At 31.7% G+C, this 132,661-nt stretch overlaps 7 protein-coding genes and 1 long non-coding RNA gene across 12 annotated transcripts; 5 read left to right on the top strand and 3 right to left on the bottom strand.

Moving 5' to 3' along the window:
* Positions 1 to 2,084: 2,084 nt before the first annotated feature.
* Positions 2,085 to 5,532, top strand: LOC132729035 (uncharacterized). Of its 3 annotated transcripts, none has more exons than XM_060714771.1 (2): positions 2,085 to 2,149; positions 5,013 to 5,532. In XM_060714771.1, exon 2 carries the CDS (start codon positions 5,027 to 5,029, stop codon positions 5,528 to 5,530), a length of 504 nt encoding a protein of 167 aa, XP_060570754.1. In that variant the 5' UTR covers positions 2,085 to 2,149; positions 5,013 to 5,026; the 3' UTR covers positions 5,531 to 5,532. The 3 variants fall into 3 exon arrangements, 1 of the variants encoding a protein (XP_060570754.1); XR_009625561.1 differs by lacking the exon at positions 2,085 to 2,149 and adding an exon at positions 2,216 to 2,615; XR_009625562.1 differs by lacking the exon at positions 2,085 to 2,149 and adding an exon at positions 2,666 to 3,669.
* Positions 5,533 to 29,592: 24,060 nt separating this feature from the next.
* On the top strand, positions 29,593 to 37,055 carry LOC132729034 (uncharacterized). Its single transcript, XM_060714770.1, has 2 exons — positions 29,593 to 29,709; positions 35,055 to 37,055. Exon 2 carries the CDS (start codon positions 35,069 to 35,071, stop codon positions 36,890 to 36,892), a length of 1,824 nt encoding a protein of 607 aa, XP_060570753.1. The 5' UTR covers positions 29,593 to 29,709; positions 35,055 to 35,068; the 3' UTR covers positions 36,893 to 37,055.
* Positions 37,056 to 52,235: 15,180 nt separating this feature from the next.
* Positions 52,236 to 66,598, top strand: LOC132729039 (decapping and exoribonuclease protein-like). The gene is made up of 10 exons (XM_060714776.1): positions 52,236 to 52,397; positions 57,977 to 58,238; positions 59,391 to 59,445; positions 60,635 to 60,762; positions 61,096 to 61,304; positions 62,150 to 62,245; positions 62,588 to 62,702; positions 63,640 to 63,778; positions 63,982 to 64,076; positions 65,240 to 66,598. Exons 1-10 carry the CDS (start codon positions 52,379 to 52,381, stop codon positions 65,349 to 65,351), a joined length of 1,230 nt encoding a protein of 409 aa, XP_060570759.1. The 5' UTR covers positions 52,236 to 52,378; the 3' UTR covers positions 65,352 to 66,598.
* Positions 66,599 to 74,061: 7,463 nt separating this feature from the next.
* LOC132729037 (decapping and exoribonuclease protein-like) lies at positions 74,062 to 99,502 on the top strand. Of its 3 annotated transcripts, none has more exons than XM_060714774.1 (9): positions 74,062 to 74,556; positions 77,528 to 77,582; positions 78,600 to 78,715; positions 79,048 to 79,268; positions 80,033 to 80,128; positions 80,508 to 80,622; positions 82,210 to 82,345; positions 96,713 to 96,807; positions 97,941 to 99,502. In XM_060714774.1, the coding sequence occupies exons 1-9, from the start codon at positions 74,264 to 74,266 to the stop codon at positions 98,050 to 98,052; spliced, it is 1,239 nt and encodes a 412-aa protein (XP_060570757.1). In that variant the 5' UTR covers positions 74,062 to 74,263; the 3' UTR covers positions 98,053 to 99,502. The 3 variants fall into 3 exon arrangements, with proteins under 3 accessions (XP_060570757.1, XP_060570758.1, XP_060570756.1); XM_060714775.1 differs by lacking the exons at positions 96,713 to 96,807; positions 97,941 to 99,502 and adding exons at positions 82,546 to 82,640; positions 83,798 to 85,227 and having other exon boundaries at positions 74,070 to 74,556; positions 77,528 to 77,552; XM_060714773.1 differs by lacking the exons at positions 96,713 to 96,807; positions 97,941 to 99,502 and adding exons at positions 82,546 to 82,640; positions 83,798 to 85,227 and having other exon boundaries at positions 74,074 to 74,556.
* On the top strand, positions 91,887 to 95,474 carry LOC132729040 (decapping and exoribonuclease protein-like). Its single transcript, XM_060714777.1, has 5 exons — positions 91,887 to 91,936; positions 93,336 to 93,451; positions 93,781 to 94,001; positions 94,764 to 94,859; positions 95,241 to 95,474. The coding sequence occupies exons 1-5, from the start codon at positions 91,916 to 91,918 to the stop codon at positions 95,372 to 95,374; spliced, it is 588 nt and encodes a 195-aa protein (XP_060570760.1). The 5' UTR covers positions 91,887 to 91,915; the 3' UTR covers positions 95,375 to 95,474.
* A 3,369-nt stretch (positions 99,503 to 102,871) lies between the features above and the next one.
* LOC132729029 (uncharacterized) lies at positions 102,872 to 106,821 on the bottom strand. Its single transcript, XR_009625560.1, has 2 exons — positions 106,266 to 106,821; positions 102,872 to 105,600 (listed from the first exon to the last, which is right to left on the bottom strand). It is a non-coding gene; the product is annotated as an uncharacterized LOC132729029 (long non-coding RNA).
* A 658-nt stretch (positions 106,822 to 107,479) lies between these two features.
* On the bottom strand, positions 107,480 to 116,632 carry LOC132729036 (uncharacterized). Its single transcript, XM_060714772.1, has 7 exons — positions 116,106 to 116,632; positions 111,668 to 111,851; positions 110,830 to 110,933; positions 110,169 to 110,300; positions 109,158 to 109,337; positions 108,061 to 108,161; positions 107,480 to 107,629 (listed from the first exon to the last, which is right to left on the bottom strand). The coding sequence occupies exons 1-7, from the start codon at positions 116,170 to 116,172 to the stop codon at positions 107,480 to 107,482; spliced, it is 918 nt and encodes a 305-aa protein (XP_060570755.1). The 5' UTR covers positions 116,173 to 116,632.
* A 2,911-nt stretch (positions 116,633 to 119,543) lies between these two features.
* LOC132729030 (uncharacterized) lies at positions 119,544 to 130,530 on the bottom strand (the record flags this gene model as incomplete). Its single annotated transcript, XM_060714767.1, is given in 8 exon segments — positions 119,544 to 119,624; positions 120,619 to 120,768; positions 121,420 to 121,532; positions 123,724 to 123,912; positions 124,246 to 124,377; positions 125,200 to 125,306; positions 126,161 to 126,341; positions 130,485 to 130,530. Coding segments are annotated over 8 exon segments (999 nt in total), but the record flags the coding sequence as incomplete, so codon positions are not given.
* Positions 130,531 to 132,661: the final 2,131 nt, after the last annotated feature.

Genomic DNA, 132,661 nt, shown 5'->3' with positions numbered 1-132,661 from the left:
ACAATCAGACATGTTATATTTCCTGTCCCCGAGATCGTTCTATCATGACATTAATTCTTTTTGTAATGTGATATTCAAGTTACATTAACTTACTGTTTTTCTACTTTATTGGACTGTGACTGCTAGAATTAAACCAATAATGTTTGGTTAAAGTAAACAAATCGAACAGAATGATTGACTGGTAAACTAGCTGTCTGTATTCACCCCTTGCAAAAAGCATAAAAACCAATGAATAAATAAATGAAAAATAAATAAATAAATAAATAAAGGGCAGCTGGTTTAAAAACGAGATAGGTTGTTGACCCCATTTTATACGCTAAAATGTTTCTTTTATCATATTTTAAGATAATGCAAAGCTTTAATGAACTCCTTTGACTATTTTTCAACCAGCCGTTATGTCAATTATGCAAATGGTAGTAGTAACATATGCAAGTGATGCATTGTTACTGATAAAAAGATCTGATATTCATAACCTACTTAAAATTGCTTTCTAGCTGCACTGTATCATCATCAAAATGTTTTGGGTAGATAATAACAATTGCTTCAAAACAATTTAATCGGCAAGGCCAAGTGGATGACTATTTGGAATGATTATCTACAAGATAACTGGCTTCATGGGTTCAATCCCCGTCAGCAGGTTGTTTCCTTCAGCAAAAAACCTTACACTCATTGCTTTATACTGGTTGGTTCCAGCAACGGATTTGAAAGTGTTAAACTGATAGCTTCCGAAATAAATCGAACTAAAATAATGTCTGCAATCGGAACACCCTCGGCTATTATTTAAAATAACCTCGGAAACAATACGGATCGAAAGTAGTTCTACCACGTGATTTCAGATGTACACATTTAGAGAGAATGTAATAACAAATGTACATATAATTGACATCCAAAAGAAAATTAAGTCTGTTTTGGTACTATTTTGATTGAAAGTAAGTCTGACAACCATTTTTAATTTAAATATGCCCACTGATGTACAATTGGAAACAAATCCGACTAAATGTCAGCAGGTTGACATTTTGTACTTTCACTTTCGACAACCATAATAATGGATATACAAATAATGTATTTGTTTGCTTCTGTATCTATGAATTCACTTGTTTTATGTGGGCATTTGCTAAATAAAATTGAAATAAACTTGTCAACATCTCCCAGCATTAAATTTTTATTTGTTTTTACATGTCTAGTTTCTTAGCGTAGGTTAGACCGAATACCGTATCCGTTCTGAGTATTCATACTATTGTCTTCGAAGTCCTTGTCCGACTGACGAAAAGGGTCGGAAAGGTGTGATTGTAAATTCTGTATAAACTATATTAAATCAAAAGTAATTGATAGATTAGCTTTTAACATAGAATAGTATAAACATGTTTATAACATTATAATCATTTTCCGCAATTTTACAATATGACCTGGCATACAAAATGCATAAATCTTCGAATGTCGAATACTAGGAAAAGCGCATTCTCGTCTGTTACATAAATCATACATACATTTAGGCACAACTATTAAGACCACACATTATCATTTTAGTCCATCAGTTTCTGTCAAAAGCTTCGAATTTGTCTTCAAATCTTAAAAAGTTAAAAAGACTGCACAGTTTGTTTAATTTGCAGGATTTTAAGTCAGACAGACTTTGTAAAGGCAATATGGCGACCTTCCAGCTTAATTTGTGGAGAAATGTATAATTCGTTTTTTATTTTGTACCATTACAAATTATGATATTTAACATGAAAAGATAAATAAATCTTCGTCGCAGCTGAATAGCAAAATCTTATCTATAAAGAAAGGGCAAAAAGCAGGTATTGACAGGAATTAAACAAGCACTATAAATACGTGTCCTTCTGTCTTATCTCTTCATTTATTTGATAACACTGTTTATTTAGTTATATTTCTACATTGACTTAAGAGCTGTTCAAATAGGTAAATATATAAAAAATATTGTACCTTGATCCGTTTTGCTTGTGAAGTGAAGTGTACTTAAGTAAACAAAGACTTTATGGTAACTCATTGAACAAAGTAAAATTTATAGAACATTTTAATACTCGTTTTGTTTCTCCGATTTTTTTGTATATGTGTGTGTGTATTAGTTTAGGAGAATGCATTGTTATTAATGGCGTACTGAAAGATAGTCTTGATTAATCCAGAACGATAAGTAAGTATACTAGCTCTATTAATAATTTACTATAATAGCATTATAAATGCTATATACATGTTTTGCTATCAGTTAATACATGAAATTCAATATGATTCAAGGTAAATACGCAAAATAAAAACTTAAAACAAGATCTAACATAAATATTTGGTATAACTGAATATTACTTTTTTTACTTTAATTGACTTAGCCTCCTGAATGTTTATTAGAATCTACCTGGAATATTGGCTAAAGTGTAGTGTGTTTCCAAGGTAACAACGCATCGATTATATCAGATATTTATCAGAACATTATGGATTCGGTATGCGCCGTGGAAAACATCTATAAACCTTTCGTACAAGTGCTTTGAGTAAAAAACCAATATTGCCTTGCATTTTGCGTAACATTATATTGAAACAAATGCTAAAATACATTCAAGGCAGTGCTTCTCTTTTATTATTCAAAAACACATCGGGATTTTAGATTCGTAAGTATTACTCGTCAATTTAATAATATTGATTTAGATTTGTTTATTGAATATCGGATTTGCATTTAAGTTAATATTGTAGGTAATGTAAAATATTTTAAAGCTGCTTTATATTGACAGGTTTGTTTTACAAGTAGATTAATGCATTTCAATTGACGTGACGCATTCAATATCGATATTCTATTGTTGTGATCATATTTAAGATCATATTCCAACGTTAACCCGTTTTAGACCAGCGGCAAGTCATGAACTGTTTACTATGGTTTACAGTATAATACAAGTAAAATGGTTTCCTGCGGGGAACATTTTTAATGATATAAAGATATTTCATTTAACTATTTTCAACATTGTTTGGGGGATTAATAAACGTTTGTACCAGGAATAAAGTTGACAATAATCGATCAATATAGAAGAGGTCTTTGGAAACTGGTGACCGTTGAAGACCTGAGACCGGAGAAGGTCGAACATAAAACAATTATGTCTTTTTAAGAAAATGATTAAATACCATTTTCTGAATAATTCCGAGCAAAAAAATAAAGTAAACACACAAGTTTACGCAGAAAATATCTCTATTTAGTATGGCAGATGCCACTACGAATATTTTAATTTTGTAGATTTTCAGTATAATCAATTTATTGTTTGTAACATTTGAGATAGATATTAAAGAAACATTGATAATTTTCAAACACATCATTCAAGTTTTTCCTCTTTAAACGGTAAAATAATTATAGAAAATTAGAAATATCACGTAATAGTTTTTTGTTGTTGTTAATTAGGTGTTCTCTAGAGGTAAATCCGTAACGTACCGGCAAACGGTATTTAGCTAGGTTTTCGAAAAGGTCAATTAACCAATCATGTACGGTTTACAGATCACATGCTCCTCCATGTACCGAAAACAGGTCCCGCGCTCCTCCATGCCTCAAAAGTTAAACGCGTACCAATACCCTGCGGTCTCCAGACCGCAGGGAATAATCGACTGTGCATTCATATCTATGAGGGAAGAATATGAAATATTTCTAAAAATACTTGGGAAAGATTAGGCTAAAGCTCAAAGGTAATTGCATTTCATTAATGTAATAAAAAGATTTGATGGTACTTGAACAATTAAGCTTAAACAGGAAAATTTATCAAAGAAATTAAATAAAGTTCCGTCTTTTTTATAGTTGTCGTAACATTATTTATTTTCCGGTGTTTTCACGGAAACTTTGTCTTAAAGTTTCTCTTAATATTGTCTGAATATTGTCTAAATTTGATAAAAAAAAAAGAAAACAAAAACAAAAACAAACAAACAAACTAGATTTAGTATCGAATCATCACATTAAAATTGTTTTACTAAGACAATACACAGTAATACTTCAATATACGTCATTCGTAAAATAAATGAATGTGCAAGTAAGTAAACTATGCTTCCGAGATGCTGTATTGGATCAAAATAAAAAACTCTATAAGATATGCACCGATATTCATAACCGAAGTTATTATAACTGTTTCACGGATACAAGACATACATGTATATATTAACATACACTTTTTATCTTTATGGCACAGTATTCTTAATCTTCAAAGAGGACAGATCTTTGTTAAATTACATTTAAATAATGGATTTGATATATATTAGATTCTCGTAACGGGGAATAAGTGTCACTGAATGTGACATAGCTTGTCAGTAGTATAGCAAATCTTAAACAAATCGGTATTTTGACTTTCGTAGATAATAACTACTGTACTTATCGCCAAATAGTAAAAGAAGTTAAAGGTGGCACAGGATCAATAAGTACTTTTCCTGAAAGGTTTTCAATATAAAAAGTATTTGATAAGTGGTAATTATATCATTTTTGGCTTAATAGGCCTTTAAAAGCTTGGCCTCCCTAGAACTAAGACACTCGTTCAAAGTCAGGACAAATCACTTATCACTTATTTTAAGTATATAATTCTTACCAGGCTTTGACGCCACATGTTTCAATATACATTTTAAATTTTGTGTAAATCTTGACTTTATCTTGACAGTAAATGTGCGTGTTATATTGTTTGTATTCTAAACGTTCTTCGTGTGTTTCTCTTTGTGATTTGCAGTGAGCAATGATAAAACAATAGATTCTATTGCTAAGTACAGAAGAAATCCGATAGAGTAACAAAATATACATTCCGTACATTATATTTTAAAAAGGAAACTTCTTTTACACGGATTATATTCAAAAATTCAAAATGTATCTCCTATATTGATATCAAATATAAAGATTGATCTATTTTGACTTCTTGACATATTCAGACTTCCTTTTTGATGTTGATCTTTTCCTAGAAGAAAAATTGCATAAGAATAGAAAATAAAATAGAATTCAAACAAAATTTACCTGTAATTATCAGTATTATTCATATTAATCTATCTTGTCACTTCAGAACTTCAACTAAGTATGCTTCGGTCTGTCTGTTTTAAGAACTTCGTGAAGTTTAAAGAACATCAGAGGATGGACTTTTCAAGTGATGGGCCTTTTATCCTTATCGGGGAAAATGGTTCAGGCAAAAGTTCCGTTTTAGAAGGTATCAGGCGGTGTTTGGAATTGAATCTGAGTACATCATTTTCCTCAGTGTATAATCCAAATGAGATTTCTTATTTCATTTGCAATGTTGAGGCTGTTATTTCAAAAAATAAGAAAAATGTAATATTCGGTATCGTGTCTATACCTGGAGATACGGAGCAAAGTACAGAAATGCAAAGACGTAATACCGAAGAAATGATGGAAGCTGAACATTATTCAGACGAATCTGAAATAGAAGGAAAGCACATTGGACATAGGAAGATGAGTGTTGACGAAGACAAAAGAAGTCCAACTGGACGCAGAAAACTAAATGTTGAGGAAGAATTGGCAATCCAACAAGTAAAAACGACAAAGAGTTCCAAGCATAGAAACGCGTAAGTCTGAAAACATGGCAGAAAAAAATGAAGAGCAATGATTTTATTCCGTCTTTAGAATCTCAAAGACTTTTTACCTAGAAAGAATGCAACAGGAAGTAGCAGATGTCGGTATTATAAGTTTGCCTCATTAAAAGATAATACAATATGGATTAGTTTAATTGATCAATCAATAAATTCTAATGGGGAAGCAGACCTGCTCGCCGTTTCTGAAAGTTACATGCCATCCAACGATCATCAATTCAACAAAACTTTGTCAAAAACAAAATCCCAACGAAAACGATATAGATACTTCCATCAAGTCGATATTTGGAAACCTTCACAATGTCCCAAAAAACAGCTCCAGAAGAATTAGAAACATTATTGTGCTCATTAACAGAGCAGTTGTATTTACATTTCCCCTGCGTTCAATTGGTCCTTTACAGTGTCTAAAAGTAATCGTATCGATATAGGGCAACGGAATAAATTAAAAAGAAGCTAACGAGAGTAAATAATAAAAATTTCTTAAAAACGGAAGAGTGAAAAGGGAAAGGAACAAAAAGTATTTCGACATTACTATTGAAAGGCATACTTCAATTCAAATTAACAATGAGACAAACCAACAGAGGGGACTTGTTTTCTAAAAACACAAAAAGAATTTTTAGAACAAAAACTCTTCCTTTTTTTCAAGTGGGATTTTCAAGCCCATTTTGCTTGAGGAGCCAAAAAGAAGCCCCCAAAATTTTAGAAAAAGAATATTCAGATAATGAAGAAGAGAAAAAAAAACAAAAGAGAAACAAAAAACCAAAAGGTTTTTAACCCCCGGACAGTACCGACATATTCTTTTTGGCACAGGGGAAAAGAAAATCAAAAAAATTCCCGCAAGCAAAAACGGGAAAAAAAATTGAAATAGAAGACAATGAGATTATTAACATCGCATCATGTGCCAGACATTTTATTTGCAAAGAAAGCTTTGTTTTATGAAGGTGACTCTGAACAACTTTTTTCTCGAAGAACTTAAGAGTCAAATTCTGGCTGGGAAAGTAGTATCACCCCAAAACTGTTTAAATGCAGATAATGTTGTCGCAGCAAACAATCAGCTTAAGGAGTGTCTGATGGATTATACGTTAATTAAAATGAACAGTAAGGACAATCGTGAGTTTTATACAATAGTAGCTGACAATCTTAAGCTGGATTATTTAGTTGTTGTAGATCGGGATGCTGTTTTCCGGGTATACTCCCTGGAAAAATAAACCAAAAGACATTAGGATACATGAAAGGGAAGCAGCAAAGTCAAGATCACAGGCCGAATGGAAAGTTATCAAAACTCACTAATGCAATCAAACCATATATCATTTTTTGGTTAGATGGCAGCATTGAAGATATGGTAACATTGATGTGTGAGGAAAATATCTTAAAGCGTCCCTTAAAAGAAAAGGAAGATAAACAAACAAGATTCCATGAGGGGTTTTTGGGCGAGTCAAATTTATGAAAAAAATTTTTTCAAACGACCATTGACATTGGAAATTTAAGAGAGGAAAGCCCTTTTTGGGTCACGCAACCAACAACGATCTTGCTGATTTTTTTAATACCGCGAAAAAAAACCCAAAAAAGAGTTCAAAATCTTTCCTGGGTAGCTTGAAATAATAGATAGTTTTCGTTTTATTAAAAAAGCCAAAATATTTTTGCTTAAAGAAAATGATTACAAAAACTTTAAAAAAATTTTTCTCAGTCACAGCGACCTTTAAAAAAAGTTGCACTTTTTTTGTTTTTTTCATTGTTGTTAATTTTTATATTTTTTTTGTTTGACGTGATTTTCAAAACATTGAGGATTGAATACGCCGGGCTAGGGAATGAGAGTTTTTGTAATAACATTTTATGTTTTACTGAATTTGAACATTTAAAGAAAAAACAATTTTTAGGAAATGAAAAAAACTTAAAATTTTTTTTAAAAAATTTTGATAAATTTATTCAATTGTTCCCAATAAAGAAGGGGAAGAGATAAAGTTTGAGTTTTCAAAGCTTAAAAAGTTTTTTAAAAACAAATTAAACTTTTTTAAAACATTTAAAAAAAAATAATTCAATATTAAAAAAGCTGAAAATTAAAAAAAAAAATTTCTGACAAAAGTCCAGCCTATGTTCAATAATTTTTTTATTTTTTATTTTTAAATCATTTTATTTTTTTCATGTTTTTTAATTTTAGTTGAGTTTAGTTATTAAAAATACATGGGGAAAAAAAAAAAAAACGACAATTATTTAACAAATTTATATATAACTTTATTTTTAACTAGTAATATGATATTATCAGTAGTTTTTATTCACTTCTCTTCCTTTTTACGGCACGTTTGAGAAGGACAGGGCATGGCAAAGATTAAGAACAGAGATTGAAAAAAATAAAGACCCAAACATTACCAAAAAGTCAGCTGCCCCTTTTACGAACCGAGGGAGTGACCATACAAGCGTAGGGGAAAGAAAAGAAGAGAGCCCCAAAACAGGGGGGTTGGCTTTAAAGGCAACCCCCGGGCACAGCGGTGTATTATGATCCATGCTATTCTTTCACTTTGAACCACCTTGGCAAGTTGCAGTTTTACCAACGGTCACGTACCTTTTAACATTTCCAATTTTTAAAAAAGACTACAAACAAAAAATTACTGAAAATCATTCATTATACCTTAAAACAAAACAATTTCCTCGAAAAAAACCGTTGTAATTGAAACATACCATTTATAATTTTTAAAAACAGCAAATTTTCACTACAGTACTTAGAGTTTTAATGTTTACAGAAAAATCTAAATTTGAGACAACTATTGGACCGATGACATGTATAGTCAATGAAGACCCAAAAAACGTTCGGCTTGATTTTAACACCCAAGTTAAAGCTGCGAAAAACCAAGTGAGAACAAATTTTCTCTTCCTTTGTGTTACCAAAAATTAAACCAAGAATTCCCGTCTTAAGGGAAGAAACCAAAGAAATGTGACAAACACAATATCAAAGATATACAGTAAATTGCATCAATAAAAGACAAAAACAAAAAACAAAAATTTGAATTCTTTTGTTAATTTCCATGTTTAATTTTTGAAAAAAAATGTATTTTTTCATTAGTGTAATCAAAATGGGAAAATTTTTACACAAACATTTCTTTCTTTTAAAGTAAAAGTTTTTAGGGCCACAATTACCTTAATTAGTATTTTTACAATTTTAAAAAGCAAAAAAAAAAATATAAACAAATAATTGTTCTTAGGGTTTAAAAAGATCATATTAACAAAACTCTCGGGAAGACAGCAACGTCGACAAAATTTTAGTACTTTTAGAAAAAAACCCTTTTAAAAATTTTTAAATTTAGTCCTAGAAAATCTCCAAAAAAGAGAAAACATTTCAATTGTTTTAAAGACGATGTCAATAGAAATGAAAATTCGGGGGTGTTCAAACTTAAAAGTAAATTCTAAGTAGAAAAAAAGGGGATTATTTTTGCCCAAAGCTTTTTAGAGTACCCCTCCGTCTAAAAAGTTTGGGTCAGATGGGGAAAAGGTGGGCAAGTTCTATGGAAAAAAAGGGGGGAACAAAAATTTTTAAAATTTTAAATGAAAAAGGGGGAAATCACAAAAAGCTGTACAGTTACTCTCTTCACAGGTTTGGGGCATAGTGAACAATGGGGTATTGAAAAAATTGGAACAAAAGAATTTAAAACAAAACCTTTTCAAATGACGCACCCGACGCGCCGGGACCCAAAAGCTTTTTTTTTTTTCAAAGTCGAGCTAAAAAGAGAGGGGCAAAAACAAAAAGAAGGGGTTATAAATTCAAATGATTGCAACCCCTCTCATGTTAAGTATTCCAAAAATTAAAATCTCTCTTCTTTAAAAATTTTTAATTTTTAAAAGTTCACTTAACGTATGCACCCCTAAGCTACCCCCCTTGTAAGTAAAAAAATAACTGTTAAAGCAACGAATGAAATAAGGGGGGGTTTCAACCCCCGAACGGGGAAAGTTTTTTTTCTTTTTTTTTCATTATCTATGTTTTACCGCTCTTTAAAAGAAAATTTTAAATTTTTAAAATTTTAGCTAATGGTAAATTTATGTCAATTTTAATCGGTCTAAGAAAAGAAGAAATAGGTTTTAAAAAAACAAAAAAGTCAAAAAAAAGGGGACGGGAAAAAAATTTTTTTTTTCCAAATAACCATTTAAATTTTAAAAAAATTAGGGGAAAATCCTTTTAATGCTAACCCATGTTTTCATAAGTGTCCCTTAGCAAAATACAATATACAATCTTAAAAAAAGAACGAACTTTAGCAGGTTCGTAGGGGGTAGTCGTTTTTTTTTTGGAAAATTCTTATAATAATAAATAGAATAAGTATTTACATTGTCTAGACAGCGGCATCGTTTTTTCTAAGTAAAGCATCCACACATTTAAAAAAGCCCCGGGGGCAAATAATTTCATATCCCCCAAAATTAAATGAAAAAATTTTAAAAGGAGGTCCCCAAAAAGATAATTTTTTAAAAATTTAATTTTTATTTTATTATATTTTGCACTTTTATTAAGGATTTTAAAAAACCTGTAATTGCAATGTTTCAGATATCTTATGGTGATATATCTATATAATAAGCACATATACAAGATGTTAGATTATAAAACATTTAAATCTATTTATATTCATGACAGATTAGTTTTGATTTTCGATAGCAAATTTCTAATTCAGTTAAAACGCAGTCAGTTACAAAAAAATGATTTTAAGTAATTAATGATAAATGTAGTTTCATTTATAGAGTGAAACATTATTATTGACTTTTAGTATTCTGTTATAATGGCTAACATGAAAAAGTCAATTGACAAACACCGAGTGATCAATAAAAATACAGATATTAGCTGAGAAAATTAAAGATTAACATGGCAGAACGAACAGAAAGATCAAAATAACCAGCAAGGTAAAGTTATAATAGTCAGAAAAAAAGTTAATCAGAAAAAAAGATAGAAAGAAATTTCAAGAAAACAATACTGGAATTTAAGAGTTTATTGTCACCATACAGAAAAAAAAGTTAAAAAAAGGAGAGACAAAAAAACTAAGAAAAAAACAAAATACCATTTATCAACATACAAAGGTAATTTTTGCGGAAAAAGAAATTGCAAATGAAGCATTGAAACCGAGGCAGCAAAACAAATGTATTGCTGCAGGTGTCGCATTTAGAACAGTAAATGTTGGATGTTTTATCGATTCTTTTTGGTTTCGAATGAAACCCTTAGTGTTCAACACGTTTGGTCACAGTTGAGGAATATTCGGCTGAAGACTCTGACAAAACTGTAAGTTCTTTCACCTGCATCGGGAACCTTGCTATTACTTGACAACATCGATCATGAGACAGTATTAAAAAACATATTCCGGACTAGAATCCGTTAATTAATTATCTATTTTTTTACATGAGACAATGTCAAGACTATCTACTTAAGTGTCCGGGCTGGAATCCGAGGTATACTCAGGCTATTCGGCTGTTTCTGGACAAGCATCCTAGTTTTATTTTAATTTGTTTTGTTAACTATTTGAAAAAAACGTTTTTATACGTTTTTCTTTATACGAGTTCTATTTTTAATTCTAAAATAAGCTTTTCCATGGGGCAAAATCAAAAACAAATTTTACTTATTTTATCATTGAAAACGTGTCACAGAAAATTTAATTTGACCCTGTGAAACGATATCAGGGGGCATTTTTCGGGATCAATTTTTAAGGAAAACGACCCCTCTCATTGTATAAGACACACGCGTTTTAAAGTGACTCCATTAAAATGATAACATAGATTGCATTGGATAAAAAATATGCCAAAAAATGCCTAAATTATCATGTATGAACAGAAATTTCTGTATGCTTTTTAGATTTCAAATGATAAAAAATATTTATTAATTAATAAGTTGAACAGGAGCTAATTAAAAAATATTTTTCCCAAAACATCGGCAAAAAATGATAAGGGCGCTATGTACATGGACCTATGTAGTAATTTAAAAAATGCGAAAAAAGTTTTAAATTTTTTTCGCTTAAAGCAGCACTTTTTATTATTAGTTGAAAGCATCTACAGTTATCAAAGTTTAAAATCACCCATTTAAAACCATCCCCCAAAAAACGATAAGAAACAACGCCGTGTTTATTTTTACAAAACTTTATCAAGGGAAAAACCGCTGCAGAAGTGTAGTTATGTAACGGTTATTCCCCCCGGGCAAACAGAAAAAGGGAAAGCAATGTGCGAAGACTTTTATGTCAAAAAAAATATTTTCGGGTGAGATAAGACCCTTTTTTGGACATAAATTTGGGGAAAAAAGAAGGGTAGGCAAAAAAAACAAATCATAAATTAAAAATGAAAAAATTTTTGACCCAAAAGCATACCTTTTTTGGGTCATCAATGTAAAAATATCGGTTAGGCAGGGGGATATTATATTAAGGGTTACATAGATCATTTATTATACACACCCTAGAAAAATATTTCGTTCTAAACACTATGTTAAGAGAATATTTCCTTAAACCATGGCTAGCTACAAACATTCTTATGAATTTCAACAGTTGATTATACCATTACTAAATTGACCATTATCATTGGTCAAAAAGCCTATGAGGAAGTCTCGATGGGCATGTCGGACTCCGACAACATAGACCCATCAGTTGGAAATTATTGTCTTAATCTTTTGTATCGAACATACATATTAGCTTTCCTTTCTCGCCGAAGCAGTAGGAATAGGTCTTGACTCGGCTTAGTTATGTTTGTGAAATCATTTTTGTGACACACACCTGTGAGAGATTCTGTTTCTTCTAAGCGTTTCTCGACTACAAACATTCGTTTAAAAAAATTTAACTTACCTATCAAAATTTAACGACTGATCAGTTCTCAACAACTTTTTGATCAAAATTTAATATTAAATTGTTGGCAGGATCAATTCTCAAAGTTGAAAAATTGACCCTAGTTAAATTTTCAAAATGACCCATAGGTTATAATTTCAAGGTGCTTAAAATTTAATGTTACACCGGACAAGAATCCGTGCTTTGTTTACATTTTCAAATTGTTTCACATACCATTTCCATGCACATTGCACATACCTATTAATGATTAATTATGAAAGATTTTTTAAAATAAAATAAACATAATTATAATTTTCAAGGGACCAACTGCTTCACATGATAAGCAGCTGTGTCAGTTTTGTAAATCTTACAACTTGTACACAGGTGGGGTTGGGGTGAGATATCTGAATTTTTTCTTGGAGATAAGAAGTGATGTAGCTAACAGATAATAATTTAATTTATAATACATTTTTCATTTTTAGTTTTGGGCCTTCCTTTTACTTATTCGTATTATGCAAATGGACGAGAGTGAATAGATTATTTAGAGGGATACTCAGGCAAAATAATGGCAAAAATATAAAAATGATTTTCTGTACTCAAATCACCCTAAAATGACATTTCTTAAAGTCCCAACATGAATTTCTGTATAAATTCTATATATTTTGGGTTTGAAGTTTAAATATATCTATATATGTTGAACGAAATTTTGACGCGAACAGAATCACCGAATAGTTTAAAAACAAGTCATGCGATTTGAACAAACCCTGGAAGTTACAATAACAAATATTGTGGATATTGTATGATTGAAACAAGTCTAAGTAATTGATTTGACATGTTTTTTAACGTTTCCAGAGTACAGAGTGACAACTATTGTGAAATTTTAGCGCTCTAGCCTGACCCACGCGGGTCAAGTTAGGAAAACACCATTTTATTCTTTATATGGAGAAAAGTTTTGTTCCTTTGACTGTTTAGTGTATTCATTTTGAGGACATTTACAGAATAATGAATGAAAATTTCAAAACTAAGAAATGAAAATTTTGCCTGTGTCTCCCTTTAAAACATTTATTCGCTAGTGTGCATTGTATGAAATAAATATGTTGTAGTTGTTTGTATTGATCAACTGAACAGTATGTCATGCAATTGTCAAATTCTAAAAAAGTGCTTAGTTACATTGATTTTTATTCACCATCCCATAAAACTGGGCTAAGTCTTTCTATTTTACTTTATGTTTACATATTTACGTTTTCCTTGGTTTTTATTTTGTATAAACCTTTGCTAGATATTATACCGGTTCTAGAATTTGCTTGTCTCGGACGGTATATACGGTATACTAAGGTGTTTATCCAGTTGCATTAATAATATGCCAGATATAAGCATAATAGCTTTTCTTACGTTCTAGATTCTAATCAGGTAATTAGGTCTATCGATCCTTTTACAACTTATATATTTGTTGTTTCGCCCTTTATCTTTCACAAGCTTTGCAAAGTTTAGGCTTTTACATCTATATCGAACTATTTGTTGGACATTGAATTTAATGCACATAAGATATTTTATGGCCGAGATGATCAGTTCATAAAGCCCCTTGTGAAAAAAGGAATTCATTAATTTTTTCATATCATTTTTAAATGATCTTAATAATCATTGTCAAATTGTTATATTGTGCTTATTTAAAAGTAGTTCATACTCTTGTTATCAACAGATGGATTTGATTGAACAAATTAGTACTTAGCACAAAACCGTAATGTTGAGCAACCTTTGGGACTGAATTGTCTTAATGTTCGTCTTCTGCCTTGCTTCGTCGGGCCCTTGTGGGTGATTTTCTTGTTGTCTTCCTTTAGGACATTGAGTACTTTGTTATGGTCATTGGGTTTACTTTTATATGTTTCAACATGATAATTTTGGTGTTTTACTTATTTAACCTTTTGTAACCTTAACAACTGTTAGAATTTCACTTGGCGGGGATTCATTTTATTTTTACTGTCTCGTTCATAGGAACATGGTGGGGCTAAGAGCGAGGTTTGGTGCACCATTAACCGGTTTAAACTCCCCAGCAGTCATTATTAAGCTGCTGATCGTTCCAAGGCGTCGGCGCCCCTCTGTAACCTTAGGTGTATGTCTATGTTGTTTCATACTGTTTTAGTGACACTTTTGCTTGTGTCCCTTGTTCTTTTCTCGTCTACTGTTAGTATCTTCCCTTTTATTTCTTTGATTAAAGCCCCCCCCCCCTTCCCCGTGTCTCCTGTCCCCTTCCCCTGGGCCCTTTCACTTTGTTGGCCTATTATTCAATCATTTATTTGTTTTCTTTGAATTCCTTATCAGTTACAAATTATTTATCATTTTAATGATTAACCTGTCCGTGCCCTGTTGTTTGGAAACTAAAATTGACATTAACCTTTATATGACTTCGACAACTATGTTACATTTTCTTTTCTAAAATTAGCCATAACTTATTTAAGTAATGGAAATATTTGATTGATGTTTGAAAAAACCAACACTTACCATACACTTGCCATGGTAATCAATTTAGGTACGACCTTGACTTTCAAATGACATGGACATTTTAGGCCAAATTATTGAATTTTGTTAATTGTTAAAATTGTGTTAATTATAGACTGAATTTGATTTATGGTTTACTACCAACCTCCTAGTTTTAAAGTGTCAAGTGGGGGCAATTCAAGAAGGATCTTGACCATTTATTAATACTTTGCACAAAACCTTCATGTCACATAACTAAAGTGTTATCTTTACCTTTTATTTTCCTTATGAAAGCTTATTCGAATTCTGTAAAACTTGGTAATTCATGCGCTTATATTAATAATATTGATACAAATGACTTGTTTCATCATACTGTCTGAATGAATTTGATTACATACTTTAAAAGCTCGAAGGCATCGTGTTACGTTATGAAATTTGCTACAACTTTGTTATTGATATATTTGGAAACAAAGGAACATTCAGGATCAGAATGTCATGTTTTGATATATAAAATAAAATGCCTTAACCACTGAAAGAACTTTACTCATACAGCCCCCTATCAGTGTTTGTTATATGATAAGAAGACATTAATTAACACAAAAACATATACAAGCTAAAATAACACAGTTGTATGTACAGTATTTTATGCCTAATTAGGGATTATCCGCCCTATACAAAAGAGCTCACTAAATCCGTGATGATTGCTCTATCTTATAGTTCGTATCTAAAGAAAGGAATACAGTAGATCCCAGTAAATCCTCGATGATAGCTCTGTATTATAGTTCTGATCTCAAATAGCCTCAAGGAATACTGTAAAACTAACTAAACTCGCGGTGATAGGTCAAGGTTATAGTTGTCAGGAAATACAATAGAGCTCACTTAACCCCACGGTGATAGCCATTTCTTATATTATTATCTTACTATTTCATGAAGTTGTTTAAGTTGTTCAGAAAACCCGTTATTTCAGTATATGTATTTGATATAGTTGCTGGGAAAATTGAACCAATTACCTAATATAGGAAATAAAGACATTGAATTTAAATAAGTGTGAAAGGTAGAACGCGGGCGTATCCACATATATTTCGATGTAACGTTTTTATTGATATTGAACGATGTTCATGTATATGACTAAACGAGAACTAACCAGAACGGTCAAATATGGCACCACATCTTCACATTTTTCAGATGAACAGTGGCATTTATCATTTTACTTCTTACTCCCTTTTACCTCTACTGGTGCTTCAACATGCATTTTGTTAATCAAGCATTTCAGTTCTGTAAAGTAAAAGCAAACTTAAATGTTTGTGATAAGGAAAATTGATCTGTTTTGAAGTTAAAGGCGACATATTACGATCACCGGGTCGTCGTCGTGCAAATATTTTTCTGTTGCCTATTTCTTAATAATTCCAAAGGTAACAACACGAAACATAAAAGTACTTAATTAACATGTTAAGCTGTAGGCATAATTCTGAAAGCTATAAGACTTATGCATTTTTAAATAATTTTTTGTCGAATTTGCTTTTTGGGTATAATGTTTTCAAAGTATGAACGAGTTCGCAAGTGTTTCAATAAGCTTACAGATTTCAACACAGTGGAACTGAGATACTTCCAAATAAACTAATTATGATAACAGTTGTAAGACAAGAAACATTATTCTGAACGAGTTGTGCCGCCTTTTAATGGTGAATATTTATCAGAGCTGCCTATTAAATACAATGACTTAAACTTGATCAAATCAATCTAAATGAAACTTTGGAAATTTGATTATAAGACAAGGGTCATTATTCTAAATTAAATATCTTATAACATAACATAACATGAATTTAATTTAGCATTGAATATATTGTACAATGTTTATAGCAAATATGAGGAAAGATATGTTGGTAATGGTATAAGCAGTGAGAGTAACGGGAAACATGTTTTCGAGAAGAACAAAAAACCGTACGATAGAATAAATTTCATCCATCCGTTGACGCTCCAAGTTGACTACCCTGTCTGGCAAGGAAGAAACAGAATAACGTATCTCTCGTTATTCTGAAGAAGGCGATTTTCTATCTCGGAGACAAGGTGATCCACAAATGGCAGATACATGTTGATCCGCCAGTACCCTGATGGAGTTTGAGCGGGTGCATTAGGGCGATTTTTCTGTCTACCCCCACGCAGCAACGAAGGCTGGACATCAACAGAATCTGCCATGCTGACTGCCTTCTCATATAAGGCATCCCACACCAACGGATCATTTCTGTCAGCCGTTACCTGCGTTTTGATAACTTCTGCTTCGGTGGCAGCTTGGATTAGATCACATGTTGTTGACTGGGGAAGCTTTGATAGCTGCACACTCCCTAACAGTACATGTTCAATAGCTACAAGAGTAATTATAAAACTGAACTGTGTAATTGCAGCTGTGTTTTCATTAGTATCATTTTTAAATTTAAAGAAATTAATGTCTTTTCTTCTCTTCTTATTTTAGATTTTTGTTTCTCAATTTACGTATCGTTACGAACTAAAAACTAAGATGTTATCAGTTACAACGCAGTCATGACCGTTATCTTTGCTCAATGTTCGCGTAGCAGTCAAACGTCTGCATGATATCATCTTCGCACGTGGTTCTGTTTCTAGCGCCACAATGAATCGGTTGGAAGTGACTGTCATTTACTTATTAAACATAAAACAAGAAAACTTATTTGTTTTGAGCGAATATGCTGTATATCACACGGAAAAGTGTTGCAATTGTTCAGTTCTCAACCTAATATATAGCATATTCATTCAACCATAATAAGCATATATCATCTAATTCTATGCAATTTAATTGGTTCCACTGTGTATAAGCAGTAAATATTCGTATATATTCGTATAAGTTCATTACTGAATTTATTGAACGAGTTGAATAAAATAATATTTTGCTCCCGAGACTGCATAATATAATTTTTTTTTCAACTCGTTCAATAAAAATAATTTCAGTATTTGTATAAAACAATATTTTGCTCGCAAGAGAACATGATTTTATTCAACTTGTTCAATTAATTCAGTATTGAACTTACACTCATTCATTATCATCTACTTAAGAAATGGTATTGCCCGGCCGTGCCCATTTTTTTAACGTGACGTCATTTTTTCTCGTATAAACATAGCGTTAAGACCCGTTAAAAGTTAGCGTTATACAGTACTTTAGGCGAGTCGATGAAAAATGGTTCTTTTTCACTTCAAACGGTCTTTTTTTTTGGTATGTGATAAATAGAATATTAAATTCATGTAAGTTTAATACACGAATATATTTTATGCACCTATATAACAGTAAATTATTTTTTACATTTTTATTATTTATTTAGGAAATAGAATAATGCACGATTTGAGTTCAAATGGATAGTAATATAATCACGAAGGCCGATAGGCCTGAGTGATTAGTTACAAAGCATTTGAACGAAAAACGTGCATTATACAATAAAGCACGAATAATTTTAATATCTATTTCCATTCTAACACGTCAAGAAAGATATAATTATTACTATAAAGTTGGACTTTATGTTTGGTGGTTAAATTTGTTTTCGCCTCAGAGTTTCCAATAGAAACGTTCTTTAAAGGCTGTTCCAGTGGGTTGAAAAAAACTGTCGTTAAATCTAACGTGTGTAGAAACATTTTGAGAATAACGAATTTTGAAAACGTTGATAAAACTTTGCTTCTTTATTTTATTTCACGAGTATTTTGCGAGTGATTTTTGTTTAGAGTTGTCATCTTTACCACTGAATAAAAAACACGGTGCACAGAATACGCCCTGCTTACTTATTAAATAACGCAACCATGCGTTATCGACATATTTTTTTAAATTAAAACAGAGATAGATCAAAAACAAAGTAAATACAAACAACTAGATTCTAGACCTAGCTCTTATCTAGTTAATCAATCACAAAAGGTTAAAAGGAAGCCCCTTACTTGCTCGGAAATGCGTAATGATGAACAGAGTCCCACTTTGCGTTTAGAAGTTGGGTCTTTTCGTTAGCGTCTAGTGACTGCTTAAAGAAAACATCTCCGTAAGGAGGGTCACAACATTTATCGCTCGCCATTATAAAAATATGCGCGCTATGTAACTTTCTAAGGGGAACTACCGCTATATGCTCCTCCGACGCATACATGGATTAACTCTCTTTACGTAGACAAAGCATTAATTGATAGTGCTTATTTATGAATGCAAAGCCTATTCACTCTATTATATAGTCATAATTGTTGTAAGGCTTTGGAAATTATTAAACGAATAATTCGAAAATCTAATATAATGAGTATATATTTTATTTAAGAAATATTGGAAATTCCGAATCATGCCTCTAAACCTTCCAATATCACCCTCACCCATACCCTTTACTTTTCTCACCGTTTTTAGTATATTTGAATTTTTATTTTCCTGTATCAATGTTACGCACGTGCGTAAGGGAGTTACGCTAGCTACGCCCCTGACTCTTGTCTGTGAAGAATAGAGGATTTTTGTCATAATTATTTTATATTATCATCACTTTCCACTCTTGTCTATGAAGAATAGAGGATTGACCATGTTTAAATTGAATACACGTTTTGCTCTAAACTGTGCTCTCATTTTATGGTAAAAAATTAAAAGCTGATGTTCTTATACAATGTCATATATTTTTTTCGAAAACGGCGACCATCTTTTTTATGTGTAGACAAAAATGAATAAGTGGATCCAAATATCATATTTCGTTTTCGGATACCTATGCTAAGTTTCATGCATAATAAGACTTATATTTCACAAAGTATTGTTCTTTGTCGAAGGTCACATCGATTAGGTGCACAAATTTTAAAGTAAATAAAGTAAAGTAAAGGATTTTTTAAGTATTGCGGTTATACAAAATGCACATGTAAACACTATTTAAATCGGTTGAATAAAAAGAATGTATTTTAATTTACGGTTTCTTTTTACATTCCCGTCGCAATCAATGGCCTGAAAGTAAATGTCACAACATTGCACATCGAAATGAAAACTAAGATGAGGCTTTAATAATAAAGTATCATTAGAACCACTCAGACAAATTTGACAAATGCAAAAAAGAAACCTATTTAAGTTAAGTATGGTGGCTGATTTGTGTCATTCGTGTTTTCGCCCGCGACCTCGCCAAGCGAATAGTCAAGAATTAACAAGTTAAAATGGCGGGGTCGCGGAACGAAAACATGCTAATAAGTAAGGGCGCAGACGAAGTTTAATAAATAAGACGTCGCCCCGCGGCGGCTCGGAACAAGAATAAAAAATAGTACGAAAACACGATGATTAGCGAGGGTGCAGGGTGAATTTTAATAAATAAAACTTAACCCCGCTCCCTTCGCTTGGCGGGGTCGCGGGCGTAAAACACGAATGGTACAAATCAGCCACCATAGTTAAGTAACACAATATTTTTAAAGAGAGCCGTTCAGGAAGGGGCAGATTTGCTTTGATAAAAACGCCATAAGGAATTTTAGGCGGAGAAGAATTCTATTGAATTGAAAAATGTCTATTCTTCTTCAATCAAACAAGACCACTTTGCTTCAAGAACTAAGAAGAAAAATGCATCCATAATTCGTAAAAAGAATTGTTACGATAATGAAAAAAGGTAAACAACAACAAATGGTTATACTCACTTCACACCAGAAGGGAATGATAACTCCTTGGACAATACCTGATTCTTTATCTTCAGGCGCAGCGAGGAAAACAACCGATTTTATCCGGCAAATCCAACCCTGACGAAGGGAAAGTTGTCAGTATGAAGAACATGAGATTGTTTACATCACAACATTCTTCGGACATTTTCCTTGCAATGAAAGTTTTATTTTATGAAAGTGATTCGTGGAAATTTTCCCGGAGAACTTAAAAGTCAGATCCTAAATCGTAAATGCATTATCAAAACACATTTTTTCAATTTCAATGGAGATTAGGCTGCAAGCAACAAGTTGAAGAACAGTCTTTTATCCAGATGAATTGTGAGGACCAAATTGAATTCTATCATGAACTATCAATTTCATGAAATATCTGTTAAACTCTGACAAGATCACTTATGCCTTTTCGATGTAGATACTTGCCAAACGAATATTACATTAAAAGGAGGGCATGGAGAACATGTTTTAAACATGTATACAAACAACACAAAGATTACAACATATCTGGTAGAATAAAAAGCTATTGACGACAATGCCAAAGAGGCAGAGGCAAACTTTTCCTTGATAAAAGTATAACATGTCGTAACATCACAAAGAGTATGAAACTTCAGCTAGACTGTTGATTACATATCTACTTGACCGCCTCCGTGGTTGAGGGGTTAGAGTCGATGACATCTAATCCACTTACTTCCCTGGCGTGGGTTCGATCCGCGGGAGATTCTTTGGTAGTTTAGCACGGAGGAAGATTGTCTAGTACTGGTGCGACTCTCCAGGAACGATGGTTAGGAAACTACCCACTTATCTGACTGAAATACTGTTGGGAAAAGGCGTAAAATGAAACAAACAAACAAACAAACAAACAAAACATATATACTTGCACTAAAGCTTTTGGAAATGTAAATACATTGAAAGAAACGAAAACAAAAGGTTAACCTTGCAAAATTGGTTTTATTTTTTGTCATAACTGCCGTATGTCACGTTATTTTTGCTTTAGGGCAAAATGCTCGATTTTGGCAGTAATCTAAATTTAGTGAATCTAATTTTAGCAATTTTGGGGTGATAATACAAATTTAACAATAAGTTATAGTGTCAATTAGAAACTGAAACGAAATTGCATAAGTCGATTGAACATTAGTTCGTCGAAACACTAAAGTTTTATAATAATAGTTATGTGTAAACTAGCTTTTTTCTCTCAATTTTTGTAATTTATGCGATAAAATTAAGAGTACAAATGTTGATTTTATGTGTTCTTGAATCTTGATTTAGTCCAATATATTATCCCGCCAATTGTGTTAACGTTAAATAATATACTATGCTAAAACTTGATATAAGAAAATATTGATAATCTTACACACTCTCTGTATATAACCATGTGTTGACTTCACACAAAGTACATTTGTTATGTTTAAAGATCTACATACTATCAGAGACCTAGATAACAGAGATATGCAACTTCCCAGCCAGTTAAAATACCATGCGTGCCTTTTAAACTTAAAACTTGTAGCGAGTAAAACTTATTAAACCAGATATCAAAATCAGTTAAATAATACATTTTCTGAAAGCTTATGCATTTGTCTATGGCTGCAGTTAAAAATATTTACAGCTCCCATTTAAATAAATGTTACATCAATTTTTAAAGAGAACTACTTAATAATTTTTGTTACAAAACTATTCATATGACAAAAAACTGGCTCAGTGGATATGTTCTGCCATGTTTTTCTAATGCATATGAAAGTTACCAATTTTTTTTCATGCAGGAATAGATAAAAGATTTACCTTTCAAATGGAATATAGTATTAAAAAATCAAATGTACATCCATTAAGTTTTATTTGCTACAAAATGCCTAATATTTCACTTTTTGATAGGCATGAGTGATATTTCAATGGAGTATATAGGAGCTGCTAATCTCTGTTATCTATGTCTCTGATACTATAGGTGGTGACAATATGAATATATATTGGCATTTTTTTTAAAGAAAAGTCCAAACTTTACTTGACCTGTTATAGGGAACGCAAGACATAGTTTATTCATTCTGTTGTTCAAATTAGATACATGAAGTAAGAATTTCATAGATATCAATAAATCTCTGTAACTAAAACAGTTTACTCAAGGATGAGCATAGTATATCTTTAAGTGTCCTTATATCATTATATAAAAGCCTGTGTTTATACATGTAATATTATACAATTATTGACTTGTAAGCCATTTAATATGATGTGATATTCACCGGCAGATGAGGTCAATATGACTTTCTGCCGGTGAATATCACATTCTATTCAATGGCTCACTAGTCAATAATTTTTTATTATATGAATCGGCTTTTAATTAAAAACAAATCACAAAAAGTACAACCTTATATACATGTACAAATTTTGCCATGTTGAAGCCCGGGAAAAAAACGCACGTGTTAGGCGCGCAACGACTGCTCGAACGGAGCGCATATAAAAGTAATTCAAGTTTATACTCATCATTGCGCTGTAGCCTTTAAGTAAAATAGTAAAGTAATGATATTTTAATCGAGAAATATGCCATAAAGAACAAAACTCAACAATTATTTTTTAATTTACACGTGTAATTAACAGATAACGATGTTTGGTCATTGAATATGAGTCTCAATCTATTTTTAGACTGGGAAATCCAATTCAGCTAGTGAATGTTATACTACACCCAGTGAATATAATTTTATAAAACAGTTCTGTTGACTACTGTTTGAACCAATGAGATTGCAGCTTCATTTAGATCATGTAATAAAGGAAGTTAAGGTATTGAAAAATACATGTTTATATTATATAAAATGCAATGTACATGTATCATGCCTTCATCCAAATAAGCATTGGTACTACTGTTATCATTATAATTATGTTTTGTTGAGATTTCAATAAATTTGTTTAATTCAATTTGTAAGCGGCCGGGCAGTGCAATCGGTAGAGTCGCGGAATAGTTTCCTAAATGTTCTGGGTTTAAGTCCCAATCAGGCTGCTAATTTTCCTAACCCGGTGACAGTTGGCACCCAACGGTGAACTGGTCCACTAATGAAAACGTTACAAATAGTATAGAACTATGTACTGTACTTCTATCATTGTGAATAAGCAGTCATTGTTTGTTTGCTTGTTTCTTTTTTCTTATTTTTTAAATTTTTTTATTAAAATGTGCATGTCCGTCAAATGTTTTTATTATTGTTTTCTATTTTATCATTGTTGTTTTTATTTTTTACAATTAATAACAGTAAGTTGTATTTAAACTAAATTATTCTTGCATGTACGTTGACTTACCTAGAGCAATGATTTATGGTTGGAATGCTTAGGTTATTGGTCCCCTTCAACGATGCGCAGATGCATTCTCGATACACAGTTGAGTGATAATTACTACACTGCTTATCTAAGTTAAATAAAACATTTTTATGCCAAAATGGCCCTTTAACTGTATTATTTTTTGTTTGTTTAATTTACGCCTTTTCCCAACAGTATTTCAGTCATATAGGCGGGTAGTTTCCTTATCATCGTCCCTGGAGAGTTACACCAGTACTAGACTACCTTCCTCCGCGCTAAACTACCAAAGCATCTTCCGAGGATCGAACCCACGTCAGAGAGGTAACTAGATAAAAAGTCATCGACTCTAACCCCTCGACCACGAATGCAGTTAACCTGTATTATAGATGTTTTGAAAATAATAAGATGTATGCCAAGAGATAATGACTCCAAAGATTAACCTAACCTTGCTTAAGACGACTGATAATAAATAATTATTCAAATTTAGTGTAGAGCTTATTTGAATGGCACAAGTGTATCAATTTTAATCGGAAAAGAGAGACATAAACGTGGAACCCAGGCATCCTTTAGCCAAAGGAGTCTCACATCTAACCAATAATATAAATAGTAATAAAGATTATTAGGAGGATATATGGCCAAGTTCTTATATCTACCGAGCTGTAAGACAAATGTCATGTTGGAAACACACATTTATACACGGCAATATCTTAAGAAATTGTTTAAACGTATTTTAATGTAGTACCCCTTTTGCATTTTTATCATTAAATAAAACTAAAGTAAAATTAACGACATAAATTAATAACAGCCGTGTATATAGATTTACAATGTCACAATCATTTAATAAAAAGTGATTAACGTGCAATATTATTTAAACATAAAGAAGACTGTGAACATCAGCCTTTAATCTTTTGTTGATATTAAATGTAATCAGTATCAGTTGATAAACCATAGACGATGGACTCTGAACAATGCAGCAAACAAAATAAAGCAGCTGTTATACCTCGCAAAGAAGGATATAACAAACACATCTAAAACAAACACAAAAACGCAGACGAGATGACATTCTGCAGTTTTAATGGAGTAAAAAGTGGTGTTTACATACAAAACGAGAAAAAAGCGACTGAAGTACGTAAAATACCCAAAAGATATGCATTGATCAATAGTCACATCGATTTGGTTGACATGGTTGATTGTATACTTTGTTACTCAATAACGCACAATTTCGAACATTTTTTAATCTAAATCAATATATCTGATAACAGTTCTTGTTTGTGATTTGGTATTAAATTTGTCTTTAAAATATTAAGATAACACTTATTAATTTTGATCCGCTATCAAGTAGTTGAAGAAATATGGAAGAAAATACATAAATCAGTTATAATATCAAAATAAATAAATTATTTAACTTATCTTTAACTATTTACTTATTTTACTTATTCATTTATTATAATGATTTATTTACTTAATTGTTTTAGATAATTTAATCATTTATTTATTTATTTATTTATTTATTTATTTTAGGAATCATAAGAAAAATGCAACAAAACCCGAGTTATCGAAAGTGCACCTTACTAACTTGTCAGCCCGATCAATCTTGAAAAAGATAATTATACATTTTGTATACTAAAAATTAATGATTATATTATTTATAATTACACATGAATATATCACGCTTTATGCCCGTTATCATAAGTTGGAAAGATAAATTGATAAAATTGTAATTTGTGTTACACGTAATATCAACTTATCAACTGTAATTCAATATGCGTTATTTGTAAATAAGTTTTGATTTCTTTTCTCATTAATTCTGGAACCATTGTAAGTACTATTCGTATATCCAAAATATTAACATGGCACATTCTTACCCCCTCCCTCATTAATATACCACCAGATAAAGCTGTTTATAGTTTGTCTAGTAAATCATATAACCATAATATTAACATGGCAGATTCTTACCCCCTCCCTCATTAATATACCACCAGATAAAGCTGTATATAGTTTGTCTAGTAAATTACTTTAAAAACTGCATTCTTCAGATATTTGTAGTTTTTATCAAATGAAACGAACCAAAAACTCATTTGAAATTAATTACTTGTTGTATATAAATAAATTTGCTTGAAGCAAAATAATGTCGATATAGACAGGGTTCGGGTGGTAACTATTGTTTGACTGTAGTCGATGCAATGCGTGCATATACAGTGATCGAAAAGCCGTTGGAACAAGACAAATCGCGCATAAGGTGACGGTTTAACCACAGTTAAGATTCGTAACATCTTTATAGTCTAAGTCAGTTTTAGCCGAACTACTGTGACCAAAGCACACGAACCTTGTTATTATAAAAAAGAAAGGAATATCTTGAAAAATGAGCTGACTTGTTTTGTCTGCTATTCTGCTTGTGCTTCAATAATGACCGTAACGTATTTCAATCACACAAGGAATCAGGTTCACTTATCACATTTTATTTGAAATTTTACTTTTATCAATTTTCAACAGCTTTTGCCAGGTGTTAAGTAACAAAACTAGGTTCAATAACATGAACTACTCAAATTGTGCTAAGCACCATATGATTGTGTGTGAATATTTTTGGGATAATTTTATTTATGCCGTGTGAAAGGTTTAAATGTTGATTTACTGTTTTATCAATTTAGCTGAAGTACGAATTTAACGCTATAAATTATTTTTACACTAATTTTGTGCTAGAGAAGAGCATGACACCCCCAACTCTTTGAAGATTTCAGAACATGCAGCGTGTTTTGCAAATTTGTGAAATTGTTCTTTTTTTTCACAGTTTTAAAATAAATACCATGTGTGTGACCCGTGACTATCAATGACAGCTTGGCAGCGCCTTCGCATACCCCTAATAAGTTTCTGATCGTTCAAACGGATATGACTGCCCATTCTTGTACCAGCATAGCTCCAATCTCCTGGATGGTTCGGGGTTGCATCTGACGAGCTGAAAGTCTAACCTGCAGCTCATTCCACATGTGTTCTATTTGATTTAAGTCAGGTTAGCGAGCTGACCAGTCCATGTACTCAATAGACTCCCTCTCAAGGAAGTCCTGGACCACCCTGGTCCTATGGGGGTGAGCATTATCGTCCATTAGAATGAACTGATCGCCGACTGCTCCAGCATACAACTTAAGCTGGTTGTCTAACAACCAGGTCGGTTCGTCCATTCCAGCTTATGCCTTCCAACACCATTACTGATCCACCTCAGCAATATTTTCAGCCTGAAACCGTTCACCTCGTCCTCTCCTATCATGCCTATCTGTGAAGTCTATCTGTGGACTCATCAGTGAACAGAACGTGTTTCCAGTGTTGCATGGTCCACCGTGTTTACGCCATGGCTCATTCCAAACGGGCCTGGCGATGTCGACTAGTTAATGAAATACGTACGCAAGGTCTTCTCGACCACAAATTACCTTCCTGTAGCCTTCTACGCACAGTCTGCGTGGAAACACGGACCCGAGCAGCATTAGCAAGGTCATTAAGAAGAGAAGTTGCTGGCAAAAAACTTGTACAACGTGCCTGAACGACCAAAAACCGATCCTGAGCTGATGTTGTGACTCTTTGCCGACCTCCAGCGTACCATGTAGCCGGTATATACCCAGGCTCTTGTGATAACCCTGCTTCTCTCAAATGCCGACTAAAGTTAACATTTTCCATATCGAAGTTACAGATGTAAGAAATATAAGTCACTGAATGACAATAAGCCGGTAATGTCGCCGTATAACAAAAGACATGTGATTGTACACGCATCAAAATATTGAAATATTAGGGTGCAGAGTGTCCATGCTACCTAGATAAGTTGTAACGGATAGACAACACGGATTCGTGTCAGGGGACTTAATACATTGCTTAATCAGAATTTTCAAAAAAGATAGAAAGAAATCTGTTTATACTTGTGATAATATAAAGATTAACTTATGGTGCTTGGCAAAATGAGAGTAGTAAACAAAACATACTTTTTGGATACAAATAATATATAACCCTCTAAACATGCAAAGAATTTTTAAATTGCCTAAGTTTTATTAAGGTATTTTTATTACTTCTTAAATTTTTACGTATTACTACTAAGTAAGATGTAGTTATTGAAGATCTATATGCATAGGACAGCAAATCTATTCTTTAGTTCTACATTGAATTCGCACACAATACGTGACACTTAAGTTTCAATTTGAAGAAACTAGATTTCTAACTTTCATTTATTCAGCTAATTGAAAACAAGTCAAATTAGTTATTGTAAATATTTAACTGCAATAAACGTTTAAAATTACTGTCCGATGAGACTGATCTACGAGAAAAGAACACTGAGTTAAATGTCAAATTTACTACATACATCTGTTCATTTTTACTATACATCAATACGAACCAATGCCTAAAGTATCGTGAACATGTTCATCAGCCTCATCTTTCAGGACACATATCATACATGCTTTTACAGTAGTATACATGTATGTTAAAATGTGTAATAAAAATAAAAGCTTTTCGGTGCACTTTTAGCCGTTATTGTGTTTTCATTTACATGTTTCTTGTAGGTTGTGTGTGCCGTCATTTGTAAGGGAACTACATGTAGTTAAAATAGACAGTGATTACAGTCTGTAACTTAGAACGAACCGATGGCAAAATTTTACGTAAAATTTTATCGTCATTTTCACATGCACATGATCAATCAGTATTAGATAATATATGTGCGCTTTTACAAACTCTTGTTTTTAAAATGAAACTTTAAGTTTTAATCATACTGCTAAATTAAGACCCACACACTATTTTCCCGTTTGAATATTTCTAAATACATTTATCTATGTCAAGAACAGCCTGTTAACATTCCACTTGTGATGAATTTAAGTGGTCATTTGCAGAGAATGTAGTTAATTAATTATCATCATTTGTCCAGAATGTCCATGTTTGTGTACAAGCTTCAAATCATGTACACTTCATCTTATCATGTTTAGGTCTCCAAAGATACACAGCTCATGAAACTTGTTCACTAAATAAAACGTTACAAACATTATAGAACAATGTACATCTAACGGGTCATAGACGTTTAGTTTGCTTGTTTCTTTTTTTTTCTTTTTTTTTTTATAAAAATGTGCGTCAAACTTTTATTCTTATTGCTTTCAGTATAATCATTGTTGATGTTGTTTTTATGTATTTACAATTCATAACTGTTAGTTGTATTTTAGCATGTGCTAGTGAATGGCACATGAATTTGCTTACTACTTATTATTTTTGCATGTACGGTTACTTGCCCTAAAGCATTGTTTGGTGGTTGGAAATACTTGCGTTCCTGAACCTCGTCGACGACGCGTAGATGCATTTTTTGTACATAATTAAATGATATATTGACTACACTACTCTTTTTGTACAATTGCAAATCGGTTATAGAATATTAACAAGTATATGTTAGATTGAATATAATTATACTGATCTTAAATTTAAGTTTTAGTGTCAATATATATATAAAAAGACCATTGTTGAAAATATAGTTGACAGTCATAATCAATTTTCACTGTATTAGGTTGCAATGGAATCTTAACAATGCAGAATAAAGCAGCTGCTATATCTATTATAAAGAAAAAAATTAACAAAAAACTCTTAAAATCAAACACAAAGGTTAATTCGATGCCAGCAGACGAGACGACTACCTGCAGTCTTCAGATTTCATAGAGTGAGAAGTTATACATATATACAATGGTGTCTATACAATGAAGGAGATAAAAATAACCCGACTGAATGTAAAATTCTACAAGGCCTGCATTTACCAATATAATAATCAGATCTATTCGGTTTACATATTTGCATGCATATTTTGCTTACATAATAACGCAAATTTAAAACAGTATTGATTTGAATTAAATCAATATTTTTTATTATAGTTCTTTTGTGATTTACATTGTATATCTCTCTAACAAATATAGATCATATTTAATAACAATTTACTACTGATCGTTTATTAAATTGTTGGTTTGTTTAAGGAATAATTATGGAAGAGATATATATTAACTAAAGGGTATTTATTTTTAAATTATTTTATTAACTTTAGCTTATAATAATTATTAAAGCATGCATTTATTTTATTTTATTTATATATCTAAAAAATCATAAGACAAAAATAAACTTTTTGGAAAAGACCATTTTGGAAAAAGGAAAGCATACATTATGTTTGTCTAAAAATAAATAAAATCATTGGTTGGATTATCTACAATTACACATGTATATATAAAAACGTATCACGTTTCATGCTCGTTATTATAATTTGTCAAAGATAAAATCGCAGTTGGTTTTATACGTAGTTATATACTATAGATTTCTTTCACTGGATGTTTCTTCGTTAAACTTGAAACCATTGAATTTGTAAGAACTGTCTATATACCTAATATATATATTTAAATTCAAAATATATTCTTACTCCTTCCTCCATTAATATACCACCAGGAAAAATACTTTTATTATAGTGAGTCTAATAAATTACTTTCTAAACTCCATTCCGTATATCAAATCAAAGTACTCAAGACTTCTTTGAAATGTATCTGGCATATAAACAATTTTTGCTTGAAACAAATTGATGTGGATATAGGTAGTGTTTGGACGCTACTATTGTTTGACTGCAGCCGATTCCATGTGCGCACCCCCGGTGTCAAACAGACAAACCGATAAGATAAAGATGAATATTCGACCAGAGTTGATTTGTGACGTCACTATAGTAAACCATTATCAGTTTTGCGTTGTCTACCAAGCAAACTACTGTGACCATAGCGCCTCAATCTTGCCATACATAATTAAAGGAAGCAGTTTCTCGAAAAATGAGCTGACTAGTTTGGTCTGCTATTCTGCTTGTGAACACTCGGATAAGGACCTAAACGTATTTTAATTATACAGCGTATCAGGTTAACTTACTATAGTTTAACGATTATCAATTTTCATAATTTTTAACCCCTTTTAAAAAATCTCGACACCGTCACCCGGGAAAAAATAGAAACCATTGCTGTTAACTGTCAGCGACCTTATGAAATTCATTTTCAACAACTTGATAAACACTCTTTTCTTGAGATTAAAATCATTCAATACAATCCCTAAATATCATGTTGTAGTGATCCGTTTACAAAATGAAGGCCGCATAGCCTTTTCATGCATGTTTTGTAAAATTAACTCAGAAAATGTACTTAATAAATTTAGCGTTTGAACGTACTTTATAACTGTAATTGTGTTTTCATATACATGTTTCGCGCAATGATCTGTATTATATCATGTACAAGTAAATACCAACAACATCGTCTGTAAGGAAACATGTGAATGATTAATATATAGACTAAGTATGCGTGGTGCATGTTTGTGTGCGTCATTTCAAATATCAATATTTCTTTTGAAAGATAAAATCATTATATATCTATAAGAACTTGTTTAAATCTATAGAAAACTCAAAACGGATGCACGAGGGACTTTCAAATTTCTTTCTCGGCCAAGTAAGCTGTCAGTTTCACAACTACAATTTGCTACCCTTCAGGTATAAATCATTAAAGATGCAAGTTGTAGTTAGTGAATTTACCCGCAATTTGCTTATAAGACATGCATGTCTATATCTTATCAAGTCTCATTTTCGTTAAATGGTAGCAAATTCACTTCAGAATATCAACAAATATATATAAGAAAGTATATAATATGTTGAAATTTAGTTTAAGTTCTACAGGCAATATCGTTATCATTAGCCTTTATTTGCCTGACTTTGTAACTTTTTCACGTGTTGACAATTAATACTTACACAAAAAATGTTAGTATTAAAAGGTTAATCCCCTGATTCAAATTACTAAAATACATTGAAACTGATGCTAAATTTTACTAATTAACTAAATCATTGACGATGTTTTGAAAATCATAAAAAAAATCCATAGAGATATAGGCTGACATAGATGTAGACAAATGATAAACTATGATGTTCTAATTTGTTTTGACTGACGACTGAAGAGCTAATTTGAGTGATATAAGATCAGAGAAAATGGGCATATACGTGGCGACAAAACAACCTGAATGCTATCGATAATTTACCCTATTCCGATTTTATAGAAGAAGAAGAAGACCTCTTAACAGATCTGCAAATATATACCGACCTGTTTTTGTTCTATTGTTTTCTATACAATAGAAAATATGTGGTGTTGAGAAACTCGTGCATTACACAATATTCACCGTAAACGCAGAATTTTTTTTTTTGGGGGGGGGGGGAAACACGCTGAATTGGGCAAATTTATATGGGGGGATGTAATGACGACTTTGAATAGGAAAAATGGTCGATATATATTTTAAAGTACATTTCATCAAATCAATAGAATTAAATTAGCCCATACGGCTGTAAGGACCCTCATAACATATATTCCAGATAATTTATGAGAAAAACGAACTGGCTACTGTTCTGGCGATGAAGTTTGTGTTTCGCCGATATTAATGAGTACAATAACGCACATTTAGCCTTTCTTTATAGTTTGCTTTCCGGTATAATTAACACATTTTCCGAACTATATAGCTTCATAAGATATAAGTTTTCGGTATTATGTCTGATTTTGCAAAATCCTGCATTATTTGAACAATTCTGCATTATGGGATATATACGACGATTTGTGCATATCGAATCAAAGTCAACTTCTGGATCTTTCTTTCCTTCAGTGACAGTATAGTTCATTTTAAGTATAAGACCGTTTAATTCTTTATTTTTTCTTCAGTTTTTTTACATTACAATTTGGATTTCGTATACCAGTACTCGCCTGTTCTTGCGCTTCTATTCTAGACCGCGTGCTTACATGCGGTGTTATCAAACATATGATATGAATATTTGTATATATTAATAAAATGTTATGTTTTCACATATCAATAAATGATCTTACGTTTGCCTACTTGACAACTTCTGTTTTTATTTTCTGTGACTCAACTCAACAAGTACATTACCTGACCTTATTACTTAATGAAACCCCACGAGAAACACAAGAATATTCAAATTACACCTGATTTGTGAACGAATGAATTACAAGAGCATAGCGGATGGTATCTTTGCATGACTAAGGAATGCTTTCTAAACATGATTAAGTACATAAGTAATATGTTTCTTGTGAATAATATTAATAAATACTGAGTTAAAAACTGGTGTATGGATAGAAAATCAAAAGAGAATGTAGGTAAGATAATTTCCGCCCTCGGAATAGGTATGCATAGTATTAACAGACCCGGTGGCCTTTTAAAATCCTCGATCGCTACGCTCTCTCGGTCTTCAAATCGGCACCCCGGTCTGTAAATACTATGCAGACCTATTCCTCGCATGGTAACTATAACTTATGACTACTTTCCATTTTGTCCTTTACACCCTTCGTTTCTTACGCTAGACTATAGTTCAGTTACTAACTTTGGAATTTTAAATTCCTTTGTCTGCCACTTTTGTGATTCAAAATCTATCATTTTAGCGCACGAGTAGTTATATATCTTGGGCCAACGATCCTTTATTCTCATACCATGGTTTTATACTTACGGACAATGAAAACGCACGGCCGGGATAATTGCATTTTAACAAGGAAAATATATTTCTTTTAAATATTTTTTCAGTTTCATAAAACCGAATGCATTCCGGTAATTTAGATACCAAAGTTATAAAAATGATTGCATTTTAATGAAATTATTGCATAATAAAGATAGTACCCGAAAAAATCAAAAGTAACACTTTTGGCTAATTGTGATAAGATCACAACAGAAAACAGATTGAACCAATTCATGGTTACCTTATGAAATAAAATTTTTTTTAAACTGTTAATTATTAACTTGTTTTTCAAACCTTTCTAGAAATGTTAGACACAAATGAGCAATTAAAACCTTTATGAAAATGAATATTAAACTATGCCAATGGTCAGTTTTAGAAATCGTAAAAGCTCACATGGAAATTGCATATACACACTTTTCCTCTATAAAAGGTGCTAAATTTCAAACAAAACTGAAGACTTGCTAGCAAATTGTATGCAATGGTTCTACAAAGAAATAACCGCTGGGCAGATTTAGGACAGATTCAGTCTGGTCTATCTTACAAACAAAGCGCCAACCGTTTTGGTGTCCATCGGTCTACAATTTCTCTGCTTCACCAGCATTTTCGCACTGCACTTCAGACCGAATATCGTCAGATTCCACAGGCGACTACATGTATCTGCACTGTAAGGTCTACGAGGCGACGATGTACATCTGTAAGAGTCGCTGATGGAGGACGACGGTGACATTACGAATAGACATTTATGAGTGACTTTGTTTTGGATTTTCATTTTGGTTTTTGCCTTTGTTACGTTTGCATTACTGTGATGACAAAGTGTGCTTTTTGGATTTTCACCCGAGGTTCTTCGATTAACTGGTGTATATTTGATTTTAAATATTTTGAATTATTTTTAGTTGTTAAGTTTGCGTTTTGTATTAAAGTTATGATATATATCTAATAGAGTCATTAGTGTTTTGTTTTCATGTAATAAGATGCATAAAGTGCGGGCGTGCATTTTCATTATCCTTAAGTATATATGCAGTTTAAAAGACTGAGTCATTAAAAAAACTTCTTTAAATTAAAAAGAAGTATGTAAACTACACAGGAATTGTCTTTAGGTAAGCTAGTTCGTTGTTAAATGATCGAAGGTCATCCTCAGACCGACCTACACAACTTCTCTGAAATGACAATCAAAATTAATTTCACTTCAAATATTATTCATGTGAGCCCGAAACTGAATATAAATTTGCTGCACACTTTTTAGTAATAGAACTTACCTAGAGCAAAATAGATCAAAACTATAAAACTTTGATTTTCTGCGCTGCACTTACTATATAGTTCTCGAAAATGTATCAAAAATCACTAACAATGTTCTGATTTCCATGTGCGGAATAATTAATCACATGAGAGTAACAATGGATTGAATGTATTATCTTATGCTTGCATAAACCTGTGTTTATATACGCCTATTGCTTGGCATGGCATGGCAATTTGCAAGCTTAAGGACCTAGTATATCGGCAATGAGCCCCGAATACAAGTAGTTTCTTCGTTCGCATTGATAGTGAGCTGTCCGATTCTACTTGCCAGCAAGTTAATATATTTTTGTTGTCTGAAATATGAATTAATCGAGGTATATAGTAAAAATCATTGAACACTATTATTGCAGGACGTAAAGGCTGAGATAAACAGTGTATCTATTCTTAGCCGGCGGATTTGGAAGACTACAAAAGAGGATCTTTTTTCAGCTTTTACAAGTTTACACTGAGTAAACTTGTAAACTTATTATTAGATTATTATGTTTGATGGTTTCATTTTCCGGATAATTAAAACTTTTTTTTTACTTTTTGCTTTTGTTTTACAGATTGAAGAATAACAATGTTGCGGTCTGTTCTTTTTAAGAATTTTGTGAAGTTTGAAAAATATCAGGTGATGGACTTTTCAAGTGATGGGCCTTTCATTCTCATCGGTGAAAATGGGTCTGGGAAAAGTTCCGTTTTAGAGGGTATCCGACGTTGTTTGAAATTAAAGCTGAGTACATCAATGTCTTCGATATTTGATACGAAAACAATGTCTTATTTCATTTGTACAGCTGAAACTGCTGGTTTACAGGATGAAAAAAATGTTATATTCGGTATCGTTGCCATGCCTAAAAAAGGTGCCATGCCTAAAATTGGAAATGAGCTTTTAAATCAAAGTAGTTTATTTTGGTTTTATAAGTTTGCCTTTTCAAAGGATGATCAGATATTTATTGATTTGATTTCTTCATCAGAAGTTTCTGAGGGCGAAGTAGAGCTGATTGTGTCTAACAGTTACACGTGTAGTGATGGCGCATTTATTAAGGCTGTTTTAAATCCTAAGCCCAAAGAGCACGATATAGAGACTTGCATCGATTCAATTTTTGGAAATCTCTACACAGACCAAACACCGTGTTCGGACAAATTAGGACAACTCTTGTGCGATTTAACAAAGCAGTTTGTATTGACATTCCCGTTGCGTTCCATTGGCCCGCTACAGTGGTCTGAAAGTACCCGAATCACCAGTGCATGGCGAAAGGAAAATTACAATGAAGCTGAAAAAAGATGTGAAATAATAAAACATTTCTTAGAAGACAACGGCGAAACTTTTGACAAGGACAAAGAGAAAGAGTATTTCCAACACTTAACGCAGATAGAAAACTACGACTTCACACTTGAAGGTGGTAAGATCTCTTTACCAAAGGGTTTTGCTTTGCTAAAAACGCCAGAAGGGATCTTAGAAGCAAAAGCATTTTCTATCCTTATATCAAGTAAACAATACAGAACTATTTTGCTTGAAGAACCAGATAGGGGAATGCACCCACAAATTCTTGACAGAATGATTGAAATAATCCATCAAGAGAAAGACAAAAAAAGAGTAATACTAACTACACATCGGAAAGCATTTATTACACCCTGGACAGTAAGTGACACATTCATCTTCAAACACACGAAAGCTAACAAAGAAACTCGAATTGTATCTGGTACAGATCTTTTTACTAATAGAAAAGATGGCAGTATGAATAAAAAGGCTTTGTTAACATCACATAATATACCAGATATTTTATTTGCAAGCAAAGTTTTATTTTACGAAGGTCTTTCAGAACATTTATTTCTCGGCGAGTTAAGGAGTCAAATATTGGCTGGAACCGATAGTGTGACCTCAGGAGTGTTTGAAGATGATAAAGTTGAAGCAAACAAGAGATTGAAGAAGAGCCTTATGGAATATACATTGGTTTGTATGAACGGTAGGGACAATCAGACATTTTATCACAATATATCCAAAAAACTCGGTCTTGATTTTTTAATTCTACTAGATAAGGATATTTTATATAAACAACTCGAAAAAGAAAAAAGAAAAAACAGAATCAAAATGGAAACACGAGATGAATTGGCAACGAAAAGGGAAGAGTATTTGAAAGAAAAGAATGTTTTCTTTTGGTTTGATGGCGCTATTGAGGACATGGTGCAAGCGATGTGTAAGAAAAACCAAGGTCTTAAAGATAAGCTTGCAGAGCAGAAAATGGAGTTTCCTCCAGAGGTTAGAGAATGTACTTCAAACGGGCCAAAACTTTTCCTGCATAAAGGTATAAAGAAAGTACATATCACAGAGAGTGTCAAACTTCTGCTTGGTTACTGTCGTCTTGAGGACGATCTTGCTGAATTAATTAAAAAGTTTGTCTAATTAGGTGTATGCACTTTAATAGTATCGTTCGCTGATTTATTTAAAATGTATCTTTTATGACTTTTGTTTTGTTGGTTGCGTTTTTCTTTATAGAAACACAAAATCATAGATATACTTGCCACAGTTCGGATTAAATATATTATGGCATATAAAATAAAAATAAACATTATGATAGATGTGCTTTGCGTTTAATTTAATTAAATTTGACATTCACAATATTTTGGCAACAAAATACAATTTGTTGGATTATAATTGCAATAAAGAAGTCTCTTTATCGTAAATAAAGAAGTCTCTTTATCGTAAAATGTCGTAGAATTGAAATATTTCTCACATCCATCTGTTGTTTTAAGCAGATCATTTAGTAAGAAAATGCAAGATTTGTTCCACAAAAAGATGACCCTAGTATTAGAATATCTTGGTGTACGGATTTATGTTTTTTTTTCTAATTTAAATGTTTCCCTTAGTCGTCTACATGGGTTTAAAAAAAATAAAAACTTGAAAATCACTCGATTACAATGAAAACAAAAATAAAAACTTGATTTGATTGAGTCTGTTCATGAGAGATAATGTATAACTTAACATCTCTTTCACTCTTAGCACCGAATTAAGCAGCTTAATCTTCAATACAAAATGAGTAAATCTATTGCCAGTAAAATACCATTAATAGATGAGACAACAAGTTAAAGTGTCCAATGTAATATACTTAAAATTAAAATTGCCAATTGCGAAGATTGATGTAAAACACAAGCCTTCCGGGCTTAACAGTGTTACATTTTATCACATTTTAGAAGACAATCGTAAATCTATAAACGAGAAAACAGTCCCGGTCTGCTTAACTGTTAAAGAGAAAACGACCTTGCTGCTTTTATTAACATTTTCACTAATAAAAAATATATCAAATGATGCAGCGTCTTACAAGATAAATCCGGACTTCAATGATGAATGAAAGTCTTAAAGATTAAGCTTACACAATTTACTATTCAAACTGAATATCAAATTTTGCACTGTCATATTAATACAGCTCGCAAAATAGGATACTTCAAACACCACTTAAACAAACACAAAAAACAGCGATTGGTGCATGCAGACAGGACGATGACTCTATGCATTTTTTTTAATCTTTCATGGATCGATGAGTAAGAGTTACAATGGTGTTCAGTTACATAAGGAGATAGAAAAAAGACTTAAATAAGAGCTAATTTAAATGGCACAAGTTTATAAACAAAATCGGAAAAGAAGGTCTTTAACGTGTAACTTAAACATAATTACGACAATACAACCTAGAATTCTTAATCTTCAATACAAAAGGAGTAAACTTTTGCCAGTAAAATGCCAATTATATTAAAAATGTACCGGAACCAAAATATTATGCGACTGTTATAAAATAGAAAAAGTAAAACGGTACTGGAATGTGGAAGTAACCGTTCACGCCCCTAGCACCGGCTAAAGCAGAATTTAACATTTGAAGACGAAAATAAGTAGTGTAAAACCATTAATAAATGACTTTGTACATGTTCTAAAGGAAATATTCAGAAACAGGTTTTTAATTAGTTTTTTATCGAAATTCAAACAACAATTTTGTAATCAAATGGCAGGGCAAATAAAAAGTTTTTATATACTTTATCAGGTTTTTTGCCCAAGCATAAACGGTCGTCTACCGAGCCATTGACAAAAGGTCGTACTTGAAACAACTGTTCAACATGTAACAATCTTTACAATGAATTTATAATGCCGCACACTTCCTTCATTATTTTTGTCATTATTTTCTTTTAACTTTGTTGCTAAAATAGAGAGAAATAAAGAACCATAAAGAACGCACAAAACATAAAATTGAAAATGTTGCAGGCTCGGTTTGATTGAACAAGATCATGAACGGTAATTGAAAATGTTTTCAAGTCGGAAATATTGGCACCACCCAACTAGAAAATAGCCGAATAGAAAGAACAAAAAATACAACAAGCACAACGATAATGTTGTGCTGAACGACCTTTAAGGATCAAATAATTATATAATATCCCTGATTGAATGTACGGAGCGACTGTTTACAGCCTCCATATGGCACAAACTACGCTGATGCGGCGATAAAATAGAGAGGTAAACCTTTCTTTTGTTCCTATTTCTTTATTTTAAATTTATTATGTTTTTAATTGACAGTTTTTAACAGCCGGTGCAGACTTTTGTAATCAGTTTTGTCTACTTGAACGTTTCCTCTTTCTGATGGACTTCAGTTCATCAACAATTTTTAGGCTTTTAAATTTCTTTGTATGGTAAATACTCTATATGGATTATTAGCTTTTTGTGCTTAACAAGAATTTTTGACTGCGAGCGATGATATCTCGGGACCACAATTCTATAATCTCATACCGGAAATGTTATACTGTACATTTTGGTGTGTGCATGTTTATGGTATTTTAGTTTATTCTATTGATCTTGATGGGTGGTTCCTGTATTCCTGATTTGAAAAGTGTTGGATCACCGTAAGAATATGTTGTCCCTTTTATAAATTTGTTTGTTATTGTCTTATCTGTGATATGAAGGTTTAATAACTTAATAATTGCTCCCCCTTTAAAATTCCATTTTGTTTAGTTCCGCCCATTGTTTTCTCATTAAGGGCATGCGCATTCTTTAACCTGGAGGTCATACGCTGCTTTTAATACTATTAGAATGACATAAGTGTCTCATTGATAACCACCGTATTAACGTGGGGAATGTTTCTCAATTCCAGTACAAAAAAACCAGCAATGTTCGGAGATACTGGTTTAGCAGACGTAAAATATTTACTGATATGAGATAAGAACCCGTTGACTTTATACATATATATATATATATATATATATATATATATATATATATATATATATATATATATATATATATATATATATATATATATATATATATATATATATATATATATATATATGGTTAAGTAGGCTTAGAAAACAAGTCATTTATCAAAGTGCACAACTTGTATTTCCAAATGCATACTTTATTTGGGTGCATAGCATTGTAGAACTATCGGTTTTAAGCTCGGGGAAAATATCAATATATTTATTGGTATACAGAAGATCATTTTATTTTTACACACCATATGAAGTATATAATCGTTCTAAACACAACGTAAAGAGAATATTTCTTTAAACCATGGCTAGCTATATACATTATTTTTGGATTTCAACAGCTGATTATACCATTAGTAAATTGACCATTATCATTTGTCAAAAACGCCTGTGTAGAAGTCTCGATTGACATGTCAGGCCTACGACAACATAGACCAATTAGTTGGAAATCTTTGTCTTATACTTTTATATCGAACATACAGATCTTGCCTTTCTCACCAAAGCAGTTCGCATAGGCCAATACTCGGCTATGTTATGTTTGTGAACTCAGTTTTATGACACTTGTGAGATACCGGGTATTCTGTTTCTTCTAAGCGTTTCTTGACTACAAATAGACGTTCAATAAAATTTAACTTACCGTTAAAATAACCCTAATCTGATCAAAATTTAATGACTGATCAGTTCTTAACGACTTTTTAATCAAATTTCAATATTAAATTTGTGGCACGATCAATTCTCAAAGCTGAAAAATAACCCTGGTTCAGTTTTCAATATTGAAAAATGACCCATAGGGATTAATTTCAAAGCTCAAAATTTAAGGTTACGCCGTGCTTTGTTTACATTTTCAAATTGTTTCACATACCATTTCCATGCACATACCTATTAATGGTTAATTATCAAAGCTTTTTAAAAAAATAAACATAATCATAATTTTGAAGGGACCAACTGCTTCACATGATAAGCAGCTGTGATATGTCAGTTCTGCAAATTTTGCTACTTTTGACTTGAACATAAAGGCCAACTGCGAACTGAAGCTGAAGCACAGAGGGTGCGATCTGTTTCAGTGCAATTATACCTTACGCCAGAGAAATGTATCCAAATGGAATGGAAGTCTTAAATATAAAACGCGGACAGCAAAATCATTTAAAAATGATCTTAATAACATTTCGTCAACTTCTTAACCTCGACGAACTTCCTTTGCTTTGTGAGATCAGTTGCCTATAATTTGAATTTATGATAAGATGCTATTTTTCTGGGTTCATCACCTCTCCTAGAAGCATCCTATAAAAACAAGAGTTAGTGTTTTTGATTTGTTTTAGACTGGAAGCCATAATGTACTGAAATCTACAAAGTACAAATGTTGCTGCAAAACTGCAATTGAGAAGCTCCGCGCAAAAAATTGCGCTCATTACAGATACCTTACCAAATTATTCCTACGCACAGGTCATGTTATATTCAGATTAAGTACTATTGTACTTTTTCCCCGAATGTTTTTTAAACCATTTTTTGCATAATTATACTTATCTTATGCACTGTCTATAAGAGAGGGACCAAATATTTAATAAAAAAATGCTTTTACTGATGCCTACCTGGTAAGGTAAGTAATTCCATTGAATACAAACAAGACTTACAAGACTTGTAAATGTTATGTGACATGACTGTACTGTGATAAAAATGGGATAAATTTCAAAAAACCAAATTCAGGAATTTTTGTTTGTCATACACGCGTTACATGGTGATACAGTATTTATCAATATAATAGAAGACTGTTACCTGAATTTTAGGCAGGTATGAGGAAAAACTTAAATTATTTCAAAAAGTTCGTTATTTATTACCATATCATGAAACGAATGACCATTTCGTTTAGACTAAAACTACTTCTACAAATAGATTTCGGACTTTCACAATGTTAAGGTATTCTAGCTATTTATAGCTTTCGAATTCATGTACAGCGATACTGTTATTCGTTAATATGACATGCTGCGAATCAGCGAAGGGGAAACCAATATAATAGAAATCGGAAAGAATTCTTGAATCCGAATTTATTTTTAGCTATAAATCGAAGGGATTAATTTGATAAAATCCTGGCCAATGGACAAAAAATAAGAAAAGAGATGGAGACAAACCAGATAGAAAATAAAAGAAACGAAGAAAATCAAGTTTTGAAGAGAAAACATCGATTCAAAAACCAAAACGTGAAAGACATGAAAGGGAGCAGGGTGTAGAACGAATCTCAACAAACACAAAAGCATCGACTCGATCTTGTAGAGGAGAAAATAAAAGTTCTAGAATATACACAACTTGTAAAACATTAGCTAAAGCAATCAGCTTGACTAATTTTATATCTTTTACAGATGATAAGATTAGTTCCGCTTTCAGATTTTTTAACACTGGATCATATTAAGGCATTTCATTGCAAAGTTGCAATAACGAATTGTTTATTTATTGTCTTCCTGGGGACTGAATTATCTAAATGTCCGCCTTCTGTCTTGATTCGTCGGGCTCTTTAAAGTGATTTTTTCTTGTTGCTTTGTCGTCCTTTAAGGCATCGATTACTTTGGTAATGGTCATTAGGCTGTACTTTTTGTACATATATAAACGAGCATGTACGTGTTCCATTTATTTCGTCTTATGTAACCATGACCATTGTTAGAATTTCACTTGGTGGGGGTTAATTTTATCAACCTTATCTTGTGATATAGGAAAATATTGGGGCTAAGAGTGGAGTTTTGCGCGCCTTAAACCGGTTTAAACACCCAAGTGGTGTAACTAAAGCTGGCTGTTCCAAGGCGGTACCCCTCTGTGTTCTTTGACGTGTTTCACATGTCGTTTTGAATGTTTACATGCTTTGTGATGTCTACCTTATTTAATTATAGATTATATTACTTCGCCTTTAACGAGTCCCTCTCCTCCTTTCGCCGCCCTTATGTCCACTCTGGCCTACTTGGTGCCCTGCTGTGGAAGATTTGGTGTGTCAGGGGCTGCGTCCTGCGAACATTGCCTTTGCTGTGTTGATCCTTATTCTCGTCTTTTATATTCCTTAGTCGATGGCCATAAAAAGATTATCATGTAAAATCAGGTTATTTCATTTGCAGAAAAAACTGCTTTACGTATTCTATCAATTATGTTAAGATTGTTAAAGATTAATATTACGTGTTGTTTTATGGCATTGCTTCTTCTAAAGGTAGTTGATTATGCTAATCAATAGCCTTATGAAATAATATAACATCGAATATTTCTATAACAAATAATAATGTTATTTGTACAAATTGTTTTTGATCATTTGACTATAAGATATTAAGAGTTAAACTCAGAAATACATGCAAGGCATAAACCACACTGAGAGTAAGTATTGCCTTTGCCTTGTTGATCTTTATTCTTGTTATATTATAGTTTAATATTCTCTTATCTTATTTACATTTATTTAGTGTTTTATTATTTTTGCCTTTATATTTATTGAATGTGTATAACTTGTTCAGATTAGGTAAAGACTTATAGTTATCGATTCTCTTTGTGAACTTTGGCCAAGTCATTTGACTTTTTATCGGTTAAAATTGCTTCAGTTTTTAGTGCTGTTTAAACAGCCTTCTATTAGATACTAAAACAAATGACTTCCGTTGATTATGTTGATTAACTCATATTAAATAAATAATAATCAAAAGTTATGTATTGCATCGTTAAATTAACATATTGCGGTGCTAACTAAGAAAAAATTAACAGCATAAATCCTGACAAGACTTTAACCTATATTATTCTGTCGCCACATAGCCTAGGTACTTAGTAAAGTCCGTTCGTTAAGAAATATAAGCTAAATGTTAATGGCAGGAATATCGGTGTATCTCAAAAAGGAAATGATTACCACTGAAGTTCAGTTATGTGTTAGTGAGTTATCCACCATCATACCTATGAATTACTTGTATTATGTACATGTATAATGGATTTGTAAATAAGAAAATACAGATGCATTGTTGATTTAATGCGCTTTTTAATAAAAGATTTAAAGTTTTTGAAAAGCAAAATTTCTTGGTACAGAAAAGAGCCTAGTTACTACATATTTAAAGAATCAGGTGGATCTCATGTTATTGCATATAGAAAGATAACTTATTTAGTAAAAATTAAGACTTGTAATTGTGTTACTTCCCTGTATTTTTCCCTCTTTTATTTTTCAATCATAATATACAAACATTCAAATCATATTAATTAAATACATAAAGTATAATTTCAAATAAATGTAATCAAATTTATGACAAGTATATTTGTATGTATAGATAGATAAATTGATAGATAGATGGATGGTTGGATAGATGGATGGATGGATCGATCGATCGATAGATAGATAGATAGTAGGCATGGGGAAATGCGGTCTAAGTATTGCCTCATCTAATGCTTTTGGGTCATATTTGTTATGCCCAAGTCTGGGATTTTTTACAACAACAAGGAAATTTACCAAATCTGTAGGCTCATTGACTCTTGTGATTTGTAATGCTTTGAAAAGTGATTTAGATTGTTACACTTGTAGCATTTAGGCAATTTTTCCGGAAAATTTGTTCCCTGGTCATCGCGTGCGACAACGTCCACAAACATTTAGTGGTCCATGTACTTGCATCCCATTTTTCTTATCGGGCACATTTGCTGATTGTTTTCGTCCATAATGCATCTGCGTCTTAACAGTGTCAATTGGCTGTTGCGCGGCTGCCCCCATGGTTGACATCTGCTTTTGGCAATATTACACTCATGATCTTATGTAATACTTTCTTTATCCGAATAGTTATTGCTTTTACAGTCAATATTGAAGGTTGATCTTTACCTTCCTTAGGTTTCAAGGTTATTATACTTTGTTCTGGAATATCTGATAGTTAGCATCAAACTATGTATTTATTTCATTGCAATATATCTTGTAAAATGCTGTAATTAGTCCATCAGAACCAGGTAATTTGTTATTTTTATTTCAAAAAGAGCAGTTTTACATTCATTTTCACTTAGAAAACATTCATACATGTTTTATTCTTCATTTGGTTATACATTTGTATCATTATCAAAAAAAGGAATATCTGTTTCTTTTTGTGGAACTTTATTGCACAATGATTTATAATATTTCAGTTCTTCTTCTTAAATCGGATCACTTTCAAAAATGTCTTTACCATCTATATCTAATTTTGAAAAGCTTTTTTTCTCAGCATGTCTCTTTTCTAGATAAGCAAAATATTTTGAGTTTTTCTTCATTTCCTTCAGCATGGATAGCTGTTGATCTTATTAATAACCATTTATTTTATTTTCAAATAATTTTTCTTATTCATTTTGTTTCACGGGTATTCTCTCTAGTACATTTTTTTCATCCTTATCATTGGTATTATTATTATTATTATTATTATTATTATTATTATTATTATTATTAATTTTATCTATTGTTTGATGTGCGCTGTTAAGATCAGCTTATTCTTTGCTTAAAGTGTATTTTTAATTGGTTTTCATTTTTTCTTTTATGTGTAGTATATTATAATGCAATATTTCTTATTGTTCCTTTGATAAGTTCTTAAAGAATATTTGTGATGCTTTTGAATTTATCGTTGCCGCGTAATTTAACATCAATTTAAAATCAATGTCTAAAAGAAAACTGTCATTAAGTTAAATATCCTGGTCCTCTATTAAATCTCCAAGTTTAATATTTAATATAACGCCTGAGTGGTCAGTTTTAAATTCCGGTTTGATATTACATTGAGATATCAAATTAGTTAAATATTTTGACACAATAAAATAGTAAAGTCTGCAGTATATATTAGGTGCGATATGTTATGATCTTTAAAAATTGCGTTGTATATAAACATAGAGTTAAAGCACGCTAATGTTAGCGTTACACAATAGGTGCGTCATTGAAAAATACTCTTTTAAACAGTTTATCAGTCTTTTATATATGTGTGATAAATATGATATTACATTTGTGTACATTTAATACTGAATTTATTGAACTCGTTGAATAAAACATTATTATTATTATTATTATTATTATTATTATTATTAATTTTATCATTATTGAAATCATGAAGTGTCAAACGTTTATTTATAAATTTGCGTCAGTGGAGTTGACATAGTGAGTTCGTGAAGTTGAAATCTTAAATTCAAGAAGTTAAAATATTGAATTCATAGAGTAAAAATTGTGAATTCGCAAAGAGAAGACGACAATTCCAAGAATTTGAAAAGTCGTCACAGGTCTTACGTACCTTTCAGCATAATTAAAAAATGTCGAAGACTTGTAAATTCAGCATGTGTGTGGTACTAAGTGGTTTATATGTTGAACTGTTCACGATCTTTAATTTAAGCATCGGTAAAGTTCAAAAAGTAATCATGGATGTTGTAATAATAGAATAAGAATCATTTATGTTTAGTCTTCCAATGTTGCCGTAATAAATTATTAAAAATATTAAAATTGGATATTTTTGCGTTGTTCTGGACTATGAAAAAAGTTAATAGTTCAAAATTAAAGCAAATATATGTTCGAAATTAGAAATCAAAGGTCAGAACAAAAACCATTATATTTTGAAATAGGAGATCTCGATCCCATTCATAGCACATACTGTTGACGAAAATTGTAAAGAAAGCAACAAATACTAACCGATAAATGATTGTTTATATATTATCCGCCTTTAACACTCAATGGCAAAATAGCAAACCTCTTTTTTATGTTTAAATGGTTTAAATTACATACTGTGTTAATGTTGTATTATCTGTTTAAGAAAAATTAGTTTTAAGGATTGTTCAAACTTAATATAAATTATCATTATCAACAATCTTTTATCTTTTAAATATTTATGCATCGACATTGTAACTATTATTATCAAATTGTCATCGTTAAAAATAATGTTCCTAAAATAGATATTTACTTCAAATAGGCGAGGGGATTAAATATTTTGGCATCGTTATTTGTCGTTATTGTCATTGTTAAAAGGTAGAGTAGTTTGTTTATTCCATCATTAATATTGAACCAACAAAGTAAAACTTCTAATTAGTGCTTTCTTGATGTCTTAACAAAAATATGAGCAAATGTGTATTTGGGAAACCAAAAGAATCTGACTTTTAATTTGATTCAAAGCACAACTTCTGGATAAGAAATTAGGTGCTCTTCTCGTATAACATTCGTCTTCTTGATTTATAAACTAATTTATTAGATTTGGAGTCTTGTTTGTACAATGAATATGTGAGCCTCTATGTTAGCCTCTGAACTGGTGGTATTTGGGGTTCGGGGAAATATGTTTCCTCATATGGCACTAGTATTGGCTAGTCAAAGAAATGATTTTTTTTAAATTAATATGTTCTGAATTTACCGATGACATAATACATGAAATTGGAAAGGTGAAATAAGTATACAGATCTATCGAAAGTATGATATTTTAAAGATATATTCATACATTATATAGAACTGTATATTAATAAAAATGCCATCGAAGAAATAATACATATATACCTGGTAATGAAGAAAAAAATATAAAGAGAAAATAGAAAAGTGAAGGACATGAACTCCTGAAACGCAAACGTCCTTTTATTTTTTTATTTTTTGGTTAGATGGCACAATTAAAGAAATGGTGTTTAAAAATATGTGTATTGAAAACCCTTGACTGATAAGTGAGCTTGAAATACAGAAGGTGATCGAAGGCCGAGGAAACTTTTTACTTCATGCAGCCGTAACAAATGAGAATGTCAAGAAGAGTCTGCGTCTGCCACATGATAACTGACAACCAGGGCATGATCTAGCCACATTCATCAAAATGTTTGCGGAAAGGGATAGGCCCAGAAGTTATCAATATAAATCTGAACAAATTCATTCCTGAATGAAAAGCAAAGTGTTACTGCTTATGAAAAAATATACAATTTATGCATCATAAAATCTTGATTGTAATATCGCGAGAACTGCAACAATATTATACAATTATGAACTAGTGAGGCATTGAATATGATGTGATATTCACATGTAGATAATATTGACCGAGGCGATAACCGACATGACCGAGGTCGATATGACTTTCTGCCGGCGAATAACACATAATATTCAATGCCTCACTAGTCAGCAATTATTGACTAGTAAGGCATTGAATATTATACAAATATGGACTTTTTAGCTGTTGAATATGTTGTGATATGTACTGAAAAAATTAACATTGACCGAGGCGATAGCCGAGGTCAATATTAATTTTTCAGTACATATCACATCATATTCAACAGCTAAAAAGTACATATCTGTTTTATTATGTAATTTATAAATAGCTTTTATATGGCTTATCACATCTGCCATTGCATACGACGGAAATCATTATTATACAGCTTGTCTACTGTTTCCATAATTTGGCCCTTTCCATTGGCATGCTAATCCCTATTGTTCTTAAAAATGTAAAACGTTAACTAAAATAGACTTATTTAACTCTAATGTACACCCCACTCAACGTTTTTTCAGAATAATAACAACAAACTTGGCGTGACGTCAAGTCAAAGTCTCGCGTCTTTTAGGGATTTCCAGAAAATCTATTTTTAGAAGAAAAACCGGTGAATATACTCTGAAAATCTATTTTTAGAGAAAAAAACAGTGAATATACTCTGATATTGACCTGTTATTTTTTACAAAAAGTTGCTTGTTAGCCAATCAGTGAAAGGCATTTCAAAGCTATTTATAGATTATATAATAATATGTGTTATTCGCCGGCAGAAAGTCATATCGACCTCGGTTATCGCCTCGGTCAATATTATGTACATGTGAATATCACATCATATTCAATGCCTCACTAGTCCAAATACCACAAGCACAACAATAATGTCGTGCTGAACGATCTTTAAGGCGCCCAAAGAAGGTTCTCACGCACAGAAGGAAAACAAGAAAGGGCATTTTTGCCCGTCTTACACCTGCCTTTTATAGGTGCCTTATTTAGATCTAAATAAGCCGATTTAAAGCCGAAAAATGCGGCTAAACTGAACGTCAAATTTTACACAAAATTGACAATTTTCTTTCCTTTTTCAAACATTTTTCGGCGTAAAACGAAAGGAAAAAATAATTTACGTCGGATGCTGTAGAATTAAAGATATTTTGACCTCAAATGGTGTTGAAATACCCATAACAGTTGCCAAGGATACGCAACAACGTCATGTTCAAAAACGGGCTTTGATGGTCAACTTTGACGCCGTGTGTACACAAAATTGGCTGAAACTATTGAAATAAAATCAACGGAACCTAATCAGAAATATGGTCAACGTTTTGCATGCCAATTTTCAAGACGCTACTCGAAAGTTCGCAAAGTGTCGAGTTCTACCTTAAGGCTTTCCACCTAAGAATGTAGCCATCAATATGACATCATTTGTCATAACAGTAGCAAAATGAAAAAAGTAGTATGTTGACATCCGCACAAAATACTTTATCACTTTACTTGCGGTTGCTGATGGGCCCAATGAGCTGGAGACATGGGTGTATCTTCAGGTAGTGACGGTGGGTCCTCCAGCTCATTAGGGTCGGCAGGGTCAGCAGGTGTAAGACGGGCAAGGATGTCCTTTCTTGTTTTCCTTCTGTGCGTGAGAACCTTCTTCTTTGGGTGCATTTTAGTGTGATCCAGAAAGTACTCTGCGTAGATCTAGCAGTTGAGGGTGGCAGCACGTAGTAGTAGTTTTCGTTGTACAGTTTGTGCTGGAGGAGAGACCGTGTAAGACCGTACGAGGCCGTATGAGACCGAGTATATCCATACTTTTCGGGTGTTAATCGGGTGTTGGATGTAGGAATTGGGGACGGTCTCGAACGATTCAATAAGATTTATATACGACCTTGACATGGTTGGGCTCATTCGTGGAGTTAACTTAAAATACAGTTGTATATACGGTCTCATATGGTCTCACGCGGTCTCTTACGGTCTTGTACGGCCGCTTATACGATCACGGACATGACATTCGAGCCAGTTTATTAAAGTTTAAAAAATCCTTCACGGCTTACTTGGATACACTCAGATTACCCGAGTGTAACTCGGATAACGCCATGGTTGGTTTGGTTGTAACTACGGTTTACACGGGTGGTCAACCTGTGTGAGCCGGGCTTTATCTGAAAATTGAGGGAAAGGGCCGAAAAGTTGCGATTGGCAGTATATTGTTCATTATATTTGCAAGTGAGAAACGTTTTGGAGAATTTATCGGGCCACAAGCAATTATAAAACTTTTGAGAAATAAAAATAAAAACATTTTTTGGTCACATTAGGTCTCTAACTGCATGTTTGCCGTTTTAAAAGTAATGATATGTTTGCCTAGAGAAAATGGCTCCCGAGGTTTACGTTACATTAATTTAGACGACTGATATAATTTAATTGTTCAAAATTTGGCGATAAAGACACAAGCATTTGAATGAAACAATATTATCATATTAAATCGGAAACGAGGGGCAGACATGTGAAACCCGGACACACCTGAGACAAAAGAGTCTATTACCTTTACATAATAAATACTAGTTAACTCCACACAGTATTGTTTTAAAAAAATATAGAGGATATATGACCAATTCTAAGTGGCTATTCTTATATCTACCGAACCGCTAGTCGAATGTCATATTGGAAATACACCAACCAGAACGTCCTCGGCAATATTAACCTCGGAAACAATACGGAGAAAAAATAGTTTCAGATGTAAACATAAAGAGAGAGTTTAACCTTCGATAATGTAAAACGAATGTACATATAAGTGGCATCCAAAAGAACATTAAGTCTGTTTCGGTACACTTATGATTGAAAATATGTCTGACAACCATTTTTAATTTAATTATTCCCATTGATGAACAATTTGAAACACATCAGACTAAATGTCAACAGGCTGGTATTTTGTTCTTTCATTTGCTACAACCATAATAATAAATACACAAATAATGTATTGTTTTCATTTGAATCTTTGAATTAACTTATTTTAGGTAGACATGTTCTTCAAATATTGGAAATAAACATGTCAACAATTCCCAGCATTATTGGCATCCGCGCCGAAGCGCGACACCCCTTATGGAATTAAAAAGGGCGACAGCAACTTCTCGGGCCTTTTCGTCGATCATAATAGCCAATCATTCTGATTGGTATGAGGGTGTTTGATTACCAAAAATAAAATGTCGCGAACAATGAATAACGAGCTGAAGAATTTCGCAATGCAAACATATTCAAATGAAAATATCTTATCAATCAATTTATCGCGCTCTTCGGGCTTTTTATTAATCTTTTTTGTAGTACACCCAGTGGGTTATTGTGTACTGCTGTACCTATAAATATAATGATGACCTTAACATTGTGAAAGTCCGAAAATCTATTTATAGAAGTAGTTTTAGTTTATCGAAACGGTGATTCGTTTCGCGCTATGGTTATAAATAGCGAAATGGAGAATTTTGCAGGAAATGAAATTTGAAAAATGAAACATATTCAAACAACCAATTGCACTTTGGATATTATTGACCTGTCTATTTTGGACGTTATTGTTAAAATTGTTAGAATTAAAAGTTCCCGTGGAAAAAAAATTCTAATCTCTAGCATGCCTACCAAAGTTCATGATGAATAATGTATTTCGTCCGTTCATTCATAAATAGTATACAATTCTGTTAAAAACCAATTAACCATTGAAAAGTTAAAAAAAATATCTGGTAATCTGGTATACTTGTTCATCTTTACTTGCTGCATTTCTTGCATGGACGCCCTTTGATGTTTCGCATCAATGCTTTTCTTGTATTATTGTTGGTTTACATGTCTAGTTTTTTAGCGTAGGTTAGAACGAAATACCGTATCCGTTCTGTGTATTCCTACTATTGTGTTCGAGGTCCTAATCCGAAGACTGACGGAAAGGGTCGAATAGGTGCGATTGGAAATAAACATTTATACACGGCATTATTACAAGAAATCTTTTAAACAAATTTATGGCGCACTAGCCTCCTTTTATTTAAGGTCGTATGCAATTTAGTTCGTATCTAAACCAGCTGAGTGCACAGAACATAACAATTACTTTATTCAAAAATTGTACAATAACTACAGCATTGCGTATGTATTTGAAACAATATAGTATACGTACAATATCAAAAATAAAGTCACAGATAATTTAACAAAATAGCTTTGATTTAAGATACAGGTTATCTTTCTTATTTGGGGACCGTTATAAAAGATATGCCCATGTCGCGATTAATTAATTAATTAAAAAAAACATCCCAACAAACGTGCAATATTTGTTCAACATAAAAAGGTAAACTGATATAACATCTGTGACTGTTATATAATAGAAAATCATAAATAAGCAGTATATTCAAGCAGAAAATTGCCTAGTAGATAAAGCAGTATTATAGCTCGCAAATAATGATACAATAGAAATCGGTGCACGCAGACAAGTTTAAAATATTTCATGGAGTGGTAAGTTATACATTTACATACAGCGGTGTCTGAATACAAAAATAGATAAATATACCCACCGAATGTAAAATATTTGATATATTCAATGTAGCTTGATTTTTCAAAAATCACATCGGTAAGGTTTACAGAGTCGGGTTACAAAATGTCAAACAATTATTTTTCGAAAACAATTTTTTTTTTTATTTGACATTGAATATATCTTTAACAAGTTAAGATCATACTTATATACAGTTTGCTACTGATCGTTATTGATATACTTGGTTATTATGGAGTTAACTATTAAGGGTATTTATTTTCTTTTTATTAATTTTGACTTAGTTTACTTAATTTATCAATAAATCTATTTATTAATTACTTATAAATGAAACATTGAAAAATATTGATGAAATAAATTGCGTATTTTTATTTTCCGTATTTTCACTGAAAAAAATTATTTTTCGCTGTAGTGAAACATATTTTCCGTATTTTCACTGGTGTCTTGTCGGACTACTTTCTTCTAAATTCAGCCAATACACAAAACTAAAATGGAATACTTCCTATTCATAAAGTTATAAAAAGACAGAAAAAGTATATAATAAACAGAAAATTAGTTTTTTCTATTAATACAGGATTTATTTTCATCTTGTGGTATGAAAATTTTCATATTTCACTCGTGGCTACTGCTATTTATTCATTTAATTAAAAATTCTTAGATACCCATAATGCCTCAGAAATATTTTATTTCTATTTCTCAAAGCTTTTTACAGTCCCGTTTAAAAATGGGGCAAATTATAGTTTCTCCCCTGGCTGGCGGGCGGGCGGCGTCCAATTTTTGTCCGGAGCATATCTCCTACTATTTCTATGGGGAAATTTTATGAAACTTCACAGAAATGTTCACCACTATGAGGAGCCCTTTCGCGCGCATAAACAAGATCTCTAGGTCAAAGGTCTAGGTCACACTTATAGGTCATTGAAAAACGCTTGAACGGGGCAAAACTTCTACATGCATAAAGATATTTCAATTTATTTTGGCACAAATGTTCACCATTGTATGGCAAAGTGTCGCGTGAAAAATTTATATTCCTGCGGCGAAGGTCATGGTCACACATAAGGGTCTTATTTCAGATAAAAATATGAAAATGTGTATTTGGACCTTTAAGTCATCATTTATTGAGGGATTGAAACCCATACGGTCATTATCATGACTACTGGTGTGAAATATGTGATTTAGGTTAATATATGCAAGGTCAAGGTCACTAAAGGTGATAAAATATAGCAACTTTGTCCAGAGCATACCTCTTCCACGCATGGTGGGATTCTAATATATATCTATAATTATACATGTGTATGGGAAAAAAACGTATCACGCTTTATGCTCGTTATCAAGAGTTGTCAAAAATAAAATAGTAAAATCATATAATTTTTTTGCAGTACTGGAATACATTTTATTTAAAACTGAGTTTTGATTTCCTTTCTTAAGATGTTTGTTTTCATTATTCCTGAAACCACTGTAAGAACTATTTATACATGCATTACCATTGCTTTTAAATTCATCAAATATTCCCACTCCTTCCTTTATTACTATTGCATCAGGAAAATATCACAAAAGTTCATAATAGGTGTAGTAAAGTATTTTCAAAACTGCGTTTTATAGTATTTGTTGTTTGTATCAAACACACAGGCACGAGTATCGGACCTGGGAAGAAAAAATATGACCTGTTTGATTAAAAAAAACTGTGTTCGTCCTAAAAGTGTCAAAAACCCCAAAAAAAATATATAATTATGACCCCGTTTAAAAATATACTATGAGTTGAGAGAAGGCCGGAAACTCCAGATTCGAGCCTACGAGCAGGGGATTCATTTCCCGGGCCGTTGTGAAAACAATTGTCCAGAAAATGAAAAAAAACTTTTATCACTATTCCACGTTTGTATTAAGCTTCCAAATAATAAATCTTAAATTGAGCACCATATTTATGGCAACAGTGTGTAAATTGCCCGAGTTATAATTAAATATGACAAAATCTTTGAAACAGTTCTTTCAGTATTTTCCGTTTAAAATGAAAATTTGTGCACTTTTTCATAAACTCAAGTCATGAACTAAACAAAACCTTATACCTTATACTTACAGAACAAAATCAAATACTTTTTAATGAATTTTGATAAAATAACCAATTTCTGTTTACTCCTTCTAGACATAATATTATTCTTTTTTTTTTTCAATATATACAATGGTATACTACCTTGGTATTTTGGCGTAGTTTATGTCTATGATTCTGTCATTCGTGTTTTTCGCCCCGCGACCCTGCCAAGCGAATAGTCGATAATTAACAAGTAAAAATGGCGGGGGCGCGGAGCAAAAACACGATAACTAGCGAGGCCCCTGGCGAAGTTAAATAAATATAACTTCGACCCGCAGGGGGGGGGGGGGCGGGGTGAGATTTAAGAAATAAAATGGCGGGCGCGGAGAGTGTTTTCGCCCCGAGACCCCGCCAAGCGAAAAGTCGAGAATTAACGAGTTAAATGGCGGGGCGCGGAGCGAAAACATGCTAATAAGCGAGGTCGGGGGCATAGTTTTATAAATTAAACTTTGACCCATGGGTCATAGTAATAGTTTTGGTTAGATTCAACGAAACATGTTAATAAGCATAAGGTTGGGGTTGCTGCGCTTTATTCAGAATTTCGACCTCGGCAAACATTCATAAGACACATGTAGCGTAGATAAAATTATTGTGTGTGATTTATTTATGCTTATGTTTATGAATTGATAAGAAAATAAATGTTCATTTAGTTTTGAGTTGATTTATTTGTTAGATTTGCTATTTCAAAACCTCCAAGTATAAAGATAGAATCATTATGCAATTTGATATGAAGTTCCCATTATCAAAGTATAATCAACAACGATCAAGTCTACAGGTATTTCAGTCATGTATAGGTGTCAATTATTAATTGTGATATAATTCCGTTACCTTGAAAAATGGCATATAGCTTCAGGAATCTTAGTATCTGGCTTAATGTATAAAAAATTATCCCAAATATATAATACATTCCATATTTGCGGCATGTATATATTTGGATATTCCTGTAGTCTAGGTCAATAAATTCCGTATTCTTTGGAAACCTCAAAAGAAGAATCCGTAATCCTCTGTTTGTCTCTAAATAACAAGCTCCGTATTTTCTCTAATACGGTTCAGTATCCTCTGTTTATCTCGGAAATACGGTTACCTATCAATTGTATATCTCAGAAAAAGTTCTGTATCATCTTAAATCTCGAAAATACAAGCCGCGTAACCTGTAATTTTTACCGATGCTCGTTTTGAGATACATATGGGGTTCCACCCCCGTGACCTGTGTATGTATCGAAAATACAAGTCATTTATCCTCTGTATCACGAAAATACGATTCCATATATTATCTGTATATCTCTAGTATACTACGGGATAAAACACTGACAAAGCTGGTATACAGTTTTTATTATCCATACTGTATATTACAAAAGTATGAACAAATATACTTTCATATATATAGAACAAATACCAAATTCTGTTCATGCCAAAATAATGTACGGACTTCCCGTATACCCGGAGTTTCCTATACGTTGCTTTTTACTTGGTTCGTTTACTAGAAAAATGCAAACCGTAAACGCACGTTTATGTTGAATATGATATTTAGTGTATTTATTAACATATCTGTGATAATTTCAAATGTTTTACCACATAAACTCATAGTAAGTTGGGGTGTCGGACATATTCATACCATATACATTCCACATGTCTAGAAACCAGTATTGTATACAAGTTTTTGGTTTACTGGGATTATATTTAAGGACATTAAAATCATTTTCTCTTGTTTACCGTATACATAATTATCATAGTTGATTTTGCCCTTATCCTAAAACTTTAATCCCATTTTATATTATTGTAATGTTCTAAGGTTGTGACCTCTACACTTTCATCCAACTATTTTGTAACTGTTTTATTACATATATTCAAACACTTATCTCCTTGCGTCAATAAAGAATCGCAAACACACATACCGAATACTATAGAACGTCTCTTGCAGTGAATGACGCCCTTTGAATTCAGGTTCTGTTGTCCATAACTTTTACAATGAGGTTTAACTAGGTAAAAGAGTCTTCCTGTTTTAGATTTATTTTCAGTCGAACGTTAACCATTTTACAGTTTGTATGTTTAGATTATTTCCGGTTGATTTTATTGCTGGGTTGCCAATGTCGTAAAATATGACGTTTTTAGTTCAAAACTAATGACACGTATATGACAGTCCATAGTTGGTCCTGATGCGTCGAAGCTAGATGTATATGTACTGAAACATAACCCCGCAGATCTTGCAAGGCAATTTCCCTCGACAATAGCTGTTTAAACGACATAAATTAAGTTCCGAGTAAGACCGGTGTCACAAAAAGAAAAAAAAATACATGGCAGGAACTCTATTTCTAGTACACCGGTCACGGACCCGCTTAGGCATGTAGAGGCTGAATTCATCTTATCTTGATGGACGACGAGGCAAATGATTGTACCAAGATATTTAACTATTATTTGACTTATTTTTGTTACTAATGATATTAATAGTTTTGCCATTATAGGTAATACTCAAAATAGACTTGGACCACCTTAAATTTGGTTTGCACGCAGCAAATTTGACTCAACCTTTCCAAATTGCAATGGCAGCTTTTTATCAAGAAGTCACTCACTAAGATTGTTTTGATGTGATTGTTTCAGATTATTAATTTCAAATAAGTAAATTAGACAAGGACAACAGTTTATTTAAATAATTTTAACAACCGGTTGAAACAGGATGAAGGTTGTTTAAGTCTTTGAGATCAAACTGTTTTAAAAAGTTGTAAATTCGGAAATTCCCGTATAAAAATAGTGCGCTGCTAAAAGTTATTTGGAATAATCCTTGCAGAAGGGGACATATTCTAAGCAATTGTTTTGCAACATATCATATTTTTATATTCAACATATTATACACAACATAAATATTAACATAAAGATTAATTAACAACAGTGATCAGTGATTACATGTGTCGCCTCATGATAGCCAATTGCATGTTGCAGCAACTGTGTGGCAGGAGACACAAACATGATTTACAGGACAAAACGCGTTTTTTATTCAACACCATTTTTATTCACATGTCACAACTCGACAAAAAATTATTTCAGCGAAAACCTGTGTATTATGCCAAAATACTTGAGCTACCAATCAATCCTATAAAGTTTCATTGAAATTGCTTTAGTGGTACATCAGGAGTAGTCTCGACAAAAAAATAACACTTTTTCCATTCAAGGGTCATAACGCAGCAAAAATCATTCAACCGGAAAATCCGTGTATCATTTGCTAGTACTTGTGCAACTTATAAATCCTGTGTAAAATTTCATTGAAATTGCATTAGTGGAATAAGAGAATTAGTCTGGACAAACGACATAAACACCTTTTTGTATTTAAGGGCCATAACTCAAACCTATATCATTCAACCAAAAAATCCGTGTAATATGCCAAAAACTTGAGCTACCAATCAATTGTGTAAAGTTTCAATAAAATTGCAATAGTAGTATAAGAGGAGTAGTCCGGACAACCTTTAAAAATGTTAGATTATTTAAGGGCCATTAACTCTGACAAAAATCATTGAACATGAAATTGAAGAGGATATGCATAACTTGACTTAATACTGATCATTCCTGTAAAGTTTGGATAAAATCGCATCAGTAGGTTTTGAGAATTAGTCCGAAAAGATTTGTGACGTCCGTACAAACAGACGGACAGACAGATGAAAATACATACAGACGACGGAGATGTGATTCCTGTATGTTGCCAGTCCTCAGTAGAAGAGACACAATAATGTTTTCTTATATTAAATTTCATTTCAGAACTGGATTGTGACTCTGTACCTTTCAAAGATCCAAAGGAAATAGGGTCTTTTTCAATCGATATCAACAGCGTTTACGAGAATTCTCGAAAAAGTTTAAGATATTTTGTCAGTCCTCCAAACCCCGAAAATGTTCGGTTCGATCTCCGACAAGGATTTGATACAAGAATTATAAGGGATACAGGAAATGATTTTCATGTTTTGCGCTGGATAATTGACAATCAGGATAAGTTTCCAATAAATCAAGATGAAGGAAACGGACGGTATTTCTTTTATTTATTGCTTAATAACTATTTTTGTTTACGTTATATATTGTTTGTTTTGCGAAATAACAAACCTACCATATTCATATGTGTATATTAACTTTAGCTACTTAGCCTAAAATTTCTGGGTTCTAGAGTTAAGTATAAAAGCTTAACAAATTAAAACACCACCGTATTAACGATAGATTGTCATAAACATTTTGGTGAATAAATATTACCTTGGAACATATTCTTTTTTCATACTGGCGACAGACAATAGAAGTGAATTAGTCTACAATGTGTGTTTTTTAAATTTTGATGAAAAGAAGTGATATTATCATTTGGATATTCTTAAAAATGTTAAAATGCATATTTATTGAATAAAAACATTGATATGATCATCTTTTTATCTATAACAATTTATTATCTGGTATAACTATTGTAAGTATCTAACACTTACAATATACTTAAAATATCTAACACTTATATTCATGAATAATTCGTTCGTTTTCGTTGTTTATTTTATTTTATTTTTTTGCCACGTAAACTTCAATTATGGTTAATTATCATGGTATTACAAATTTAAAATTTCGGACTCATTTACTCTTATAAAACAACAAAGGTATTGTAGTTAAGCTTTTAGTGTGGCCCCTGCTTGTTGTGATTCTTGATAAAAAAGACTTCATACTGTATGTGTGTGTGAAGTTGTTACCTTCTTTGATAATTCTAGTTTTGTTTTATCTTGAGTTTATGTAATAAAATGTATTTATTTAATGAACATAAGCTACAGGTTAAAATATGACAATGACATTGTGGCCATAACTGAAAAGAGAGAAAATGAGCCGCGTTATGACAAAACCAACGTAATGCGTTTGCGACCAGCATGGATCCAGACCAGCCTGCGCCTCCGCGCAGTCTGATCAGGATCCATGCTGTTCGCCTACAAACCATATTACAAGTAGAGTACTTGATAGCGAACAGCATGGATCCTGATCAGACTGCGCGGATGCGCAGGCTGGTCTGGACCCATGCTGGTCGAAAACCCACTATGTTGGTTTTATCATGACGCAGTTCATTATTGACATTTTGTTTCTACAGCGGCTGATTCATACTAATCTGTATTTTGCATGTAAAGAAATGTTCCCAAAAATAAAACATTGTTAATATTTTAAGGCAATGTACAGGAGAATCTGGACAAGCAAGATCAATGGAGGCTACAACACAGCAGGTATGTTCCCTTCCTTATAAATGAGTTTCTTATTTATATGTATACAATATCTCTAGCAACAAGCATTGATATTGGCATCATTTTTAAAATCAATTAAATGATTATATCAAAACAAGTGTGATGATTAACTTGCCAACGACACTAATTAAGGTAAAATTAAGAATAAACTGGATATTTTCGATTATTGTTTTTATTTAGTCATATCTTTGCAAAGATTATAGAATCTAATTAACGAGCGTTTCAAATACGTTCTGATACTATTTTCTATCTTAAAAATTCTCCAGAGTAGTCCCCCTTTGGTACATCCAAACGATATTGGTTCAAAGTACTTCTACTCACGACAGGCAACAGCAAAATATTATATCCGCATACAGAATAGAAATGATGTCATGTTTGTACAAAGTTGCAGGATTTCCAACTTCTTAACTAAGTCACATTTACAGAAAGAAGCATAGTAATATGTCCGGTACAACCATTGTAAGAATGGTTAATTCTTACGAAGCCATTGTTTGAACTGTTTAATATATGTGTCTCTGTGATTAAATGTAGTATATCAATAGTGCAACACATGTAGCCAACTCATTAAATTGCCTTTAATTTTGAAATTAAAGTACTTCTACTCACGACAGGCAGCAGCAAAATATTATATCCGCATACAGAATAGAAATGATGTCATGTTTGTACAAAGTTGCAGGATTTCCAACTTCTTAACTAAGTCACATTTACAGGAAGAAGCATAGTAATATGTCCGGTACAACCATTGTAAGAATGGTTAATTCTTACGAAGCCATTGTTTGAACTGTTTAATATATGTGTCTCTGTGATTAAATGTAGTATATCAATAGTGCAACACATGTAGCCAACTCATTAAATTGCCTTTAATTTTGAAATTAAGAGTTGAGTTTTAAATTGTTTTTCAATGTTTAATTTACTCTTTTTCTTTTTTCCTGACAAACAGTAGGTAGATAGGGCTAAAGGGGCAACTATGTTTCACAAATCTTTCTTTATTCTAAATGATTTGTCAAAATCGTTAATTTATTATGTTGATAAATATAATTAAGTCTCAAGCACTGTGTCTCTACCCGACTCTTACAACAGCAACATTTTAAAAGTGATACCATAATAATGTCTTCCAGAACAGTTAATCATTCAAATGTTAAACTTGTTATGTAAACTTTGTTTGGTTCAGGGAAGAAAGCACGTTGATGACAAGGGAATCTCTGGTAAAGAACTTGGTGATTTAGAGACTGAGTTAAGTGGACTGATGATCAATAAACATGAAACAACAACGGATATATGTGAGCGCGCAAAACCGCGGTACATGTTTTGTTTTAAAATATCACAAGCAAAACGCATTTCTTTTATCATGTTACTATAAAAATCTGACTTAACCGATAAATTGATAAGTAGTAGAATATGTCATTGTTTTATAAATGTATTTAGCTTTCGCAATATTTACAGAATTATTATTTCATAATGCATATTTGGGGTTCTGTAACTGTGCATTTTTCGTCTTTTATCTTTTTCTTTTTTTTTCATTTAAATCTCATTTCAAATTTCTTATCCGAAATCAATCTGTTTATTTCGTCCCACAACAAGTAATATTGATAACTTTAGAATTTTATACCTTATGTTTCGTTCTACCCACAGAAAGCTTGGTGTTGATTTTGTGTGTCGACGTGGATTGCTGACTAAAGTAATGCTATCACCGTATGGAGACAAAGAGGGCTGGTTCATTGCTGTTGTTTATTACAACGGGACCTACTACCTTAATGAGATTTTTCCAAAAGAAAGATTCAAATTTGAAAATGATGAAATGAGTTGTTGGGGATGGAAATTTGAACAATATCTTACAGCAGGTATTATCGTTATTCTTAAAAATGTTCTAAAAATCTTTGTCATAACATTGTCACGCCTTCAGATGAATAAGTCCAGTAAATTTCTAACTTCAGACTAAATAAAATGATATTGAAAGTCTAAGAAATTTTCAAATATTTAAAATTTAGGTTAAACGTTGAAAAATATTAGAATGTTTACATTTATCACCTAAATTTTGCCCCTTTTAACTTACAGATATTTACAGCTAAGAAAGCGTATCGTATATAATGATAAGTTATAGGTTCGACATAATTTCAATAACCAGTGCCTTAAGCTAGGTTATACACTTATTTGTGAACTAGTCCAAACTTTCCCGTTAGAACAATGTTTAAATTGTTATAAATCTGATTAGAGTGTGGAGACGTGTTGCTTAAAGAAGCGTTAACAGTGACCATTATCAATCGTTAATAATTTGGGTTTTTTTAATGAATTACTTTACGTTTACGTCTTTTTCTTAGTGTATCAGCTGATGAAGCTATTAAAGCGAAACATGTATTGATAAATTGTGTCAGTTTTGATCTATTTGTCTTATGAATTACTTATGAAATACAATATAAGGTATATGATATACATACTGATAAAGTAAGAGGAGCAAACCAAAGGCTTTAAGGATATTTCAAATATAAAACAAAATGAATACTGGTGTCTTCTGTAAATACCCTGGTACCTTCTGAAAATACATATAAAATATAACATGAACAAAAGACGCCAAGAAACTACTGCACAAGACGTAATACATTCTCTTTCTCTTTCTTTCGCCTCTTGTTTTTTTTTTATAATTTTCTCTCTCAAAAAATAATTGAAATGAAAAACATTCAAATTTAAGATACCAAGGATGGACAGCCGAATACTGACGTACCTTACACCAACTGTGAAAAACTTTATACGGTTGTTAAAACAGAACTTAACAAGCATTCTTTAGGTAAGAACAGAATTCGTCAATGTTCGATGAAATTGTTGAATTCATTACGTATTTTATAAAAATAAGTTTAAATGTAATTGTTAAATCGATATATAAGATTTTACTTGCACCAAACACCGAACCAAATTGATATATTGCACAATCAATACTTTCTATTAAATTTTGAAACAGTGTCGCATAAGGTAAATCGCATCGTAAATATATTATCGACGTTATTGAACCGACCATTGAAATAGTATCAAGTAAACAGTAAGCAAAAATTGTTATGTTTTAGTAAACATTTATCGATTAATTTAATAACGAACGAAAAGGAATTTGAATATAGAGCTTTCGTTTTTGTAGTTTATTCAGGTGAGATAGACGCACTTAATGTTGATGATGTCAATGGTGACTACTACATGGAGTTCAAAACAAATAAGGAATTTTCTCATCCAGGAAATATCAAAACGTTCAAAAGGCTAGGAAATTACTGTTATTAAATTATATTTTAGTGAACATTATATTGAATTATTAATGAAATCCTTATGTTGCCATAAGATTTGTGTCTATGTTATTTAAGAGTATATTGTTACTTGTACTATTGCTGTGATCATTAAAATATTTTGTGTAAAACTCAGTTCAGAAAATCATGTATTCAAATGTTTTCAGAAAAAAACTTCTTAACATTTTGTTCTAAATTATGTTGTTTATTTTTGCGTGTATTTTTGTTCTTCCCTTTTTCCCTATTTTCAATGAACCGGTGTAAATTATCCACTGATTAAATGACAAGTCGATTTATTGATATCATAATTTCGATAAACTATGTCCGTCTTCTAAACAGCAAAATGTTTTTCAATAATTTGAAATTAAACAGAACAAATGGTTCACAATACACATAACAAAAACGATATGGAAGACAAAATTACTCATAACATTTCACATGAAAAAGACTTTTGAAAGAGTAAGTGATTCATGATAGACATAATGGATAAAATTCAAAAATATCAAAAAGGCAAATTATTTTCTGTTACATGTAGCAAGTCCCTTTTGTAAAGCCAAAGATACAAATTGATACATACAACAAAATCCTTTTAATATAACAAGTTATATACACAATAAAGCAATAATGACCATTTGGACGAGCGAATTGCTTATACCAATGAACATATCAACATATCTTACTTCAATGTTAAAATATTCGTAATACAAATAAAAATATTATGCAATATGAAATGGATAATAATTAACGTAACCTAAACCCGTTTTAAAGGACAGACTTACGAGTTACAATATTATACTTTATTTGATATCCGGAGTTTTCAAAATATTTTACCAAAGTGTCAAGGAAGGTTTTGCATTGGTTTTACATTAGCCTAAGATCACATTTTAAAAAAATACTCGTATATTTGAAACAGGTTCAAGACAAAGAAGTGGTGGGCACAAAGTCACCTTATTGGAATAAAGACTATCGTCTGTGGATTTAGAGATGAAAGTGGTGTTGTTAAACGGTTGGACTTCTATGATACAAACTCGTTGCCAGATTTGGCAAAAAAGGTAACGTTTTTGTTTTTTTATTAATTATTGTTGATTTTTTTTTTTTTGAAATTTATTAAAGAAAATTATCGCTCCATGATTTCAGTTCTGAGATTTAGCTAAAATTATTTACCATATGATGAGGTTTGATAATAAGATGCCTTAAGTTTTGTGTTACATATGCTGACGCTTCATAACTCTAATCCATGTCTTCCATTTTACAGGATGTGTATAATCCATGGAAACCAAACGTGTGTACAAATTTCCTGGATAAATTTCTCACATTTATCAAAGACTCCATTAGGATCGACGACCCCAAGTAAGATTTTTTTGTTTTGTAATGTATATATTCAGATATGTCTGCTACACTTGTATTAAACAAGTTTAGCCTACAAAAAAAACCCTCTGGGGCAACTAGCTTAATACAAATTCTGCTTCGTTTGTTCAATGATCACAAATAAACAGCTTTCTGTCGTCGTCGTCGTCCTCTGCTACTACTTACTTTTTCTTCAAAATTCAAAAAATAAACTTTCATAAATTTGATGGCTGCGCCAATAGTACATTCTAAATGCCTTGACGTATAGGTGAAATTTTTATATCGTCATGTCTTAGTGAGTTTCAACAAACATAGTTTCTCATAAGAAAGAAGGTGATCTTCTTCAGCAGAATCATCATTTACTCTTAAACAACCAATAAGTAATTAAAGGGGTTAAGAATTACAATCAATAAAATTCAGAATATCAGTGCAGACCCTGTAAATACGAATATACATATCATTTATTAATAAACAATACAAAATAGTCATGATTTCCTAAGTATTTCATGCATTTTGTCTTCATGTATCTATTTACAACTTAGCCAAGAAAAAAGTCATTTTCCGATTATTCGCACAGCAATTGTAAAGACTTACTACTTAGAATTGAACATTATACATGTAAGTCCCAGTACCAAACACTAAACGTTATAAGTCTTAGGATTTTGCATTACACTCCAAGTTCTAGTGTCTACAATACACCATAAATGTCCTTGTACCTGATGTTAAAAAGTGTCAGTCCGTTTTTATAATATTGCAATTGTATTGCAATTGCAAAATAATAGTGCAAAACATAACACGTTATAAGTCCTTGTACAAAATGCTACAAATTATATGTCCAAGTGAGAAATAGTTCATATCATAGGTTTCTGTACTAGTTTTACGTAATAAAGATCCCAAAATCTAACATTACACATTCATGATTAATTTTCGAACCAAATACCACACATTATAAGTCAGAGTTTCTAAAATTATTCACTGTAAGTCCAACTGTCTGACAATACATAAGGTACATTGTTATTAGTTATTACAATAATTGTTGTCAGTCCTAGTGTTACATTACACGTAGGAATGTCTTAATGTTACATATTACAAGTCATTGTACCAAAAAACATACATAACTTTTCTTACTGATTTATATTACATTTTGTTTCTATTGGTTTTTTCAGAATAGTGCATACACTGAGGTGGTCACCAAGAGGACGAATTGAATGCAGTCCACCACTAAGGAATTCTGAATACAATTTTCTGCCACAGTGGTACATTGATGGTTCTGCTTAATTGCAATTACATTATGAACAATTCCTCCCGAAAATAATGTCGATTAATTGTCGTCATTTTACATGTGTATTTTGTTTGCTTTTGTTTCTGATTTTTGTTGTTTTTTTCTCTCTTCTTGAAATATTGTTAGAGGTTATTTTTTATGCATTGCTGAATTCAACGTTGAATCCTGTGGACGGACGAGTGTATGGCTGTAAACGCAGACGCGGTAGCTATCCAATCATAAATACTGGACGATTACATGGTGTCAACGCTAAAAGATCATTAATTTTGTTACAATTAGGTGTGAAACAAGGGTTTACAGTGTAACCTCTCAAAACCGAGCGTCTGTGGGCCTAGCCAAAATATTCGGAATTTCGAAGAATCCGGAATACTGAAGTTCAGAATTATTTGAACAGACAGAAACATTTAACATTCGTTGTTTAAGAAAGAAATGATGAAAAAATATGTGAAGCTGATTAAATTCATCAAATGAAATAATTACAGGACTTTTAAAATAGTTCATAGTTGCTTTTATTTCTAACTATAACTTGATTTGTTGATACAATAGCATAATGTTAACTATCAAAATTTATCCTTAATTATATAACATGTAGATCTAGCACCTGCTATTAACCTGTAATCTTTGTTTTTCATCACAATTTTCTTCTCAGTTTCTAGGTGTCAAGATATAATTAGGGATAATTGGTAAATACTGACATTTTGAAGGTTTTACATTCTCAGGTGCAACATAATGCCTTCAAACCCTTTCCAATTTTCGGATTTTGGATGTAAATTTGAATTCATGCTATCCATTTTTTTCCAGAAAATAGTTCGGAATCAGAATTTAGAAATTCCGTAATTATACAGAAAACTTATGGAGAAATTTGGGACCCTGAAAAATGTTCGGATTTCATAAGTTTCCGGAATCCAGAAATTCTGGAATTTGGAAGTTAAACTGTATATGTTTCAATGACAAAAAGTAAAATATTGACATTTACAAAATGTATCTATTATTATAATAGTGCTTCTGTGATTCTTTTTTCCTGAAAAGTAACGGTAAAATGCAAATACATATTTATAAAACATAAACTTCGAATGTTGGTGTGATTTGAATTGGTCGACTATAATTAAAATTGTTATACATGTAATCTGTCCAGCTATGGATATGCAAAGTACGTTATAAAACAAGGTGTTTTATTGGGACTTTTTTATTTAACAATAGAATGGTTAGTTTGACATAAAATTGACTAAAATGTTCATATCTACCTTTGTGTTGCACGTTTATTATTTCTATTAAGTTACGCATTTATCAACTTACATTCAGCCTAGTTGATATTATTAATGCTATCATGTTGGAAAATCAAAGATTAATTTTCATTTAGGCATTTTGATAATTTCTTAGTTTTATTAAATTGAGCTATGAAGGCTTTGAAACTAATATCTGCACTATCTATTAGCTTACTATCTGCACATACGGACGACAAATTATTCTACATGATTGAACGTTCAGTTAATGGTGGTAAGAAAAGTTGTATATTTTAGAAAAAAATGTGCCCGGCTTGAAGAAAGAAGGAAAACCATACATTTTTAATTGTTTCTTACTGTTTTGGTGAAACCTTTGTCTGTGTCCTTTGTTGTTTTCTTGTCTACAGTAAGTATCTTCTCTTTTGCCTCAAGTTTTATTTCTTTAATTCTGCCCCTCCACTTCCCTGAATCTCCTATCCCCATCCCCTTAGCTTTCTTGGCCTATTGATCAATCATTTATTTGTTTTCTTTGATTTCCTTGTCGGTTACTATTATTTCTTCCTATGTATCATTTTAGTGATATGCCTGTCCGTGTTCTGTCGTGCACCCTGTTCTGTTTTCTGTTTGGGGTCTTCCTGGGCTCCTTGCGACTGGTTCTTGTTGCTGTGTCGTGTGTGGGTTGCGTTCATTGAACCCCGCATATTCTTGTTGATCTTGTCTATCATATTTGACTGTTATGCCACCCAAGTTTAAACCAGTAGGAGTTGCTTATCATGTTTTCTAAGGTGTAACAATGCTGATGTCTTCTTTTTCTCGGTTGACTCATCATCAAAGCATGTAATTCTTAAGAAAATAAACTGAAAATAATTGTTATTAATTGCAAATAATAAAGCTTTTGGTGTCTCTGTAGAGATGTGCAAGGCTGACAGATGAGGAAGATGGTCTGTGGCTAGCCTTTTTATATGTCGACAATGATAAACATGCAACGCTTGAGCCACACAAATTTTCTTTCTTCGTCCTCATCGTGGTCCCATCTCAATGACATCGTACCAAAATACGATGGCGACACGACGGTATTGCGGGGGCTTCATATAGTCGTGCTCCTCTCATAAGACAACCGGGAATCTTCGTGTTTCCTTCATATTGTCTTTTTGAAGCTAAAATACCAGATTATGATCACACGGAGTAAAGACGAAGACAACACGATTTACAGATGGTTTTACGACGGCCTTACGAAGCGCCAAATTGGCAGACGAATTCAACACGAAAATAAACTTTCGTTTTGTCTTACGGCAATTGTTTGGCATGCCAAAAATTTCGCGACCGCCCATGAAGTTGCTGCCAGAGCCTGAAACATTTAGCGAGGGGTCAGACGATGGAAAAAGATGCCCTCACGAATGGCCCGATGTTATTAAGATCAGATCCGAATTTGAACATTTTCTTCTTCGTGTGACCATCTGATGCCAAATTCAGGGCTGTGTAACGCCTGCATACGAGCTAAGCGCTCTACAGCATGTACAGTTTAAGCTATTGCGGCATTAATAAGAAAATTACAGTTATCAGCCACTTTATTAACTCTAAATACATGTTGCAACACAAGAGTAAACAATGCATAGTAAATCAATATATAAAACGTGACATGGCAAGTGATCATCTGAAAGTGTACTATCGATATTTTAGTACTTCGTCATCATATTATAAAAAAGGACAGGAATCGGGGGTAGATGTCCATACATGGTCGAGAATGATTATTTTGAAACGGATTATAGGTAAAGAGGCGTGTGCGAATCGATGATGTTTATAAATAACATACCGATATTTTTACGTTTTAGGTTGGTCACAGTTGATGGTCAAATGACCAACGTGTGACAGATTGTTGTCCAACCTGGGCTGGTTATATTTGGGTAAGTCATATGTTATTAAATTATTTTTTAGTATTTATATTACAATTTAAAAAACGAATGCCCATCCGATGATACAAAAATATTTTACTAACTAAATGTACCTTACCAATGACGACAATACATAATTGATAACCGATACCTTCCTAAATTTCATTTTACCAATATTAACATTTTTACACCTGCCATAAGATTAGGGTTGTTATTTTTACTCAAATCTAACAATTATTACCCATGATAATTAGTTTTCTTGTCCTGCGATTTTCTCACAACAAGTTTACAATAAAATTCCCCATACGAGCTTCTTTGTAAATAAATTGGATTCCTGCATTATCTATTTCAAAACGATCCATCAACACTAATCAGTTGTAGTAAATTCCGGCGACTAAGTTATTTGTGCATTATAATCCCCCAAAAATGTATACATACATGTATTCAAATTTCATAAACATGTCACAAATTTCTTGCTCAAATATTTCGAACTCGTGAGTTTGACCTGTAAATCTTGAACTAAGCTTTAACCAAAAAAAATGAATGGAAATATTTCATTATGTTTATAAATGCACCCAGTCCACCAAATTTTCTCACCTGTTTTTGTTTTCTCGGAATATTAACGTTAGTGTAACCACTGAAATAAATTTGGTCATATACATCAAATTTCGGTTTAGTTACTTAGAAAATGTTTTAATTGTGTACAATTTCAAGAAATCACTGTTATCCGATACATACATTTGACAATCCTATCCTAAATTTGTCAGATTTGCAATTCATTTCGTCACTATTCACATATGAAGAATTTCTGATATTTACCTATAATTCATCATTGGCATCAACGCGTTGTAATTTAATTGAACAATTACAATTAGCACATGAGTTATTCAGAGCATCACCCCAGCACTCGATGAGTTGTTAGACTGACTACCGAATCCTCGTTTGTGAAAGGCACGGACAACCGCGCCGATGTAACACATAGTGTTGCTGTTGAGACAAAATTCTTCTCTTTTTGTCGTGATTGTAGTCGCGATTAACTTACTCATCTATGTTATCTTCCTCATTATCGCTGCAAGAATTGTCGTCTGTTGACATTTCTAATAAAGCGCTGAGAGAATAACTCGTGCGTAACGTGATTTTCTCTACCTTGCGTATGCATCGTGTCATGTTGCTTTGTAATGGCAACTCCTTTATGATGTGACATTTGAATAACGTTTTGCTATAGTGGTTTTGCGGGGTTGCCAATATAAACAGTATTAGGAGGATTCTTTACCGTTCTGCCTTTGATTTAAGTTAGATGCGTGACATTGCTTCAACAATTTATTTGGATAATTTCTTCTAATGCCAAAAATGTATTTACTTTTATTTTATACGCTACAGATCAAATGTACCCAACAGTTCGATAATCTTTGAAACAGGCTATAATTTGACGTGTCCTCTTCGAATTTACTTTTCCAAGCCGATGAGCACGCACTACACAAATGTTAGTAAGGTCAATATCAATTTCATTCCGGAGAAATGATTCTACCAGCGAATAAATTGTTTAACTGGATGTAAGCATCAGACAGATTTAGATTATTACCTTCAACATGTGTATTTAGATTATCTGCCTTACTATGTGTACACGTCAACATTTTAAACAATGTCACGAGTTTATCATACATGTTCATAGATTTCAACTCCTCGATAAAACGGGTCATACTTACACCTGTCTAAATGCTCATTAAAAATCTCACCAGCTGAGCGCCTCTGTCTTTTTCAGCCCAGTTTTGGTTCCAATCGTTTTAAGCCACGTCACCGCCGTCATGATTATTCCCTCGTATACGTGCTGAACTGCACGCAAAACGCCTGTTTCACTCCACATTTATTGTAAGAGCTTACTACTTAAGTTTAACTATAAATTCAGTTATGTAAATCATGTTAAAACAGTTCACATAATATAATATCCAAGATATAGAAAAGCGATCATAACTTATAAGAGCTAAATTAACCGTTCCGTCTTTCACCATGTCACGTAATGAATCGTATTACCAATTTGGGTGTGCAACATTTCTATTTACCTGTATCACTTTATAATGGACCGCCCCATACGTTAAATATATATAAATCAACCATAACTATAGAATAAATTGTTTGGCAATATTGACTCGAGACTCTTATTTTCGGGATCACTCTATGGCTTAATGGTAAGAACCACGTTGTTGCAAAGTCGAATCTTTGAAACCTTTTTGTAGTTTTCATAATCTGATTTTTGTTTCTGTAAATTATACGAAACACGGGTTGATAAAGATTTTTTTTTAATTCTAGTACATGTATTTCTTATTCAATTTCATCATTTTGAAAAATAAATACTTTTCATTTCTTTTGTTTCAAGATGTTAAGTCATACAATGAGTGATTTAGGAGGCATAAAACTTTAGTTATTTGGCAAATTATAATAAAAAATCATACACAAAAAAACCCATAAAAAATCAATTGATTCGAACCTACAAAAAAGTCTTACACCTTGCCACCCAGGCCTATGAGTCCAGTGATAATCTGGTAAGTAATATAGTAACCGCACTAGCATGTTGTAGTTTATTAAGTTTAATCGTGTAAAACTGTTGTAAATGAGTTTGTTAAGGTCACAGTTAACTTGTTGTAGGTTCGAATCAATTTATTTTTATGGGTTTTTTTTGTGTATGATTTTTTATTATAATTTGCAAAATTTAACTTCGGAAACCTATATTTATCGACAATAGGTCATTCATATGTCTCGGGCCAATTTTGCCTATCAGTATAAGTGTTTACTTTTTAGATAACAATGCAGATAAACCCGTTCTTGAAATTTTCCATGTACTGTCCTAGGATGATAATTTGGTCTTAACGGTACATGGGAAAGTGCAAAAACGGGGTTATCTGGATTATTATCCGATATCGTAAAAGTAAACACTTACATATACTACATGTATATGGCATTATTCGTACAGTATCGTTTGTGTATTACCGTTATTGCTCTGATCGAAATTATTGTAACTTTTAGTGTTTTGTACAAATAGGTTCGAACCCCACGTAGTGCCATTTTATAACCACATTTTTTTCTTCTTGCTCTGTTTTTTATCATTATAATTATTTATTTTTCGTTTTCATTTTTGTTTTCTTCTTATAATATATATTTTATAGTATATATTTATTTATTTTAATTTCTTTTCATTTTTCTTTTTGTATTTTTTGATCGCAGTGTAATAAAATATTCGATCTCGTATTCATGTATGTACATGAAAAACCGGTCAAAATTGTTTTCTGAACAATTGACTGTTTTGAGGTAAAAACGAATGTGACACGGCTGCTCTACCTACTGCGCTAACAAGACATATGACAATATGTAGTTTTATTTTCATTTTTATAGGTTGTGGAATTGATCTGCCTAACTTATTTTTCGCATTGTTATTGGTCTTTGTTATGTAAACAAAGGCTCAAGTTATCATACTAGGACAGTACCGTTAGGACTAACTTATTATCCTATACTATGGTGGCGGAAATGCGAAGAGACGACAAAGTTATACTTTTTCGTCTCTTTGTGTTTTGTTAGAATAATATAATTGTACAACGAGTTAATGTTTTCCTAAAGCGATACACTAAAGTGTATGAACAAGCTATTTTTAACTCAATTGCTTAACGTATAAATTTCTACATGTAAATGTCAAATATGTGAGTTTTGGAAAAAAATTAAATCAGTTAGGACTTGTAGTGTGTAGCGTTTATATTTTTGTTACAAAAAATTTGTTTTGAATGAAGTTTTGTAAATTTGTTAAAGTTGGTTAAATTTAATTGTGGTAAATAGAACGCAGTATACGACAGTTTTTCTTTTCTTTTAATTGTTGGACATTCATGAAAGAATCAATAATTTAAAAAAGAAATAACTCGTTTTGTTACATGGACAAGATAGTATTAAAAATAACCTTTCGTGTTTCATTTTTACACACGTTCGTAAAATTTCGGTTTGTAAAATTGCACGTGTAAAACAATATCTAATGCAAACGTATGCTGCAATCATTAACTTCTGGTACAAATTATTGTAACAATTTGTGTTTCTTTTGATAATTTCTATCATCGGCTTCCATTTTGATGTTGCCCATTTGTTCCATGCGTAAACCCAACTTTTATTAGTGACTGTCAATTTCGTGCACGCGGCGTCTAGTAGATATGCATTCGTTCAGTCAGCAATCGGGAAAATTTTAGTCTTGTTTTTTTTTTGTTTTTTGTTTTTTTTTTGTTCTAACAAAATGACACAGTTTTCAGATTTTCGGATAAAAATAGCTTTTCTGATGATCAACATGTCCCCGAGCGTCATGGAATTAATTAAACGTTTAACAAAAGAGATGCCTCCACGTTTAAATATAACATTCTATTTATTTCTATCTTTTTTTATTATTAACCAATAAAATAACGTGACAATGAGCCAGTCTATATTCTAAAGCAGGAAATTACCGAGCTATTATCAATTTCAACAGAAAGGGCCGAAAAGTTGCGGTTGAGAACATTCGGGTATAATCAGCGTAATTCGTTTACTTATCGCAATGCATTTACAATCGAGTGATGCCTCTTTATATTTACGACGATATATAGAACATGTTTTACAACAAACACGGATAATTGTAAACATGCATTTTAAAAATAAAAAAAAGGTGTTGAATTGAAAATTTTAAATCTAGTGTACAAACATTTAATTATGCCTCGGCCAGTCGGGGAGTATTTTTGACACTGTAGGCTAGGTGGATTTTGGTAATTGTTTTAACCCCAATGGATTATTTTGTGGCGTCTTTGATGTGCAGCATCAACATTTAACTTGTTCATTTTTCATCCGTTCAGCGTAATAGCGTAGTGAGTGTTTGCTTAGTGAACCAAGAGACCCTGTTTCCATTTTTATACCCTTTAATTGTTTTTTTTTTCAACTTACAGGATTTCAGATCTTCATACAAGGCTATTTTGAGAGCATTATATTTCACAAAGATTCGCATTCAACAGACTGAGTTAAAGACAACACATTCGCTAATTATGGTGTTAAATGACCAAATAAATAGCAATGGAAGCAAATTGATATATATATAAAAATGAACCAAAATTGTTAAAAATGTGGCTAATAGAATTCAAAATTTCAAACAGAATAAAATCAATAATACTATTCAATGTGTCCAATGACTGTTAAAAAGCAAAAACCTTCAATTTTGTCAAACCTTTGTTAGTGTAACTTTCAATTGTGCAAAACATAAATTTAATTACAGAATCATGAAAGAGAAAATCAAAACGTACGTGACAAACAAAAATAAAATATTTTGAAAGTTAAAAACAGCTAAAAGCATGTTTGAACTCGATTGTTTTCTTAACCTGAGCGCTTCATAACCTGAATTCTCAAATCATTATGCTACTCGGGATTAAGTCTGTATGCATTCTTCTATATTGCAATAAAATGCAAAATTTATAAATAGAATAACTTGCACAACCCATTTTATCAAAATGGCCTGACCGAATAATGTAAACGTTATCGTGTTCGACTTGTAGGATGTTTTCATAAGTGTCTGCTTGTTTTCGGAAAATGCGGAAAATAATTTATAAGTTTTAACATGTGACCCAGGCATATAAAAAGAAACTGCATACCAGACATTGATTTACAGTGCGCGTTTTCTTTGTCGTACAACATTAATATTTTAAGTGTACAACGAAACATTAGAAGTACTTGTTTTATAACATATAATATTTAAATATATAACAGGAAAATATTTTCTGACTTACGTATTGATAAAATCGATTAAAAATGGATTCTTATCTTTCAATAAATTTTTCAGAATTGGATCGCCCCTCTGTACCCTTTAAAGATCCAAAGGAAATAGGATCTTTTTCGCTCGATATCAACAGTGCTTTTGAGAATTCTAGAAAAAGTTTAAAGTATTTTGTCAGGCCTTCAAACCCAAAAAACGTAAGATTTGATTTACGGCGAGGATTTGATACAAGAATTATAAAAGAAAAAGGAAATGACATTAATGTTTTGCACTGGATAAATGCCAATATTGATAAGTTTCCAATAAATCCAGACGAAGCTACTACAAGGTAACCCTTTTATTTATTTGGACATAATGAATTACTTTGTTTAATTTTTGTTGTGGTTGTGGTTGTTTCTTATTTCTTTTCAATCATATTTTAATAGTTGTCATGTAAGAATATTGCTAGGGTTGCATACTTAGGCGTATTGTATTTTCAATTGCAAGAATCAGATATGTATATTAACTTAAGTCTGGGTGCTAGACTTAAGTACATAAGCATACATACGCCACTAATATAAACGATGACTTGTCTTTAACATTTTCTGAAAACTATTAGAGAAGAGATATATTTCTATGTGAGACAGAAACAGTGAATTAGTTTACAAGGGGCACATTTTCCATGAGCATTGCAAATATTTTTCAAAAAGAAAAGAAAAATCTTATTTGAATATGATTATAAAAAAAACAGTTTGAAAAGAAAATTAATAATGTTCAAAACTGAACTTTTGTATGAAGAATAAAAAATATTTGGATCTAAAATAATTTGCCATTAAGTAATAGAAAGAGCACCGAAACACGAGGCTATCTGATTTGTACGAGGGGGCGTAGCCCCCGAGTATAACTCAGATTGCCGAGTGTTTTGGTGATCTTTCTCTTTTGTATCATAGTCAAACATAAAAGCACGTTCCCTGTATCACAATATGAAACCCCGGCAAAAATGAACCAATGAACGAACATCTGAATGTGACATTTCTGTCGCTTTCCCTTTCTCTGCCGTCACAATATGTAAACCCCAGCAAAAATGATCCAATCAATGGGCATGCTCTGGAGTGCGGGTAACTAATACCCGCACTCCAGTTAACGCACTGTGCATGTATATGTATACGATTTAACCCTGACACATTTTCAACAGAAAGGTCTCCAAACTATGATACAACTATTAATGTATAACATTGTATCAGATATCAATAATATTTATTTTCCATGTTGGACCATTTCACTTTAATAACTAGCATCTCTTTAACGCGAATGATTGTGGAGTTTTGTTTTAAAATGAAACAACGTGCTGTAGAAGCCTGAAGTTTTCCTTGAAAAAACAACACATTTCATTTTCGAAAAATATGAATTGATTTTAGTTTTTACGTCCTTGGGAACACGATAACAAGATCTCCTTGTAACTTTCCATTGGTTAATTTCACTACATGTAGCTAGTTGAATTAAATCTAACCTATAAAGATAAAATATTTGCGCATACTGTCCTAGGATGATAATTTTGTCTTAACGGTACATGAGAAAGTCCAAAAACGGGGTTATCTGGATCATTATCCGATATCGTAAAAGTAAACACTTATATATACTATATAGCATTATTCTTACAGAATCATTTGTGTATTAACGTTATGGCTCTGCCGGTAGATCGAAGAAATTGTAACTTTTAGTGTTTTGTACTCATAGGTTCGAACCCCACTTAGTGCCATTTTATAACCACAATTTTTTCTTCTTACTCTGTTTTTTTTATCATTATTATTTATTTATTTTTCGTTTTCCTTTTTGTTTTCTTCTTATAATATATATTTTATTGTATAAATTTATTTTTTATTTCCATTCTATTTTCTTTTTGTATTTTTTTTTGATCGCAATGTAATAAAATATTCGATCTCATAATGAAAAAACCGGTCAAACTTGTTTTCTGAACAACTGACTGTTCTGAGGTAAAAATAATTGTGTCTTACCAGTAGTCGAACTTCTGCCTGTACGGGTAAAACACATTACTGACACGGTTGCTCTACCTACTGCGCTAACAAGACATATGATAACATGTAGTTTTATTTTTAATTTTATAGGTTGTGGCATTGATCTGCCTAACCTATTCGTCGCATTGTTATTGGCCTTTGTTATGTAAACAAAGGCTCAAGTTATCATCCTAGGACAGTAGTGGATTTTATGATGACCAACATTTGGAGGCGAATTTAGATCAGAGTAGGTGACACACTCATTAATAATGTATCCCTCTATTTTCAAGTGAAAACTATTGCTTTATCATGTGTTTCAGAAGACAATGTTGTCTTTGATTGAGTAAGGTTATCTAAATAGATTTAAAATAATTTGTGTTTTGTGGCATTTTAGCTGTAATGGTTAATGTTTTAATATTTATGTTTTTCTTAATAAAATTTTAATTGTTCATTTTATATCTTTGATTTGTTTAATAACTATTCTGTTTGCTTTAACATGTTTTTTTAAGAATTATGATAGAGTATGTTGTTAAATTTTGGCGATTTTATAAGTTTCATCCAAATGGAAATCTTATAGCCCTACCCAAATGAGACTTTTTCAAATAAGTTTGACCCTGACTTGCAACAGCCGGGTATCTGAATTTTAGATTAGTTGTTTTTAGTTACTTGTATCATTAAGAAATATATATGACTCATATGATGTATCGTTTTCAAGAACTAGTCATATAAAACTTGTCATAAGCAATTAAGGACTGGCCTCTTCAAGCACTTAAATGCTGATAATTTCATACCTTATAATATTAATCTAGGAGATGGACGGGGCTCATATAACAAGAAATCATTTTTCACAGGTTTCTAATTTTACTTGTGTGCTTTTTATACCCCTGCATAAAAATGTTATGGAGTATACTGCTTTTAGGTTGTTAATCTGTTTGACAGTGTGAATGTCTTACCGTCTGTGTGTCTTTCGACGATTTTTGACAATCACCAAGCCAATTTTGATTTAAAAAATACCAATAATTATGTACATGAAGCCTAGTTCCGCATTTGTTTAGACATAAAAAAGCCTTGACGTTTAAGGTGCAGAAACAATCCTGTGTTTACAAATTATGATATAACTTTACATTACCACACATACATATTTATTTTTTTATTTATTTATTTATTTATTTATTCATTCATTCATTAATTTATTTATGTACTTATATATATTTATATATTTATTTATTTATTTATTTATTTATTTATTTATTTATTTATTAATTTATTTATTTATTGATTATCCAAAATTGTTTATATTTTAAGGCAATGTGAAGGAGCCTCGGGACAAGTAAGTTCAAAGGATGCTACAAAACACCAGGTCAATTTATTTTCATACAATGGTCTCTTATAAATATGCATACTAGTTTTTTTCTTATAACAAATATCGGTATTACACATATATATTGAAAAAAAGACAACTAATAATGAGTAAAGAAGAAGTAAAACTTAGCTTCAGAAACTTGTTGATACGTGCTACTGGATGTTTGTTGCCATGCTAATATAGGGGATATAGAATGAGAGCAAATTTAATACTGAATTTATTGAACGAGTTGAATAAAATTATATTATGCGAGCTCTGGTGAGCATAATATTATTTAATTCAACGAGTTCAATAAATTTAGTAATGAACTTACTCGAATTTAATATTCTATTTATCAGATACTAAAAATAAAGAGCGTTAGAGGTGACAAAGAACAGTTTTCATTGACGCGCCTATAGTATAGTTGAGCATACATAAACGCTACTATTTCAACTTCTTTACTGAGTCATTTTGCACGTGAAGGAGCGATTTTAGAAAATGTTTATCCTTATAAAGGTTACTAGTAATAGTTTGCCACATGAAACTGAAACTTGTTCCGCAAAGCCTTATGAATTAAAGATCATAGCGAAGTCTTGTTTGATCCTCACGAACCCATTGTTTATCATGTTTGCGTCTTTGTGGTTCAAAGTAGTATATCAATGTTTCTTCACATGTCATCATGGTTATTTTATATTTACTCAATATATTGCTAGCATTAAATCACCACGTCCTTTTTATATGTTTTTTCTAGTTTCTCACTATTCTTCGTATAAACTATACAAATGCCTAATATATCTGGTAACACTTTATGTACTGTACAATAACTTCGTAATGCGTAATCGTAATGCTTTAAAAAGAAATGTTGCAAATTTAAATATGAAAGTTTTATATAAAAAGATCTTAGATATAGAACAAGTATAAGAGCTTTAGTATAGAACATTCTGAATAGCTGGCATACACTAAGATATAAGTCATTGAATATTTGTAAAACTAAATTATATACTAGTTATGTAAACATTGTAATGTTTGGTTCAGGGAAGACAGCAAGAGGATGACCAAGAATGCACTGACCAACAACTTGAAGATTTAGAGACTGAGCTAAGGGGAATGAAGATCAATAAAAGCGGGGAAAGTTTGAGAGCAAATCCGAGGTACATGTTTTGTTTTGAAACAACTTAAAGTCGTTGACTTTATCATGTTACCATAAATATTTGAATAAATTGATAAAGTGATATAAGGGGTCGGGTCTGCAATTCATCTGAAGTTAAAAATGAAATAGATCTAATTTACTGAACATGATTGGTTTGCCTTTGCATTATCAACAAAATAATTATTTCGTACCGCGTATTTGGTCTTCTGAAACTGTATTATTTACGTCTTTTTTAAATTTCATATCAAATTTCATCTCCGAAATAAATCTGTAAATGAATTTTAATTTCTCCTACAACAACTTAAGAACTTATATGTTGTGGTCTGCCCACAGAAAGCTTGGTGTGGATTTTGTGTGTCGACGTGGATTGCTCACTAAAGTAATGCTATCACCGTATGAGGACAAAGAGGGCTGGTTCATTGCTGTTGTTAATTACAACGGGACCTACTACATCAATGAAATTCTTACAGAAGAAAGAAAACGACGAGAGGCAGAAGTTAAAAATGATGAAATGAGTTGTTGGGGGTGGAAATTTGAACAATACCTTACAGCAGGTATTTTCTTATTTCCTTACAATTGTACCTTGAACATGTTTTAACTATGTTTTGGTAAGGTTACATTTGAAATCAGCACGCCTCCTGTGAATGAGTCAAATAAATTTCAAAACAATCAGACTAGATAAAAATATTGTTTAAGAATAGTACAAATATTCACAATCCAGATGAACCTATGAAATGTATTTAGAATTCACACTGATATTAATTGAGTTTGTTTTACTATCAGAGTAGAAACAAAAGACTGCATACGTTTAAAAGGTATAGGTCAATATTATTTCCATAGGTAGTACCTAAAGCAATGTTAAACCTCTTATTTGTGAGCTTGTCAATACCTTTCCCCGTTAGAAGAATGTAGCAATGTTTAAATTGTCATGAAACTGATATGATTCTGACGACGTGTTTCTAAAGAAGCGGTATCAGTTATCATTGTCTTGTTGATTATCGAACATATCATCAATTATTGTTCAATTAAGTATCCAATCGATCAATAATATTCTTCTCATATGAATTACCTTTGAAATCCATAACACGGTATTTAATTTACATTACAGATAAAATAAGAGAAGAAAACTTGTGATATAAAACAAAACGAATACCGGTACCTTATCAAGCAATGTTTCTGAAAATACACATAAAATAAATCATGAACAAAGACGTCCAATTAATATTAATAATAATTCTTTCTCTTTCTTTCGCTCCCTGTTTTTTATAGTTGTCTTTCAAATAAATAAACTTAACATAAAAAAACATTCAAATTTAAGATACCAAGGATGGACAGCCGAATACTGATGTACCGTACAACAACTGTGAAAAACTTTATACGGTTGTTAAAACAGAACTAAACAAGCATTCTTTAGGTAAGAACAGAAATTGTCAACGTTCGGAATTGTTTAATCCATAATGTATTTTATAAAACAAAAATTGTTGAAATGTATTTGTTTTCCTAAATAAAAGCTTTTTGCTTTAAAATCAATATGAAAATATCCATATATAAGATTTTACTCTTTCCGAAGACGGACCGAGATTAATAGCTTGCACAATCGATAATTTCTGCTAGAACTCTATAACGTTGTCGCATCAGGTAAAACGCAAATGTTCCTAGATTTATTATCGACCATTGAAATAGTATCAAGTTAACAACTATTGTTATGTTTTCTAAACAAATATCGATTTATTAAATAATTAATTTGATCCGAACGGTATGGAATTTGAATATAGAGGTTTTTGTTATTACAGTTTATTCCGGTGAGATAGACGCACTTAATATTGATGAAGCCAATGGTGACTACTACATGGAGTTCAAAACAACTAAGGAATTTGCTCATCAAGGCCATATCAAAACGTTCAAAAGGCTAGGAAATTACTGTTAATAGATTATATTTAGAACACATTACAGTAAACTTCACTTATAGCGAACACGGTTATAGCGAACTTCCGGTTATAGGGAACACTTTATTTTGGCCCGAATTTTGCCCTTCTTTATTTAATATAAAAATATGGTTATAGCGAACACGGTTATAAGGAATTATCGCTTATAAGGAACTCATTTCTCAGACCCAATCTAGTTAAAAGTACAGAAAATTACACTTTTATAACGAACTCCAAAATATTGGCTATCCGTAAATAGACTTTCGTTTTCATTGGCACGGATTAAAACTCGGCCTTGTCGTTGTATGTACTTCAATACATCTATTAAAATGAATTTGTATAGTTTTCTATTTAGGATATTTTTAGCATGAGCTCTTTTCACCAAGATAAAACGGGTATTTATTTCTTTTCGTCAATAGTTGTGCTCGAGTAAAATAATTATAATAATTTATAATCGGTTTTCATCATAATCACGCATGCTTGCAATCTGAAATGTACGCTTGATTTAAATCAAAAGAAATCTTTATCTTCCATAAGTAAAAGTCACCCTTAAATTATAAAAGAAGATATTCAAAATCTTGTTTATTCTCAATCATAGAAAGAAAACGAAAAGAGTTTAGAAACAAAATATTATATTTTATGAGAAATTGACATAGGTAGTAAATCTTAAACTGGAATAGCAATTATTTAAATTCCAAACAGTACGTTCTCGGGTATTGAATATATGACTAATATTTCTTAATCAAATGCTCTTCAAAATGGAGGACGATGGTAAACAATCAGTTCGTTATATGTAAATCGCTATAAAAACTCCTGATACAGGGAACTAATTCGCTATATGCTTACAAGGAACTCCGGATATAAGGAACAGATTTTGAATGTCCCAATTAGTTCGTTATAAGCGGAGTTTACTGTATGTTGAGTTATTAATGAAATCCTTATGTTGCCATGAGATTTGAGTCTATGCTAAATAATTTTCACAAAAGTATATTGTTACTAGTACTATTGATGTGGTCATATAAAGATTCTATGTAAAAATCAGTTCAGAAAATGATGTCAGATACCATTTTGTTCTAAATTATGTTGTTTATTTTTGCGTGTGTTTTTTGTTCTTCTTTTCCCCCCTATTATCAATGAACTGCTGACTAAATGAAAAGTCGATTTATTTATGGTTCACAATTCGCATTGCAAAAACGATTTGGAAGACTAAATAAATGATTCATAACATTTTACATGAAAAAGACTTTTGAAAGAGTAAGTCATTCATAATAGACATAATAAATAAAATTCAAAACTTAAAAAAAAGACAAATTATTTCCTGTTACAATGCCCTTTTTTAGAGCCAAATTAATGCATACAGCAACATAACAAGTGATTAGTTATACACACAGTATGCAATATGAAAAAGATTCACGTTAACTAAAACCGTTTGAAAGGACAGATTTACGAGTTCAAATATAATACTTTAATTGATATTCGGAGTTTTAAAAATATTTCACAAATGTGTCAAGGCATTGGTTTTACATTAGCCAAAGATTACATTTTAAAAATACTCTTATATTTGAAACAGGTTCAAGACAAAAAAGTGGTGGGCACAAAGTCACCTTATTGGAATAAAGACTATCGTCTGTGGATTTAGAGATGAAAGTGGTGTTGTTAAACGGTTGGAATTCTATGACACAAAGTCGTTGCCAGATTTTGCTAGAGTAATGATTTTGTTTATTATTTGTTGAAATATTTTTTTGAATTTTATTAAAGAAAATTTAACAGGTGTTTATCACTCCATGATTTCTGTTCTGAGATTTAGCTAATATTATGTGTATCATGCTGATTTTTGATAATAAGATGCCTTGTTTTACATATGCTGATGCTTCATAACTGTAAGCCATGTCTTGCAACTTTACAGGATGTGTATAATCCATGGAAACCAAACGTGTGTACAAATTTCCTGGATAAATTTCTCACATTTATCAAAGACTCTATTAGGATCGACGACCCCAAGTAAGATTTCATAATATGTTTTGTAATGCATATACATGTATTCAGTTATATCTGATGCACATGCATTAAACAAGTTTAGCCTACAAAAAAATCCCTCTAGGGCAACTCTAGATTGATACAAACTCTGCTTCGTTTGTTCAATGATCAAAAATATACAGTATTCCATCGTCGTCTTCTGCTACTACTTACGTTTTACTCAAAATTCAAAAACAAACTTCCTTAAAGTTGATGGCTGCCAAAAGTACATTCTTAATGCCTTGACGTATAGGTGAAGTTTAATTTCGTCATGTCTGAGTGAATTTCAACAAACATGGTTTCTCATCAGAAAGAGACAGAATCATCATTAAATCTTAAACAGCCAATAAAGTAATTAAAGGGGTTAAGAATTACAATCAATACAATTCAGAATATACAGTGCACACCCTGTATGTAAGAGTATACATATCATTAATTATAACAAATACAAAGTATTTATGATTTCTTAAGTTTTGTTATGCATTTTGTCTTCATGCATCTATTTACAACTTTGTCTAGAAAGAAATCATTTTCCGTTTATGCGTACACCACTTGTAAAGTTCTACTACTTAACATTGAACATTTTAGGTGCCAGTACCAAACATTACACATTATAAGACTTGGAGTCTAACATTACACTCCAAGTTCTAGTGTCTACAATACAACTTAAAGGTCCTTGTACTTAATGTTAAATATTGTCATTCCGTTTGTATGCTATTGCAATTATATATTGCAAAGTAATAAATAGTACAAAACATAACACGTTATAAGTCATTGTACAAAATGTTATAAATTATAAGTCCAAGTGAGAAGTAGTTCATATCATAAGTTTCTGTACTAGTTTTTACGTAAAAAAGATCCGAAAAACTAACATTACACAATAATGATGAATTTTAGAACCAAACATCACAACTTTTAAGTCATAGTGTTTAAAATGATTCACTTAAAGGCCAATTGTCTGACAATACATAAATTACATTGCTAATAGTCTTTGGTTAGTTCACTTATTGTTGCCAGTCCTAGTGTATAACATTACACGTGGGAATTTCTAAACGTTACATATTACAAGTCATTGTACAAAACTATACACATAACTCGTCTTACGGATTAACATTACATTTTGTTTCTATTGGTACTTTCAGAATAGTGCATACACTAAAGTGGTCACCGGGAACACGAATCGTGTGCAGTCAACCCCTCAAGAACTCGGAACACAATTTTCTGCCACAGTGGTACATTGATGGATCTGCTTAATTGAACACTTGCTATTTGCAAAAAAATAATGTCGATTAACTGTTTTTTGGGGGTTAGGGTGTTTTTTGTTGTTGTTGTTTTATTATTTCTTGATATATAGTTAGAGGTAATTTTTATGCATTGCGATTCTGGTTTACGAACAGATACATAGCTATTAAACGCCAGCTATCCAATGATTTATATTGGACGATTCCATGGTGTAAACCTTTGAAGTTCATTGGTTACAATAAGTTTAAAGGTTAAAATTAAGGTTTATATTTAACCATGACAAAAAGTAATATTTGACATTTTCGAAAAGTTTTACAGATAGATGCTTAAAACATCATATTTAATCTAGACATATAGTGTTTTGTGTTTATTTTTCTGAACAGTAACGAATAAATGTAAAGTCAATTTATCAAAACATTACCTTGGATTGTTTGATAAGCTGGTCCACTTTATGCAAAATTGTTACATTATGTCTAAATGTGGGGATAATAAGTTACAAAACCAAGTTGTTGGATTCCGACGTTTTTATATCGTAATGTCGTCATTGTACATGTTTTTATTTTACTTTTGTCTTTTATTGATCTATCTACCTTTAATCTATCTTATACTTATCTGCTTACATTCAAGTTTATAGTGTTAATGCTTTCATGTTTGAAACATCAAAGATTATTTTTTTAGCCATTTGGATAATTTTTTAGTTTTTTCTTTTCAATTGAATAACAGTTGTTATATTATAAATATATACTGTCTGCACGTGTGGATGACAATTATGCTTCATTCTTAGGTCTATAATGAACGATTAAGGACCATTTGCTTAGTTTATGGTGGGCAAGAAGTTGTATATTTTGCAAAAGGTCCTCCTTGAAGAATTGAAGGAAAAAAGATATTTCAATTTCCTTTTCTTTTTTTCCCTCTTTCTACTCCTCATTAAACCTATGTCTTACTTATGTTTACAATTTTTATTACTGTAAGGTTTTTAACAATACTCTCAGCTTTTTAATAATTGTTATCTTTTAACACATATTCATATTTCTCATTTTTTCGTATTTTAGAAATAATTTCATAATAAAATGAGCTTATCGTATTAGTACAAAAATAAAATCATATCAGTACAAAAAGACTAATATTATAGATTAACAAAACGGTAATGAATTTATAAGACATTTTCTTGACTAATCTTATACTTCTTTCTGTATTTGGATACATTGTATATTGTATATTATTTGATTAATGTCTCCATATTTACGTAAATATATATATGTGGCAAAATAGATATGTTTAAAGAAATGATTAAAATATGTTGAAAAGAATAAAGATGATTACTAAACAATGAGTTCATTTAACAATTAACACGTTCATTCATTTTTAACCCCAATTCTTCACTCCTCATAAAGCGAAACACTATCTGCAGACATTTAACCAACACAAGCCACGACTATATTAAAAAGTGCAACCTTCCTGTCAAATATGCAAACGATGAAGGCAATTTTAAAGCCACCTCCCGGTCTTGTCCCGTGTGGGTGACTGAAAGGATAATTGTTCGTAATCAATAAAATAAAACAAAGTCCTCTCCGGATGTACGCACGCTTGTTGAAAGTACGGAACTAAGATAGCTGTCATATTCAGCTTCCTTCTGTATAATAAATAAGAGAGCAAAGATCAACAAAGCAAAGGCAAAATCCACAGAACGCAGCCCTCGACACAATCAAGCCATACGGACAGAGCATGTAGAAGGCATCAAAACGGAAGAGGACACAAGAGTGGTGAAAGTACGAAAGGGACATATAATAAATAAGTAATATGAAAAGAACTAATAGGTCGATACTAGCAATCGCAACTCCTCAGTCTTCGGATAAGGACCTCGATCACAATAGTATGAATACACAGAACGGATGCGGTATTCGTATCTAACCTACGCTAAGAAACTAAACATGTAAACAAATAGTAATTTAATGCTGGGAGTTGATGACACGTTTATTTCCAATATATCAAGTTTAAGTCGACCTGAAATAAGTGAATTGATAGATACAAAAACAAACAATACATTATTTATATATTAATTTTATTATTATGTTTGTAGAAACCGAAAGTAAAAAATGCCAATCTATTGACATTTAGTCGGATTTGTTTCAAATTCTACATCAGTGGGCATACTTAATTTAAAAATGTTTGTCAGACATATTTTCAATCATAACTGTACCGAACATTTGTATGTCAAAATATATACATTCGTTTTACAATAGCAAAGATTGCACTCTCTGACTATATTTAGATCTGAAACCACGTGGTGGAACTCCTTTCAATCCGCATTAACTCCGATGTTATTATAGATAATAACCGAGGACGTTCCGATTGCGATATCGGAAATGAAAGGACAATGGGTGTAAGGAAAAACGGTCGGAGGAGGGAATAGGGAACAAAATGGGATAACAGTTGAATGGACAGAAAGAACTAGTACTTACCGTTTACAGGATTTCACAAGATAAGACATCACAGAACGTGAAAACATGTAACTATTCACAAGACATGCATTTGAAGGAACTCAGAGGGGTACCCCTTGGAACGGTCAGTAGTTATAACACTAGCGGAGAGTTTAAATGGTTAACTGCAGTGCACATCAGACTATATGGAAGTTACCCTCATAAGCCATTGTCATTATTTCTCCTTCATAAAACAGTCTACGTTTGTGCAGAATCATTCACCATCGAAGTGTTCTCCAAAGCCCGCTGCACCAGTTACGAGGTAAAATTGCATTTACGGACAAAGTTTCTCAAAGACAATCACTAAAAGAATAAATCGTCATTACTGGCCGTGTAGAGAAGGCTATGCTGAAACCGATCTCAATACAGTAAATAGATTCGATATACTTAAAGATACTGACTCGACGTTGAGGTTTCCATATACCAATCTATACTAAATCTAAACTTAAGTTCATTTATATAGTAGTAACTAAAAAACATGGACAATTATAGCATTGTGGTTGCAACAGCTTTCCTTAAAAGTGCATTAAAATTAAATTCAATATTGCAATCCTTACTTGTGCAGGTTACCTCACATCGACGCGTAACAATTTTTTCCAAATGAAACAATGACCGGTTGACGATTTTCAAAATATTGATAATAAAGATGTTTATCTTTCATCACCATTTTAGGCGACTTTATTCCATGTATGGCTGCCATTTAACAAGAGATATTACTGAGAAATTAAGAAACTGTGTCATTTTGTCATTTAAACAAAAAAAACATCAATATACTTACATCCTGCTTAAGCAACTTTTTTACATTGACCTTTCTTTGGTCCATTTTATATTTTACTTTGGCTTCAATTGGACTGTTTTAGATGACCATTAGGGCGGTGACCATTTTCCGTAATTATTGACAACACATGACTTTGTACTGAATGAATAACGTTACTATTTCAAATTGATGACTGCTCTGATTATGAAATCTTAAACCGACTCTGTATACAGACCGATTTTTAATTTCATTTCCGAAGATAAAGCTGATGATTGCTCGAAAGTTCATTCCATACAAAAAGATAAGTTGCAAAAATGCATTGTTCAACGATGAGTGATAGAAAGACGCTCAACACATTTGAAAGAAATATTAATATTTCTCATAACTTCCTTCCTGAATCTCAAGGCATAAATTATACAGAACTTCGCCGACAATGTAGGTCGAACGTTCATCTTGTTTCATTATAGAAGCTTTTGTAAATATACAACACCTGGTATCAATTTTCGAAACAGCTCGAAACAGTCTTTGATGGTACATGGATCAATGGTATCCTTAAAAATCTATCTAAGGAATACATGATTAGATGTAAGACTACCACTCTCTCCTCCCGCAGAGGTGTGAAAACACATAAAGCGACCGGTTTCTCGCTCATTGGCGCGTGTCATAATCAATAAATGTGTTTGTTACAAGCGGATCATTTTTATAAACTTTGATCTTATTACCGTGTTGATTGACTTACTTCGGAAATGAATGATTTTTTCCGTTATGTATAATATATTCGAACAATCTGTCCGATTACCAACCCGTAAGGATATCTGGATCGACCACAGCTGAAAACAACGGGTTTGCTTTATTTGTGTATAACTAAGTACCTGTGTGTTTATCACAAGTTGTCGTAGTTCCGCTGGTAAACGTTCGCTAACAAATTTATTAAATATTAACTTTACAAAATTAGGCTCACGAAAACAAGACATGGAGACATCATTCTTAGTTAATTTGATTCATATTAGGTATGCATACGGTTTTTGTTAAAGTCAGTTTATGACTGGATCAAAACCTTATACGTTTATCTCGACATTTCGTAATTTCGATATTTTATTGTCAGTCCCGATGACTTCGAGATAACGAAAGTCGGCTGTACTTAAATAAAGAAAAAAATCCCATGGAATTCTCTCGGATTTTAGAAGGTTATTTTTAAAAAAAAAACAAAGAAGAACTTGAAAAACTTATCCACATTATACTCTAAGAGTGGCTTTAAAGTAAGCACAATTGCCATTGAAAATCATTTCACATTTAAAACGAGAATTCCTGATAATTAAATTTTATTGACTGCTAAGCAAAAGCCCTAAATAGATATTTTTGTCATACATTTTACAGAAACGCAAGCTTAGGTCCATCCCTCAACAAGGGTTTAAGAAGTATTCAACATTTAAACATTAAAACTGTGAAATTTTGAATTTAAAAACATCCGCAGATGCGTTCATTCGGCTACTATGATGGAAACTTCAATGTGATACATGAACACCGACGTATGGTCCTTAAGTAAAGAAATGCATGTACATCCAAAGTTATACTTTGTCGCTTCTTTGTGTTTTCGCTTTTTTGTTTTTTTTAACGCACAAAAGCGAAAATACGACGGATGGAAAGTGAATATCCGACTTATTTTATGTGTCGTATTTTCGCCATTCTTTAGCCGTAGTTTTGCTTTTTTGCCTCGAAAATTGGATAAAGCAAAAGAACGAAGGGACGACAAAGTCGTTGTTTTCGCATATTGAGGCGAAGAAGCAAAAATATGACATGGCGTAAAACAGTCACCATACAATACAGTATACTCGTGTATCATAAAATATTTATTTGTGTGTGTGTGTTTTTTTTTTTCAAAAGAGTCGGTTTGTTTTAGTAAAACGCGGAAAATAATCCACATGTTAAAACATGTGACCCAGGCGTATATAAAGAAAATGCAAACCAGACATTGGTTTACAGTGAGCGTTTCCTTTGCCTTACAACATTAATATTTTAAGTGTACAACCCACAAAGAAGACGAAACATTCGAAGTACTTGTTTTATAACATATATCATTTAAATATCTAACAGGAAGATACATTTTGACTTAGGTGTTAATACAATTAATTAAAAATGGATTCTTATCTTTCAATAAATCTTTCAGAATTGGATCGCTCCCCTGTACCCTTTAAAGATCCAGAGGAAATAGGATTTTTTTCGCTCGATATCAACAATGATTTTAAGAATTCTAGAACAAGTTTAAAGTATTTCGTCATGCCAAAAGACATTAAGTTTGATTTACAGAAAGGATATGATACAAGAAATATAAAGGAAAAAGGAAATGACATTAATGTTTTGCAGTGGATAAATGCCAATAAGGATAAGTTTCCAATAAGTGCAGACAAAGGCAATACACGGTAACCCTTTTATTGATTGGGACATAAGGAATTATTTTGTTTGTTGTGTTTTTTTTTTTCTAATTTCTTTTTAATCATATTGTAATAGTTGTCAAGTAAGAACATTGCTCAGATTGCATACTATGGTATCATGTTTTTTTCAATTGCCAGAATCAGATATGTACATTAACTTAAGTCTGGGTACTAGACTTAAATACAAAAACATACATACGCCACTATAATAAACGATGAATTATCTTTAACATTTTCTGAAAATTATTGGAGAACAGACTTTTTAATGAAAGACAGACACAGTGAATTGGTCTACAGGGGGCACATTTCCCATCAGCATTTCAAATATTTTTCTTAAAGAAAAGACATATTTTATTTGAATATAATTATAGAAAAGATTGAACAGAAAAATTAATAATGTTCAAAACTGAACATTTTATGAAGGATAAAAAATATTTTGATCTAGAATAATTTGCCATTTTCTATAGACATATCACATAGGACCATATATTGATAATACATATTTTCCATTTTGAACCATTTCACTTTAATAACTAGCATCTCTTTAAGGCGAATGATTTTGTTTTTGAGTTTTAACATGAAACAAGATTTCGAAGAAGCCTGAAGCTTTCCGTGAAAAACAAGACATTTCAATTTCGAAAAATATAAATTGATTTTAGTGTTTACGTCCTTGGAAACATGATCACAACTTTTCAATGGTAACATTTACTACTTGTAAAGTCGCTGTTTGCATTAAATATATACTATAAAGATAAAAATGAAGCGCATTATTGATTTTATGATGACCAACATTTGGAGGCGATTTGAGATAAGAATAGGTGACACACTCATTAATAATGCAGCTGAAAATTTTTGCTTTATCATGTGTTTCAGAAGACAATTTTGTCTTTGATTGGAGAAGTTTTATCTGAATAGATTGGAAATAAGTTGTGTTTTGTGGCATTTTAGTTATAATGGTTGATTGATTAATTTTTTGAAAATATTTGTGTTGTAGATAAAGATGCATTTAGTTTTGAGGATGTTTTTCTTTATGAAATTTTGATTCTTCATTTTGTATCTTTCAACGGTTTAATGACTATTTTGTGTGCTTTAGCCAATTTCTATTGAGAATTATGATTGAGGATGTTGTTACATTTTGGGGTTTATATAAGTTTCATCCAAATGGAAACCTTGTAGCTTTACCCGAAATAAGAATTATCAAATCAAGTGGAGCTACTCTGCCTCAACCTTGTGCTGGTAAAACCGAATCCATTATCCTTCTAAATTCAAATAAAAACCAAATCTAGAATTCTTCCGACACACACATTCAATGTTCTATTGTGGCCCCTGATTTGACACTGCTTTGCAATAGCCGGGGTTCTGAATTTTAGATATGTTTTTTTTTTTGTTACTTGTATCATTGAGAAATATATATGACTGATAAAATGTATCGTTTTCAAGAACTAGTCATGAAGAACTTAAGGACTGGTTGCTTCAAGCACTTTCATGCTGATAATTTGATTCCTTGTAATATTTTATTACAGTAGATGGACGGGGCTCATATAACAGGATATCGTTTTTTAATATCATAAAGCACATGGTTCTAATTTTACTTTTGTGATTTTTTTATACCCCTGCATAGCAAATTTGTTATGGAGTATACTGCTTTTAGGTTATTTGACTGTTTGACAGTCTGAATGTCTTGTCGTCTGGGTGTCTTCCGACACTTATTAACGATTCTAGTCAAACGCCAAGCGAATTTAATAATAATTACCAAGAATTATGTACATGAAGTTTAGTTCCGCATATTTAAGAAATTTACTTATAACATATAAAACACCTCGACGTTTAAATTTACAATGTCGTCATTATTTATAATGGATGTATTGTATTAATTCTTGGCAAACGCCTTAAGTAAAATTAATTGCATTTAACTTTGACCAATATTTGACTTGACGATTATGATGAGTTTTTCAAAATAACAATTTTCGCCCGTGTAATAAACCCGTTTCTATTTAAATTTTGATTTAATAACCCCTTAACCAATACTTTGATCTCACGCGAGTTGTCGACAACAAAAGATACGCTGTACCATGTATTGCATTTATTTTTGCTTCACTTAAACTTTAAACATCGATAATCTTAAGTGGAACGCTTAATAATAAAGGTTTAACAATGCCGTTTTGGCGTTCAGGTTCACAGGTGGCTATGGTTTAAAACGGAAAACAATCCTGTGTTTACAAATTATGATATAGCTTTAAAACACATGGATGTTTATTTATTTAATTATTTTTTTATTTATTTATTCATTTATCCAACATTGTTTATATTTTAAGGCAATGTGAAGGAGCCTCGAGACAAGCAAGTTCAATGGATGCTACAAATCACCAGGTCAATTTATTTTTTATACAATGTGCCTCTTATTTATATGCATATTTGCTCAGTTTTTCTTTAACAAACATCGGTATTACACATACCAGTATATAAAAAACAGACAACTATTTATTCTTAAACTAGAAGTAAAACTTAGCTTCAAAATCTTCTTGATACGCTTCACTGGATGTTTGTAACCGTGCTTATACTATATCACTGGTAACGTTTGTTTAACATAATTATAGTTTAATACACATGTGCTCTTTTTGTGGAAATTATTTAACTAATCGCCCTACATTTGAAAAGAAGATGGAAGACTCTTAGTCCTGTTAAGTTCTTGTTCTGTCTGAATAACCCTCGTAATTTAGAAGGCATCATCTATAATGGAAACTGGAAGAACATGCGTTGTATATAACTTTCTAACGATACTAGTAAAAACAGGAACGAGAAAGAATCTTATGATAGACTATCTCGTCCTTTGTATTTAATCAGTCATATCTCAACAAATTTATAAAAATTATAGGGTTTAAAAGTTCGAATGCTTCATGGATAACAAAAAAGCTATTGGATATTGTACTTTATTTATTTAAAAAATACAAAGTGTTTTAGCAATACGTTTACAATTTGCTATTCTTATTTTTCTATGTCTTAAATGCTTCCCCGTGGAGCATACATAAATGTTACTATTTAAATGAACTTCAAACCACAATATACGATGCAGGACGTTGTTTTTTTCAATTTGTGACAACAAAGTATACCCGGCCTTACAGCAGATAGAACAGGGAGGGTATCATATTTGGGCCACTCAACTTTACTGAGTCATTTTTACGTGGAGGAGTGACGATTTGAGAAAATGTTTTGAAATTACTATTATAAAAGTGACAAGTGATATTTTGCCAACTGAAACTGAAACTTGCTTCGCAATGCCTTACGAATAAAAGAATATAGCGAAACTTACATTCTTTGCACTTCTGGTTCCTAAGGCGTTTATCGGTCTTGTTTGTTCATCACGAACCCATTGTTAATCATGTTTGCATCCCTGTGGTTCAAAGTAGTAAATAAATGTTTGCTCGCATGTCATCATGGTTACTTTATATTAATTCAAAATATTGCTAGCACTTAATCACCACGTCCTTTTTATTCTTTGTATAAACTATAAAAATACATAATGTATCTGGTAACACTTATGTACTGCACAATAACTTCGTAATGCGTAATCTGATGTACATAAAATGTTACAAAGTTGACAATGAAAGTTTTATAAAAAAAAAAAAAGTAGATCTTAGATATAGAGCAAGTATAAGAGCTTTCATATCATAACATTCTGAACAGCTCGCCTACACTAAGATATAAGTAATTGAATATTTGTAAACGAAATCTTATACAAGTTATGTTAACATTGTAATGTTTGGTTTAGGGAAGAAAGCAAGGGGGTGACCAAGAAAGCACTGACAAAGAAGTTGAAGACTTAGAGACTGAGCCAAGGGGAATGGAGACCAATAAAAGCGGGGAATGTTTGAACGCAAATCCGAGGTACATTTTTTTAAACATCTGAAATTCGTTGACTTTATCATGTTACCGTGAATATTTAATTAATTGATAAACTGATATAAGGGTTTGGGTCAGCAATTCATCTGAAATTAAAATGTATTAGATTAAATTTCCTGAACTATATTGGTTTGCTTTTGCGTTATCAACCAAATTTCTATTTCGTACCGCGTATGCGGTGTTATGTAACTGTATGATTTACGTCTTTAAATTTCATATAAATTTTCTTCTTCGAAATAAGTATGTAGATTAATTTTTAATTTGCCCTACAATAATAAACAATGAGAACTTTATGTGTTGCGGTCTGCCCACAGAAAGCTTGGTGTGGATTTTGTGTGTCGACGTGGATTGCTTACTAAAGTAATGCTTTCACCGTATGAGGACAAAGAGGGCTGGTTCATTGCTGTTGTTTATTACAACGGGACCTACTACCTCAATGAGATTCTTACAGAAGAAAGAAAAAAACAAGAGGCCGAAGATGAAAATAATAAAGTGAAGTGTATGGGATGGAAATTTGAACAATACCTTACAGCAGGTATTGTCTTGTTTCCTTCCAAATTTACCTTGAAAATATTTAAACTATGTTTTAGTAAGATTTCTTTTGAAAACAGCACGCCTCTTGTTGAATGAGTCAAATAAATTTCAAAACAATCAGACTTTATAAAAATATTGTTAAAATGTATAAACATTCGCAACCTTTGAATGTATTTAGATCTCACACTTATTTTGTCCTTTTGACCATCAGAGTAGAAACAAAAGCCTGCAAACGTTGAAAAGTTATATATACATGTAGGTCAATATAATTTCCATAGTCAGAGCCTAAAGCTAAGTTAAACCTCTTATTTGTGTACTTGTCAATACTTTTCCCGTTAGAATAATGTAGCAATGTTTAAATTTATATAAACCTAATAGAGTCCGACGACGTGTTACTAAAGAAGCGTTATCATCGTTTTGTTGATAATTAAACATACCATCGATTATTGTTCAATCAAGTATGCAATCGTTATACAATTTGCTTCTCATCTGAATTACTTATAAAATTCATAATAAGGTATTGAATATACATAATAGATGAAATAAGAGAAGGAAACTTAATAAAAAAGTAATATAAAACAAAAAGAACACCGTTAACATATCAAGCAATGTTTCTGAAAATACTCATAAAATAAAAAAATGAACAAATACGTCAAATAACTGTTGTACAAGACGTAATACTTTTTCCTTTGTCATTCATTCCTTGTTTTTTATAGTTGTCTTTCATGAATAAACTTAACATGAGAAAACATTCAAATTTAAGATACCAAGGATGGACGCCCGAAAACTGATGTACCTTACAACAACTGTGAAAAATTCTATACGGTTGTTAAAACAGAAATAAACATGCATTCGTTAGGTAAGAACAGAATTTGTCAACAATTGGAATGGTTTAATCAATAACGTATTTTTTTTAAAATGTTGAGATGTATTTTTTCATAATAAAGCTTTTTGCTTTTAAATCAGTACGTAAAGATCGATATATAACATTTTACTCTTTCCAGAGAGGAACCAGATTTATATCTTACACAATCAATACTTTCCATTGGAACTTTAAAACGTTGTCGCATTATGTAAAACGCAAATGTTCCTGAATATATTATCGACGTTATTGATCCGACCATTGAAATAGTATTAAGTTATTAACTATCGTTATCCTCTCTAAACAAATATCGATTTATTAAATAATTGATTGATCCGAACGACATGGAATTTGAATATAGAGGTTTTGTTATTACAGTTTATTCCGGTGAGATAGACGCACTTAATATTGATGATGTCTATGGTAACTACTACATGGAGTTCAAAACAACTAAGGAAATTGCTCATGACGGACATATCAAAACGTTCAAAAGGCTAGGAAATTACTGTTAATAGATTATATTTAGTACACATTATATTGAATTATTAATGAAATCCGTATGTTGCCATACGATTTGTGTCTATGCTAAATAATTTTCACATGATAATTTTGTTACTAGTACTATTGATGTGGTCATTAAAAGATTTTATGTAAAACTCAGTTCAGAAAATGATGTATTCAAATGTATTCAGAAAAAAATTAATCACATTTTGTTCAAAATTATGTTGTTTATTTTTGCGTGTGTTTTTTGTTCTTCTTTTATTCCCTATTTTCAGTGAAACCGATGTAAAATATCCGCTGATTAAATGACAAGTCATTCATTTATATCATAATTTCGATATACCAACTTTGAAATAAAACAAAGCCTTTTGAATGAACAAATGATTCACAATACAGATTACAAAAACGATTTGAAAGGCAAAATTATTTATACCATTTCACATGAAAAAGACTTTTGAAAGAGTAAGTGATTTATGATGGATATAATGAATAAAATTCAAAAATATCATAAAGGCAAATTATTCCTGTTACACGTAGCGAGTCCCTTTTCTACAGCCAAATATACCAATTGATACATACAACGAAAGCCTTTTAATATAAAAAGTTGTATACACGCAATAAAGCAATATTGACCATTTAGACGAGCGAATTGCTTATACTAATGAACATGACAACATATCTTTCTTCGATATCAAAATATTCGTAATACAAATAAAAATATTATGCAATATGAAATGGATAATAATTTACGTAACCTAAACCCGTTTTAAACGTCGGATTTACGAGTTACAATATCATACTTTATTTGATATCCGGAGTTTTCAAAATATTTTACCAAGGTTTTGCATAGGTTTAACATTAAAAATCTTGAAACAAAGTGATCCCTCGGAAGCATTAATCACAACAAAATTACAAATGAATTGCAGACTCGGTTTTATTGAGTCTGTACATGAGAGATAATGAATGCGTGCAACATCCTTCACGCCATAGATAAGCCTTAGATAAAATGTCAAAAATATTTGTATATTTGAAACAGGTTCAAGATAAAAAAGTGGTGGGCACAAAGTCACCTTATTGGAATAAAGAACATCGTCTGTGGATTTAGAGATGAAAATGGTGTTGTTAAACGGTTGGAATTCTGTAATACAGGCTCGTTGCCAGATTTTGCAAAAGAAGTAATGATTTTGTTTATTAATTATTGAAATATTTTTTTTAATTTATTAAAGAAAATTGAACAGGTGTTTATCCCTCCATGATTTCTGTTTTGAGATTAAGCTTTGATAATAAGATGCCTTATTCTACATATGCTGATGCTTCATAACTGTAAACCATGTCTTGCAACTTTACAGGATGTGTATATTCCATGGAAACCAAACGTGTGTACAAATTTCCTGGATAAATTTCTCACATTTATCAAAGACTCCATAAGGATCGACGACCCCAAGTAAGATTTTATAATATGTTTTGTAATGCATTTACATGTATTCAGTTATATCTGATGCACATGCATTAAACAAGTTTAGCCTACAAAAATCCCTCTAGCGCAACTCTAGATTGATACAAACTCTGCTTCGTTTGTTCAATGATCAAAAATATACAGTTTTCTGTCGTCGTCTTCTGCTACTACTTACTTTTTACACAAACTTCCTTAAAGTTGATGGCTGCCAATAGTACATTCTTAATGCCTTGACGTGTAGGTGAAGTTTGATTTCGTCATGTCTAAGTGAATTTCAACAAACATAGTTTCTCCCCAGAAAGAGACAGAATCATCATTAACTCTTAAACAGCCAATCAAGTAATTAAAGGGGTTAAGAATTACAATCAATACAATTCAGAATATTCAGTGCACACCATGTATGTAAGAGTATGCATATCATTAATTATAAAGAATACAAAGTAGTCATGATTTCTTAAGTTTTGTTATGCATTTTGTCTTCATGCATCTATTTACAACTTTGTCTAGAAAGAAATCATTTTCCGATTATGCGCACATCAATTGTAAAGTTCTAATACTTCACATTGAGCATTTTAAGTACCAGTACCAAACATTACACATTATAAGACTTAGGGTCTTAAATTACATTTCAAGTTCTAGTGTCTACAATAAACCTTATAGGTCCTTGTACCTAATATTAAATATTGTCAGTCCGTGTGTATGATATTGCAATTATATATTGCAAAGTAATAATACAAAACATAACACGTTATAAGTCCTTGTACAAAATATTACAACTATAAGTCCAAGTGAGAAATAGTTCATTTCATATGATTCTGTACTAGTACGTAATAAAGATCCGAAAAACTAACATTACACAATAATGATGAATTTTAGAACCAAATATCACAATTTTTAAGTCATAGTGTTTAAAAATGATTCACTTAAAGGCCAATTGTCTGACAATACATAAGTTACATTGCTAATAGTCTTTGGTTATTTTACTTATTGTTGCAAGTCCTAGTGTATAACATTACACGAGGGAATTTCTAAACGTTACATATTACAAGTCATTGTACAAAACTATACACATAACTCGTCTTACGGATTAACATACATTTTGTTTCTATTGGTACTTTCAGAATAGTGCATACACTGAAGTGGTCACCGGATACACGAATCGTGTGCAGTCAACCGCTCAAGAACTCGGAATACAATTTTCTGCCACAGTGGTACATTGATGGATCTGCTTAATTGCAATTTCATACTGAACACTTGCTCCTTGCACAAAAAATGATGTCGATTAACTGGGGTTTTTTTTGGGGGTGGGGGGTGTTGGTGTTTTTATTGTTGTTGTTGTAGTTTTGTTATATCTTGATAAATAGTTAGAGGTAATTTTTATGCATTGCGATTTCAATATACAAACGAATACATAGCTGTTAAACGCCAGCTATCCAATGATTTATATTGGATGAATCCATGGTGTAAACGCTTGAAGTTTATTGGTTACAATAAGTTTAAAGGTTAAGATTAAGGTTTATATTTAACAAAGACAAAAAAGTAATATTTGACATTTACTAAAAGTTTTACAGATTGATGCTTAAAACATCATATTTAATATATTATTATAGTGTTTTGTATTTATTTTTCTGAACAGTAACGAATAAATGCAAAGTCAATTCATGAAAACATTACCTTGGATTGTTTGATGAACTGGTCCATTTTATGCAAAATTGTTACATTATGTCTAACTGTGGGGATTGAACGTTACAAAAAAAAGTTATTGCATTCCGACGTTTCTATATAACAAAAAAGTGGTAAGTTTGATACAAAATTGACTAAAGTAAGGAATTTTAAATTTTTATATCTACGTTCGTGTTACACATTTAATGTTTTTTATATTAATGTCATCATTGTACATGTTTTTTTTTTTTACTTTTGTCTGTTATTCGTCTAATTACCTATTATTTTTCTTTTGCTGTATCTACATACAGTCAGCTAAGTTTATAGTGCGAATGCTTTCATGTTTAAATCAAAGATTAATCTGTTAGGCATTTTGATAATTTCTTAGTTTTTTTTTCTTTTCACTTGAATAACAGTTGTCTTCAAACTTTACTGTCTGTACGTATGGATGCAAATTATGCTGCAAGTATATAATGAACGTTTAAGGACCATTAACTTAGTAAATGGTGGGCAAGAAGTTGTATATTTTACAAAAGATCCTCCTGACTTGAAGAATAGAAGGGAAAATTATATTTTAATTTCATTTTATTTTTGCTTCTCTTCTACTCCTTCATTTAAGTATGTTTTACTTATTTTTACGATTTTTACGATTATTACTTTAAGCTTTTTAACAGTACTATCAGTTTTTTTTTATTTATTGTTATCTTTTAAAACATATTCATATTTCTCATTTTTCTTATTTTAAAAAAATTCTTTCTTTATTAAATGAGCTTCTCATATAAGTACAAAAATAAACTCATATCAGTACAAAAAGACTAATATTATAGATTATATAATAGATAAGGTAAACGGTAAAGAATTTTTAAGACATTTTCTATTCTTATCTTATGCTTCATTTTGGATACATAGTATATTGTATACTATTTGATTTTACGTATATATTGCATGCATATGAGGAAAAATAGATATGTATAAACAAATAATTAAAAATATGTTTAAAAGAATAAAGATAAGAAATAAACATTGATTACATTTAACAATTAACCCGTTCATTACTTTCATATTTTTCAACCCCAATTCTTCACTCCTCACTTCGTTTATCATAAACCGAAATATTATCTGCAGACATTTAACCAATTATGCAACACAAAGCCACTATCATATTAAAAAGTGCAACCTTCCACTCAAATATGCAAACGATGGAGGCAATTTCCAAACCACACTCCGGTCTTGTCCCGTGTGGGTGACGGATAGGTGAATATTAGAAAGTAAAAAAAATAAAATTCCTCCCCGGATGTACGCACGCTTGTTAAAAGTGGGTGACTTAGATAGCTGTCATATTCAGCTTTCTTCTGTATAATAAATTAGAGAGCAAAGATCGATATGGCAAAGGCGAAATTCACAGAACTTGCCCCCGACACAATCAAGCTATACCGGCACATCATGTTTAAGGCATCGGAACGGAAGAGGACACAAGAGTGTTTGAAAGCACGAGAGGGACATGTAATATGAAAAGAACTATTAATAGGCCGATACCGGAAATGAAAGGACAATAGTTGTAAGGAGAAAAGGTCGGAGGAGAAAACAGGGCACAACATTGGATGACAGGAGAATGGACAGAACGAACTAGTACTTACCGTTAACAAGAATCTAACAAGATAAGACATCAAAGAACGTGTAAACATTCGAAACATGCAACTATACACAAGACATACATGTGAAGGAACACAGAGGGGGCCGTCTTGAACGGTCAGTAGTAGTAACACTAGCGATGAGTGATAGAAAGACGTTTTTTTAATACTGGTGATCAAAATTTTCTATTTTACTAAAATTTTACATTCTCATCCTAAATCAATTAAATTATGATTAGGTGATTGTTTTTAATACTCGAAATTATTCATCACTAAGACCTTTGTTTTGCCTGAGGCAACTTTTCAAACATCGCAGGTATAAAGTTATTTTCATAGTGCAGGAATAACTTCCTTTTACTACCTCGAAAAAACGTTCCCTTCAATATACAGCTCTAGCACTATTTTTGAAATTATGAAAATCCAGCTACTAAAAAAATTTTAAACCGCATTATAGCGACAATTATTATGCAAACCAAAGAAAATCAAACCATTATAATCTCAAGAAAGTGTGATCCCATGGAAGCACCAATCGTAACAAAATAACATGAAAATTGAAAACTCGGTTTGATTGAGTATTCGTGTTACTAATCTCCAGATATCAATATTAGTAGTTAGCGAACATTTTGAAGAACGTTTTTCCAAAATTCAAAGAATAACATAATTTACAGCTTATCCACATTTACAGAGACTCTAAGAATGGCTGCAAAGTTGGCACAGCCGCCTTTGACAAATATTTTACATATAAAGTCAAATTCTGTAGGATATCAAACAACACAGGATTACGCAAAATGAAAAAGTAGATGTTTTGACAAAAGGATCATTAAATATACAACGTTACCAAAAAGTGATTAAAACTTTCTATGACTCGAACATCAAAATCTGGATAATGATTCCCTTACATAAAATGGCATATCAATACACAAGTATTTTTTCTGGATTTAAAATCGGTTTGAAAGTTACACCGGGTGAATTTTGAACTTCTTTCAACCAATTTTTTTTATCATCAATAACCCTTCGTTTGAATAGATAAAAAAGTAGTTTGATATCCCCAATTTCTTGACTTAGCCAAACAAAACCAAACTCATAAATATACAATAATTTTTCATTAGATAACAATTTCTGGGATATCTATATTCTGGCATACAAGAAAGTTTACACCAACATTTGATAATTTTTATTTTTTACATAATGATCAATCCATAATTATAAGGGCATCCTTCAACATTTTTCAAGTGCATTATTATCATTTACAGAATTATTTACACCTAGAAAATCTGGTCAATGTTGTATTCGGACTTGTTCAAGAATTTCGGAGATTTTACTTCCTTAAATTTCAGCACCATAGTTAAGCATAGGTTTTACCATCGAATCAAATAATTTAAAATAATCAGAGTATAAGAATTTTCCGAAATTTCTTTGATATGATTAAATAGCATAATTAGATTTCCTAGCTTGTGCAGCAAGTTAAGTTTTTTGCTTTTGTCGGTGTAAATTAAATATCTATATACATGTACATGTATTTATACATTGAGGTGACATTTACCAAACTGTCGTTGTAGAACCATTTTCCATATGATCTGAGCAATCCACCATTTCTAAATACAATAACTTAAGTTTTATTCTCATTTATAGACATACCGGTATTATAACAAAATTCTGAAATTGAAATTAACTGAGATCGAAGGCCGATTACAATATCAAGCTCATATTGCTACATCATCATCGGAAAGAATACAAAATATGTCGGGACTTTGGTTTGTTATAAATATACCGCGATGTCCCTTATCACGCAGGAAGAGAGATAATTCATTTACAGTATATAAACAAATAAAACATGATCGTACTCGTGACGTCCCCTTGCCTTGTACCTATATTACATTTAAAATATCCGTTTTTCTTACTATTCAGGTAAATAAAGTTATATATAAATATATATATATATATATAAATATGTGTGCGTGTGTGTGCGTGCGTGCGTGCGCGTGCGTGCGAGCGAGCATGTGTGTGCGTTTTGATTTTTTTTCTCACTTCCACTGACAAATCAATAACTTGTGTAACTATTCTTATGAAACTATCCGGAATATATGTATTAAAGTTTGACTTTGTGGTAAGGGTTGTTGCTAATGTTGTAATAACTTGTAGCCCAATCCATTTGCACTATACTTATATGTACATTTGTTGTTTTTTTGTGTTATTCATATCTTACATGTATTATATCGTTGCAATAAAATATTATTAAACCTAGTCATGTATAGAAGTATGCATCAATCAGAGAGGGAAACACGTTGTTAAGTCCCAACAGTGGTATGTATAAAATGCAAGCTTTGTTACTTAAAGAGATAAATAGTAAACCAAAGGTTTGCCAAAACTGCTAAAATAGGAAATGTTGCAGACTCGGTTTGACTGAGTCTGTACAGAAATGTTTAATGCTGCCGTCCACGCCTAGAACACCGTCTTTGGCAACACCGAACATTATAAACATAAATCATGGTGTTTATTACATTTAAATTATATAAATATGTGTCTTATTCAAAGGTTATAATGATAGGCTGGTGGCAGCATTGCACAAAAAGTACGAAATGACTTACATTTTAGGTCATCTGTTATAAAAAAAATTACCGTTTAAGTTATTTCTTTACAATACAATGCAAAAGCTGGTCCTTGTCTTTAAAAGTATCAGTTGTACTGAATCGATTTAGTACGGAGTATATAAAAATAAGCAGTAATTTAACAAGAATACCATTCATAAAACAATTCCCCACAATTCAAAACTGTTTTATTTCAAAGAAGAATACAAAAAAACAAAAACATGCGAAAACAATAAAATGAAAAATAAATAGTATAAATTATCACAGTTATAAAATAGAATCTTCAATGGGACACACTCAGTTTAAAACATTGACAATACAGGTGAAAGCGGCAAGTAATGAATGACTTGCAAATAATACAACTATAGAGCCTGGTCAGCCTGCATGCCCAAAAAGTCTAATAAAAAAAATTCATACTGGTAGCTGTTTAATTCATAGTTTGCTTTATATTTTTCTTAAATAATTAATGAACGGACAAAAGTTATCAAAAAAAACATCAAGCCAATTGCAAACCTTAAGTAGGTTAATTACTAATTAATGTATATTTTTAACAACACTGCTCAACAACAAATTAAGAAACACTTGAACATCTATCTACACTCACATAATTACTAATAGTTTTCTTCAAATTCAGAGACTTGTAAGTATAAGATATAGCAAAATAACATAGAAAGTTCTATACATATGACGTGTCATTTTTCAATCTGAATATTTCCGAATGCTTTAAACATCTTATGTATAAATTCCTCGAATTATCAAAAAAGGCAAAAGGCATAACCTTTCAATAAATAATCACAAACTTGCAATGACAAAAAGAAGATCACAATATTAACGTAAAAAATAATGTACTGAAATAATTATTCATTTTTGTTAAAACGTCATCACGGTAGAAATTCACATGCACTTTTTCAAAACATTCTTCTTTGAATATTATGAAGTAATATATACATTCATCGTATTTCGCCATTGGTATAGCTTCAACTGCTTATGTATGTTGTTATTGACCCTGTAATCAAAGGATGGACTATATCATTTTTTACTGTTTTTCTTTCAAACCGTTATTTCAGCGATATTGTTCTTTAAGGATCATCAGTCACTTCTCTTTTTTGAACAAATGCAATTAAATTAAACTAAGTTAAATTTATACATACATAAAAATTGTGAATTTTACAACAATATATATCCAGAATGATACTTATTAATAGATTTATAAAGAATACAGTTTCCATGGTAATTATCTTATTATAAGGTTGTTATTTCGTAAGTAGTTTTTTTTAATTAAAACAGGCATTCCAAACTTTTGATGCTTATTTAAATCTGTGAATTCTATTTATCAAGCGCTTTAACTCGAAAGTAATTAATTCTATGAACACCATTTCTAACTATGATGTGCATTTGGAATATAATGGAATACGTAAAAACATTAGAGTTCATGCGTTAATGTATATGTACAAATATGTACTTTCTTTTTTCTAAAAATGAAATACATTCAGAAAAAAACACCGCAAATCACACATATTTTTTAAAAAAAGGGTGAAATCAAATTGTGATGGACAGGTTAAAGAAGAATTAGGTGAATTAAATACATGCAAATGGTTCAAGCAATTCATTGGATGATTATTAAACATTCAAATTGTGTACAAGCGCCTTTGAACTTAACAACATTAGCAAGCATCTCCCATACAAAGTGCGTTTATTTTTCTCTAACGCAATTAAGGCATGCAACTTGACTAAAGTTATCAAAATGTACGCGTATACAATTGTAACAAATTGTACGTAAATACAATTGATAAATCTACGACAATATGCCTTTTTAGAAAGGTCTTTTACTTTTGTTTTCATATTTCACTAAAATCAAACTCAAGTTATTAACTGACACTCGATCGTAGTACCCTAATTAAAGTATGAAAGGCTATTTTGATTTATGTCTGTAGTTGAAAACCTGTGGGTGACTTTTGAAAATAGATTATTCTAACATACTTATATAAAAGAAGAGTTTTTGTATATTTCATTCTGAGGGAATGGCGCACTTCGGAAATCATTGCTTAACGGTTAATCTCCTTTTGAAGTATTTGCAGCATAACATTATTTTTGACAAACATATTTTTTTCTGTTTACGTACACGATTCGTGTGTATTGAAAATAGAGAAATTCTATGGTACAATTCTTTCGATAAAAGAGACCATAAGATTAACGAAACCAGTAATAAAATTTAATTTTTTGAGACTTGTTATTTCAGATAAGATAATGTATGAATCTATCTAGTTGTCCATTGCCCTTCTTTATACCCCTTGATATTTCATTTACCTTAACCTGTAAAGCCTGCTAACGGCAACAGTCCCAACCGGTGCGGACGGTGCAGACCAAGATCAGCTGACACATCTGTTAATAATTATCATAGTCTACACTGTTCGCTTATTCAGTCAGCACATATTTAGAAGTTTTCCTAAGATCCTTTAGATGAATGATTATGATATAGTTTATGATATTTAACTTGATAGTGTTTTAATACGTTTCTGCACTAGTGCACTCAACACTTACTGAACTCTACTAAATGGCAATTCAGAATAAAAATATTTTGCTTTTAAACAGTGAAAACGAATGTTGACTCGAATGTTCATTAAAACAGTAGTGTTTAAATGATTTCAACATGTTAAATCGTGCAAAAATCTTTTTAACTAACATGATCTTCGTTACAGAAAAAGGTTGTGTGTAAAAACAAACAATGTAATAACTATAGAAGTCGTGAGAACATGCCTACTCTCACACGTGATTTGTGATTGGTGGGATAGGACGCGGAGTGTTATCAATTACGTCGTGTTTTGGTGGCAATGGTGTGAGGGTAGTGTGTCTTCCAGCTGGAGTTTCATTCAGTGCAGGATTTGTGTTGTCTCCATCGTCTACAATGACAAAAACAGAAATGTGAAAAATGAACGATTTGGTTAGTTTTTAAGTCTATCCATACAATATAATTGATAGTGCAATCCCTCAATCACAGTGAAACAAAGCTGTGACGTTTTACGGCGGCCATACTCGTATATATTTGACACCCGTCAATATGGATGTATGACTGTACCCTATACCAGTATAGGGGAATACTTTAACTGATGGTTAAAAACAATTACTGTCAATGTATACGAGACTATATGCATCATAGTTAGCACGTATGCAAGATTGATATTTTAAATGTCATATTTCATATTAACCTTCTGAAAACACATAAATACAATGTGTGAAATAATAATCATACAAAAAAAACAAAATTAAAAGAATGATATATGCATGACAACAAAGTCGACTAGAATCAGATAAAAGATAAAAACAATTCAAAATACCAATCGTACAAAAGTAGCCATAACATTACAATTGTTTACAGCTCAATTATTACTTTTGTTAATAGTTCAACAATTTTGACGATTTCCGTTTTTTGAGACACGGAAATTGTCGGATTATGACGATTCCTTAATTACTGAATGCTGTTTGCACAGCGTTTACCAGTATTGTTTTTGTTGTTGTTATTTTTTTCTTCTTTTTTTTCAATATTTATCAGCATGTCACATAATACCTGGCAATCGTCGTTTTTCTGTATCGTTGTGATTCACCTCTGACCTTTTCTTGCACTTGAAGCAATATATTAAAATTGCAATAACAATTGCTATTGCAAGAATACCAAACACCGCTCCTATTATAATTGGAAGTATAGACCCCGACTCAGAACTTGTTGAAGCCGCTGAAGTTGGTCCCAAAAAAGCTGAAAACATTTCATTCGTTCATAGTGTTATAATTATTCAATGCATATGTAAAATACTAGTAGACGAAATCAGATCTAATAAAAACGTGAAAAATAATAAAAGTTGCGGTTCTCCTTAACGATAGAAGATGTGCAATATTGTTAATGTATTCATTTTCAAATTTCCATTCAAAAGAGCTTGTTTGTAACGAAACTGTGTTTGAACGTGTGGCTTTAGTGTAGACTCTTTGCTATAGAAATTTATTGTTTTACATAAATTTACAGTATACTTTAAAACACATTGTTAGACTTGTACGTTATAGTCAATTTATTGTATAAAATGGAATGCTTTGTAGATTTTAAGGTATACAATTTATCATACTTACGACAGGTTTCTGGAAAAGAGTACAAAAATAAGAATTAACATGCTATAGCATTTTCTAACAATTCGTATAATATCAGTATTTACAAATTACTTAAAGTTACGATTCAAGCTTCATCCTCAACTTATAAAGAATTGATAAAGATTTTTTTTCTTATAAAGTCCAAAAGAAGTATATCTCGTTGTTCAAAATTATTACATTTTAGACGTATTATAAATGTGATAGCATTTATAAAAAATTAAGAATTAATATAAAATAGCATACAAATGTTTCTGAAGTCTGAGATTATTTGAAAAAAAAATCATTTAGATAATTTCATTTACTAGAATTTTAAAGAATTCATCGTCTTGTTTTCTGTTTTGGTCAATGGACACTTTCTAAATAAAATTAAACAACTGTTCAAACAAAACATGAAATGCAGTCCAAATGCAATAATTTTCACAATCACTAAATCACATTTCTAATCAAGGTAAGTCTTTCGTGTGAGCAAGCTATCCAGCTAGCATACGGAACGTCGGTACTTCTTCTCAAGTGACCGTTCGTGCCTGAAAAAATGCAAGGAAGGGCACCTGTGGTCTTCATCAACTAGTAAAACTGGAAAGTCACCAGAGGAACTATATTATGTTAGTGTGACTTAAAACCCAACCAAAATAATATATAACTGTTTCAAATCATTTCGGTATTACCTTTCGCTTCCATAGTTACAAGAGCACCAATGTTTGTTCCATCATGTTGTTTAGCATTAGTTGTCGGTGTCTGATCTATTGTACAATTCTTATACACTATTGACGCCTCCGTTCCTGCACTGTTCGAAACCTAAAATCCGGAATATATGTTTGAATCTTGAAAGAATTGAACTGTCTGCATAATACACTAAATATCCGTTTTACCTTACACAGACATTAGCTTGTTACCGCTTTAAACGTATAGCATAAGTTTAATTAGAAAAGAAATAACTTATTCTTTATAACTTATATATATAATGTGTTTTTTTCTATCTATGATTTCTCTATTACTCCTTGAAAAAGAGCAATTGCAAGGCAATGATTTCTTTACAAAATTCAGTGAGACGTAAATACATGTACCATATTCAATATTCACAAAAGCAATTATATCCTCTACTTACTAAACATAAAAAATATATTGTACATTCTTTTTAACTGTTTGAGGACATTTCGGGATGGCTTTAAAATCTTAAACCTGAGCGAGCATTATGTCAAAGAACATCCCAGTTTCTTACTACTCACAATACATGCAAATCTGTATGTCGGAGAGGCGTCCGTATTATAGACCACGGTATATTCGTATGTTGATGTTAGGTTAGCCATACAATAAACTTCTCCACCACCTGCAAAGTAGAAATATTTTGATTTAATATTATTACATACGAACAATCAGTATTCATTTTTTTATTAGTCAATTATTACAATTTTAAAGGGACTCCACTGAGATTTCTGATATGAAGGACTTGAAATACGTTTTTGAGATTAATGTTCCATTTGACGTGGGACTAGACCAATAACTTGTGTGCAAAGTTCAAATCATTCGCTCACTCCGTTTTTCCAGAATAATAAAGTACCTGCTCATGATTCAAGTAGTTCACGCGTGGTAACTGTACCAGAAGAGCTGGAAATTTATCATTTGATGTGGGACAAGATGTTAACAAGTTAGTGAACAATGTAAACGCACAAAATAATAGTGAGTCTTGTACTTTGTGTATTGTAATATATTTCACCTTGCCACAATAGAAGATAATAATCATGAATGCTACTTGTCTTCTTATCAATTATCAGAGGAAGGCGGTGGCCTAGTGATAGCCAAGAGGTAAAGGGAAGGGGTCGCCTTCTGATGCCCTATTAGTGGCCAATTTTCTATGGGTAAAGGTGTCTTACTGGTTAAGCACATGGTATCAGCCTCTCATTCCAATAATCACGATTTCAAACTAAAATCGGGCTACGACTATGTTCACTAATATGACACATTAACTGTTTAATTCCTGCATATTGGGGAGCAGGTCAATTAAGATTCATATATTCATCACACTAGAGATAATATAAATATGTTTACATATAAATGTGTTTTAAATAGTCACAAGAGCGCCGCATGTGGTGTTAATGCTCGTCTTTTAAAAGTTCTAAGTTAATAAAGGGGAATAACTCCAAAGTATTGCTTTCAAAATTATACACATTGTCTTACAGCAATGTTGATAACTTTTAAAATCTTTAAATAATGGGTTACATTAACGTTTTAACAAAACGGCGACGACGCTGCAGCGATCATATATATACATAGATCGGGGTTTTTTTTTGCGAAAACAGACGAGCTACAAAACGAATAACATTACTTGAATAAAGCATCTCAGATGCACATGTTGTATAATTAAATGTCATTGTTGTTCTGTTAGTACAAACGTCCCAGTCATCAACCGTGCCGGCACAAGTTTCCACACCTAGGGTATCAAGTGTGTAGTCCATCTTAGCCAGGAGAGAGGGGGAACAATATTGCTTTGATGCTGATTCCGACCCTAAAGGTATATAAGAATAATAATTGTTGTTATAAATAATTTCAGAGATATGTGTATAATTTCTACTATATATAGCATTATATACATGTCTTAATGGGAAAACATCGTCATTTTGTCAAAACATTAAAATTTGATATTCTAAAGTAAGAATTACTCTTACGTGCAATCTTATAAGATCTATTATAATAATTGCTTTATTTTAGAAGTTTTATTTTTACTAATCATTTTCATTCATTTTAATCCCATAAAACTAATGATCAGGTCAACAGGTCCTTCAAAATATTTTATGTGCTAAACTTGAAAGTTTTAAGGACGCCCAACAAGGCAACATTAAAATGTTACAGACTCTGTTTGCCTTGGCCTGTTCATGTACGGTAGTGGTAAATGCAAGCAACCGTCCATGCCCCCTAGCACCGGCTTAAAGATTCTGTATGTTGTAATTAAGGTTGTAACCACACTTAAGTAAAATTTTATACATGTATATCTATATAATTATGATTCTAAAACAATTTTCAAACATCAAATAATATGTAAAATATGTACTGCAAATATTTGCCACATTATATGTAATCTTTAAAATATATGCATTCATTTCTTATTGAAAAATTTGACTTAGTTTTTATAGAAAATAAATTTCTAATTACCTCCCTTTTTAATATGAAATGTAAATCCGGCAATATCTAAACAAATAATGCTTTTTTTAATCTTCACTTGAGCATTATATTTATGATATAAAACCATAAAAAATTGAGTTATAGGATCTTTAAACAAATGAAAATGATGAAAGGTCAATTTAATTCACCTCATACCAAATGTAATTCTGAAACTAACCTGACTTGACCATGAAATGAAATTCAGCAGTTGGTACAGCAGTTGAACCACATATATTTGACTTTCCGGTAATGGTACCGTCAGTTTCTGATTTGACACGCTCGTCTCCGCTTCCGCCAGAGTCAAGTTGGTCTAAAAATAGAACATCAATTCTATAGGCTGAAAAAAATCTAAAATGTTTGTTGTTATTGGTGAGGTTGTTATTTACCTTTTCTACGGAAAGCTCTGTAAAACATTTATTACTTTAACTAATAAGTTATTATTTATAACTTTTTACTCATAGTTGATTAATTAACTTGATGCTGACGTGGATTTTCATTTTCAAGTCGAGTGACTCTTAACAGATTGTGTACTAATTGCGTTGGTGTATTCGTGGTCTAAGTCAATGATTCTTATCCGATGTATACGGGAATAGCAGATGTTTTAGGATTCACTAAAGTATTTATATATCATGTTAATTGAGAGACTTTAGCATTAACCCCAGTGAATTGATACAGACTTACGCATATTTATCTGTAAAGATGAAAGTATTGATAAAATTGAATTAAAAAAATAGAAAGTTGTATTGGATATACATGTAGTTAAATGAATCATGTAAAAGCATTGATAAACATGTGACTGAATTAATTATAATAAGATACTAAAGAAAATGGAACCTTACCATGTTTTTGGTAATAATAATACGAATTGTCTGTGACCTTTGTCATCTCCAGGCAAACAAATGAGGTCCAAGTTCCACCTACATGACTAAACGTATCTGTGGACCTAAAATTAAAACCGAGTATTTTTAAGATAAACTAATACACCTTTATCTGAACATCCTTATAATTTGAAAAGAAATTAAGACAAACAAGGTACCTTTATTGGGCGTTACAGCTTAATGCCATACTGTGCAACACTTTTATTAGAAAAGTAGAAAAAAAACACACAGCTATATCTAAATTGTTAAGGCTCTGTTTGATTGAGTATATATGAGCCGCGCCATGACAAAACCAACATAATGGGCGCATCCGCGCAGTCTGATTAGGATCCATGCTGTTCGCTTACCAACTCTATTACAAGTGGAAAAACTGACAGCGAACAGCATGGATCCTGATCAGACTGCGCGGATGCTCAGGCTGGTCTGGATACATGCTGGTCGCAAACCCATTTTGTTGGTTTTGTCATGACGCGGATCATATGTTCTTGCACTAATGATCCCTAGCGACGGCTTTAGCTGAATTAAAGATAAAGATTTTCATGTGACATTGTCACGTAGGAAGAATTGTTACACGAAGGATTGATATCTTATGATAATAACTTGTCAGGAGTTCTTATGATAACTGTCAAGGAGTTCTTGGAAAACGATACGGATTATGTCGGAAAACATTATGGTAACACTGGAGAAAAACACGTAAATAATGGTAATTTTTAACTTGAAATGGGTAGTTTGAGGTGCAAAATTAAGCTTGCCTTACATATTGTATTTTGTGTCAGAAAAAAATTGTATGTGTACATACTTTATAATCAATATTCCCTCTGAATCAAAATAACTTTGATCCAAGCATTCCCAATTACTGACTGTAGATCCATACATTTGTATACTCCATCCTTGCAGCGTATCAGTGCCAAATGTGATGTCACCGCGTGTATTGTCACGCCACGTGGAACTCACAAATGCTGCTGGCCACGTGCATCCGCCCTCTGAATGATAAATGATATTTAGATTTGATAGCCATTACAATTCAATTTGAGCCAGTTTGATAATTATCAAGAATAAAATTCTTCATAAATCACTGAAAATGACATAATTGTAATAATACTCGCTTTACACTCGGCTTGCTGAATTTGAGTAATGGATTGGAGCAGTAATCAAAGTTAAAAGTTTTAAAGGTTAGCAATATCAAAAGTCTGTTCAGACTGCACGGATGGGCATGTTAGTCTTGCTGTATACTGGTGGCAAAGGCTAATCAATTTCGTCTCCAGCTGGTTCATTGTTTATTAAAGGCACATTCTTCCTTAAGATGATGTTGCTTTCCTTTCTATAGATATGGCAAATCATGTTTCATTGTGCTGTAATAATATACTAAGAGCATGTAAGGTGCTAATGATCAAGTAAAGAAAATACATGTAGGGTTTAATATGAAACAATTTTTGACAAAGATAGCGATAATTAATGAAAACAAAACCATATACCATTCTCTCTATAATAACTGTACTAATTGCCGAATGCAAAAGAAGCATAACATGGCTAAGGTATAAGGCTAGTGAATAATATTTTGGAATCTTAAAGATGGCGGATACGCCAAAGAAATCGTTGAACAACTGTTTTATCTGTAATAAACAGCGACATTGTAATTTGAGCTCTGGTGTCAACTCTGTCCATATGATTGAAAAAAATAATTTTTTGTTAAGTGTGAAATCCGAATTATTAATTACTTGAATGATTACTCTTTCGAAAGCGGCCACTGTTTTGGAAATAAACGGTGCGATATTAAAAATTATTTTCATAATTTGTTTTCCTAAATTATTTTTTTATTATAAGTTCACATCTACCACCTGACGGTCTTGAAACATAGCAAAACCGTATTTACTTTTTTTTTAATAAATACGAGTATCAAAATTGAAACAAGGGCAACATTGTCGCAAAATACGCCTGTCACAAAACCTATATGACAGAGATGTGGGCATTAAAGAAATGCATATAGGTGATATGCTCTGAGCAATATCCGGACAATATCTGGATATTTTATGATCTCTAGTTACCTTGACCTTGCAAACATTAACCTAAATTACATGTGTCACACTTGTAGTCATGATAGTTATCATTTGTGTAACAATCCATCAATAAATGAAGACTAAATGGTCCGAATACACATTTTCATAATTCCATCTAAACTTTAACCCCTATATGTGACCTTGACCTTGGTCCGGCAGGGACCGAAATTTTGCACGCGATACTCCTCCTTACAATGGTGAACATTTGTGCCAAATTATATTGAAATCCCTCCATGCATGTAGAAGTTTTGCTCTGGATAAGCGTTTTTCAATGACATCTAAGTGTTAACTTGACCTTTGATCTAGAGACCTGGTTCATGCGCGCGACACAGCTTCTTATAGTGGTGAACAAATCTTTGTGGTTTCATTAAAATTCCTTTATGCGCGTAGGAGATATGCTCCAGACAAAATTGGATGCCGCCAGACCGTCCGCCCGCCTGCCAGGGGTGGGGGACTATAATACGACCGTTTTTCAAACGGGCATATGAAAAATCATATCGTCAAAAATCTTAACGGAAATGTTGTAATGGCAGAGATATAATACTGTAAGGGGAGATCACTGCGTGGGAGATACGATGCAAATGGCGTGATAGCCCAAACAAGGGAGGTAACTAACGCCAGGTAAAGGTTACGAACCACTAATAATTTTCGACTGTAAGAGGTGTCTTAGAGACCACAAAGACCACAAAGACCTTTTAAGGGAGCTCTTTGAAACCTACTAGAAAAGACTCTTGGCGACAGCACACAAAAAAGCTTTAGATGCTTAATGGGCTTTCAAAGAACATATTTATTGATATAATGCACTTTTTTCGAGTTTGAATTAAGTGATTTAAAGTAAATGATACATGAATTATGATAAGGTTTTGTTTGTTTTGGGTTTTACGTCACATCGACACAGTATAGGTCATATCGCGACGTTCCAGCTTTACTGGTGGAGGAAGACCTCAGGTGCCCTTCCGTGCATTATTTCAGGCACGAACGGGCACCTGAGTAGAACCACCGACGTTCCGTAAGCTAGCTGGATAGCTTCCTCACATGAAAGAATCCAAAGTCCCTGTCGGGATTCGAACCCACAGAGGTGAGGGGCAAGTGGTTTGGAGTCAACGACCTTAACCACTCGGCCACGGACGCCTTATGATAAGGTAATGCTTATACATAGTCAAAGAATCAATAAATGTAACCAGGCAAAAATATCTTTATTCTTGGTCGGATTTGTTAATTAAAAAATACATTTAAAAAAAACAATTAGTAACATAGGATACAATGTAGTGGTTATGATGTTATATGCTTTAAGGTTAACTTACGCTCATGCATTATTATCAATAATACTGAAAAAAAAATGCCATTGAAATTTGTTGACGTAAATTATATATTTATGTAATTTATGTATGAAATGAGGTTTCTGCCTGTATCCAAATATCCTATCGAATAAAGATTTTTCTATTCAGTCAAGACGATTTTAACAATTTAATCAAATATAATTTCTATATAAAAATGGAAGCAATAATATATTATGGCGAATACATTTTACAAAATCTTTTATGTTTAGTAAACAATCATTTGGATACTGCCATAGTTCAATACGTTGTATAAATAAAATAATTTGTGTATTCATATTGAATAATAGTGTACCCGGTCCGTTTTATCGTTCCTTTCATTCTAGGTGAAAATCAGGTACACACATCAAATAAATGAAGTGAACCAAAAAGATATTTCAATAAAAATGCTTTCTGTTTATTATACTGTCTTTCGGTTAAATAGAGATCTTTGTGTTAAAAGGATGGAGATGTAAAGCGCTCACAGCTAGAGATTGCTAATTTTGCGGTATTTATCAATAGATGTCTAAATATTTGAATAGTTTACAAATATATATATTGATCAGGTCAAAGTACTGCCAGGTAAGTCAATGTAAATCACAATATTTCTTTACATATCGTATATTATACAAGATGCATTCAAACTGGGATTGCGCGCCTAGCTGCGTTTGAAAATATAGCATGTAAATTTGATTTCTTTGCTATGCTGACTGCAACAGGAAAACATCAAGTTTCATAATATAAAAACGCCTTCCTTACAACTAGGATTTCAAAAAAATGAAATTGAACAGATTTAGATCCAACCGAAAAGAATAATTGCAAGCTTGTGCATTCGCCTGTGCGACTTTACATTAAAAGAAAGCAAAAAAAACACACAAATAATTATTTGGGATATTTCAAAATGATTTTACATGTAGTCGGGGTATGTCAAAATGATATTTTAACGACATATATATATTTCATAGAATTAAAGGAGTTGTCTCTCTTTATTAAAAAATGAAATATTAATAAACAAAAGGTATACACTGAGATAGGTTCTCTTGAAAGTAATAGAAAAAATTTTGCGTGCTAATGAAATGGTTGATAACAAATAGAGTACTTGGGAATAACAATCGTATAGTTTGTAGACTTTAGTATAATATGATTACTTTGTGACAGATTGTGTGCCATCAACAAATTGAACATCTACACAAAAATTCTCACATACAAAATTTATTTGTCTGCATTATCTACTGACAGCTTTAGATATGTTTATCTTTTAATATTTGAACAAAAGGTAATATGAATTTAGTAGTTAATGGAGATAAACAAACTGGTTTTTACCCTACTTATTTATAAATCTCATTTTTCCTTCTTTCTATAATCGTCTTTATTATCATCATCATCATCATCATTATTATTATTGTGTAAAAATTCTCTTTCTAAGTTAACAGTTTCGCCTTATCTGTCGTACCATGATAGCAATAATTATATCAGTTATCATTACAATAATGATTATTATTATCATTATTATTATTATTATTATTATTATTATTATTATTATTATTATTATTATTATTATTATTATTATTATTATTATTATTATTATTATTATATTGGTTTTTTGATCAGTAGTGTGATTTATTTATTTTATTTATTTATTTATTTATTTATTTATTTATTTATTTATTTATTTATTTATTTATTTATTTATTTATTTATTTATTTATTTATTTATTTGTTTAATGTTTCGTGCTTTATACACTCTCTGTTTACGTATATTTTACATACAAATATTAATATGATATTTAGAATTTAAGACTATTTCATACTGTCTTGAAAATGGAAACCAAATAGGAACAGATTTAGTTTTATGAAAACTTACCTGAAAAATCAAGAGTGACTTGTAACCATATCCAAACCGACAGAAAATTACTTGTGTAAAACATCATTTTATAAATTATATCACATTTTTAATATTTCATTCCATATAGACTAATTTCAGTTGCATCGAGATAGAAAATATGTAATCCAACAAAAGCGCTTCCGATACTTTGGATTTTCGTTATTAACTTGTGAAATAAAACTACCAAAGACGATTCCTTTGCAAAATTAATAAAGATATCACAAGTCGTTTGGAAGAAAAAAAGCACTATTTTTTAAATTATTAGTTTATTTAACAATATCGACCGCCGTGTTTCACCCGCGGTATTCATCCGCGTGAAGAAAATGTTACAAATACCATTAAACGTATTAAAAGCTAAGTCGTGTCTCTTATAACAAATTAGTGATCCATTTACATCACAGATTCACATTAAGTCGTTTATTAAAAGTTTCTTTTCGTTCGTAAATCGATCGGGATTTCTGACCTAACCTTTCACCCATGCGCATCAATACAAAATGGCAGTAGCAACACTACAATGGTCTCAATAGCTGTTATAAACTTTCAATAATGTTTGACATTTTTCGGCTTTTCAAGTTCAAAGATTGTTTAAATTGTGCGACATGAAATTGATACATTACTAGTAACGGCAAAAATAAGGAATAATTATTATATTACATAGATCTATCAATTATATTTCATTTAATATTAACTAAATGATGAATTTAAGAGCTCGGATTTTTTTCTCACAGAACGCAGGTTGTTATCTGAAATACTGATACTGCTTAAAACACCTTGAGAAAAATAAACTAATTTCTTAAGGTCGTTCGAATCCCATTTAATATTTATTTGAAGGATTAAAATCTCGTTCAAAGAAATGATCCCAATATATTTTAACTTTTAGTGACCTTCGACATACTGGACAACTAGTCACCTATATATTGTTTCTAATATCTATATTAGGAAACATTATGTTCAGAAATTGCTGTGCGGTAGACCTAGCAATCTAGCAGCCCAATAACCTTACAGGACAATAACCAGAGAGCCCAATAATCTTGGAGACCAAGATTGAAATAATAGACCGGAGAATTATTTAAAAAAAATTGAATGATTAAGAACTTTGCAAAGCATTGGGTCGATTTTATTTTTTTTTAAATCTTTATTTTGTAATACCGTATAGGTATGTAAGAATGGTATATGCGAAATAAAGACTCATAAAAATAGTTGTGTAAGATAATCATGCGGATAAAAGCAATATATAACTCTTTTTTCCCACGTCAAGATAACAGGGCAACGTTTCATAGAAATTCCTAAGTGTATCCTTAGTTTATGAACGCAAGATCAACTTTAAGACTAACTGAACGTCTTTGAAACAAAGAGTTTTATCTTTAATGACTTCAAAGACTATATTTAAGACTTTAATTAAATTCATTTTCCTGATCTCTGGTGAAATAAAATGGCAGACACTTTTATCCGCAATGTGTTAATGCTCATTGCATGGCTATTTAGAATTTCAAAGAGTCATATGATACGAGTCCTAATTTGAGACATTTCTATCACAAAAAAAATGTTTCAATTTTAGTCTTAAGACTGATTTTACACCTAGGACTTTCTATTAAAGTCAGCTCATGACTTTGTCACCAGTATGGAAACCACTGAGCTGCCTGACCGTTGACCGCTCGATGCTAAAACTGTGTTTGTATACCCTGATTATATAAAACTCATAATTAACGAGTTTGAATACATTATGCAAATGACTTCTATAAATTTAAAGGTATTATCATGCTGAATTTCGACGACGACGACAGGAACAACGAAAAACTGAAAGTTATCTTAACTTCGTAACCATTCTCTCTACTTTTTGTTTGTTTCTTATATATGTATATACATGTAGTTTATATTTGTATAAAAAATCGCCCTATATTTTTCTGTGTATTTAATTTCTAGGTTTTCTTCTCTTTTTTTCAATATTTATGATTACCTTATATATAAATTTGATATATTTGATGTTAACATAATACGTAAAAATGTGATTGAAAAAGTATATATATTCATGTTTAACTATTTGTTCGTCTTTGTACAACGTTATTGAATAGTATAGTTAAATATCGATTTCAAAATCAAATTCAATACATTAAAATTTTGATTTCGCATCTGGCCAGATTTTATATTTAAAGGTTTTGAAATTGAAATCACGCGAAAATCATTACAATAGGTTGTATCGCATATCGATTATGTGCACAATGAGTAACATTACAAAAGAGTAAAGATAACATTGTATTTCTGAAAGATGGGTTTATAATCATATTTATTTATATATCTATTTAAAAAAGGGTATAAAATTATTAATTAAAGTCACATTACGCCTCAGAAACAAATTTATTTTTACTTCTTTAGAAAGGGCAAACATGAATTTTATAATGTTTTAATAATGCTTCTAAAGAATGATAGATTCTTATTACCTAATTAAAGTAGTGAGAGATGTGAGAAAAAGTTGTCATAAATGAAGCAAAATGTATACAAAGTAGTACATGTCTATTGACTTCCATATAAAATACTTATTCACTTTGACTGTAAACATACTTATAGCCAAAAACCAACATATGAAAATGATGTATCTGGTAAATTGCCAATGAGGTCACTATAAACGTACAACAAAATTAAAAAGCTTATGAGAAGTAAAGAAATAGAAGCATATCTGAGGCACAATGGGCCTTTAAGTAGTCCTTTTAAAGAGACTTGCATGATTGATTTATATATTTTTATGAAAAGTATAGTCATTATCAAAACTATTTTTATGCTTAACTATGGGTATTCATGTACGTATAAAAATGAATGACAAAATTAAATGTAAATTTATAATTTAATTACAGGTTAATTTTTTTCTTTTTTTTTTCTTTTTTCTTTCATTGAGCTCGCAACAATGAATAGTGCAGCTTATATATCACATTCTTCTTTTGGTAGTTTTATATTTAAATGTTTTTGATTATTCTAAACAGACATATAAGAAATAATGTATAATACAGAGTTACCTGCCTTTGAAACAAAGGTAGATAACTCGAAACGACGTTGGTAACTCTCATCTTTTCGCGCCATCATATCTTAAGATCATGCAAAGTTTATAAAAAAATATATCCCAAGATTCAGAGTGTCAGCATTCCAGAGCTCCAAAATTTAAATTTAGTTTTTCATATGTTTATACTTAAATAATATTACATAATATAAAATATAAGAAATGTCACTTACTGCAGAAAACTGAAAATAAAGAGAGAAAATGAATTAGATTTAGCCAAATTGCCACTATTAAAATAAATAATAGTGTTTTTAATGTTTTTCATTTAACAATGGATTTTATGGCCGATTTCGTTATTTCGCTAATTCACTATTACAGCTAATGGTTCGAATCCCGTTATGGACTTTGAATAGACAATATCCACCTGGTTACATTTGAACACCTTTCATTTCATCTTCCATCTCCATAGTTGACAAACACTCGTCATAATACATCATTGTGAAGAGTTGCTGTGATTTATAACTCGTATGTAAATATAAATATTCTATAATACATGTATTCAAATTGATGAAATAAGCACGAATCACCATACCCTACCTTAGATTTTTTGTCACGTGAGAGGGTGTTTTCAAACGTGACGCCATTTTTTGAGAAAAAAAAAACAACACAAAAAACTTAGTATTTGAAATATGTTAACATGCGTCAACGTAATAAAATCTGTATTATTAACACTGAATTGATCAATAATTGAAGTTAGGCGGTTTATAAAGAATGTAGTAAAAAAGATTCGAAATACCCCATTAGATCTTCTCCCGCCTTTCCCTTTAGCCGGTACATTAAACCACTATTTTTCTAAATTCACACCGGGCATTAAAATCATCTCCATATTCATTATCAATATTATCGACAACATCACTACCATCATTAACAACAACAGCATTTTTATCATCATCACAAAAACACCCCATGATTATACGTATCATAGTCAATGTTGCATCACCATCATCATAATCAACAACAACAACAATAACAACAACAACATCATCATCAACAACAACAACATCATCATCAACAAAAACAACAACAACAACATCATCAACAACAATATCATCATCATCGTCATCATCACCCCCATCATCATCAACAACAACAAGTACATCATCATCATAATCATCAACAACATCAACATGATCGTCATCATCAATAAGAACATCATCATCATCAACATCATCCACAACACCATCATCATCATCATCAGCAGCAGCAGCAGCGGCGGCAGCAGCAGCAGCAGCAGCAGCAACAACAACAACAACAACAACATCACCAGAATCATCATCATCAGTATCATCATTATCATCATCATCAACAACAACAACAACATCAAAATCATCATCAGCAACATTATTATAATAAAATTTTACCGTTTTCGCTTATTAGCATTGAAATAATTGTTAATTAATTATCATTAATATAGGTTTGTTGTTATTGTTGTTTTTGTTTTACTATTGTATCAAAAATCTTACCGTAAGGTAAGAAAGAGATGCTTGCTCCTATCACATCACCGTTATGTTTCCTTGGAACATATGACGAGGTTTGATGATTTGTACAGTTATTGTAAACTATGGTCGAACTAAGACTATCCGAAGATATAGCCTGAAAATGATATTTCATTATTTGTATGTACAATGTAACTGACGTGTCCAGTGTTGTGACAGAAAACTAAGAAAACAATTATCTAAAGGAGCTTCCTTTAACAAATTTTCCGACTAGTTTCATACACACAAAATATGTACGAATATAATTATTATAATTATTATCATAATCATTATCATCATCATCATTTTTTCATCATCATCATCATCATGGCCATTCAATGAAAATACAGGCAACAGAATAACAAGAAATAAGATTGGTTTTGATTTTCATAAAAATCTAATTATTAACAAATAATATACCTCCTTTTTCATTATTCATGGTAGATTGACCGATAACATATATAATTTAAAGTTTGGTGGCCGTATTAACCTTAAAGTAAAGATGGAAAAATTGGAACTTGTATATTAAGATAAGATAATGAAGATGGTACTCTTTAGTATTAAAATTTGCTTGAAATATCAAGCACTGCATCACCGACGAGAACCACCCTATAGATTCGGTAAAATTTGTTCCTTTCCGTATGTTAGGTTTATTTTTCAAAATGAGACACAGAAAGTGACGGAGCATGACGATTTTTAACGAAATGTTGAAATGTATGTTAATTTAAAGAAAGGTGATTTATATTGACATGTATTAAGACAAACTTACCAAACATGAGAACCTATACGTACTACTGCTGTCTACTGTTGCTTGTGGATTGTATAATTGTACGAACGTATCTGAACCCACTTGCAACGAAGCAACACAATAAACATCGCCGCCTAGTGATCAAAATTATTAGTTTAATCATATGTTATCATATATATATACAGACACAAATTTTCACAATTATACATTAATACATTGTAAATATACAAAAGGGTTGGACAACATTATCGGGGGGGGGGGGCACCCCCTCAAAATTATTCTCCTATAAATATTACATGGAAAACAACAATACTTTGTTTCCTAACACATATTGTTGCAAACATCAAAAGAGAGGTAATCATGTACAAAATTTAACGTTTATCGGAACGATTCAAATCTGACTATGAATAAAAATAATTTTATTTTTTATATGCACGTGCACACGCGCGTGTGAACGCATAAAACTACATAGAAATTTTAACATAATTACATAACATTTAACACACCGTATTACCGACACCAGTGATGGCAGATTGATGCAGTGATGACAGAAATCTAAAATTTACTGATAACTAAATTGGTTGGTATATCAATATTACGCAAAAAAGACCAATTTTATTGCTACAGACTAAAGATTGTCCATTGTATAGGAATACTATCAGGTAATTTAAGAATCTTTTCCCAACGTTTTGAGCGTGTTTAAAATGGCATCTTCGGAAAAAATCTGTGGTTCTAAAGCTGATGAAGTTCTCCATATAAACAGGTAAAATATTTGTAACCGGAAATGTGAAATTTTATTGTAGGTGAGGCTTAAAACAGATCGATAAGGGGGAGAAAACGTTTGCACTCAGTTACTTGACATCAACCACGCGCTACCAATGGAATATTGTTGGAACGCATACTAAATCACTGTTGTAAAATAGTGCCCAAATTTATGCTTTTACAATCTCAAAATCTTGACAAAATAATGGCGAGATAAAGAAAGTTTTAACGCAACTAAACACTTCTGAAACATTGTCTTTTTGTTAAAGATCTTTGACCGTGCGACCACATACACGAATCAAGGACGTGTTAGCTGGAAAGTGACCGTGCGACCACATACACGCATCACAGTATTTCCCTTCTCTTACGAGAAAAAGACAAAGAGCTGCCCGCCCCTTTATCAACGGGCAGGCTTAAAAAAAATATGCTATTTTCTTTTCGTTATTGCTAAGGAGGCTAAATTACATAATAGATATGTCTTGACAACTATAGTAATTCAAACCAAGCGGGGAGTCAGTTTTCATAATTTTAAATTTGCCATGACATTTTAAAAAGTTCATATATATATTTAAGGAAAATCTTGAGTTGACAGTTAGAAAAACTTTATTTATAAGTTTTATATGCATTCATTTAACACCTTGAAAATGTTAATCTTGGGGCACATTTGCCAAATATGTATTTAGCGTACATTTAACTTCCTAACTGCTTTTGTTAAATTTTCTCAAGATGGAAAAGTTATCAATGCGATAGGTGCATTGAAGAATCACTATATAATGACACACACAAAACGGAATTTTATTCAATGCACATGAAAATATATGGAATAACCTTATGCTATGAACTCAACAGTGAATGGCATAACAGATAGGGCTTACTTAAATTCAATGTTTATCAGTTTATTGCTAACTTTATAGTGCAAATTGGTCGTAGTGAATCCTGTCCTGTTCTGTAACTGCGTGTCAAGAAAACGCACATACAATATTAATATCTATTTTGTCATTAGAAAAATATAACAAATAATAGTTTAAAGTCTAAATTATGGATAAAGATACAATACGAATAAAGAATGATTTTGATATTCTGTCAGAATATTAGCCACTTTCAGAGCGGCAGCATTTTCACTTATACTGAGTTAGTTTGGATACCTGTAACATGCTCAAGAAAAGACACTTTTGGTTGATATTTTCATGCGTGAGTGCTGAATATTTATGTGTATGCTAGAGAAATCTTAAACAAAACAAAATACAACAATTTTCCGAAGCTGTCATTTTGAACTCGCCCAAAATATTTTTTGAAACTGGGAAACGATACCAAAATTGCCGTATTGTATCTCAAGTCAACAGAAAGTAAGTTTGTGGCAATAAATTTGCCCTTATTTTCGTAATATGAATATACCTACCAAGTTTATAACCTACATTTAGTAATCAGTAAATTTTAGATTTCTGTCATTACTGGCGCCGGTAATACGGTGTGATTTTAGAAGACGTCTCGTAGTTCTTCTTTATATGAACCTATTTAATTGAAAGAAACTACCGCTACTAAAATAAATTCAGGGTGTCTTACTAGCATATACAATCGACTGCCCAGTACAGGGTACATCGAATGTCAGTTTTGTTTTGTCCGTGCACACGTTCATGTGTTCTTGATTACTGGGATCGTTGCATGATTCAGTTCCAGCAGAATTGGTATAATTAAACTCAAACCTGCCCAGAAGTACAGACGGACACGTGATGAACGCGTCGGTTTCAGAACCTGAAAATAAGAGTCCAGTATATGATTTATAATTAAAATTGGAACTTAACTTTAAACACTTTTATACATACATGTATATATTGAACTTCACTGCATTAAATGATGAGCATTGCGCTCCAAAACATTTTTATATGATTTTTTTAGTCATAAAGAACTGACCCATGTATGTACATACAACAGTAACGGCTAACAATTTAGTACTCCAAAATAAAAGCACGGAGAGCAGAGGTATAATACTTATATTAAGTGGGGGAAATGATTCTTCAAAAATATACATGTTTATTATGTTCGTCTTCTTAATAAAAGTTTTATTGGCAGTATACAAAAACAGACCTTGTTTTATAAAAGTAACAAACTCCGCGTCTTTTGCACCGTTGGTTTCGTCACAGGCATTGTCAATGGTGAATTCAGCATCTGTGCTTAGTCTTGGTTTAGTACGGTGTTGTCCAGCATCAGCTTGTTGCTCTGGATAGATATTTATAAACATAGTCACGTGCCTATAAAACGGGACCTTTTTGATCTGCTTCAATACATTAGACGGTCCAGATTTTATTTTCTTCCATAACTTTTTTAATTATTCTTTATTTTTAATCATATAAAGTGTAGAGCCCTCTCATTTTAGTGAGTTACACATATTTAGAATTTTTATTTATTAATCTTTTTTTTCTTTTTTTAGGGGGGGGGGTGCTTTTTATGTGGGCTGGGGGAATCAATATTTTACAGAAAGTGAAAGCGCGTGTTTGAACAATCAGATATTGATTTGATGACACTTATACGAAATATTTAAAAAGATATGACGGAAAATAAAACAGTCTTTTGTATTGGTTTTCTTCCCTACACAGATCACAAAAAGTCACGTGCTATAGCACCGTCATATTATTAATCATTAAAATAACAATGTACAATACACTTGATCAAATATATCAATATAGCAGAATATTGTTGAATATATGTTGCAAGATAGTAATGCATTGTGTTACAAAATACGTACAAGTGTTATTGAAAAGTACAGATGTTGTTAAAATAATGAATAAGTACCAAAACTGTATGACAAAATAACAGTTGACATTAAAACAGACGAATTAGAATAGAGACGGTCATTGCATCAAATCAACACAGACGCTCGTTAAATAATATCAACACAGGTCCACGCGCATTGAATGAAACACAAGCAACCAACATAGACGCTCATTGAATAAATAACTCGCAATTGAAATGATTTCACAGACGCTCATTGGATGAAGTATACCAAATAAAAACACGAAATGACTATACAAAATGGCTTACCGTTTAAACGGTAATACGTATAGGAGACTCCAGCCGTTAGTTCTGTAAATTTAAGGCAGATATAATGATACCAGTTGCCACCAATCGCACTCGCAGACGATACCGATCTGAAATGAAGTAATAAACGAAACATTTAAGAGGTTGCGCCTATGTTCTGCTAACTTCGTAAATTATCGTTTTTAATTCTTAAAGGTCTGCGGGGTGTTTTTGTGCGTTTTATTATTATCATTATGTTGTTGTTGTTTTTTTAGGTGATATCAACTCTCAGTCAACCGGTTGAAGACGAGAAAAGCAGAGTAATTTAACGATCTTTCACGAAGTTATGACGGATGTTATTTCTTAAGCTCTCCAAGCAAGTTGTATGCCTCCCTTTTAATTTTTGGTTGACCTGCCTTAGTTATGATTTAAATAAGAAATGCCCTGTACTCATGAACCAATTCAAATATGAAATGGTACAAAATTCAGCAAACACAACAAACAAATGGAACAAAATCGCAAAAAAAGTTTTGTTGAAATAACACAAACATCAAGTTAGTCTTTATAAAGGCACATGTACATGATTTAAAAGCTTTAATAAAATCTTCTTTGTCAACTATCTAATAAATGTAAGCAATGAAAGAAAAACATCTCGTCACCTAAGTGCAGTAGATGGTTACCTCCGTAAATAACTTAAAAATTGAGCCGCGCCACGACAAAACCAACATAATGTGTTTGCGACCAGCATGGATCCAGACCAGCCTGCGCATCCGCGCAGTCTGATCAGGATCCATGCTGTTCGCTTACAGACCCTATAACAAGTAAAGAAACTGATAGCGAACAGCATGGATCCTGATCAGACTGCGCGGATGCGCAGGCTGGTCTGGATCCATGCTGGTCGCAAACCCATTATGTTGATTTTGTCGTGACACGGCTCAAATGAGTTAACCTGTTACTGCACTAAGGTGACGAAAATTTTGCTTACCGTATAAGCAATTTCTTGTTTGTTTCAAATTGGTCCTCAATGCAAGTAAACGTGTTCACGGTTTGAGAATAGAAAACAAGTTCGAACCCACTCACATCCGACGATGAAGTGAACACAATCTGACCCTGTTGACTATCTAGCCAGGTTCCATCAAACACGGCAGGCCACGTGCAGGCGGCGTCTTAAACAAAACATAACTTATGAATACAATTTATATGTCTGCTGTTTAGACTTGTCAGTTTGCACAATCATATTTAATATTCATCAATCATAACTCTTACAGCGATAAAAATGTAAAATTGACGTGTCCAACCTTCGGTCTTTACGAAACCATTTATCATTTTAGGGAATATCTAAAAAGTACCAGCTGTATATCGATCAGTGCAGACCACGATCAGAAGGCACGGATGTGCCTGGTCATGGTCTGCACTGGACTCTTGGGTATGCAGCAGGTTGTAAAGTTAAACATAACTTTCAGCTCGTTTTGTAGTCGACGTAAATAAATGAATGAAATGAAATTGTTCTACAATAGCAGAAGATAATCTTCTATTGTCGTATTACAGAAGTTTCTATTCATTTCTGGTTTTTTTAACAAAACAAACACGGCTTAAATTGAATTCATTAAAGGCCGTGGAACATGATATAATGCCTAATTGTTTCTTATTTTAAATTAATTGGTACTTTATTAACATTTTCAAAAACAACAACACTTTTTATTAAAGTATACAGAATACTATTGTTGGGCTTTATTGATCAAGTGGATAAGGTGATTAACTTAAAACCAATTGTCTCACCACACTGCAGGTTCAAATCCCGGAAGGGAATTTGGATATTTCGTATGAAGGAAGCAATACAGGTGGCCTACGGAACGGCAGTGGTTCCACCCACTTCTCGGTTTGTGATTTTAATAATGTACGGAGGGCCACCGGAGGTCTTCCTTTACCAGTAAAGCTGGAATGTCGCCATATGATCTTTACAGTGTTGGTGCGACCCAACCGAAACACACAAAAACATCTTCTCGGTTGTGGAATTTAACACGAATTACATTGTCTTTATCTTTATCTAAACCGGCAGACAAATGTCAATAGCTATGAAAAAGGCAACAAAGAAGACCAAAGGTTAAGCATCAGAGTACTGTGGGTATGTTGAGATCTATGTTGTACTCTTGCTTTGTTGTAGTAATTCAAAATGTTTCCTGTCATAAAATACATAGCAAACACATTGTTCCTTTATTCAGCGAACTGTAATTATTAAAGCGAAATTACATTAAACGCCGAAAAGTAGACCAAAATGCGAAAGGATTATCTGACGTTAATATATAATTACATTAAGATGCAGTAAATTTCAGTACATGACGAAGGCAGATGTGGTAATCATTCTGTGGTAATCATTATTCGATTGATAAATCAAATAAAGATATATATTGAAATCAAAAAAATACCCAAAATTATATTGATTTTCAGTTAAACGGCGCAGACTTTTACAAATAAATGAAATAATAAATCATTTTAGATTTAAAATGTACTGAATGCTTTATCATTTATTGTATACAATAATTGAATAATGAAAACCCATCTCTTTTGAAACGTTTAAAAGGGTGTCATCTCTTGAAAGAGGTATGACGAGCTACATATCTTGCACTTTGCATTAACCATTAATCTTTGTCATGAAATCTTGTAAGATTATAGAGTTAAGCTACATACATGTTGTACATTTAATGTCTATAATAACGTTGAATCTTTAGTTTACGAGGGGGAAAAACGAGAAATATGTTTCTTTCAATAAAGATATATTCTATCCATTTTTTTAAAAAAAATTCTATTTTTTTTTCTTTCTTTCTTTCCATTTCTTTCTTTCTTTCTTTCTTTCGTTCTTTCTTTCTTTCTTTCTTTCGTTCTTTCTTTCTTTCTTTCTTTCTTTGTTGTTTCTTTCTTTCTTTCTTTCTTTCTTTCGTTCGTTCGTTCGTTCGTTCGTTTGTCCTTTCTTTCTTTTTTCTTCCTTTCTTTCTTTTCTTCCTTTCTTTCATAAATTTCTTTCTTTCTGTCTGACTTTCTGTCTGACTGTATGTCTGTCTGTCTGTATTTTCTTCTAAAAAGATTTCCACCGGGTTGTAGCTAAATGTGTTGCTTAAAATCATCACTATAAGCAATATTCTTTATAAGTTGTACCTGCCCTGCAAATATTTATTTCTATTTAAAAATAATATATAAATATCATAATGAAACATTGAGAAATGTTAATAAGATAACATGCATATTTTCATTTTTCGTATTTTCACTGTAGAAAATTATTTTTCACTGCAGTGAAACATATTATTGCGGTATCAATAGTATCACTGGTGTCTCCCCTATATAAAATTAAAAGGGAAGTCTTTCGAATCGTGAGGTCAGAAAGGAGTCAAAGTATCTACAAAAGTATATCAACAGAAAATTAAAGTTTTTTATAAAAACAGGATTTTTTTCATCTTTTTGTGATAAGAAAATTATCAAATTTCATTCTAAGCAACCGCCAGTCGTGAACTTTTTATTTTCATTTCACTTGATGAAAGCAAATTCAGTATTTATATAAAAAAACTAGAATATCCTTAATATATTTTAATTTAAAGAAATTGCTTTTGCTATAGATATCTTTAAACATTTGATGTATCATGAAACTATTGAGTTTAATTATGTAGGAAATCACGCATATAGTGAAAATGATTTACTTTTTGTAATGTTTATAATACAAATGTACATTAATACTATTTGTATGATTTGTATATTTTTGCCTACAGGTTCCTTGTCTATTCGTACCATAAAATTTATAATAATCAAGTAAATGAAAAAAACATGTTTAAATTAAGAAATACGGGGCAATAACAACAAAATCAGGATTAATATATATATCTAAAATGACACAAGAAGTTAAGAAGATTTGACCTTTGACCTATACAAAATTGTACAGTGCAGATATTTAAATGCACATGTATTTAAAATGCTACCCGAAAAAGGCAGCCTTGGAAAAAATGGCGGGAAAATCTCGCCAAGCTTGCGAAAACAAAAATCTACTAAATTAAGGTAATACTCTTCGTGTAATATCGTGTTAAAACGTCAGTTTCCGTGTTATGCCGTAATACTATTACAAATATACGATAAACAAAAATATAATCACTCGAACGTCCGAATAATAATATGGCAACATTTTGAGAACTGAAAGTGATAATGTGGCAGAATTGCATTTAACTGATTAAACTGTTCTAGCGTTACATAAATTAATTGGCTAACCTGATACAATAAAAAAGAGATGGGATTTCCGATGTTGAAAAGTTTTCTTATCACGCTTTTATGTGTAGTTCAAGTCTTTTTAGATTTGCTTTTTACACATGTTTTATATCTGTAACTGGCTGTGTACGTGAAGTTATACATGTACATGGGACAATAGATTTTAACACGTATCCTGCTTGAATTAAAAATGATAAGTCTTTGCCAACAGTATAGAGCCAAGCTATCCTGTACTTCCATGCAGTCCGACCAAGCTCTATACTGTTGGCTTACTGCATTACCTCCGCATTAATGAGTATTCACATGGAATTAAAGTCAACTGCATTGAAACTAAGGGGCGTGGGTTCAAAACCCCAAAAGTGCCGACTTTGTTTTATTTATTTCTTTTTTTTTCTTTTAACTTTATTTAGTAATCTTGGGAAGAAAAAAGGGTTAAATTTTAGTTATGTAATTATATGGGTATTTATTGGCTAAACAAGGCTATTTAGAAATCGTACTTGATATTTTCGAAGTCTAACTAAACCAAAATTACATGGTAAAAGTATCTGATATTTTACAAGATCTACTAATGTTCCTTTGAGAAAATTTAGGGAGACTTTGAAAACAGCAACTCAATTTGGTAAATTTTATGGATTTTTTAAATAGGAAAATGGTAAGTAATAAAAAAAGAATAATGAACAGTCTGGACAAGTCCTTCTAAGAAACTCACCTGGTTAGGGGTCATTTGTGAGTATAAAAACCTAAAATAAATGGCACATATGATCATTTTAACCTTTAGCCTGCTGCCAACAACTTATTCTACTCGTTTGACCAGAACAACCGTGCGTTGGTTATAGTGTGGAATTAACCTAAATCATGAATGATTTTGGACAGGTTGGCCATTCGATCGGTAGAATTGAGGTAGACCTCAAATTGTACAAACAACTTTTGTGTAGTAGTAATCACATAAAACATTTATTGAATCCCTTATATGATGATTAATAAGTTCAGTCATGGCCAAATTCAAATTGGAATTATAACGTTTATATATGTTACTAGTATATAGGTGGAAGGGGGTTACTTACCGGCATGTTTTACGAGTAGAAATAAGAATACCAAAATATATGTCCGGCCACATATATCAGTTTTTTTAAACAGTTTTTTTTTTTCCCCAATAAAACCCCTTTTAAATACTTTATTAAAACCTTATATTTTTAAAATAAATTTCCTATGATTTTATTCAAAATTTCTCAAAAGTTCAATCCTAGTTTTTTTTTAAGGGAAATTTTTTTTTAATTTTTAAAAAGTAAGTTTCTGACCCATTGTTTTACGAGTTTTCCCCTTTAAAAACAAGTTTTGGGCCTTTTCACACAAAAATATTTTGTTCGTCATAAAAAGAGGCATAAAAGGGTTTTCCTTTTCTTTAAACAAACGCAACCCTTTTTTTATGTTTTTTTTTCTTTATTTACCCCCTGAAATTCGTTTAATATATTCTATTACTTTTGTACTATTGAAATAAAAATTAAAAAAAACTATTTTTTTAAAAACGTTAATGCTTTGGGTTTTTAAAATTTTAAAAAGGTTCGTAAAACGTATCCCCTTTTTTGCTAAAAGAGAACAAAAGATTCTTTTCTTTCCTGAATTCTATAGCTATAAACACCTAATGTCTTTTATCTATGATGTCAGGCTTTCCTTTCACTATTCTTTAATTCATTCATCTTCAAATGAAAACCTTGATTAGAAATCGATTTTTAACTTTTTTTTAATTTTTGATTCAAATGAATACCATTTCTTCGCTGTTATATAGATAAAGAGACCGTACGTCTTTAATCGATATCAAACAAATTAATTATGAAACATTATCTTAAACCATTAAACCATTACATACACAGATATAACCGCCTCTGATGAATTGTGACAAACATCGGGATGAGATCATTCTGATGATATTAATGATTGTGATGATGAGGATGGTGATGCTGGTGGCCGTGATGATATTGATGGTGGAGCTAGTGTTGCTGAGGATGCTGTTATTGGTGGTGATGATATTTTTTGTTTTGGTGGTGTTGCTGTTGTTGATGTTGTTAATGATGATGATGATGATATTTTTAATGATGACTTTGATGATGATTGTGATGGTGGTGATGATGATTATTATTATAATTATTATCATCATCATTATTGTGATGATGATGATGATGGATGATGATGGATGATGGATGATGATAATGATAATGATTATGATGATGATGATGATGATGATGAAAGCAGTTTTGTCTTCAATACAGTTGAAATAATGGTAATCTTATTGTTTACAAAAAAAAAAGAAAATGGTTGGTGTGATGATGAAGATTATTGAACTTTATTTTCAGTATCCTCAAAGTGATAAATATTGTTTGACAAAATTTCACATAACATAAGGGAAGTAATCGATACATGTATATGGAGCAGAATTTGGGTATTTATTAGCTGTTTATCTTTCAATTTCTATTTATCTTATTTATATTCGTATTCATTAAATTCTTATCTATAATAATATAAATTTAGATTGATTTAAACAAGTTTAATTGCTACTTTTTAATTGACAGTTAAACATTTGTATTTTGATAGTGCAAGAAAGTAAGGATCAATTGTTTCTACTTCTTGTTTAAACTACGTAAGTAGATATTATGTTGCATACTTCTTCCTTTTCAATTTGAATAATTTACTTTTAAATTATGATCTTGAACGTCCTTTCTTTTAAGAATCGGAGTGGGTTTACATAACACTGAAAATAATATTTATACGAATGCACCTAGACGAATAACGAACTGCAATAACACGGAATACGAAATTACATTTGAAATTAATATTTATACATTTGGCCGGGAAACCAATATTTCCGTACAAGTCCCGTAAATTTCTGACGGTGAAACCGTTGAAATCATATTCTCTTAAAAAACCCACGAATCCAGGGGTAATGCACTCCACAGTTTATTTCAAGTTCCTGCGTCAATGTCCTACAAGCAATACGTCTAATGATTCTTGATACCAAACTACACAACTCTGGAAAAAAGAAAGGACACATTTTGTTTGAGAACATATATGAAGACATAAGAAATTGCAAATCGTACAAAGAAATCATACCATCTGCAATAAAGGCAGGCAGTCAAAAAGTTGCAATTCATTTTCCGTTGAAAGCCCCCAAAATCTACAGTGGCCCGAGACCAAAACAACACATTTCGTCCTCTGTCAAAAAAATACCTGCAAATATACAGGAAAA

The sequence above is a fragment of the Ruditapes philippinarum genome, unplaced genomic scaffold (genome assembly GCF_026571515.1).
Source record: "Ruditapes philippinarum isolate M1 unplaced genomic scaffold, ASM2657151v2 ctg2948_1_1_1_1, whole genome shotgun sequence".
Classification (NCBI taxonomy): domain Eukaryota; kingdom Metazoa; phylum Mollusca; class Bivalvia; order Venerida; family Veneridae; genus Ruditapes; species Ruditapes philippinarum.
This window is presented reverse-complemented; position numbering and strand designations above follow the sequence as displayed.

What these genes read in the sequence shown, in the direction of transcription:
- LOC132729035 (XM_060714771.1), top strand. Translation starts at nt 5,027, where the DNA reads ATGCTTCGGTCTGTCTGTTTTAAGAACTTCGTGAAGTTTAAAGAACAT.
- LOC132729034 (XM_060714770.1), top strand. Translation starts at nt 35,069, where the DNA reads ATGTTGCGGTCTGTTCTTTTTAAGAATTTTGTGAAGTTTGAAAAATAT.
- LOC132729039 (XM_060714776.1), top strand. An exon ending in TGCCAGATTTGGCAAAAAAG is followed by an intron (nt 63,779 to 63,981) that starts GTAACGTTTTTG and finishes TCCATTTTACAG; the next exon opens with GATGTGTATAATCCATGGAA. An exon ending in ATTAGGATCGACGACCCCAA is followed by an intron (nt 64,077 to 65,239) that starts GTAAGATTTTTT and finishes TGGTTTTTTCAG; the next exon opens with AATAGTGCATACACTGAGGT.
- LOC132729037 (XM_060714774.1), top strand. Translation starts at nt 74,264, where the DNA reads ATGGATTCTTATCTTTCAATAAATTTTTCAGAATTGGATCGCCCCTCT. An exon ending in ACTAAACAAGCATTCTTTAG is followed by an intron (nt 80,129 to 80,507) that starts GTAAGAACAGAA and finishes TTGTTATTACAG; the next exon opens with TTTATTCCGGTGAGATAGAC. An exon ending in ATAAGGATCGACGACCCCAA is followed by an intron (nt 96,808 to 97,940) that starts GTAAGATTTTAT and finishes TGGTACTTTCAG; the next exon opens with AATAGTGCATACACTGAAGT.
- LOC132729040 (XM_060714777.1), top strand. Translation starts at nt 91,916, where the DNA reads ATGGATGCTACAAATCACCAG. An exon ending in TGAACAATACCTTACAGCAG is followed by an intron (nt 94,002 to 94,763) that starts GTATTGTCTTGT and finishes TTCAAATTTAAG; the next exon opens with ATACCAAGGATGGACGCCCG. An exon ending in AATAAACATGCATTCGTTAG is followed by an intron (nt 94,860 to 95,240) that starts GTAAGAACAGAA and finishes TTGTTATTACAG; the next exon opens with TTTATTCCGGTGAGATAGAC.
- LOC132729036 (XM_060714772.1), bottom strand. Translation starts at nt 116,172, where the DNA reads ATGATGTTTTACACAAGTAATTTTCTGTCGGTTTGGATATGGTTACAA. An exon ending in AGTCACTCTTGATTTTTCAG is followed by an intron (nt 111,852 to 116,105) that starts GTAAGTTTTCAT and finishes TTTATCATTCAG; the next exon opens with AGGGCGGATGCACGTGGCCA. An exon ending in CATACAGATTTGCATGTATT is followed by an intron (nt 107,630 to 108,060) that starts GTGAGTAGTAAG and finishes TCCGGATTTTAG; the next exon opens with GTTTCGAACAGTGCAGGAAC.